Source organism: Myxine glutinosa, chromosome 11, assembly GCF_964187855.1.
Source record: "Myxine glutinosa chromosome 11, kmMyxGlut1.1, whole genome shotgun sequence".
Taxonomy (NCBI): Eukaryota; Metazoa; Chordata; class Myxini; order Myxiniformes; family Myxinidae; genus Myxine; species Myxine glutinosa.
This window is the reverse complement of record NC_136271.1, coordinates 61590863-61718734: the sequence shown is the minus strand read 5'-3', so window position 1 is coordinate 61718734 and position 127872 is coordinate 61590863. Positions and strand designations below refer to the sequence as shown.

General features: G+C 45.3%; 1 protein-coding gene across 1 annotated transcript; it reads right to left on the bottom strand.

The window, feature by feature from the left end:
* Positions 1–8428: 8428 nt before the first annotated feature.
* Positions 8429–109272, bottom strand: LOC137436715 (uncharacterized). Its single transcript, XM_068130722.2, has 6 exons — positions 108929–109272; positions 97972–98022; positions 94404–94518; positions 47680–47857; positions 38023–38158; positions 8429–9770 (listed from the first exon to the last, which is right to left on the bottom strand). The coding sequence occupies exons 1-6, from the start codon at positions 109142–109144 to the stop codon at positions 9642–9644; spliced, it is 825 nt and encodes a 274-aa protein (XP_067986823.2). The 5' UTR covers positions 109145–109272; the 3' UTR covers positions 8429–9641.
* Between the last annotated feature and the right edge of the window lie 18600 nt (positions 109273–127872).

Below are 127872 nucleotides of genomic sequence, written 5' to 3'. Positions count from 1 at the left end.
ATGAGTATGTTATGGAGAGCATGTGTAGACAGGGCTTTAAAACAAGTGTTCAATTACATCCCCACATTAACGGCTCTCCAGATGTAGCAAGGGAGAATGGGAGTAAAAGTCAAAAATGATAGGCTGTCAACCGACTGGGTGTTTATTCAACGGCATGGCCGGGGCTTGTATTTGGCCGACTTGGGATGGCAGAATGCGTTGAATGAAGGCAAGAATGACATGTGATGCTGGCGTGAGTCCAATCGGAAGGATGGATGGTTATGGTTTCACCCGGTCTGTTTATCTATCTGTCTGTCTGTCCGGACACGGAGCTCTTGGGGAGAGCCAGGATGGGTTGGGGTGACCAAGATGAATGTGGACAATATATTAATTGTTTGCCATTGTGAAAATTTTGCCCTCAATTTGGGACGAAGACATATGACATTTGCTGTCCGGCTCATTGATACTCCTATGTGATGCGGGGTATGTGTGTGGTGATGGTGTCTGGGGCCTCGGGGTTTGCCCCTGCCTATTTGCCGGTCCGTCTTGGCTGTCTGTTACATTTGACCCTCAGAAAAGGTTTCGTGAAAGGGGTTACACTTGATGGGCCAACTTATGGACAGGAACATGGAATTTGTACAGAATGCAGGCGATAACCCACCTGTGTCTATCTCTGTGTGTGTGTGTCCGTATTTGTCTGGCTTTCTGGCTGTCCATGGAGTCATGTCTTTGAACACTGATTTTGAGGGAGTTGCGGGTGTGCCATGGAGTTCAGGTGCACCTGCGGTGGTTGGAAGGTGATGGTGGAACGGGTGCGAGGATGCACGCTTGGATTAAAACATGTATTTAATTATCTGAGGATGTGTGCCGAGATGCAGTGTGGATCAATTAAGGGAGAGGGCACTTCGACTTTGTACATCCGTGGACTTTGCCATGCATGTGAAAGCGCAAGTCGATGATAATAATGTCTTGTCCAGCACAATATTTTCGCAGCTATGGAATGTGCTCGAATTCCATGTTGGTGCAATGCGAGTGTGATTCCTGCCATGCATGCCGCGAGAGATACATTGTTTGTGATGGGACTGTGGCGAAAGGTTGGATAGCAATGTGTAGAATATAAGATGCGTCGGTACATTTGTGTTGATCGATGCGCCGAAAAAGAAGTTGGAGGCGCGTGATGGAGTTGCAGGTGCGGACCAAAGCGGTGTCCGCGGTGTCTACTGGGGGTCGAATGTCACTCCCTCAGTGTCTGCAGACTTGTCGTTCGGCAGTGTCGAAAGACAGGTTCGATTGTCGGTCTGTCTGCTTGATTTTCGGGTCTCACTCTGAGTATATGGTATATACTCTGAGTATATGGTCGTTTTCTGTTTTGTGCTTTAATGGTGGTTGATTTGACTTCCCTGAAAGGGGGACAATAAATATTTGGTGTTAGCTGTTGTCATTTCGGATGTTTGCAGTTGTAATGAGGAGCCAGTCTGTCTGTCCGACTGGGTGTGTCTGACTGCGTCTGCAGATATGGATCAAGGAGGAGCAGTGTCTGCGGTGTCTGTTATGGTGTCGAATGTCATTCACTGTGTCTGCTGACATGTCGTGTGACTATGGTGACTATGATGGTGTGTCCTGGCGGGAAGAATCGTGGCAGCCTACAGATTTGAATGGAATGGCCTCTGTGAGACCATCCTGTTAGTACGTTGGGGGTTCGTCTGTCTGTCTGTCTGTGAATGGAAACTCAGAAAATTGAACTGGACTTCGACAGAAGGCAGGTGGGTGGTCACCTGCTGTGAATTGTGGTGGAACATTTGTGATGTCCCCTAATACGAGGGGACGAATTGGTTTGTAAATGTGTTGTGCAGGTACTTTCTCTGTAGGTAGCCAAATTCTACCTGGGGTAAGTCAAGGTGGAGGGGAGTTGTCTCTGATGCCTTGCTCCACGGGGCAGTACTATTGTTGTCAAGTCTCATGTAATCTTGGTTAACGTATATCTACGGACAAGAGCTGCACTTTATTTTAGTAAGTGACTGGGAAAGTTTGTTTTAAAAAGTGCCAGTGGAGTTGTTTAGAGTTATGGAGGTCACAGCTCGCTGGAACCTCTTTGTTTATGTTTGGCTGACTTACACTGGCTAGTGTATGGGAAAAAGGGGGACTGAAAATGCTTTAAATTTGCAGCCTGGCGGACAAGAGCTGTGTTTGGGAAGGTTAGAATCCAGCATTTTGCAGCCCTGAGCAGAGGGGATTGCCCATTGGGCATGTTTAGGATTTAACAGAGTGGTGGAGGTCTGTGGAAATATGAATCCAATGTTTGATGGATACCGTGTCGGTGTGCTCTGAGTTCGAAGGAAGATGATGCGATTATTTCAGATTTATCATAGTTAAGTTTGAGAAAGTTGATTTGAAGCCAGGATTTTATTTCAGTGATGCAGTCCGTCAGGATAGAGTTGAGCAGTGGATTTGTGTCTGTCAGAGGTAGGATTTGAACCAAGAAAGGGCGGTGCCGGTAATGTTAAAGGTGCGATTCCAGGGAGGGCTATTCGGGTACTTTGAAGTGATTTACATCGGAATGCATCTCATGGAGGACTCCCGCTGTTCAAGGAAGGAAAGGTGTGAAATAGTGACGTCATCCTCGCTGGAAATGTGGTTGGGAATGGCAGGATTGACGCGAGAGTCACAGTGGGTGAAAAAATTGACCAACATGAGAATTTGGTCTATTTCAATAAATCGATCAGGTTATTTTATTTTCATTATTTGTTTATTGGGCCAGAGGCTAAAACAGGTGTCTGCAACAGGTGCATGGGATGCTAAGAGAGGTATTAGAGGACATTGGATTAACTTTAAATTGAAATGAAAATTGAAAAGGTGGATTAGGAAAATGAGTTTGTTCAAATAATCGTGGCATCTGTGGGATGCAACAATTTTGTGCCAGAATAGTGTATGGGGAACCGTCGTCTGGGAAGCGTCGTTAAATGGCAGTAGGTTTAAACAGGTATTGAAAGGGTTCGTGCAATGTCATTTTGGGCACCACTCGACACAAGAGTGGTAGAGAGCTGAAGTGAATTCTGCCAATATGGTGCAATAGGGTGACAACTGAGTTTTGTTTGGAAAACTATTTGTTTGCAATCTTGGTTCGTACATAAGCTGGCAAAGAGATTATGCCAGTCTGAGGGAGTTTGTGTCCTTTGGATGGGAGCTGGAGCCTTGTAGGGTTGGGGCTTGTGGCTCGCCATTGTCTGTCTGCCAGTTATGGTGGGCAGAGGGAAGGAGGAGTAATGATGCTCCTGCCTCTTGCTTGGCAGAAGGTAGAGGTGGTGGTGGGCCGTGGTGGGCCAAGATGGGTCAGAATAGGCCATGGAACAAAATTGAGCTCTCAAGAGCTGAGGTGATTTTAACCTGAGGATGCATCTCTCGATAGACCCCTGGCTGGTCCGAGGTGTGAAATACGGTGACGTTGTCTTGTGGACACTTTGTGAGTGGCTAGACATGCGCCTGAAAGGGGAAATTGTATTCATAACTCATGTGGGTTGTGTCTGAAGGAAAGGTTTGGGAGAAAGTGTGAAGAAGGTCGTGGAAAGTGCAAAGATGATTGGATTGGAAAGTCGACTCAGATGGATTATTTGTCAATGACAGGTGACTGCAGGAATTGTTGAGGAAGTAGAGGAAAAGGTTGTAAAATGTTAATGGAAAAGACAGGAAATAAAGGAAAGTGGTTAGTTATGGACTGTTGTTTTTGAGATAAGAAGGTGATACAAGGGGTTGGCTTGCACTGGGGGGACCAATGAATGTAAAGTTTAAAAACGTTGTGTTAGATTGCTACATGCAGAATGACCCCAATCGAGGAGGTGATTGGGGGCTGGTGAAGATTGGATCACGGCTCTGCAGACCAGGTGAACAAACTCCACCAGGTACGTGGGAATCACATCAATTAATTATTGCTCAAAGGGAGGTGATAGAGCAAAATGAAGAAGATTGTCATGGGGACCGCAAGGCTAACCCCCGCTCTTGCAGGGAAATGGCTTTGGGAGGCTAGTTGTTGTTGTTTTGGTAGACTCTAGATTCTAAAACCTAAGGCAAAATGCATAGGAGGGTAAAGTTGGTGATTGCGGATGGAGATTAGCTAGAGAACTTGGAGACGCTTTCGTTATTTTTCAGATAATTTTTCCAGTGGGTTTATACTGGTGTGAAATTCGCGTATCTAGGAAAGAAGGGAAAAAATGTCCAGGTATTGATAGGATAACAGTGAAATTTTGAAGGGGAGAATACCGATTATTTCCATTGACTGATTATGGTTGGGGGGGAAATGGTTGGTAAATCATGTATTATTAGATGTAGGGAAGATGATTAAAAGGAAGGTATTTTCGGAAATTGGTGAAAGTAAATATGGCATTTGAATTTCCAGACACGACACAGGAAATGCGGCTATGAATAAGCCAACCATCTGAGAGATAAGGTAACTAAATGCCAATTGGTGGGACGGGGGGCTAGGAATTTGATCATGGTGTGTGTAAGAAAGTATTTTTCAGGATGGACGATGAAGAAACCGCCGTCGGAAGACCATGATCTTGACCACAGAGGCCGTCGACCTGAATGGGTCCTACAACAAGGCAGATGTGACCGGCGCTTCAGAAGATTGTATTGATTTTTGTGATGACTGTGATACTTGTGTTGAAAATCCCTTGTGGGAACTGGCTGATGCCTGTATTGATGTTTGTGATGGCTGTGATACTTGTGTGGTAAACCCCTTGCGTGTACTGGCTAACGCCTCTTATGTATTACAAGCTCACAGCTGTACACCCCCTTCCGACCCAACTATGGATCTGATTGCGACGCTGGGTCTGGCAGTCGAGGGACCCGACATGGATATCCTAGACCCGCAAGCCGACCAGGCGTCCATGGGAGACTTTGACATAAAGGAAGTCCCTCTCTTTGCTTTAAATGTTTCGGATCTCTTTGCTTCAAGTGATTCGGATTTTAACGCTCTGTACCCTGACCAGGAACATGAGACACAAGATACTGACAACATTATGTATTCCCCAGAACAGCAGCACGTGAGAGATCTCATGGGCATGATCGTTGATTAACTTCGAAGATCTGCAAGGACCGCATCTGCAAAGGGTGGGGGGAGCAAGTTCCGCAGGGGAGGTAGCAGGCCCCCTGGCGGGGCAGAACCTCATCTGGACCAGACGCCTTCGTTGTGGATCCGAAACGTTAATGGACTTTCATGTTCTGAGCCTTCATGTTCCAAACACGCACAACATGACACCTTTCAAACATGCTTGCGAGGTACTTTATGTGCGTGGCATGCCCTTGGAGGACACACATACAACACTCAATAAAGCCCGATGTGGCCACATATAACACTATTCTCTTTTGCTTTGCAAATAAAGCCGATGTGGCCTGGTCTCTGTGATACGTAGTCTCGTAGAGACCAAATGGGGGAATGTCGAGATCATGCCTTTTATTGTGCCTTATGTAATTGTGGTTTGCATTTAATAATGGTTGCTTTGTGAAAAGGATTAAGCTTACTATGTTCCCTCTTGCTTTTTAACTATGCTATATTTTCCAACTGTGCCAAAAAATGTAGAAAGATAGTGAAACCGCTTGCTCCGTTAGACCCCCTAGTGAAAATGCGTCTGTCTGTCCTTGACCAAAAGCCAACATGGAAGATAAGTTTTGAGAATGTCACGGTGCTCTTTCTCCCTCCCGCATCTTGCCCTTTGCTCATGCCAAAGAAGATAGGTTCTCGGGGGGAGATGTCGAGCCAGTTTTTCCTTTGTCCGTGCTCATTTTTCAGCGCAGATTTTTTGTATAATTCTGTGTATATAAAGAAACTCTGGGTTGCCAATTTTCTAGGAGTGTATGTGGCCATGCTGTTCAATTGTGAATGGTATGACTCTTACACCCTCCACAGCGCTGTGATATTGGTTCATCATTAAATCTTGTTATCTCTTGAACTCAAGGTGTGGAACATGGTTCTATTCTCGTCATATATATATATATATATATATATATATATATATATATATGTTACAGGTGAGTAACATGGCTCGGTGGATTTCTCCCCTATTCACTCACACAATTGCCATAACCATCCACACACATTTCAATAAACCATTACTAAGCATGTATTTCACCCCCCTTGCCGGACTATGGCAAAAATGTCATACACATGTGTGTGCTTCTACTAGGCAGTGGGGAGGTACCGTACAAGCAAGATGGTGGGGGAGCTTCAGGCTGTGGTGCCCTCAGTCGAAAAGCAAGTTGCCCAACTTACGACTTCTTAATCCCCCCACCCCCTTAACTCTTGGCCCCGTGACAGCCAAACAGCTCCTTAAGCTGTTGTCCCGGCGGGGAGGTCTCCATGCCTCAGGCTTTCACACAGCGTCACAGGCCGCCAAGGGTCTACATACAGCAGGGCGCCTAACCAGACCTCACCGCGGACGGGTTCCCAATTTCCAGACACCACTGGCTGCCAGGGGCAATTACCGCAGAGGGGGCCGCAGTCACCGCTCCTCCAGAGCTTGATCCATACCTGCGGACACACACACCTTTGCAACCCACACAATCCACAAAAACATTTCCTCCCCCACTGCCATTCAATTCTCAACCACATATTTCCAATAAAAGATGTCACAAAAAGATGCATGGCCTGCTTACATGTGAGATCCCCATTCACATTTAACCACATCACTCCATAATTCAATTATGAATTACACCCAGCCCTGGTGTTGGCTTAGCGGTTAGGGTGCCGGCTTGGGATCCGAGGATCCTGGGTTCGAATCCCGGTCGATCGCTGAATTAACGCCAGGGGGGTTGACTCGGCCTGTCATCCTTCCGAGGTCGGCAAATTGAGTACCAGCTTGCTGGGATGAATGATCATGGTGTGTACCCCGGTTTAGAATAGGTACACCGTATCCCTGCGCATCGTAAGAGGCGACTAAGGGTTGGCGTCAGGAAGGGCATCCGGCCATAAAAACATTGCCTCAAACAGGGAACCATGATTGTCATGGGGCCCGCAAGGCTAACCCCCGCTCTAGCGGGGAAAATGGCCTTAAAACGATCATTCATTCATTCATATATATATATATATATATATATAGATATATATATATATATATATATATATATATATATATATATATATATATATATATATATATATATATATATTTCTGTCAGTTGATTGTTTGTTTGCCATTTGTATTACAGTGTACAAGAAGGTAGAAATAAATGATTTCATTATATGATTCCAGGTAAATTTCTGCAGTGACAGATCCCTCAAAGAAAAAGGGTCCAATTATCCCTAATGGAGATATGGCTGCCCAAACTGTCACGCCAGGTAAATTTACCTCCTCAACTGTCACTCTTGGGTTCTCCGCAGCCCAGTAGACACAATTGTGTCTGTTAATTGTGCCGTTAAGCTTAAAACATGCCTCATCTGACCACTAGATGTTGTCTAGCATTGTGTCCTCTTCGTCAAGTTTAGCTAAGAACTCTTCGCAAAATTGAAGACGGCGGTCGTCATCTCCATCATGAAGGGCATGCAGTAAGCATGGAATGTAAGGTTTCCATTTTTTCTGGTGAAGGATACGGAGAACACTTGATTGGCTCACTTCCAACTCTGCAGATAAACGGCGAGTTGACTTTTGCGGCCTTTGTTCCAGTCTCCTGATGGCTTCTTCAGCCTTAGCTACATTCGTTGCCGTTTTCGGATGACCGGACTTCTTTGCAGTGGTTACCGACCCTGTTGCTTCAAATTTCTCGACAATCAATCGTATGTTTCTTCCCTGGGCTGGGTTAATATCGAATTTGTGTGCCAAACGGCATGCCGCCATCGTTGGTTGTTCATTACATTTGTAGTAATGTTTCACGGCCGCAATGCGTGGATTCATTGAAAGGTAATTCATGGTTCAATTTTGTGCAAATTCAATAACTTTCCAAACTCTCAGCAATAACCTGCAAAACAAAAGCAAAAATAAATAAACTAAGAAAATTAATAATCTGCAAGACAATTATTAACAACATGACATCCCAGAAAGAATCTGACAGCCGAAAAAACAGAAATCGGGTGCGGGCGCTACTTTTGATTCACCCTGTATGAATAAATAAGTCTATATATATATATATTATATAGATTCATATACATGTATCCATATATTGTTGCAATATTTTAAAGGCACTAACTACATTAAATGCAGGGTGAGTTGCTACACTGATACTCCCAGTATCAGTCAGCCTGAAGTTGTGAAAAGCCTTTGAGGCATTGCCATCAATCCAAGGACAACATCACTTAATGACACAAGATAATCTGAGCTTAATGTGCACTTATTTGTTGGATGTGCCACACTTTAGGGCAGTTTGCGGAACATTTGTGCTGTTTCGCACAAAATTTCTGAAATAGCCAAATGTCTGTTTTTGAAAAGCAAATCAATAAAAAAATAAACAGACAGAACCTCGATTTGTTTTATGGCCCTTTATTTCACAGAAAAATAATTTAAAAAAAAATAAAGAGGTTCACAATATTGTCATTCATTTTCTGAAAGTACAACAATAGATTGTTAACTAGTGCTTGTGATATCACAAAATGCAAATAAGTATTCTCTATAGTTTGACTTGACTTGCCTCTCATTCAGCTGACAATATAATCTTGAATATAAAATTTTGAAAGAATGATGTCAACCGATGCCATTGAGCGGAATATGGTTTTTATGTACAAGTGAGCATAAGATCAATGTAGAATAAAAAATAAAAAGCATGTAAAATTGAAATTATACAGAACTTGTTTGTGGATAGACAATGGAATAGTCCCTTGATACCGCAGAAATATTATGCACGTTCCTGTTGAAGAAGCTTTAGTTGTAATGTATTTATTGTCTTGCATGGACTAATATTATTACTCCAATTTAGTTGCTTTTGATTTGTGCAGTTTGGGTTAGATTATTTATGGAATGAGATCAGACTATGAACTGCCATTCTGGTGTTGCATTCCTGAGTATTACAAACTGCCACTCCGGTGTTGCACAATGCTTCCCCAAGGGATGATGATTTGACCGTCCTATCTGCTAACCCTTGCCTGTCGATGGTGAAGATTCTACGGTACATTTTGCATTTTGAAATAACGTGGGCAATTGTGCTGCTGGTAACTTCTTCTGCAAGATCACTCATCTCTGGTTGTCAAAGCATTTCAAACCAGGACACAGCAGGTAAACACCAAAAGAGTAAAGGCACCATAGAGTGACTTAACCACCATCATGATGAGGTTAAGTGCACTCCTTATTGAGAGAGGTACTCAGCAGTGGATATGTAACTGTTGATTTGTGAATCTCGAAAAATAACCGCAATAACAACTCTGAAAGAAAATACTTTCAAAAGTCTTCATTTTTGTTTGCAGAAGAAAAGATTTCCTGGATTATTTCAACCCCACAAGCAACAGTGTAAAAAATAAACAATACTATCATATTCCCCCTGCTCTGCAGCAAAAGGCCCACACCACAGCTCAGCATACACAAGAAAAGTTGTTTTTCTGTTTCAAAGTTATATACATACTTACATTTTGTGATGTTAGAAAACGCAAATAAAGCCGAAAGCACCAGTGTTGTTTTCATTCTCATGCCAATGGTTCTACCACCACTGTCTGCTATGTTTTTTAATATCATAACTGACGTGCGTAGCTAATGCACACACGAATCCACCTGTACACGCATGGACGCTGGTCTGAGTCTAGATTTCACCTTGACAAACTCTGGGATATTTTCATCGCCTTCTGCAGAAGCATTCTCATCAGGAGCAATGGAAGATTGCTGTGGAAGAGATTGAAAAATACAGGGGCGTTGGGCACGGATGTCATTGTTAGAGATATCATAAATGTATACTTGATCACATTTAATATGTGATATAACGAGTGAATACTCTTGAAAAAAAAAATCAGACAAGCACACCGAAAGACAGAAAAACTCCACTTCATCCATCATGTTCGTGCATTATCCACATCCCAGCACTTACACCTCCTGCTGCTATTTTACAGCCAACCTCTATGCAGAGATATTAGTCAAGGTACCAACTCACAATGGCTCAACAGTTTTGAAAGGCAGTGGAATTTTGTAATGATGTACATTTTAATGCAAACAGGACAGTCACCTGTGGACCCTCATCTGAAGGATGGTGATGTCATGACATGCAAAGCCCTATGCTGGTCTTTCTGACTTTTAGATATACAACTCAGGGAGTGGTGAGGCCTTCATTTTTCATATACATACTACCTTGTAATAGTCATTATATCAAGGACAGACATTTTCAGATATTATTGATAAAACACCGCTAACTCGATGTTTTTAAGGCCAGGTCCTAATGAATAGTAATTAAGTAAATGAACAGTATTATATAACTAATTAATTGACATATGCGGGAAAATTACACGCCCAGACGAGAAATCAAACCCAGGTCCTCTGGTGAACAGTACCAGTGCTCTCCCATTTGAGCTATCTGGGCAACCCTGACCAAGCATGCAATTCTCCCACACATATGATTGCCACTCTCTTTCCGTCAATGCTTCTGGGGCACTCGCTGCCAACAATAGGAGCACCAACGGCCTGAACACGAGAGGGTCTTCCTCCAATTCGGGGACAAATCCATGTCCGCTATTACAAACACCACTGGGGGTGTAGAAACAATTAAGTAAATGAACAGTATTATACAACTAATTAATTGACATATTCGGGAAAATTGCATGCCGGGACCTGAAATCAAACCCAGGTCATCTGATGAACCCGACCAGTGAATAGTAATTTTTCAATGGTGGAAATTGTGGAATTGAAATTTCAATTTTTTTTGTTCAAACTTCACAATTTTCACAAAATATGCACAATTTCAAATTGTGGACTATCTTCAGTTTTGAAAATAGACGAATATATTTTTGGTCAGGTTTGGAAAATAGCAATAATGAGGCAATGTTTCATTGCCCATTTCACTCCAAAAATTCCATCACAATTGGAGAAATGTAGAACATCGTCTGTATATTTGCTCATGATGATGTGTGGGCAAAATCTCACCTCTTTCAAGAAGTCATGGCCTGTTATTGTTGTTTGGACTCTTTAGAACGCATGAAACATAATCAAACAGTGCATCCCAGAAAAACTGTGCAGGTCCTGATCATTGAGAAAAACTTGGCGATTTTTTTTTTGTAATGGGTAAATGCTGCCATACCACTGCCCTGGATTATATATTTACAATGTAGATTGAACAGAGAATGCAGGACTCATATGTTGTGATGACGGTGGATGTTAATGGGCCCTTTCCCCTTGTGCTGCTGTAAAAAAAAAACTCGACGACAACCTTATCATTTCATCCTCAGTTGTGAAATAATTCATTTTAATGAACCAATGCCATAGCGACACAACATCTCATGGTAAAAGTACAAAACAATACTAAACAGTATTGCTAACGCAACCACAAATCAGACCCGATATGCTGGTGCGTGCTGTCGCTCGGAGAACACAATACAGACCATTGGTGTGAACCTCATACAAGACTGACTTCATTGAGAATCAATCTCAGAATGGATGACTTCATGGTGATCATCCTACCAATTCCGCCATATTTCTGCCTCGTGTTGACCTACGACTCATATTGGAAGTTCTTGGCGTTGCTGAGCCAATGATTCGGAGCGGTTACTCGTGCAGACCAAGATGATTGGTTTCAGGCATAGTCGTGGTCAATATGGGCTTGCAAGAATCTATATCACCAAGGAGAATTATTGTTCACCAAATGCAAAGTTTCTCATAAGCCATATCTGTGAGGGTGCTTCAAATATGACTTGGAATTTTGCTTACACATTACTCGTAACTCGGATTTTATGCATTTTTACAAAAACAAGACCGGATATTTTTCAAAGCTTTCTACAGCTTTAGACAAACATGTCCCCATTGAAGGCACAAATGTAGCCTTTAGTATATAATTATTTAAGATGTGCACATGGACAGTGCAGGACATCATACTCATCATAATAGGCTCATTCATCAACAAGACCGATAGTCTATCGGCGTAGCCGGGCTTGTTTGATACTTTAGTTGAAGAGGATAATATGACCTGATGACCTGGGTGGGCATACCAGTTAGCATTTAGCAAATAATGTAAGTATTAATTATTTTGACTTCAGGCATGGACAGCCGGTTCGTGAATGACTTGGGGGAAAAAAACATACCCAGTCTGAATGTTGCTATATCCAGTCAATGGGGAAACTGCAAATGGGGAATCCGCGAATGTCACGGATGGAACCCCTTCAGTCATTTCCTCATTCTGCTTTAAATTAAATATCTCTATATTTTCATTCCAAACAGCATCATTCATCATTCCGATCACAAATTAATACTGTGGTATTAATATATCAAAATAGAATGTTAAATCACGATTGTATTGAGATATTATCAAACCAGCGAACGGTCATCATCTGTTTTTGGGAGCAAGGTCCGTGTCGATCGCATTTTTAAATCATAATTGTATTGAGGAATTTCTGAAACCTCCTACATACCTTACGACACCTGCTGGGACCCCAAACGTTCCACAGAAGGTTATTATATTTACTTTTAGTAAAATATGCAACTGTAATAGACCTTATCGCGAATCGGTAAATATCAACAGAGGGCGCTCTACCGCAAAGCATGATGGGATCGAAAAGGGGGCAAAGGTAAACACGAACCCAGAAGAGGAAGCGTCTGTCTACGATCGACGCTGTGTTTACGGAAAGGAAGATGGCTAATGTGAAATTCAGCGTTTTTTGGCATTAAAATCCAGCGATTTAAAGAAATATTTGAATCGGACATAGTTGAATATTTCATATTTGAAATAGAAATATTTGAAATAGGTGGAATCGGACCCTGTAGTATCTGGAACTCCTTGAGCCGACTTATTGCCCTTTCAACATAAATCCTAGCATTAGCTACAGTCTTTGTGTTGATATCTTCAGACTCTGTGAACTGGGATGTGCTCTTTGTTGTGCGCTGAAATGGTGGGATGACAAGTCGCACCTGCTTATGCGAGAACAGTTCCTGAATGTTGAAACCTCGATCGGCCATACAAATATCGCCGGGCTGGAACTTGTCTGCCATGTTCGTCATCTTTACAATTTTTTTGTCCAACGTGTTTCCTCCTGTAGGTTTGGAAATGTATGAAATTATTGTTCCGCTAGGTGTAATACCAACAAGGCACTTGAGAGTAGGTCTTGACTTATATTGGCTGTACACTTGCGAATTTGATGCTGCCAGGGAAGGTCTATCTATTTGGATTTCAGTGCAGTCGATTATGCATCTCACAGTACCCTTATACTTGTGGAAACATGCTGGGTAGTACTTCATAGTGCCTTCTTTGCTGGGCCAGTGGATGAAGGCAGCCAGCTCCTTTGCCAACAGTGGAATCCAAGTGGACAAAACTTGGGAGACGGTGCTTTGTCCTAATCCAAAGCGAAATGCGAGGTCCTCCTCGCGAAGATTAAGCCGAAGCTTCATGAGTGTCATGAGTAGTTGATCCTCTAAAGATTGAGATCGCTCAACTCCGGGTTTTGTAGTATTGTTTATTTGCCAGTTCTTGTCTTCGGCCTTGCTCTTGGAGTAGACGTGTAAGACGGCTGAGGTGGTGGTCGTCTGGGCGTCTTTGGACTTTCGTTACAGCCCTTCAGGTAAAGAGTAGGATTGGGTTCATCAAGAAATGGTTGGTCATGAGGAAAATGGTTGCTGCACACCTTAGTAGCCGTTGTTACTTTAAAGCAATCCCTATTCAACAGGCGTGTCCATGTGGCACAATGTTGCTTCTTGCACGAGTGAAATCGTAGCGTATTGATGTGGCCTTTCAGAATATTCCTACAGGATAAAATAAATTGTAAATAGTAATTAATAAAATGGCAAAATGGCAAACATAGTACATGTACATATACATGCAGTACAACCAACATTTTGGCATCACACCACAGTATACAAAAAAAAAAAAGAATCAGAGGGGATGATTAAGTCAGAGGAGGTAGATGAATCACTAAATGGCTCAGAATGGCAATAATCCACTAAAACCCACGATTGCCTTAATATGAATGCTTTTATACAAGAATACACTCCCTAAAAGTTTCCTAATGTTAACCAATATTACTTTTATAACGTAAACAACTAAACATAGAATATAATTCAACAAAACAAGACCCACATAATATAATTAGTGTTGCGTAGTTACAACTGTAAAGTTTTTATCAACTTCTGAGGAGGTCATGCATTATAAAATTACTCTGGAACCTTATTTGGTCGTAATTAGGTCTCCTCATCATACACTAGCTGCATACCAGCCTTATTAATATTAAGCTTACCTACATCTAGCTACACTCGGGCCTACAGTGTACACTTCGTAAACACGCCAAGAAGAAGCTTCCTTAAAAGTTGTTAACATTAAAAAAAATACTAAATAACTGATGCCTACCTTTCAGGATATCTCCGGTCATTATTACAACCAAAAACAGCACATGATCGCCACCTGGCAGGATAAAAAAAGTCCTAAAAGTAGTTTAAAGTGGTAAGGATCACGTAGTGTGTTAATGTAAACAAGCAGTCTGTCAAAGTGACAGCGAGGCGGCGCTATTGCCCCTTTTCCGATCCCATGATGCATTGCGGTTCCGATTCGCGATAAGGTCTATAGTTACTAAACCCTATCCCCCTGTCATGTGACCAGATCCTCAGCTCTGATTGGTGGACGTTTGTGAGGGACATACAGTACATACATACGGACAGACAAATGCTGTTCTAGACAGCATTGCCCGATGGTCTATGCCGTAAGATCATTCCTTCCCACCTAAAGGTCCTCTTTAACATGGACGTCCTCGAAGGGCAATCAGCATTGCACTGCATAACCAATCATCAGTAAATTTAAATGGGTTTGATGTTTTTGTTGATAAGACATTTCAGAATTTCTTGCCTTTGCATTGTCTTTTGTCATTTTGCAAATGATAGGCCTACAATCTCAATTTTCAGCTCAAGGCATTAATTAAAGCATAGAACATACGATTATGAGTTTTGGTTACAAATGCCAAACACCTGAAAATGTTTCTTTTAAGTCTAAATCAAATTTAAACAACCCTCAGACCTAAATATAAAATGAACCTTCCTTTGTATCACTGTAGATCATCACTGTAGGCACTACACCTCTGGCTCGGATGGTCTACATTGGCAGACCCTCTGATGCAACAATACATACACACATACATATAGGTAGTAGGCAAACACATTAGTAAATTAGGGAAACCAAGTATATTGAAAGCATCAGCTTCCACGCAGGTGTGGCCAATTTATGAATGAACAAATAACATACCAGCATACTTAGGGCCATGTATAAAAGTGCTGCACAGGCCTGGTTGACTATAATTATGGCTAGCATGGCTGCAAGAGGAGACCTCAGTGACTTTGAAGGAGGGGTGAATTTTGGGGCGAGTTTGGCAGGAGCTTAAGAAACCATGACAGCTCAACTTGCTAATGTTTCATGAGCAACGTGATGAGTAAGGTGATGTTGGCATGGAACGCCAAGGGAAAGACATCATCATCAATGGGCAACAGCAGGTGGAAGCACATACTCCAGGATTGTGATATTTATGTGTTAATTTGAAGTGCAAGGCAAAGCAGGCAAGTAATTGCAGATAAATTGACTGTAAATTTCAACCTGAGGCGCGAGCACCCAGTTTAATTATAAAAATGGTCTGCCGGGATATCCATAGAGCGGGATACCGTCGTCGGGTTTCTGTGTGCAAACCGCTCATCACACCTGGCAATGCACGCTTATTAGTGCAGTGGTGCAAAGAGCCCAGGCAATGGAATACCGAGCAGTGGAGAAATGTGATATGGTCAGATGAATCATCCTTCACCATGTTCTCAACAAACGGTTGAGTGCACTTGTGGCGCCAACCAACATAACTCCACAACCCTGAGTGCTTGGTTCCAACATTGAAGGATTCTGGTGGTTATGTATTGTTGTGGAGTATATGTATTGTTGTGGAGTGTATGTATTGTTGTGGAGTGTATTTTCCTGGCATGGTTATGTATGCTCTCTTCACTGGTAGAGTTATGGTTATGCTTTCTTCACTGGTAGAGTTATGGTTATGCTTTCTTCACTGGTAGAGTCCAACCTTCCCAAGGAACAAGCTGGCTTCAGATCTGGTAAGAGCTGTGCTGATCAAGTACTTGCACTCACCAAACACACATTGGGCCAGGCTAGCAATGTGTGCTCAAGACAGGTGTTGCACTGATTGACCTTTCATAAATTTATGATATGGTATGGTGACAATGTTCTTCTGCTGAAGGCTGCCAGATCTTTCCAGTTCCAAGCCACAACACATGTACCACTTCCAGAAAGCTTGCCAAGGTAGATGATCTTGCCCATGCTACCAAAGCAATCAACCTCGAATATCTCAGCAGTACCTTGTCCCAGGAATTAAAGGTAACGGAGCAGTACTTAAACTCCTGGCACCTCCACCCAAACTCAATGAAGACGGCAGTTACCACTTTCTATCTCAGCAACCGATTGGATTACAGCAAACTCCAGGTTTTATTTTGTGGCAAACCAGTCATGAATGAATCATTTCCCAAGTACCTTGGAGTCAACCTACAGCCTCACATTCTGCAAACATTGAAGATGGGTCACAAAAAAGATCAAGACCAGGGTAAACATCATCCAGAAACCAGTAGACACCAGCTATGGATCAAGTGCGCACACTCTTCGTACTGCTAGCCTTGCTCTTGTGTACTCCAGCCATATACTGTTGTCCTGGATGTGTAGGGAGCAGCCACACAAAACACTAGGACACTGTCCTGAAAATACTGATGCGGATAATCAGCGGTACACTGAAATCAACACGCGTGCAGTGGCTCCCAGTCCTGTTTGACATCCCACTCTGTGATGTGCGTCAGAAGGAAAGAACGCTGAAAGAGTTTGACTGCATCAAAGCCAACCCTGAGTTTCAAATCCATTAAGACCTGCAGAATCTTCCAAATATGCGACTCAAGTCACGCAAACATTTCTCGGGCTCTGCAAATGTTTTGAGTCAATCAACGTTTGACACAAAGGACTAGTGGCGCAATCTCTGAACAGACAACGTTGCTAACAAAGAATGGGTGAGTGATCCGACAGAAGAGCCTCCAGGTATTGACCTCCCCTGGAAACAGTGCTCTGCACCCAACAGGATCTGTACTCTCCATGCAGGGATATCAAACCACCTCCAGAAATGCAATTTCAAAGACAGCCCAGCATGTGACTGTGGTCAACCAGATCAGTCTATTCATCACATTATGAATGTGTCACTTACAGAAATTTGATGAAGGATTTGGGGCAATCCACCTAACAACAGACATTGCTGTGATTTAGCTGTCCAACTTAGACGTAGATCTGTTGTGAGCACAATTTATCATACACAGGAAAAAAAAAAACATGCTACACAGTTTACATTTTGTATCCCACCGACAGGCCGGATTTGCATCCGGACCTTAACCAAAATCTAATCAGTTTGTCCTTGTCAAACACCTAACCTGTCCACCAAGCTTCATCCAAATCTATCCATAAGTTTTTCTGTTCAAAGACAAACAAACAAACAAACAGGGGTGAAACAACAACCTCTGTCCACTTTCATTGGCAGAGGTAATTACCAATATTAATACAGTGTAGTGAGCATGTTTAATAGGCTTACTACAACTCTAAAACCCCTCCCACACACCATACAGATAAAAGATTGCAAAACTGTGTGTACCCTGGCAAAACATTGAGGGGATAAATCCAAGAGACAGTGTGGTATAAAATGAAGAAGAAGAAGAAGAGGAAGAGGATACAGAGGCGTGATGCTTCTCGCATGCCTATTTCTATTCGAGCGCTTTGTGTGTGAGAGTCGGAGGCTTCTGCTGACTAAATGGGCTATGTTGAGATATGCGCTGGTTTATCTTGGTAATATGAGACTGTCGATTGATGGCTAATGTGTTAGAAAACCTTGCCAATTTACATATGCTTCATAGGACTAATGAGATGATTGCTTATGTGCTTAGGACTTGTGAAGATCGATTTCAATAAAGCCTCATATCTGGGAACGAGGTTTTGAATCAATTTCATTGCAATTTATTGAAATCTATTCTGAGACGTTCAAGGACCATGGATAAGCTCATCAAATTGAGGTGCTTCTGCGGTGATCGGAATTCCGGTGGACACAAAGGCTTCTTTCAATGGGACTCCATACGGGACTTGTCCCACAGATCACAGACCCAGAGAATGGACGGCCTTTCCTGCAGTGTCTCATTCTGTCTATGAATACTTCTCCCATTGCACGACATACGAGGACGCCGTGGAGACCTTGACAGCCCTTTATGTTAAACATTGAAGCACTATTTATGCCTGGCATCTTCTCGCGACGTGCAGGCAGGAGCCTTCGGAATCTTTGGAGCGATACGCGCAGGTCTTGCAACAGCTCGGCAAGGACTGTGCCATCATGGATCGTGTGGTTGTGGAGGGCACTGATGATCTAGTACACGATGTCTTCATAACCAGGCTCCAGTCTCCCGCGATCCGCCAGCGCCTCCTCAAGAACGAAACGCTGACCTTCAAAACGGCTTTCGACCAAGCCGGGTCCTACAGTTGGCTCAAGTCAGATGTGAGACATACGCTCGGCCCTTCGTAGCTGCGAGAACTACGACCAACACTGATGATCGCGGGGAATCAGAATCTGCCGGCAAGTGAGCGCCCGCACCGGTTCTTGCGAGCCGGGATTCTTGCAGAGAGGGTTCGGACGATGATGAGAGCGAGCCGAGCACAACGGCTGTGGCAACCTCTGCTGGGGCGACTGCCAAATATTTTTTCTGTGGAAATCGCCACCACACCCACTCGCTATGCCCGGCTCGGGAAACGATGTGTCACAACTGCAGTAAGAAAGGCCATTTTGCCAAAGTTTGCCAGTCAACCAAAGCCCGACGGACCATGCTCGCAGGCGCACGGGTATCTTTGGTCTCGAGGAGAGCTCCGAGCGGCATAGCGAGGGCTGTGATTCTGGTGGAAATCAATAGTGATTCGGTGGAAGCGCTGATCGATACTGGAAGCGATAAGAGCTACGTCAGCCAGCGTCTGGGCAAACGTCACGGATGGCCCACTGTTGCGATGGCGCAATGTGCGCACATGGCTTTAGGGGCTTTGTGGCAGCGATTTTTTTTTTTTTTTTTTTTTTTTTTTTTCTATACAAGATCGAGGCTCGTGAAAGAGCGAACATTAATCACACAGAAAGACAAACCGACACATAAAACATATAACATCGGGAGCGGAAGACAAGATGGGGAGAGAGGGGGAAGGACACGAACACAACATTTGAGAGCAGGGACCGAGAGACATGGAGACATCGAGAGATCTGAGAGAGGGCGAGGGCTTTGGGGGGGGGGGGGCGTGGGAAGGGGGCAGTGGGAGAGGTATAAAACATATGGACACTGCCAGGACTTCCAGGAAAGAAGTTGGAATTTCAAACAAGGTGGATCTGGGGTGAATTAGCGGGGGTAGAAAAGATCAAGGTTTTGGATGGGGGAAGATAAGAGATGGTGGTGAACAGCTGTTTTAAAGACCTGGAGGGAGGAGTGGGATTGAAGGGAGTGAGGGAGTTTGTTCCAGAGGCGGGAGAAAAGAGGAATGAAAGAGTGAAGGTGAGCGGAGAGCCGAGATTTCGGCAGTTTAACCATCAGAGGGTTGCTGGCAGATCTTGTGCGACCTGTAGGAATATTTGGGGGACAGAGCACAGAGAGAGCTGGGGGTGCAAGGCCGGAGAGGAGTCGGTAGAAGACAGAAAGACCACCTACCTGCCTGCGGTGAGTGAGTGAAAGGCCCTCAGAGATAGCTTCATCGCGGGAGATTCCAATAATTCTGAAAGCTTTGGTTTCAACAGCGTGAAGCCGAGCTAGGTGTGAGGCAGGAGCACCGGCCCATAGGGGAGAACAGTATTCCATTGAGCTGCGGATGAAAGCCTTGTATGTGGTGAGGAGCTCAGGTGTGCCGAGGAAGGACTTCGCACGACGGAGGATGCCCAGTCGGCGACTGGCTTTGGAGGCCAGCTTGGAAATGTGGTTTTCCCACGAAAGATCATGGCAGATAGTGAGACCCAAAATCTTGAGCGACAGAACTTCTTGGAGAGGATTGTTGAGAAAGTAGATGGGAGGGTTGTCCAGTCGATCTTTTCGGAGAGACATAGTAAGAGTGTGAGATTTGTCAGGATTGAAAGACATGTTCCACTTGTTTGACCAGTCTGTGATTTTGTCCAGGTCTTCAGAGAGTGAGGAGGCAGCAGACTGCCGATCTGAGGGAAGAGGAATGGAGCGGCAGAGAGTGGAGTCATCAGCAAAGAGATAGAGAGGATTTTCGAGAGAGTCAGAGAGATCATTGATGAAGACCAGAAAAAGCACGGGGCCCAGAACACTGCCTTGGGGAACTCCAGCCTGAACAGGAAGAGGAGATGAGAGAAACCCATTCAGGGCCACACGTTGACGACGACTAGAGAGGAAGTCCGCCAGCCATGCGTGGAGATTTCCATGGATACCAAAGGAGGAGAGTTTGGTGAGCAGAGCGGGGTGCCAGACCGTGTCGAAGGCACGTGATATGTCGAGGGAGACAGCTCTAATTTCCTGTTTGGCATTGAGGACCTCCATCCATTGTTGAGACAGCAGAAGCAGCATGTCCAGAGTAGAGTGACCTGGTCTGAAACCAAATTGATGATCAGAGATCAAGCCATTGGAGAAGCGGAAAGATTTCATATCAGAAGCAATGATGGATTCCATGACTTTGCTGATAATTGGGAGAAGGCTGATTGGTCTGTAGTTGCTAGGATCTGTTTTTGCACCTTTTTTGTGCAAAGCGGTGATGTTGGCTGATTTCCAAGCAGATGGCAGTTGACCTTGAGCAAAAGAGAGGGTGAAGAGAACAGAGAGAGGGTGAGATAGAGCAGCAGAGCAGGATTTTAGGACCCGTGGGCTGATGCCGTCGGGTCCAGTTGCAGAATCAGAGTCGAGGGTTGACAGAAACTTTTCCACCTTGTCAGGAGGAAAGGACACGGAGTCCAGGAGCAGCAGGGTACGACTGGGTATGGTGGGTACAGAGAGGGATGGGTTTGGGACACAAGATTTAGAGGCAAACACAGAGTTGAGGCATTCAGCTTTTTCACGTGCGGAGTCAGCTGTGTAGCCGTTTGAGGTAAGGGAGGGGATGGATGGGGAACAAACACCAGAAACGGATTTGACCAGACGCCACCAGGATTTGGAAGAGGGAGACAGATAAGAGAGTTCGGTCTTGAGAACGGAGAGATATTGTTTCCTGGCTCTCCTGAGGGTGGACACACACTTGTTTCGGGCTTTGTGAAAGGAAATGAGATTTCCTTCCGTTGGATTTGCTTTCCAGGAGACGAAGGCAAGTTGTTTCTGGGCAACAGCCTCACCACAAGATTCCGTGTACCATGGACGGGAGGAAGGGTATGACAACTGAAGACGAGATGGGATAAATCTGTGCATGAGAGAGAGCAATTTACTTTGGAAGAATTCCCAGGATGAGTTGATGTCAGAGGTGGTAGAGATGGGAGACCAGTCCAGATGATTGATGGCTGCTTGAAGACCGTGCCAGTTGGCCTGAGTGAAATGCCAGACTCGTCGACGCTGAGCAGGCTCCCTGAGGATGGTCAGAGAGATGTCCACTTTAACAAGGACATGATCAGATGATCCGATCGGAGCAGAAGAAGAGCAGCAGACATTTTCAGGGAAGTTAGTCATAACCAAGTCCAGAAGAGAAGATGTTCCGTTGACTGAGATCCGGGTCGGGAAATTGACAGATTGTGTCAGTCCCAGTGAGTCGCAGAAGTCCTTTGCTGAGGAGCCATGGCTGGTGAGAGAGGTACCCACACCCAGCCAACTGGCATGATGACAGTTGAAATCACCACATATGAGGAAGAGAGAGTTGGGATGAGTAGATAGAAGTTGGTCCATATCATCAGACAGCGAGATGTAGATGGAGTCATCACTGTTTGGTGGACGGTACAACACACATATGAACAAGAGGTGGGAGCGAAGGGGAAGCCGTAGCCAGAGGTATTCCTGGGGGTGAGGTGGAGAGAGTGCAGTGCAGGGCGAGTGAGGAAGAGAGTTTTTGATAAAGATAGCAACCCCGCCTCCAGGACGAGGCTCAGGTCTATCATACCGGAGGAGGGAGTAGCCCGGGAGAGATACTATGGAATCAGAGACATCATAAAGGAGGAAAGTTTCTGTTAAGCAGATCACGTCTGGTTTGACAGAAGCAACCTGTATGGAGAGATCAGTTAAGTTTGAACGAAGGCCCCGGATGTTTGACGTCCATACCGTTAATGAAGAGGAAGGGGGAGCATCAGATACAGAACAGGGGGGAGGAGGGGTAGGGTAAGATGTGGAAGAGGTGGAAGAGGTAGGGAGAGCTGTTGAAGGTGTGTCAGAGATTTCAGAATAGCTCGGAGAAAGGGAAGGATGGGGCGGACAAAAGGTTTGATGGTGATTGGGTGAGCCACAATGAGGTGTTATTTGAGGAGGGGGAAGAGCGAGGCAGAAGGTTGGGGGAGATGGAGGTGAGAGTTTGAAGGGGGAAGAAGCGGGGAGGACGCTTTGAGGAGGGGGTGTGAGAGGGGGGAAATTGAGAAGCAATGAGGGTGGGGAGATTTGAAGGGGAGGGGTGAGGGGGGAGTTTGGGAGGGAAGGGACAAGGGGAGGGATTTGAAAGGGATGGGATATGGGGGAGATTTGGAGGGGAGGGGTGAGGCAGGAGTCTAGGAGGGGAGGGGCGAGGGGGCGTCTTGGCGGGGAGGGGTGAGGGGGTAGTTTAGGAGGGAGGGGGCAAGGGGGGAGATTTGAAAGGGATGGGTGATGGGGAAGATTTGGAGGGGAGGGGTGATGGGGAAGATTTGGAGGGGAGGAGTTATGGGGAAGATTTGGAGGGGAGGGGTGAGATTGGATTTTTGAAAGTGTACGATTTATGGGAAACGAACATTTATTGCAAAATGAGTTTCTTGTGACCTTCGAGTTAAAAATACGTTTAAGGACGCTGGATGGAGGATGGAGTGCAGGAGAGTTTAGGGAATGTAGAAAAAAGGCACTATAGGAGATGGATATTTTTTTTGGGATGAATTGATTTGGTGAGCAAGTCGAAAGCAGCCTTTTAAAGAAGAAGAAGAAAAAGGTGTTATAAAATATGACGGAATACATAACTTGAGGGGAAAGTGTAAACATTGAAGGTTAATGAGTGAAAACTATCTGGGGAAATGGGGGAGAAACACGTGGTCGAAGAACGAACGAACGAATAAGAATGAATAAACGAATGAGAACAGAGAAGGAAATGTTTTGTTTTTTTTTTTTTTTTTTTTTTTGAGTTGAGATTTACACAAGGAAGTAGGCTATGGGTGAAAAGACTGGGAATACAGAGAACGAAAGTTATTGGATCACAAACGACGGACCACTGAGAGAAAAACAAAGCCTCAAGGTTGTACAGTGCACACTGTACAAGGCCTTGCTCGCGACACGGCAAACAGACGATCAATTTATGAAAGATAAACACCGAGAAACAACCAAAGTTGCACACAATAACTTCACACACCGAAAGATAAATACAGTTTCGACAAAATACAATTGTGAACAGACTTAACTTCGAAAAACGTGGAGACCGTGTGGAGCTTCGAAAATCCCTGCCGCCGTCTCCTGGAACATAGGTGGTCCCGAGGATTCTGTGTCGTTAAGTTGGTAGCCAATGATGGTATGTACTCGGATATGAAGTTAATGGTGTTTCAGAATCTGTGCTGTGACGTGCTTCTCGGTCATGACTTCTTGAATCGGCACACATGTAGAAATGCAGTTCAGCGGGGCTCACACCTTCTCTGTAGGTGACCAGCGGATCACTCGGCATGCGGCTTCGCAGAGATGGCTATTGAACCTCCCCCGCTGTTTCTGAGTTTGATGCCCAATTGCCACCCTGTCACCATAAAATCTAGGCAGTATTCGCAGCCCGATGTCCAATTTATTGCTGACGAGACTAAACGTCTTTTACTCGAGGGAGTCATCGAACCCAGTTGCTCACCTTGGCGGGCTCAAGTGCTGGTCTTCAATAGTTCTAATCATCGCAAATGCATGGTCATCGACTACTCTCAAATTATCAATCGCTTTTCCCAACTTGATGCCTACCCGCTTCCTAGGATGGATGATATGGTCAGGGCTGTTGTCTAACTACCGGGTTTTCAGTACGCTGGACCTTCGCAGCGCCTATCACCAAATCCCAATACGGGAAGCCGACCGCCCCAACACGGCCTTTGAGTCTGGCCAGCGGCTGCACCAATTTCGGTGAAGTACATTTTCCGTTACGAACGGGGTTGCGTGCTTTCAACGGGCAATTGAAGATATCCTTTCACAGGAACAATTGAAAGATGTATTTGTCTACGTCGCTAATGTCACTATTTGCGGTTGGAACCAGAAAGACCATGATGCTAATCTGCGGCGCTTATTGGAAGTGGCCCGGAAATACCAGTTGACCTTCAAAGAAGCCAAATGTAGTTACTCCATTAGAACTATAGATCTCTTGGGCTACACTGTGTCCGGAGGGGAGATACGGCCTGATACGGCACGGCTTCAGCCCCTACTCGACTTAGCCCCTACCGTCAATCGGGCGACATTAAAGAGAGCGATGGGGTTGTTTGCGCATTACTCCCAGTGGGTCCCATGGTTCTCTGATCAAATACGTCCTCTAGTCAAGTGCAAAACGTTTCCGTTGACCTTGGCTGCCCAGACTTCCTTTCAACAACTGAAGGTTGACATAGCTGGCGCCGCTGTGATCTCCATCGACGAGACGGTCCCATTCTTGGTGGAGACGGATGCGTCAGATTGCGCCATCACGGCCATGCTGAACCAGAGGGGGGTGGGGGGGGGGGGGAACCAGTGGCATTCTCCTCTCGAACCTTATCGGATAGTGAGAGACGCCACTAATCGATTGAGAAAGAAGCTTACGCTATAGTGGAATCGGTCCGCAGGTGGTGCCATTTCCTTTTGGGAAAACATTTTCAACTAGTTACGGAACTGCAATCTGTCACCTTTATATACGACAGAAGATATTCTCAAAAATTTAAGAACAAAAAGATCGCATGCTAGCACATAGAATTAGTCGACTACACTTCAATATTGTGTACAGGAAAGGATAACCGGGCTGCCGACGCTTTGTCTCGGCCCATCTGCTCTGGGATGATGGTAGACGAGCTTCGTGCTATACACGACTCGCTTTGTCATCCAGCATCGCTCGGATGGCTCATTTCATTTGGAGCAGGAACTTACCTTTTTCCGTAGACGAGATTCGCCACTTATGCAAGTATTATGCAAGTATTCGCCACTTATGCAAGACTTATGCAAGTCGTGCCCAGTTTGTGCAGAACTCAAGCTGAGTTTTTACAAGCCTCCTATGGCTACGTTAATTCACGCTGAATGGCCATGGGAGCTGCTGAACATCGACTTCAAAGGGCCCCTGCCCAGCAGCGGCACGCACCGCTATCTTCTCAAGATAGTTGATGCGTATTCGCGGTTCTCATTCGCTTTTCCGTGTTCGGACATGTTGTCCACTACTGTAATTAGATGCCTTCGGCAGTTGTTCCTAATGTTTGGCTATCCTGCCTTCATCCACAGTGACAGGGCGATGGCGTTCTTATCTCGGGAAATCAAGAAATTTCTCCTTGAGCGGGGCATTGCTTCTAGCTGCACCACTGCATACAATCCCCAAGGGAACGGCTTGATTGAACGATACAACGGGATTATATGGCGGGTGGTTGTCATGGCTTTGCGGACACGCAGGATGACTTCGAACATGTGGGAGCATGTTTTTGCCAGAAGCGTTACACGTGATCCGGTCCCTGCTATGTACTGCAACTAATTCCACTCCTCACGAGAGGATGTTCAAGTATCAGCGTCGTAGTTCTAGCGGGCAGCCACTACCCTTGTCGTTGGCAGAGCCGGGCCCAGCCTTTCTGAAGCGGGCGGTCATACAGAGCAAATACAAACTGCTGGTTGACCGCGTGGAAATATTGGCAGCGAATCTGGAATACGCGCATGCTTGGTTGCCCAACGGCAGAGAAACCACCTTGTCGGTCCGACATCTCGCACCTTGCGGGGAGGTTGACCTGCAGCCCGGCATGGGTGAATAGGTCGATGTCGACCTGGGTTCCCCCGCCAAGTCAGATTCACGACCGGGCAATGCGTCTATTAGTGATACCGCTTTGGCCCCCGTGGGGTTTTCACCTGCACCTCAGAGCCCTCAGAATAAGCCATCTGACAAGGGGGGCCTGCCGATCCCGAGTGCTGGGGGCCCGGCCCTGCCTTGATTTATCACACTTGTTCTGGCAGACTGTGTCAGCAACCTACTCGTTTTGGCTGGTAGATTTACGCTACTGATGTCAGCCTTTACAACTGCTGGCAGTGATTTTAACGGAGGGGGAATGTGAAAAAATGATGAAGAAGAAGAGGATTCGGAGGCATGATGCTTCTCGCATGCCTATTTATATTCGAGCGCTTTATGCGCAAGAGTATGAGAATTCTGCTGACTAAATGAGCTATGTAGAGATCTGCCCTGGTTTATCTTAGTAGGATGAGACTGTCGATTAATTGCTAATGCGTTAGAAAGCTTTGCCAATTTACATATGCTTCATAGGACTAATGAGATGATTGCTTATGTGATTAGGACTTGTGAAGATCGATTTCAATAAAGCCTCATATCTGGGAACGAGGTCTTGAATCAATTTAAATACAGACAGTGATGGTGAAAGGCTCATGGTGCTAGAGCTAAAGACAAAGCATCGCGCCAGTGTCTGAAGGTAGTGGTTCAGTTTGGCATTTATAATATGAAATAGGCAAAGCCTAGAAACAAATAAAACATTAGAATTACCCTTCAGAATTACGCTTTAAAATTACCCTTTAAAATTACCCTTTAGAATCACCCTTTAGAATCACCCTTTAGAATCACCCTTTAGAATCACCCTTTATAATTACCCTTTATAATTACCCTTTATAATTACCCTTCAGAATTACGCTTCAGAATTACACTTTAAAATTACCCTTTAAAATTACCCTTTAGAATCACCCTTTAGAATCACCCTTTAGAATCACCCTTTAGAATCACCCTTTAGAATTACCCTTCAGAATTACCCTTTAAAGTCACCCTTTAGAATCACCCTTTAGAAATACGCTTTAGAATTACCCCTTAAAATTACCCTTCAGAATTACGCTTTAGATTTACCCTTCAGAAATACGCTTTAGAATTGGCCTTTAGAATTACCCTTCAGAATTACACTTTAGATTTACCCTTCAGAATTACCCCTTAAAATTACCCTTTAAAATTACCCTTTAGAATTACCCTTTATAATTACCCTTTAGAATTACCTTTTAGAACTACCCTTTAGAATTACCCTTTAGAATTACCCTTTAGAATTACCCTTTAGAATTACCCTTTAGAATTACCCTTTAGAATTACCCTTCAGAATTACCCATCGGAATTACTCTTTAGAATCCCTTAGAATTACCCATTATAACTCATTATAATTGCCCCTTTAGAGCCCTTCAGAACTAAACACATGCTTTAGAAGCTTCCGATTCATTTTTGATGGAAGGGCATAGACAAATATTGAAGCGGCTTCACCGCTTAAAAAGAGGAATCACCTTGCTTGTGTGTGGTGGAAAGGTAGACCCAAACCCTTGGCTTCTTGATGGCAGATACCGTACCGATAATGTCCAATACAATGGAGTCAATTGCTTCCGAAAGTCATGGTTAGATTGTTGGAGTACTGGGCTATCACGGGAGAAAAATCATATACATGTCTGTCTGTCTGTCTGTCTATTGCTCTGAAGCTCTGGTGATTCGCTGGCCTGACTCCACCCACAATTGAAACATCACAAAAAATAAAATCACCGTCATTTTTTCTGTTCTTCATTAATGATCTCTCCGACTCTCTGGAAAATCCTCTCTATATCTTTGCTGATGAATCCACTCTCTGCTGCTCCATATCTCATCCCTCAGATCGGCAGGCAGCAGCCTCTTCGCTCTGCAGACCTGGACAATATCACAAACTGGTCAAACAAGTGGAACATGTCTTTCAATCCTGACAAATCTCACACTCTCACTTTGTCTCTCTGAAAAGACAATCTGGAAAACCCTCCCATCTACTTTCTCAACAATCCTCTCAAAGAAGTTCTGTCACTCAAGCTTTTGGGTCTCATTATCTGCCATGATCTTTCCTGGGAAAAAAACACATTTCCAAGCTGGCCTCCAAAGCCAGTCGCCGACTGGGCATCCTCCGTCATGCAAAGTCCTTTCTTGGCACACCTGAGCTCCTCACCACATACAAGACTTTCATCTGCAGCTCAATGGAATACTGCTCTCCCCTCTGGGCTGGTTCTCTTTCATTCTCACTCTTTCAATCCTCTTTTTCCCCGCCTCTGGAACAATCTCCCTCACTCTCTTCAATCCCTCTCCTCCCTCCTGGTCTTTAAAAGAGCTGTTCCCCTCCATCTCTTATCTTCCCCCATCCAAATCCTTGGTCACATCTTTCAATCTTCGACTTCATTCCTGAAATTCCTAGTAGTGTTCATTTGTTTTATACCGTGTACACCTTCCCTCACTTTCCCCCTATCCCCTCCAGCCCTCTCCCTTCCACAGATCTACCGACGTCCCTGTTCTCTACTGTTGTTGTACTTGTATGCTTTCCTCTCTCTCCCCCACTTGTCTCTCGCTCCCTTTATTGTATGTTTTTTTTGTGTCTGTGCATGTTTTCATGTTTCATGTGCTAGCTCTTACACGAGCCTCGACTCTGTATACAAAAAAAAAAGAAATTATTGGTTTTGTTTAGGCTCAGGCTTCTGGTGTACATTTGAAAACTGAACAACGCGTCCTCTGTCATGATATAAAGGTACATTTTGAAGAAAGAAAGGTACGTTTTGATTACAACACACGGAGAGGAAATTAGATAATGTATGCTTTTTTTTTGTAGACTTGGGGTTTGGGATGGGGATTTGATAACTTGAAGTTTCTGAAGAGGGGAAGGTTGAGGACTTGAAATCACATTTTACATTGCACCGATGTTTCATGGGTACCTGCTAATAATACATAATATTGCAAAAAAGGTTTTGTAGATGGTGAACCGTTTGGGCGGAATAAGGAAATACTTTGCCCCTGTGTAGGATGCTTAATTTGTATCTAGCTTAGGAAGCTCAGATAAGGAAAGGTAATTGCAGATAGTGGGACCAAGGAGATCAAGTGACTGCACTAACTTCAAGAGAAGTCGTGGAAGTGACGGATCCCCGCACGTCTGTCTACGTTTGAAATATAGCCTGACATATAAATTCATGACATATAGCACCAACATTCATAACACAAGAACTACACGAGCAGCATCAACATTCGATAAGCTAAATATAAAATATTCATGAAATAATTCCAGTTATGTAATATTTTGAACGAAGAGGGATGGTGTGACTGGCAAAAGCATGGAATGCAGGTGCCCAGGAGTGCACGTCTTAAGTTATGTGGTGTTAATTCAGCCAATAAATATTTACTTGGATACTAACTTTTCAAAACTTCATGTGCTTCAAAAATACTCACAAGAACATTATTAAAAGGGAATTAAACGTTTATCATCTTATTCAATGTTTAATGACCTTTCTTGGAGGGCAAATAGGAACATGAATATCAATTCACAACGCAGGCACAGTGTAGCCTTCATGAACGCTTTACTTAACCATACTTTTCAACCAAATAGAGATGTGTGTGGCGAAATTTGGAACAAATTAGATAGAAATCATCTTGCCATAAATAGAGACACACTGATCCATCATTACATATCAGCCTCCTCAATCAAAAATAAAGGAATGGAACTGGTAAATGCCTCATATTACCTCCAACTCTGATTTATTTTTTGTACACCTCTCCTTTACTACCCCATCTCCAGCCACTGCATGACGTCATCGCAGGGCACTGAAGAGGACCCAGCGATGACGCACGCTGAAAGGGAGTACTCACTTTTCTCTCCGGTTTATTTCTTGTATTTTTGATTGCTTGTTTGTCCGGGCAATATCTCAGCCATCCTTTGAGCTAGGAAGCTGACATTTCGGCACAATAGTGAGCACTTTCTTTGACAAAAATAGTATTTTTGGTTTTTTGGTTAATCAATTAATTGATTAGTTATTTAATTATTATCGATTATTTAAGGACTTATTTATTTCCTTTCTCATCTAGGCAATATCTCAGGCACCTTTTGAGATAGGAAGTTGATATTTGAACATGCCAGCAACCAAGTGATTTGGCTGTAAATGGTATTTATGATTTATTGATCAATCAATTAGTCGATTCATTATTTAATTATTCGATTAATGACTTAATTAATAATTTTTAAGTTACAGATTCAGATGACACGATGGTGGTTTAAGTATTCTATTAGCCAATTGATTCATAATTTAATTACGTTTTTTTTTGTTTTGTTTTTGTATACAACTACCAGATCGAGGCTAGTGAAAGAGCTAACATTAATCACACAGAAAGACAAACCGACACATAAAACATATAACATCGGGAGCGGTAGACAAGATGGGGAGAGAGGGGGAAGGACACAAACACAACATTTGAGAGCAGGGACCGAGAGACATCGAGACATCGAGAGATCTTTTTTTTCTCTTTTTTTTTGTATACAGAGTCGAGGCTCGTGAAAGAGCTAACATTTATCAAAGAAACAAATCAAACAAACAAGCAAACAAAGTATATAAAAAGGGGAGCGGTCGACAAGATGGGGAGAGAAGGGGAGGAAGCACACAAACACAACATTTGAGAGCAGGGACATCGGGAGATGTGTGGGAGGGAGAGGGCCTGGGGGAGGCAGGATAGGTATAAACGCAAGGACACCAAGGACTTCCAGGAAAGAAGACAAAAGTCACCTCAAAAAAGTGGATTTGGGGTGAAATTAGCGGGGGTAGAAAAGATCAAGGTTTTGGATTGGGGAAGATAAGAGATGGTGGTGAACAGCCGTTTTAAAGACCTGGAGGGTGGAGTGGGATTGAAGAGAGTGAGGGAGTTTGTTCCAGAGGCGGGAGAAAAGAGGAGTGAAGGTGAGCAGAGAGTCTTGATTTTGGCAGTTTAACCATAAGAGGGTTACAGGCAGATCTTGTGCGACCTGTAGGAATATTTGGGGGACAGAGCCCAGAGAGAGCTGGGGGAGCAAGGCCGGAGAGGAGTCGGTAGAAGACGGAAAGACCACCAACCTGCCTGCGGTGAGTAAGTGAAAGGCCCTCGGAATCCCTTCAATCCCACTGTGGGAGGGAGAGGGCTTTGGGAGGGGGGTGAATTAGCGGGGGTAGAAAAGATCAAGGTTTTGGATGGGGGAAGATAAGAGATGGTGGTGAACAGCTGTTTTAAAGATCTTGTGGTTGTTTGTTTGAAAGTGAGGGAGTTTGTTCCAGAGGCGGGAGAAAAGGGAAATGAAAGAGTGAAGGTGAGCAGAGAGCCGAGATTTCGGTAGTTTAACCATCAGAGGGTTGCTGGCAGATCTTGTGTGACCTGTAGGAATATTTGGGGGACAAAGCACAGAGAGAGAGCTGGGGGAAACGTTATTCGTTAATCTGGGAAAAGCTGAGGGAAAGCTGAGCTGGGGGAAACGAAACGTTAATCATGTTACTGTAGCGGCTGCCGCTGAGTTTTCACAATCGCCTTGCACCTATCAAGGACGCGGAGCGATCACCATGCCGGGCTCGTCCAGGACGCCCAGGCTCGCCCTCAACTTGCCAGGCCGCAGCCAGGACGCTGGGCCACGCCCCCTGGCGCCGGGCCTGGGCAAACCCCCTGGCGGAATAGATATATATTGCTGACTGATAAACGGTTTTTCAGAGTGCCTGAGTGTTTGATTTCATTAAAGCAACTCAGATGAATTCTAGCTTTTTGTCGCGTCCATTCTTCCGATCGACGTGGGAGCCCCGGCTCCTTCATTGGTGACCTATCGACATGGACACGGCAGTCGCCCTTAAACTGCCTACCTTCTGGGAGGCTCACGCGGCGGTTTGGTTCGCACAGGCGGAGTCCCTGTTCGCCCTGCGAGGCATCACGGCCGACGACACCCGCTTCCACCATGTGGTAGCTGCGCTCGGGTCGGTTACCGCGGCCCGCGCCCTGAGCCTCCTCGAAAGCCCGCCAGCCGCTGACAAATACGGCGCGATTAAGAAGCTGCTCCTCGATGCTTTCGCCCTCCCATCGGCGGAACGCGCACGGCGCCTGCTCGATCTGCCTGAGCTCGGCGACACGCGCCCTTCCGAGCGCATGGACTACATGCTTTCACTGCTCGGCGAGCACTCTCCGGCATTCCTGTTCCGGGAGCTGTTCTTCCGTCAGCTGCCTAACCCGGTACGCCTCGCCCTGGCAAGCACGACGATCACAGATCCCCGGGCCCTTGCCAGAGAAGCCGACAAGATCTCCGCCGCAGGACAGCGCATCGTAGCGGCGACATGGGACCCACCGCCGTCCGACGCAACACCCAGGGCGCCCGAGCACCCGGCACGGTCGACGGCCGAACTGCCGACGCCATTGGCGGCCGCTCTACCGAGCCGACCACCTCCGGCACGACGACCGAGGCCTCCACCTGACCAAGCGTGGTGTTACTATCATGCCAGGTTCGGACAGAAGGCCCGGACATGCCGACCCCCGTGCACCTTCGGCAGGCCGGGAAACGGCCGGGCCGGCGTTCATTACCAGCCATGAGCGCCGGCCACACGGGCAACTTACTGTTCATCACGGATAAAGCGTCCGGACGGCGCTTCCTGTGCGACACCGGCGCCCAACTGAGCGTCATACCCGCCTCTGACCAGGACAGGCAATCCGCGGTTTGCGGCCCCTCCTTAGTTGCGGCCAACGGATCGACTATCCGCACCTTCGGCCCGCGCAACGTCACCCTCTGCTTCGGCGGCCAACGCTTTGCTTGGACGTTTGTAACCGCCAACGTGCCCGTGGCTCTGCTAGGCGCCGATTTCCTCTGCGCACACGGACTGCTGGTGGACGTCCAACGGCGTCGTTTAATCAACGCTGAAACCTTCAGCTCCCTGGTATGCACATTGAGCAGCTCCGCGCCGACCGAGCTGGCATGCGCCGTCCCGGCGGCGAACGAGTTTGCTCGCCTGCTCACGGAGTTCCCGGCCCTCACGCGGCCGACGTTTTCGGCCGTCGCAGTACGGCATGGGATCGAGCACCACATACCAACCACGGGCCCGCCGGTCTACGCCAGGGCCCGCCGCCTCGACCCAGCCAAGCTCGCCGTAGCGAAGGCCGAATTCGACGCGTTGGAGCACCTCGGCATCGTGCGGCGCTCCGATAGCGCGTGGGCCTCGCCACTGCACATCGTGCCAAAGCCGGGGGGTGGATGGCGCCCGTGTGGCGACTACCGCCGTCTCAATGACGCTACCACCCCCGACAGGTACCCGATCCCGCATATCCAAGACTTCTCCGCCCGTCTGGCGGGACGGGTCATTTTTTCGAAAATTGACCTCATACGGGGATATCACCAGGTACCTGTCAGGGCGGCCGACGTCCCTAAAACGGCAGTCATCACGCCGTTCGGCTTATTCGAATTCTTGCGGATGCCGTTTGGTCTCAAGAACGCGGCTCAGGCGTTCCAGCGCTTGATGGACGGCATGCTGCGTGACCTGCCGTTCCTTTTCGTTTACCTGGACGACATCCTCGTCGCCAGCACGTCCCGGGCCGAGCACCTCCTCCACCTCCGGACACTGTTCGAGCGCCTCAGCGAGCACGGCCTCATCGTCAACCCGGCCAAATGCCACTTCGGCACGACGGCCATTGATTTTTTGGGCCATCACATCACCAAGAACGGGGCCGTGCCGCTGCCAACCAAGGTCGAGGCCATCACCACGTTCCCGCGTCCCCGCACCATAAAGGCCCTGCAGGAATTCCTGGGAATGGTGAATTTTTATCACCGCTTCGTGCCCCGCGCTGCTCAGCTTATGCGGCCCCTCTACGAAGCCCTCCGGGGCATGCCGGCCAAGCACGACATCGCCTGGTCCGCAGCAATGGATGCGGCCTTCCAAGGCTCAAAGCGGGCCCTCGCCGACGCAACACTGCTCGCTCACCCGGTGCTCAACGCTCCCATCGCCCTCACCACGGATGCCTCCGACTACGCGGTGGGCGCCGTACATGAGCAATGGGTGAACGGGGTTTGGCAGCCACTCGCTTTTTTCAGCCGGCAGCTCCGGCCGAACGAGCTCAAATACAGCACGTTTGACCGGGAGCTCCTCGGTCTACACCTGGCCGTCCGCCATTTCCGCCACCTCCTGGAGGGCCGACCTTTCACGGCGTTCGTCGACCACAAGCCGTTGGTTTACGCCATGGCCAAGGTCACGGAGCCATGGTCGGTCCGCCAACAGCGCCACCTCTCCGCCGTGTCGGAGTTTACCACGGACATCCGGCACGTCGCCGGCAAAAACAACGCCGTGGCCGACTGTCTTTCCCGGGCCAGCGCGAACGCGGTCCACCTGGGCGTGGATTTTGCGCTTATGGCGGCGGACCAAACCACCGACACCACGGTGCAAGCCCTCCGGGCGGCGGACACGGGCCTCCGCCTGGCCGACATCCCCTGCGCGGACACTGTCCTGCTCTGCGACGTCTCCCAAGGCCAGCCTCGCCCCATCGTGCCCGTCGCCTGGCAACGCCGCATCTTCGCCTCCCTCCACGGTCTTTCCCACCCGGGCCGGAAAGCTTCCCAGAAGCTGGTGTCGGCGCGTTTCGTCTGGCACGGCCTTCGTCGGGACGTCCGCGATTGGACCAGCGCCTGCACGGCCTGCCAACGGGCCAAGGTCCACCGACACACCCAGGCCCCGCTGGCACCTTTCACCGTGCCCGAACGACGTTTCGACCACGTCAACGTGGATCTGGTGGGCCCCCTCCCCCCGTCACGGGGGTTCACACACCTGCTCACCATGGTGGACAGGACCACCAGGTGGCCGGAGGCCGTTCCCCTCGTCTCCACCACCACCGCCGACGTGGCGCAGGCTTTCATCGCCACCTGGGTCGCCCGCTTCGGCGCACCGGCGGACATCTCGTCAGACCGCGGTCCACAGTTCACCTCCGAGCTGTGGGGCGCGGTCGCCCGCAACCTGGGGATCAAGCTCCACCGTACTACGGCCTACCACCCCCAAGCAAACGGGTTGTGCGAGCGATTCCACCGCTCCATGAAGGCCGCGCTCATGGCCGGCCTTCAAGACGTCGGGTGGGCCGACCGGCTGCCGTGGGTCCTTTTGGGCCTTCGCACGGCCCCCAAGGAGGACCTCCAGGCATCCACCGCCGAGCTTGTCTATGGCCAGGTGCTACGCGTCCCGGGCGAATTTGTGCCCGACGCTACCAGTCCCTGGTCCGCAGCTCACCAGCGCTCGGACCTCCAGGAGGCCGCCCGACGGTTTGCCCCCGTGCCAACATCCCACCACGGTGACCCCCAGTCCTACGTCCCCCCAGCACTCCGCACAGCGGAGTATGTTTTTGTGCGTCACGACGCACATCGGTGGCCACTCCAGCCGCCGTACGACGGGCCCTTCCGGGTGCTGCGACGGGACGACAAGTCGTTCGTCATCGACATCGGCGGCAGGTCGGACCGGATTGCTGTGGACCGCCTCAAGCCGGCGCACGTGGACGTCGACCACCCACCACGGGTGGCCCTTCCGCCGCGGCGAGGCCGTCCCCCGTCCACGGTGCCCCCCACTCGACCGCCCACCACCTCACCGGACCCCCTCCCACGACCCGCCAGGGGTCGCTTCGGCCGGGTCATCAGGACCCCCCTCAAATTGACCCTGCCGGTGCAAGTCGATTCTGGGGGGACGTGTGTAGCGGCTGCCGCTGAGTTTTCACAATCGCCTTGCACCTATCAAGGACGCGGAGCGATCACCATGCCGGGCTCGTCCAGGATGCCCAGGCTCGCCCTCAACTTGCCAGGCCGCAGCCAGGACGCTGGGCCACGCCCCCTGGCGCCGGGCCTGGGCAAACCCCCTGGCGGAATAGATATATATTGCTGACTGATAAACGGTTTTTCAGAGTGCCTGAGTGTTTGATTTCATTAAAGCAACTCAGATGAATTCTAGCTTTTTGTCGCGTCCATTCTTCCGATCGACGTGGGAGCCCCGGCTCCTTCATTACCATTATTATTTATTTATTTAATTATTAATCAATTATCTATTTTATTTCTCATCTGGGTAATATCTCAGGCACCTTTGGAGCTAGGAAGCTGATATTCAGACATGACAGTGACCAAGTGATGTGGCTATAAAGGATATTTTTGATTAATAAATTAATTAGATATTTATTTATTTATTAATCAATTATTTATTTTGATTAAAGACTTATTTAATTAATTTTCAAAAAGTTACACCTTCAGATGAAACACTGGTGGGTGAGGTATGCTATTAGTCAATTGATGAAGAAATTATTTTACGATTATTATTTTTTGATTTTAATTCCTCAATTAAGCAATCAATTATTGTACACCTCTCCCTCCCAATACAGGCTCTGTGTGCTGCACGGCGGTTGTCGCCGTGCGTCAATAGCGCCCCAGGAATGCCGTGCTGGAGGTTGGTATTATTTTATTTGGCATGGAGGCAGTGTACTTTGAATGCATCTGTACTGTTTTTTTTTTTTTGTATGCATAGTCGAGGCTCATGGAAGAGGCAGGTTTGGTCATTCGAACCATCTTTGCCATCAGCTTGATCATTCCAGTAATGGACATCATGTGTCATTAATGAATCGATACCCTCACATGCTAACAAGAGACAAGGGCTATCAAAGTGGACATGTCCCTTGAATCTGATTGTCTGGTACACTACACTGATTTTTGAAAACTCTCAGCTAATGCTATCTAGGCTTACCTTCAAGACTGGCTATCAGATTTCCTGTACCCTCACAAACAGTGGGTTGCTATGGATGGAATACAATCCCATGCTATACCTCTTGAGGTTGGGGTCCCTAGAGGTAGTGCTGCTAGACTAATCATGTTCTTGATATACATCAATGGCATGTGTTTGTCAATGGAGAATCCATTATATCACTTCCTAGAATCCTCCACTCAGTAAAGTGCAAGATATTTCTGCATTCCTTGGTCCCCCAAAAGCGAATTGGCATGTTCTCGTCACCGATCGAACTCATCCACCAAGTTTTGTCATAAGTCGTCCATAACATTTTGGGATATCATGGTATTTATCGATGTTGCCCTGCCTCTCAATGGTGAATAATCACTCAAGTAATTATATTATTCGGATCCTGATCTGGATCGTCACCAAAATTGAATCATTTTGTCCTTGTCACATACCCAACCTGTCCTCCAAATTTCATCCGAATCCATCCACAACTTTTTTGAGATATCCGGTTCGCAGACAGACAAACAGACAGACAGACAGAGAGGCATGCAAGGGTGAAAACATAACCTCCATCCACCTACGGTGGCAGAGGTAAACAGACACAGAGACTCTGACCAACAGAGATATATAATTTTGTAACATGTTCACTTATTATTATGTCGTATGCAGCGTATGTCTGCTGGTCAGCCAGAGGCTGCATTGCTGGGAGCGTGGCTTTTCTGCGGACGCAGTGCCCCTGTTCCCAGTAAGCTGGTACTCAATTTGCTGACCTCGGAAGGATGAGTCTGAGTCAACCCACCTTGTACTATACAACAACACAACAGGGGCTGAAACTAAAAATTCTAAGATCTTAAGGCAGCCACCTTTACCGTTGGAGCCAAAATCATGCATAACATGTTAACTGAAATAATGTTTCATTGTAGAAAATAAATTGTGAGAAAACAAAGGAAAAAAAATTACAACTACAGAGAATGCAAAAAAGGAAGAAAACAATAATATGAATTTTACTTTAAAAAGGAGACCAAAATAAACAATAAGTAAACAAAACATCAAAGATGTGTTCCTAAAAAATAAGCACAAAAAAGTTGAAGTAAAACAAAGAAAGAAGAATACTTTTCCTCACCTGATGTTTCCCTTTGTACTTCCACAATAGCTGTCCCTCCATCATCGACACAGCTCTCCGCGGCCAAAAGTGCTGATCTTTCCGCCTTTGTTGCATGACTTTAAATAGCTCAGGCCTCGGGGACAGCAGGAGCCCTCTGGTGGCCAGACAAGCATGAAACAGACAACCATCTGTTCAGTTCTTTCATAACTTCAGTCAGATCCATGGTCTAGATAACTTTCTCTGCATAAAATGATTTCAAAAGAAATGTCATCCACTGCTTAACTCAATTGGTGGCCCTGAAATGTGCAGCATTTCAAGTTTAGAGTAGAGGTCATTAGTGCTGACATCGTGCCCACATCCTCAAATATGACTTCCCTTAAAAAGGAGTTTCTCTCTGCAAGAGGCAGCCAATAGGCCCAACAAAAGCCTACACAATGGTTACCAACCGAAGGATGCTCTCTCAGTTTTAAATGCTGGGCATTAAGCAAGGAAGCAGCACGTGCAATTTTTAACGTATTTGATATGACTCGACCGGGGTTTGAACGACCGACCTCCCAGACTCGGAGCAAACACTCTTGCCTTTATGTCAATCTTAAATGACCTAACTGTGTAACTTGTGTTCATGCACTACTTCCTAAATCAGCACGTTTTGGACATTGTGTTTGTGTCAGTGAAAACATATAAATACATACGTACATATACATGTACATATTATACATGTACGTATGTACATATACATATGTACACACGTTATATCTGTTGCATTTATGTATTTACTAGCTTCACCGGTGGAGGGGTGGGGGAGAGTGGGGGTTGACAGGCCTCTCCGTTTTGGGGGAGGGGTGGGAAGGGAAGGAGGAAAAATTTACCTGTGCAAAGAGTGCTTTAACATCAGTGTTGTCCAGGTAAAAAAGAGAATTGTAATACCCTATGCCACCATCACCAAGTGGTGCTACTTTGGAATGTAAACACATTTACATAGAGAATTTACGCCCCTCTCCCGGTCCCCCACACCTCCGCATGAGGCTGCGGCCACATAGCCTATGTTACCCCCCAGGCAAAGTTGTATTTGTATTTGTACCCCGAATAAAGTATTAAAGCGTTTATAGCTGGAGTGCCCGGCGTTGCTCAAGCGAAAAATAAACATTAACATATTTGAAATGAGGGCAAATATAATGGAAAAGCAATTTCATCCAAATCAGAATCCATCACAAATGTCAAGTCATTATTTTACCTTTTTGTTGAATATATGCTGCTGAATGTGCCATTCATCATGTTTCTGAGTTAAGTATTATGATGTTTAGGAAGAAGAAGAAGAAGCCTTACCACCAACTTCGACCGCTTCCAGAATTATTTTATTATTTGTTTTCAAATGTCTGGTAATTGTTTTGTATTTATTTATGCAAATGTTTACTTCTATATCACTGTAATTAATCAAAAAGGTTTAGGCACTATAGAGCGATTTTTTTTAAATCCAAAAAAACGAACTTTTTTTTGCCCAAAACACTCCCAGGCACTCACTGATGAACCGCTGAAAGTTTAACAAAGATCCGTTGAGGCATCTCTGAGAAAAATGGCAACACAGACACAGACAAACGGCACTCTTATATAGTAGATGTGGGCCTGTGAAAGCTTCGTTGTAACATTCCCAGAAAATACAAAATTGTTTTGTGTCTATAAAGGCGTTAAATGAACCTGAAATCAACACCCCCATGATGCATCACTATCATCAGTGATGCAGAACTTGGTACCAGACTTGGACATTAAGCCTTGGGACTCAAACTTGAGCCCAGCTTGTTGGAACTTAATGATATAATCAGCTAAACAACGTGGTAAGTACAAAATACTTTTAGAGATTAGCAATGCTATAAGCAGAGCAGTGTGTGTGTGTGTGTGTGTGTGTGTGTGTGTGTGTGTGTGTGTGTGTGTGTGTGTGTGTGTGTGTGTGTGTTATCATATTAAATATAAATTTTCCTTATTGGTTGTAGTTAAGGGAGTGTTTTAGGCACCTACAAAGAATAGAAAAAAACTAAATTGATTTCTTCAAAATGCCAACAGGATTAGAACATCACCAGCAATGCTGGGTATCCCCGCTAGTAACAAATAAAAACTACAACGGCACTTGGTAGAGCACATACCTCTGCCAGTCTGAACAGTTTATGTTTTGCATCCCACTGATAGGTCGGATCTGGATCCGGACCTCAACCAAAATCGAATCAGGTGGTTTGTGTCACCTAAGCAACTCATTCACGTAGTTTTGTCATAACCCGTCTAAATTTTTGAGATATCATGATTGCACATCGGATTTTTATGTGAAAAAATATTTCTTATTTTTTCACATAAAACGGCTTTTTGCGCGCAAAAAAATTATTTTGCTATTTTCGGAGAAAAAAAATATTTCGCCCTTTTTCGGGAAAAATAAAATAAAATGCCCTTTTTGGTCGAAAATGTCTGGCAACGCTAAAAAAAAATTAGGGAATTTTTCGAAATTTTAAACTGCGATCGAAATTTTTAACTGCGATCGAAATTTTTAACTGCGATCGATCTCAAAAACAAAACGTTGCGTCCACTTGCGTGCGTTGCGTCCCCAGCGTGTACAGCAGTGAGGCGGTGTACTACAGTGAGAGAGTGTACACAAAGTGTGAGCAAGTCTCCTATCAAGACGAGTGCTGCTCTTCGTGACAAGTGGCTGAAAGAATTCAACGCTGGCGGCGATGGGGCCACCTTCAAGTACGTGTCGAGTGACACGGCTTTCTGTCGAGCTTGTGAAAAGACTTTCCAGGCGAAGCAGAAGTCTGAGCTGGCCCAACATGTCCGAGGAGACCGCCACAAGAGCAACTTGGCCTTGAAGAAGAAGAGGACGGTCACGCAAACCACCATGGAGGACTTTGGTGGCGGAAAGAGGCACAAGTGCGACGTCGTGGCTCAGGAGCTGTGCCAGGCCATGCTGGCCGCTGGCATCCCATGGTCGAAATTGGAAAACCCTGCCCTCCGGTCGTTCCTGGAGAAGCACATCACTCTCCAGATCCCCGATGAAAGCTGGATTCGAAAGCACTACCTCGACAAGTGCTACGACGAGGCCTTGGCGGGGATCCATGCCGACCTCGGACAGCAGCCCATCTGGCTGTCCGTCGACGAGATGACCGATTCGGCAGGTCGATATGTGGCCAACATCATCACGACGCTTGTCCAAGGAGGGGTACTTTCGTCCCCACCTCGTCCAGTGCATGTTTCTGGAGAAGACCAACTCCGGGGAGATCGTGCGCGCAGTCAATGACACGCTGCGCTATCTTTGGCCTGATTTCAAGCCGGAGTGCCTCAAGGTCCTCGTCAGCGACGCCGCGGCCTATATGATCAAGGCCGGCCATGCCCTGAAGGAACTCTTCCCGGACTTGCTGCATGTGACTTGCGTTGCCCACGCGCTCCACCGTGTCTGCGAGACAGTCCGAGAAATGTTCAAGGACGTCAACGACCTGATTGCCATGACGAAGAAGGTGTTCGTCAAAGCCCCGTCGCGTGTTGTCCTTTGGAAGGAGCAGCAGCCCAATCTTTCTCTCCCCCCGGAGCCCATTCTGACTCGGTGGGGGACGTGGATCGACACCGCGGTGTTTTATGCTGAGCACTTCGAGGCCGTCAAGGACATTGTGGACCAGCTGAACGATGACGACGCGATGGCAATCCGGAGTGCCAAGGACCTGTTCGGAAAGGCGGACATCAAGCTCAGTTTGGTCTTCTTAAATGCCCACGTGTCGTTCATCCCGAAGATCCTTAAGCAGCTGGAGGAGGCCGACATGGAGCTGGCCAAGGCCTTCCAGCTCCTTGATCAGGCCAAGGAGGAGCTCGAAAAGATCCGAGGCTGCCATAAGGAGATCCTGCTCACCAAGTTCAAGGCGGTGCTGCAGCGCAATCCCGATTTTGGTGTGCTGAGGACAGTGGCTTTGATCCTGGGTGGAGATCAGCACGGATCTGAGGTTGGTGTGCCGGCTGGAGTCAAGCTTGCCGACATCCCCCTCTTGAGGTACTGCCCCATCGTCAGCGTCGACATGGAAAGGTCCTTCTCTGTCTACAGAAACGTCCTCACCGACCGCCGACACTGCCTCACCAAGGAGAACATTACCAAGATAATGATTTCAAACACCTACTTTAACCGTTCCTAAAAGGGTCTTGTCAATTTCTTCTCGTCCTCTACTTTATCAAACAATGCGGTTGCAATAAAGGTACCTTAACATCATTTTTTTACCTGTTTACTAGCCCAGAGTGCTTAATGTTGTGCAGGAAAAAGCTTACCATTTTTTGTTCTTTTTTTGAATGATTTCTGAAAAACTTGGTAATAATAAAAAATTAATAAAACGGGGGAAAAAAATATTTCGGGATTTTTTCACATAAAAAAAAAAAAATTCTGCTTTTCAAAACATAAAAGGCCTATTTTCTTAACATAAAAATCCGTCATCTAATTCATGATATATATCGTTTTGGCCGCATATCTCAATTATGAAGAATTCACTTTAAAAAAATTAAAAAATTCTCGTATTCAGATTCGGATCCAGATCCTCGCCAAAATTGAATCAAGTCGTCCTTGTCACACACCCAATCTGTCCAACAAATTTCATCCGAATGCATCTATAACCTTTTGTAATATCCTTCTCAGACAAGAACAAACAGGTGTGAAAACAAAACCTCTGGCCACCTTTGGGGGTGGATGGAAAGAGGATTTCTACAGTCTGCAGTAACTCGTCGTTAAACGAAAATTCAAAGCACCTTCAGCCATCTGGCCACCTGTGTTATGCAGCTAAATTTGCCCGACAAAGTGTGTATGGCGCTTAGCCTGGTGTTGGCTTAGCGGTTAGGGAGTAGGCTTGGGATCCCAGGATCCTGAGTTAGAATCCCGGTCGATCGCTGAATTAACGCCAGGGGGGTTGACTCAGCCTGTCATCCTTCCGAGGTCGGCAAATTGAGTACCAGCTTGCTGGGATGAATGATCCCGGTGTGCACCCCGATTTAGAATAGGTACACCATATCCCTGCGCATCGTAAGAGGCGACTAAGGGTTGGCGTCAGGAAGGGCATCCGGCCATAAAAACATTGCCTCAAACAGGAAACCATGATTGTCATGGGGCCCGCAAGGCTAACCCACGCTCCAGAGGGGGAAATGGCCTTAAAACGATTTAAAAAAAAAAATGTATACAGAATCGAGGCTCGTGAAAGAGCTAACATTTATTTCACAAACAAATCAAAGAGACAAACAAAATATGTAAAAAGAGGGAGTGGAAGACAAGATGGGGAGAGAAGGGGAAGCACACAAACACAACATTTGAGAGCAGGGAGATGTGTGGGAGGGAGAGGGCTTGGGGGGAGGAGGCGTGGGAAGGGGTGTGGGTGGGAGAAGTATAAAACACAAGGTCACCAAGAACTTCCAGGACAAAAAAAACAAAAAAAAAACACCTTTAGAGGCCATTTCCCCCCGCAAAGCGGGGGTTGGCCTTTTTCGGGCACCGTGGTTGTTGTTGTTTTTGTTGGTCCCCTTTTTGAAGCAATATTTTACGGCCGGATGCCCTTCCTGCCGCCAACCCTTTTTGTCGCCTTTTTTTTTACGACAAACAGGGAATTACCAGTGAACTGGTAGAAGTTGGTATTTCAAAAAAGTGGATTTGGGGTGAAATTAGCGGGGTAGAATAGATCAAGGTTTTGGATGGGGGAAGATAAGAGATGGTGGTGAACAGCTGTTTTAAAGACCTGGAGGGTGGAGTGGGATTGAAGAGAGTGAGGGAGTTTGTTCCAGAGGCGGGAGAAAAGAAGAATGAAGGAGTGAAGGTGAGCAGAAAGTCTTGATTTTGGCAGTTTAACCATAAGAGGGTTCCAGGCAGATCTTTTGCGACCTGAAGGAATATTTGCGGGACAGAGCCCAGAGAGAGCTGGGGGGGCAAGGCCAGAGAGGAGTCGGTACAAGACGGAAAGACCACCAACCTGCCTGCGGTGAGTGGGTGAAAGGCCCTTGGAGTTAGCTTCATCGTGGGAGATTCCAATGATTCTGAACGCTTTGGTTTCAACAGCGTGAAGACGAGCTAGGTGTGAGGCAGGAGCACCAGCCCAGAGGGGAGAGCAGTATTCCATTGAGCTGCGGATGAAAGCCTTGTATGTGGTGAGGAGCTCAGGTGTGCCAAGGATGGACTTCGCACGACGGAGGATGCCCAGTCGGCGACTGGCTTTGGAGGCCAGATTTGAAATGTGGTTTTCCCAGGAAAGATCATGGCAGATAGTGAGACCCAAAAGCTTGAGTGACAGAACTTCGTGGAGAGGATTATTCAGAAAGTGGATGGGAGGGTTGTCCAGTCAGTCTTATCGGAGAGACATCGTAAGAGTGTGAGATTTGTCAGGATTGAAAGACATGTTCCACTTGTTTGCCTAGTCTGTGATTTTGTCCATGTCTGCAGAGAGTGAGGAGGCTGCAGACTGTCGATCTGAGGGATGAGGAATGGAGCGACAGAGAGTAGAGTCATCAGCAGAGATAGAGAGGATTTTCAAGAGAGTCAGAGAGATCATTGATGAAGACCAAAAAAAGCACAGGGCCCAGAACACTGCCTTGGGGAACTCCAGCCTGAACAGGAAGAGGAGATGAGAGAAACCCATTCAGGGCCACATGTTGACTACGACTAGAGAGGAAGTCCGCCAGCCATGTGTGGAGATTTCCATGGATACCAAAAGGGGAGAGTTTGGTGGGCAGAGCGGGGTGCCAGACCGTATCGAAGGCACGTGATATGTCAAGGGAGACAGCTCTAATTTCCTGTTTGGCATTGAGGACCTCCATCCATTGTTGAGAAAGCAGAAGCAGCACGTTTTGTTTCATTCAAATTAACATTCATGTTTCATTCATTCATTCATTCAAAGTGTGGGTTAACAGACACGCTTTATTAGGAAAATGACCACAACTTTTATTTCATTTTTTTTTTACTTGTTTTTACTTCTTCTTTTTTTAAGTAAAAAGAGGAATCAAAAATTTGCATGGTATTCGACATATTATTGCATTGTATATATAGAAAATGTATAACCACTGATTGTTCAAAATCAAAATTTACAAGAAGGCAGCTTCAGACAATTTGACACAAACCGAGTCATCACAACGGCAAAAGAGAAAAGTAGGTTGCAAAATGGCGAGTTTCCTTTGCATATTAAAGACAATAGCTCTTACAACTCTCGTGCAGCTCTTACATCTATTTTAGCTCTTACACAAGCCTCGATCCTGTATCCAAAAAAAAAACAAAAAAAAAACATCGTTTCATTGCAAATTTTCCATCGCACCGGAATGTGGAGCACAGCAGGCTGTTTCGAAGGGTTCCCATAATTGCCATTGCTTCGTATGCTGCCCAGCACTTATATACATCGGCGGGGATGTTTAAAGGGCATGTCATGGCACTGGATGCTGCTACAACCTCTTAGAGTGCTTTAGGGGTTTTTGTAATTTCAGTAATTTGTGCTTAGGGCTCAAGCAGGACGGACAGTCATAATGAGAGACAGTGGGACATCTGAAATGGCAGCAGAAAGAGCCTTTACTAGTCTGCAATTTGTCCTTTTCCATCGATGTACATGAAATTTCATGCTACCTTTTACAGTGAATTTATTTAAATCCTATTTACAAGATAAATTTACCTTTGTAACATGGAATGCACAAGCTTCCAAATGTAAAAGGCTGCTTTGGGTCGGTAGGATAGCCGAGACGTATGCACACTCATCTCTGAGCTGTCTAGCCTGGGTTCGAATCTTCGCCCATCTATAAATTGTCATCCTGGTGTTTCACAGACAGGGTGATTCATCAATGTGTGTGTAGTCTGTCCTTCAGATGGACCTTAAGCTGGGCATCCTGTATGCCAGCATTAGTTGGTGGACGTTAAAGATCCCGCGGTGTCCTTCACGAAAAGAAGGTGAGATATCGCTGGCACCCTGAACAATTCCAAATCCCTGCTCTAATATACAAGGAGCACTGCATCAGCAGCATAAAGTATATACAATTAGAATGTGAGTACATCTATAAAGTATGTATGGTACAATTAGAATGTGAGTACATCTATAAAGTATGTATGGTACAATTAGAATGTGAGCACATATATAAACTATGTACACGTGTACACTACAATTAGAATGCAAATACACATATAAAGTATGTACGGTACAATTAGAATGCGAGTACATCTATAAAGTATGTACGGTTCAATTATAATGCGAGTCCATCAATAAAGTATGTACAGTACAATTATAATGTGAGCACATCTATAAAGTATGTACAATTAGAATGTGAGTACATCTATAAAGTATGTATGGTACAATTGGAATGTGAGCACATCTATAAAGTATGTGTGGTACAATTTGAATGTGAGCACATCTATAAAGTATGTACACTTTTACACTACAATTAGAATGTAAATACATCTATAAAGTATGTACGGTACAATTAGAATGCAAGTACATCTATAAAGTATGTACGGTACAATTAAAATGTGAGTATGTCTATAAAGTATGTACGGTACAATTAGAATGTAAGTGCATCTATAAAGTATGTACGATACAATTAGAATGTGAGTACATCTATAAAGTATGTACGGTACAATTAGAATGTGAGTACATCTATAAAGTATGTACGGTACAATTAGAATGTAAGTGCATCTATAAAGTATGTACGATACAATTAGAATGTGAGTACATCTATAAAGTATGTACGGTACAATTAGAATGTGAGTACATCTATAAAGTATATACAGTACAATTAGAATATGAGTATGTCTATAAAGTATGTACGATACAATTAGAATGTGAGTACATCTATAAAGTATGTACAGTACAATTAGAATGAGTACGTCTATAAAGTATGTACGATACAATTAGAATGTGAGTACGTCTATAAATTATGTACGATACAATTAGAATGTGAGTACGTCTATAAAGTATGTACGATACAATTAGAATGTGAGTCCGTCTATAAAGTATGTACGATACAATTAGAATGTGAGTCCGTCTATAAAGTATGTATGGTACAATTATAATGTGAGTACGCCTATAAAATATGAACTAGAAAACCACAAAAAACAAGTTCAGGTGAGGGTATACAATATTTGATTGCTCATTCTAGTTGTAACTGCATTCCTTTCATGAATAAATGCAAAGCTACGAATTTACTCGCAGTAAAGTTTAAATCGAGCAGAACGGTAGTCCATATATTGGTTTGGGCCATCTATAGATTACATACACATTTGTGGAATTATTTATGACCTTCTCTGTCGTCTCCCTACAACCCTCCATCCCCCCACCCCTCCATCCTCTACCCTTACCTACCCTATGTCATTACTTCCTTTTTACAATTCCATTGTCTTCAATTTACCCCTCTGTGTATGTGATGCAAATGGTGCCTTGTATAATGGAGAATCTGTTTGAGTGGAACTGAGGCAGCTCAAAGGAGGAAACATCAGAATTGATTACACTGATTAGTAAGTGTCGAGAACAATTACCTGCCAAATGGCTAACAAATTTAATGTGATATTTAATTGAGAAACGTTTCCATCTTTAACTTTAGAAAATCAATGCCTTTAAACCACCTTTGTGATATTTAAAGGTTATGATGAAGCAGCTGAAGAGGAGCAGGTCACACGAACGTGGCATGCACTTTACAGGGCAAATCACACAAACTCACTGTTCTTTGCAGAAAACGAGTTCCTTTCTGAGCTCCTGATGAGACCTTAAAGATAGGGCCGGATGAAGAATCCTCTTGCGTCCGAGTTGCACAGCATCGCCGTCTTGTACTTCCCCCTCATTTATTTGATGCCTGCTGCAATCTGTAGAAGCTGACATCGATGAAGATCGAATGGGTCCTGTTGAAAGGGAAAGATGTGAGAGATATAGGAGATGAATGAAATAGGAAGTTAAGAGATTTAACAAAAAAACCTCAACATTTCCATCATTTATAGATGCTCCACAATGTGCTGTCTCTTATGGAGAGGATGCAAAAAAGGAGCTGCCACTGAAAGCCATTGCCAGAATATAATATATAGGGAAAAGCATTTATCCTCAGCAGTGCTGTTTGCCACAACTGTAATGATAAGAATCCGAGAGTTTCCTCGAATGTGCTATGTCCGTGTTATGTGATCTTTCAAGAAAATCTTTCCTGACGAAACTTCAAATGGTGAACAAGTAGGTTTCTTAGATCCAAAAAAAGGAGAAAATCTCAGGACTTATGTTTACTATAAAATCATGCAATGGGACTGGGCACGATCAATATAACATGCTTATGCAATGTCAGGATCAAGTAAGAATTTGAGCAAAGCAAAAAACCCAAAAAAAAACAGGACCGATAATAATCTAACAACGGTGTGGCCGAGCTTGGATCTGCTGTCCCCCAGTCATGTGACCAGATCTTCAGCTCTGATTGGTGGGTGTTTGTGAGGGACATACATAACACCGGATTGACAGACAAATGCTGTTCCAGGTGGCATTTCCCTATAGGCTACACTGTAATAATATGGCTGCTGAACCATGTGACCGATGACATCATCCATTTTTTTTATCGGCGAATTTATCCCCAGATCATGCTCAAAAAATTTCATACTGATCAAATCAAGGGTTCTACTTGTCGATTTATGACGTCATAATGAAGGAAACTATGACATTAACATTTTATTTCCCATGGGGAATACTTTGCAATGAGCCACCTTTCAATTTTTTTCCATGGAGCAGTTTCAGAGTTATAGAGATGCAATTTTTTTTTCTTCAAAATTGCGCCCCACCACCCTATGACGTCATAATTATCATTCCAAAATTATTCAGGAAGAGGCGCTCATATGGTGAAAAATTCGTGTCAATTGCCCCAATGGTTGCAGAGAAAACGAATTTAAAGGGAATAACCTCGCAAAATGCCGGAGGAAGGGACATACATACATACATAGATACATATATACATACATACAAATGCTGTTCCAGACGACATTGCCCTATGGACTACGACGTAAAAAGTTACAAGAACTGGACGTTTTTCACCAGGCAAGGTATCCGGGTGTTAAATTCTACCAAAATTCCTGAATATGAAAAAACAATATAAATCAAATACTAAAAGTATGAAAGGTCCATTTATTTTATTCACTTATACCTCCCTCAATTTTTGTCGAACCTCCATCAGACCTGATACTCATACTCATGAGAATACATGCAGTGGAGATTCGGGATAATCCTAAATGGGGTCAACATGATGTTCACCACTGAGGATTTCCCTTCCCCTTACTCAAAGGCTCCTGGGGAATGTTAATGACCCGATCGTTCATAGCCACTGAAATTATCAAGAATTTAATAAACATGTGTAGAAATGGTCTCTGAGCCTGAAAGAGATTAAACAGCAACAACGAACAGAAGACCAAAGCATGTACACATAATTTACATCATACTCCTCGGTTTAAAGGTCAACGTCAAATCGCGGTCTGAAAAAAAAAGAATTTTTGTCATTGCTCAAATTTTTCCAATGCGGAATCGCAAAGACCACTTGACCTTCCAAGATGTTATTGCAGCATAATAGTGCACCTGCACTGAAATTGTGCACCTGATATTTCATCAGTGTTCTTGATCTACTTTTTTTTGGATTGTGATGTAATTAACAAAAAAAACCTTTTTGATCATTACTTGAATAGTTTCCCTCCGATTTTCAGGATGTTGAGTTTTAATCTATAGATTCGAGATTGGGACACATTTTATTAATTTTTACTCTATCCCGAAATGTTGAAGGTCAAGGCCGTATTGAAAAAAACCAAACCAATCGTTGGATCGAGGACCGAGGGTACGGTCACAGGCGATCGCCAAAGGATATTCGTGGGCGATCGCCAAGGGTAAGCCTGGGTAGGCTTACCCTTGGCCATCACAAATATCTAATTTCATGAATTGTATTTGTGATTGCGGCCCTACATTCATCCAAATAATGTGGTTTTGATGAGGAAACAACAGTTTTACATTGTCCCAGCCATAAAATGAAGTCCAATTGGGGAAATGTCAGGCAAACGATCTACAAATCCACATCTACATATCTACAAATCCCCTTGTCTGAGAAGAGATCATTCCAAAACTGTCGCACATTCTAAGCCTAGTGGCAGGGAGCCTAATCTTGCTGGTACAAGGTGATATGTAAAAGATTTAATTAATCGTAGTTCGGGAACAAATCAATCCAAAACATTGCAAAGTAACGTTCACCAATGACTGTTGCATCTTCCAAAAAAAAAAAAGGACCAATGATGCGCGACTCCCGAAGAGAACAAGTCACTGATTTTTGTTCAGTATCTTTAATGTTACCAGACTTCCTGAAGTTTTTCTGTGCCTCAAATGTGGTTGTTGTGGTGGTCATGATTTCACCTATGATGTAGAAGTTGGCTCATCAGAAAATGTCAACTCATCAGGAAACCCAGGAAATTGTCGATTTTCACTGGAGTACTAACAACACTCTTATAACATTAACAAAACCTGATGGATTATGCTTCATATGCCATTTACAGTTTATATCATGTGTGCATCAAAACCTATAAAAGTTCAAAGTTGCACAAGGACTTTATGAACCTGACACAAGGAAGTCCAAAATGATGTACAACTTTTCAAACAGTTGACAAAATTTTACTAATGTGACCCTCCTTTTTATTTTTGGGTCACCTAAAGAAAGAGGTGTAAAGTTATTTCTCCACAGAAGTTTCAATAATGCCAAACAATTTCTCTCTGCCCCCATTGGACGCTCAATTTAAACCTTTTATGCAACAAAGACATGTTTCTACACAAATGTAGTTTTGTAGGGTCTATTGTTATGGATCCGTCACTTCCACCTTTGTTGTTATTATATACTTGTAGGATTTTTAGTTTCAGGTTATATTGTTGTTAAGATTTTTGTGTGAGATGGAGATGACTTCAGTAAAAGGTAAAAATAAACGTTTGTGAAGGAGAAAGGAAGACGTGGCAAAGAGGCCGGAAGAGGGTACGACAAGGGTGAGGAAGATAGAGCCGTAACGTCGCATCGAGACTAGGAGCGGACTTTTTTATATTGGTCGCGAATGAGTTGAGGCTTCCCGGGGAGGGGGGGGGGTGAGGGTGGAGGGATTGCCCAGGACATCGTCCTATATTGCGATTGCAATTAAACCTGCATCTCAGGTTTTTTTCCCAGGCTTGAGTTTTTTGGAGAAAAATCAAGCGCCTCCATTACAGGCCGATAGACCATTTTGTCCTCGAAGAGTCTGTCCGCTTGATGCATCTTGTATTGTCATTGGGATTCCCATATCGACATTATTGTGTAGATTGCCAGTGGTTTCCATATCGGCTCAATTCTCATATCGACCTCTCACCTCGTAACTCCTCGTCCACAGTCGCTCCAATACCTGCCTGTTGTTTTGCTGTTCTGCACGATTTCGACCTTCACTGCGTTGGGATTTGTGCACGGGCTTTGGGGAATGTTACATTCCACTCACATTTGGCGTATCTTGAATTCATTGCTTTGAGAGCATTGGAGAATGATGGTGCCATCATATGTATTGTTAATTTGATGCAAGTGATATTTTCATGGTACTTTCTTTAATAGTGTTATCATTGTGTATGTGAGAGTTATTAATACAATTACTTGTTTTGTTCTACAATTGCATTGGTGTGGATTTACCATGGTTTATTAAAACACGCAGAATAACAAATCATTCTGCCGCATTCCCGCTTGAGACTCTGAGGTGCACCAAAACCAGGATTCGGGGAGGAACACGTAAGACTATCCAAATGCAAGAATTCCACAATACAAAATTCCACAAGTGTGTTGTTGAAACGTTTCGCAACTTTAGAGATACTGGAAGTGTGAAAGACCAAAGTAATGGATGCAGCATTTGAAATACTTCAATGAGAATACCCGACAAGATAGAAGCAGTGAGAGAAGCTTTGCAGGCTTCTCCAAAAAGGTCGACAAACCGAATTGCACAGAGCTGGTGGTTACTTCTCGTATGATAATTGGCAGAACCATACCTGACAATCTGAATCTGTGTCGGATAAAAATACAGTTACTGCAGCACCAGACCGAAATAAATGAGGGCGAGGTTTGAATTTTGCACCGTAATTGCTAAGAAGACAAGGATTTTCTATACAACATATTTGGTTTATGGTCCCTGAAATACTCCCAATGGGGGTCCCTCAAAGCTAAAGTCCACGAAAGCAACCCAAAAACACTGCAGGAGTCTAAAAATAACACCAGACAGGAAATCAGACGATTCAGTTCTCAGCCGAGTTATTGATAACTTCAGTGTCCGTATGGCAGCTGTCATCCAGTGGCATGGTGCTTGGATTAAACACTTCATCATTTGTTCTCTATGGAAACCGTAAAGCTACTGTATTGATCAGAAAGGTTTAGAAAGGTTTTTCCATTCAAATTTATATCTGTATTTTTTAATTCCTGGTTTGGTCTGTTTTATGTTCACATCTTAGTACATAGTTCATAATACAGATGGGATCATCAAAATCAAAATCCATATGCTATGTAGATTGCCCATTGTCTCTTGCTGTTGATATATATACATATTTATAAACAGCAAGAGACAATGGGCATATATACATATTGTCGGCTTCCACTGGAGCGGCCTCAAAACACGATAATCAACAAGACCTCGCGAGATCTTGGAGACGGCGGCAGGGATTTTCGAAGCTCCACACGGTCTCTACGTTTTTCGAAGTTAAGTCTGTTCACAATTGTATTTTGTCGAAACTGTATTTATCTTTCGGTGTGTGAAGTTATTGTGTGCAACTTTGGTTGTTTCTCGGTGTTTATCTTTCATAAATTGATCGTCTGTTTGCCGTGTCGCGAGCAAGGCCTTGTACAGTGTGCACTGTACAACCTTGAGGCTTTGTTTTTCTCTCAGTGGTCCGTCGTTTGTGATCCAATAACTTTCGTTCTCTGTATTCCCAGGCTTTTCACCCATAGCCTACTTCCTTGTGTAAATCTCAACTAAAAAAAAAAACAAAAAAAAAAAAAACATTTCCTTCTCTGTTCTCATTCGTTTATTCATTCTTATTCGTTCGTTCGTTCTTCGACCACGTGTTTCTCCCCCATTTCCCCAGATAGTTTTCACTCATTAACCTTCAATGTTTACACTTTCCCCTCAAGTTATGTATTCCGTCATATTTTATAACACCTTTTTCTTCTTCTTCTTTAAAAGGCTGCTTTCGACTTGCTCACCAAATCAATTCATCCCAAAAAAAATATCCATCTCCTATAGTGCCTTTGTTCTACATTCCCTAAACTCTCCTGCACTCCATCCTCCATCCAGCGTCCTTAAACGTATTTTTAACTCGAAGGTCACAAGAAACTCATTTTGCAATAAATGTTCGTTTCCCATAAATCGTACACTTTCAAAAATCCAATCTCACCCCTCCCCTCCAAATCTTCCCCATAACCCCTCCCCTCCAAATCTTCCCCATCACCCCTCCCCTCCAAATCTTCCCCATCAACCATCCCTTTCAAATCTCCCCCCTTGCCCCCTCCCTCCTAAACTACTCCCTCACCCCTCCCCGCCAAGACGCCCCCTCGCCCCTCCCCTCCTAGACTCCTGCCTCACCACTCCCCTCCAAATCTCCCCCATATCCCATCCCTTTCAAATCCCTCCCCTTGTCCCTTCCCTCCCAAACTCCCCCCTCACCCCTCCCCTTCAAATCTCCCCACCCTCATTGCTTCTCAATTTCCCCCCGCTCACTCCCCCTCCTCAAAGCGTCCTCCCCGCTTCTTCCCCCTTCAAACTCTCACCTCCATCTCCCCCAACCTTCTGCCTCGCTCTTCCCCCTCCTCAAATAACACCTCATTGTGGCTCACCCAATCACCATCAAACCTTTTGTCCACCCCATCCTTCCCTTTCTCCGAGCTATTCTGAAATCTCTGACACACCTTCAACAGCTCTCCCTACCTCTTCCACCTCTTCCACATCTTACCCTACCCCTCCTCCCCCCTGTTCTGTATCTGATGCTCCCCCTTCCTCTTCATTAACGGTATGGACCTCAAACATCCGGGGCCTTCGTTCAAACTTAACTGATCTCTCCATACAGGTTGCTTCTGTCAAACCAGACGTGATCTGCTTAACAGAAACTTTCCTCCTTTATGATGTCTCTGATTCCATAGTATCTCTCCCGGGCTACTCCCTCCTCCGGTATGATAGACCTGAGCCTCGTCCTGGAGGCGGGGTTGCTATCTTTATCAAAAACTCTCTTCCTCACTCGCCCTGCACTGCACTCTCTCCACCTCACCCCCAGGAATACCTCTGGCTACGGCTTCCCCTTCGCTCCCACCTCTTGTTCATATGTGTGTTGTACCGTCCACCAAACAGTGATGACTCCATCTACATCTCGCTGTCTGATGATATGGACCAACTTCTATCTACTCATCCCAACTCTCTCTTCCTCATATGTGGTGATTTCAACTGTCATCATGCCAGTTGGCTGGGTGTGGGTACCTCTCTCACCAGCCATGGCTCCTCAGCAAAGGACTTCTGCGACTCACTGGGACTGACACAATCTGTCAATTTCCCGACCCGGATCTCAGTCAACGGAACATCTTCTCTTCTGGACTTGGTTATGACTAACTTCCCTGAAAATGTCTGCTGCTCTTCTTCTGCTCCGATCGGATCATCTGATCATGTCCTTGTTAAAGTGGACATCTCTCTGACCATCCTCAGGGAGCCTGCTCAGCGTCGACGAGTCTGGCATTTCACTCAGGCCAACTGGCACGGTCTTCAAGCAGCCATCAATCATCTGGACTGGTCTCCCATCTCTACCACCTCTGACATCAACTCATCCTGGGAATTCTTCCAAAGTAAATTGCTCTCTCTCATGCACAGATTTATCCCATCTCGTCTTCAGTTGTCATACCCTTCCTCCCGTCCATGGTACACGGAATCTTGTGGTGAGGCTGTTGCCCAGAAACAACTTGCCTTCGTCTCCTGGAAAGCAAATCCAACGGAAGGAAATCTCATTTCCTTTCACAAAGCCCGAAACAAGTGTGTGTCCACCCTCAGGAGAGCCAGGAAACAATATCTCTCCGTTCTCAAGACCGAACTCTCTTATCTGTCTCCCTCTTCCAAATCCTGGTGGCGTCTGGTCAAATCCGTTTCTGGTGTTTGTTCCCCCTCCATCCCCTCCCTTACCTCAAACGGCTACACAGCTGACTCCGCACGTGAAAAAGCTGAATGCCTCAACTCTGTGTTTGCCTCTAAATCTTGTGTCCCAAACCCATCCCTCTCTGTACCCACCATACCCAGTCGTACCCTGCTGCTCCTGGACTCCGTGTCCTTTCCTCCTGACAAGGTGGAAAAGTTTCTGTCAACCCTCGACTCTGATTCTGCAACTGGACCCGACGGCATCAGCCCACGGGTCCTAAAATCCTGCTCTGCTGCTCTATCTCACCCTCTCTCTGTTCTCTTCACCCTCTCTTTTGCTCAAGGTCAACTGCCATCTGCTTGGAAATCAGCCAACATCACCGCTTTGCACAAAAAAGGTGCAAAAACAGATCCTAGCAACTACAGACCAATCAGCCTTCTCCCAATTATCAGCAAAGTCATGGAATCCATCATTGCTTCTGATATGAAATCTTTCCTCTTCTCCAATGGCTTGATCTCTGATCATCAATTTGGTTTCAGACCAGGTCACTCTACTCTGGACATGCTGCTTCTGCTGTCTCAACAATGGATGGAGGTCCTCAATGCCAAACAGGAAATTAGAGCTGTCTCCCTCGACATATCACGTGCCTTCGACACGGTCTGGCACCCCGCTCTGCTCACCAAACTCTCCTCCTTTGGTATCCATGGAAATCTCCACGCATGGCTGGCGGACTTCCTCTCTCGTCGTCGTCAACGTGTGGCCCTGAATGGGTTTCTCTCATCTCCTCTTCCTGTTCAGGCTGGAGTTCCCCAAGGCAGTGTTCTGGGCCCCGTGCTTTTTCTGGTCTTCATCAATGATCTCTCTGACTCTCTCGAAAATCCTCTCTATCTCTTTGCTGATGACTCCACTCTCTGCCGCTCCATTCCTCTTCCCTCAGATCGGCAGTCTGCTGCCTCCTCACTCTCTGAAGACCTGGACAAAATCACAGACTGGTCAAACAAGTGGAACATGTCTTTCAATCCTGACAAATCTCACACTCTTACTATGTCTCTCCGAAAAGATCGACTGGACAACCCTCCCATCTACTTTCTCAACAATCCTCTCCAAGAAGTTCTGTCGCTCAAGATTTTGGGTCTCACTATCTGCCATGATCTTTCTTGGGAAAACCACATTTCCAAGCTGGCCTCCAAAGCCAGTCGCCGACTGGGCATCCTCCGTCGTGCGAAGTCCTTCCTCGGCACACCTGAGCTCCTCACCACATACAAGGCTTTCATCCGCAGCTCAATGGAATACTGTTCTCCCCTATGGGCCGGTGCTCCTGCCTCACACCTAGCTCGGCTTCACGCTGTTGAAACCAAAGCTTTCAGAATTATTGGAATCTCCCGCGATGAAGCTATCTCTGAGGGCCTTTCACTCACTCACCGCAGGCAGGTAGGTGGTCTTTCTGTCTTCTACCGACTCCTCTCCGGCCTTGCACCCCCAGCTCTCTCTGTGCTCTGTCCCCCAAATATTCCTACAGGTCGCACAAGATCTGCCAGCAACCCTCTGATGGTTAAACTGCCGAAATCTCGGCTCTCCGCTCACCTTCACTCTTTCATTCCTCTTTTCTCCCGCCTCTGGAACAAACTCCCTCACTCCCTTCAATCCCACTCCTCCCTCCAGGTCTTTAAAACAGCTGTTCACCACCATCTCTTATCTTCCCCCATCCAAAACCTTGATCTTTTCTACCCCCGCTAATTCACCCCAGATCCACCTTGTTTGAAATTCCAACTTCTTTCCTGGAAGTCCTGGCAGTGTCCATATGTTTTATACCTCTCCCACTGCCCCCTTCCCACGCCCCCCCCCCCCAAAGCCCTCGCCCTCTCTCAGATCTCTCGATGTCTCCATGTCTCTCGGTCCCTGCTCTCAAATGTTGTGTTTGTGTCCTTCCCCCTCTCTCCCCATCTTGTCTACCGCTCCCTATGTTATATGTTTTATGTGTCGGTTTGTCTTTCTGTGTGTTCATGTGATTAATGTTCGCTCTTTCACGAGCCTCGATATTGTATACAAAAAAAAAAAAAAAAAAAAAAAAAAAAAAAAAAAAAAGACCGACACGGAAGTCAAATGCAAAAATCAATGGGTTGAATAAAAATCATGCCAGGGAACAAAGAATGCATCGTAAAATATTCTTAAGTTGAGGATCCTCCATACAGACTCAGATACACACAAGGGGAATCAATAACTGAAAGTAATTGCATGTTTGTGTACTCAGCTCTGAGCGGCTCTTGAACCCCGTCGGTCCTCGAACGGTTCCCCACGTCCGTGCGTGGGAAAACACACGACTTGGGGCGAAGTCCGTGTGTGGGAAAACACACGCCTTGGCGCTAGATCTGTGCATGGGAAAACACATGCCTGGGCGAGAAGTCCGTGCATGGGAAAACACACGCCTTGGCACGAAGTCCGTTCACCACCAGCCGCTGAGCATGAAATGAGCAGGCCAAGCTCCATCCTCGTCGTCCACTCCACAAAGCACTGCGGTTTGTCAGGTGCACCCAGCCACCACAAAGTCAGCACCAACGAACCAGAAAAAGAAGATGCGTCCACTCGCACACGTAGCCAGGGCGTACGAACCGCAACCACCTGTATTGAATGTCCCGACCAGGAGAGTATAAGCGAAATGTGACTGTTCGTCACGAAATTCCCAGTGCAAGAAGTATAACTTCGACTGCACGCTATCAATGTCCCAACGCAACAGCGTATAAACTGTGTCTGCTCGTAATGACTGTAGACACGCAAGAGAGGATAAAACAGTGACTGCCTTTCATCAGCTCAGGACCCCAAGAGAAAGAAAATGCCAGGACAGTTCTTTTGTTCCCCGGTCTCCCACGTCATCCGATGACGTCTGCTCGTGCTCCAATCAGAGAGTCCATCTCATCACTCCAATGACCGGACCAATCATCCTCCTTTCGGGGTGGGGCCTCACGCCCCTCCTGTGCCCTTGTGATGGCTCGGCTTGCGGAATCAGCAGTAGTGTTCAATGCCTTGGTTCCGGCGCCCATTGCTTGGCTGGTGTGTGTGTAGTGCAGTGTCATAAGGAACAAAGGAAACAAATCACAGCGACAATTTACATACCGGGCATTAATTACCCTTACACCCCTACCGAATTAACATAGCCCCACCCCTCATCATGGGGACTAATACACGACCTTACATGACATCCGGTCTAGCGGAATCCCTACTTAGGTACATGACGGTTCTTCTTCTTCGTTGAGACATTCGGAGCACACTACCCTATACAATCCTACATAGCCCAAAGGTAATCCATTGCCTACCCCCTCATAAACGTAACAATATATATATATATATATATATATATATATATATATATATATATATATATATATATATATATATATATATTGTCGCGTAACCGTGATTAACACCACAGTTACGGATGACCGATTTGCGAGACTTTAACTCCCGAGGCGAACACTCAATGGCGGACTCAAGTTCAACACCAACGCGCGGAATGGCGGGACACAGCGAAGGCTCCGCAACCTTATCTATTAAAATCAAACACCCAGGAAAACTGCGTTCAGATATTATGTACAAAAAGTAATATAAGGGTTTATTAGGAAAAGTAAAGCCAGTGAAAAAGCCCGCCGGTAAATCTAATAACTCTAATAAACCTAAATCGGGACGTCCCCACACGACTGACAGCAAACACAAACGAGGGAGATTAATCACGAAAATAACACGTCCCGTCGTTCAAAATATACGCGGAGATCGGGCTTATCTGTCTTTGTCGTCTTGTATTGTTGGTGTCCAGCACCGCTCCTTCCGGCCCGATCGCACACCACGAGGCCCCTCGCTCCAAGCACCACGCGTCCGACGCAGGCCAGCGGCTCCACTTGACCAGGGACAGGAAGGACTCCTTTCAACTCCACTCGACTCGACGCGGGAGTGCTGGCAGCCAAGTGCCAACGAACTGCTCAGTGCCAACTGGGTGTGCTCTCGTGTGTCTCCTGCGACTCCCTACAACCCGAACTGCACTCGAACTGCGACTGGAATGGCGTGTCCTCTCCAACTCTCCACCACCGCTCAACTCTCTGGTGCCTGCCTGCGTCTGCCACGAAATGGCGTCCGACCGTCGCCTATATTGGTGGCCGATGACGTCACATTGGCGCACTCCTCAGCCAATCAAAGCCTCCCGCGACTCCTGACATCTCCCGTCCGTGACCCCGCGGTCCTGGCATAACACGTGCCGGCCAGGTTTGTAGGCCTTTGGAGGTGTACACGGTGGCGGCCAATTGTGGTGGTGTTTTTGACCTGGTTTCCTGTCAATTTAATACGAAGTCCTTGTCAGGGAAAGGGGATTATTTAATGTTGCGCTAAGGACCTAACTAATGTTTATGTGGTTTGCAGTGCCATAATGGACAAAGGTTTGACTACTAGGTGAGACTCACAGGGGCGTTACCTTTAATCCCTCACTATTTAACACTCGAATCTCCAGGTAGATCCACACTCATACATCTTACCCCGACAACCGCCTGAACATCAATAACTTATTACATGTAGAGTCCCTGTCACGACAGCCGAATACCTACCTATTCAGATCTACCTAGCTCTAGATGTTGCATTACCAAATTCATAACACAGCCCCCCCCCTGGAACCGTAGCTCCTGCAAGGTTCACCGCAGGGCTACCATTCCAGCCTTAACACTTACTGTCACACACTTAATTAACCTATGAAATAAATCAGGAAGGGCTGTGGGAAGTGAGTCGGACTACCTACCTACACTTCCTTAACATGCTGAACCCCTTAACCATCATGCAAGTATGTACATCTTCTTCGTTGTTCCTGTGGAGGGAGGAAACAACAACACACAACACTAACTTAACCACAAAACTTAACCATCTTTCCAAAACTCAAAACTCTAACCTTTGTACATACCCCGGTCTACAGACCGCGTCCCCCGGTGGATGCCACAAGACACAACCTTACCTGCGGGGCCATCCCCAATGCATCCCCCTAAATTTTCCACGGCCCTGTCCAGATGTTACAGGTGAGTGACACGGCTCGGTGGATTTCGCCCACATTCATGCAACACAGACCCCTTAACCACTCATTCTCATTCCATAGGTCATCAAGGCATTTCAAAAATCAACAAAGCACTTATTTCAATACACCCCCTGCAAGACCATGGCATTGATGTCATTCACGTGTGTGTGCATTCCTCAACTAGGCAGCGGGGAGGTACCGCACAAAAGATGGTGGGGGCGCATCAGGCTGTGGTGCCCGCAGTCCCAAAAACAAGTCAACCGACTTACAAATTCATTGCCCCCCCCCCCCTTTACCTCTTGGCCCCATGACAGCCCAACAGCCCCTTTCCGCCGTTACCTCGCCGGTGAGGGTCTCCACACACACCAGGCTCCTTTGCCTCCTGCTTTCGCGCAGCAACACGGGTCACCGGGGGACTTCCTCACCCCGCGGCGCCCAACCAGACCCTCCACCGACGAGCTCCAATTTCCAGTTACCACCGGCTGCCAGGGGTAATTGCCGCAGAGGGGGGCCCGCAGGCATCGCTCCTCAGAGCTTGCTCTGTACCTGCGGACACACACACCTTCCCCACCCATGGTCCCCAAAACACACTTCCTCCCCCGCTGCCATTCAATTCTCCACACAACTCAGCACAATTCAGTACAATTCATAGATGGTGTAAAAGGTGTTACAAGGCTTGCCATGGCCTGCTACATGTGAAATTCCCCCAGTTCACATTTAAACCATCACATCTTCCCAAAAGCACATTTCCAAAAGCACAATTATCACCCCTCATTATCTCCAATAATCATCACACACTCTCCAGGTTCCACTCTCACGACCACATCAAAACACATAACCACAATACAAAAACATACGCCACCCACAAGACACTGTGGCTCCCATTCCATCCCCTCACCGGCCATGTCATCACTCTCACCCGCCTCCCAACTCCAAATTACATGTCCCCAATTTCCCAAAGCAAATCCTGAAGCCTGGGACAGTACTCCTCAAAACACTCACCTCAAGTGCAGGTAGTTGCAGGTTGGTCAGGTCCAAAGGTGCCATCCACCCATACAATTCCCAAAATTTCACATTGGGCCTACCAAATACTTCCAAATTTCTCTTTTGTCCCCACTACACTGGCAGGTATGTGGATCCGCATCCAACGGTGATCATCACTACACAACTACCTGTGGCCACGACAGCTCTGCACCTCTACCGTGCAAGGGTCACCGGGACAAGGTGAGCAGTCAAAACGCCAACATGGCCCATGAGTGTCCATAAGGGTGCGACCCACCATCCATCCTTCGGCCCCCCTGCGAGGAACACAGCTGCAGCAGCCCCAGCTGGCCAATGTGGTGAGCACTTGCTGCCACAACACACACTACCGCACACACAACCTCGGCCCTGGGGGGCACGGTCGCAGTGCGTGGCATCCCTACAGCCACGTCCCCTGCACCTCCCCATCATCCCCCAGTCCGACTACAGAACTGCAGCCCCCCAGTGCTCACCCACACTTGACCACACCAAGGTCCAGTCAACAGCCATGCTCCACCAGGAGACTCACCCAGAAGACATGGTCCACACACCTCGGACATGCACAGCACCACGTTGACCCTCAGGCTACACAACTACATCCCCATAACCCCGCGTCCCAAATATCAGCACAGTTGCCCCCGCAACCAGTTGAAGCTGTCCTGCTACCTTATTAATTTTTTTCACAGCCTCCAACACTTTGGTCTGCACACCTGGATCAATAATGGCGTCACTGTACAGTGTCCACCATGGCATTTCAAAATCCACCCTTAAATTTCCATCTAACCCACAGATTACCCATGCCAACCATTTATCACATTTCACTAACCTCACCAAAGAAGGATGCTTTGCCATACACATGCCAGCCGAGCATGGCCCATATGCTCGGCTCGTTACCCATCTCCCGATTCACATCCCCATGGCTCTCTTCCCAACCCGAGAGTCCATAAATCATAACGGAGCATCTGTGGAAGGTCACTCTCAAACCATCACGTTCCACAGACGCCCCAATGGTTGTCCGGCAGGCTATCTCCATCCCCGTCCATTCGGTTTGACCCGCGTCCATAGACCAACCACCATGCCAGGTCACCACATGCTGGTTGTCCCAGAGTCCCTGGAGGAGAGTGCCAGGCCGCATGCCTGGGTGGTCACCACATCAGTCCCAAGTTGGCCGTCCGCAGTGCCACCACCAAAGCGCGACCCACAACATCTCCCCCTAGTGGTCCTCAATAAATGCCAACCCAGGCTTGAGAAACCACCTCGGACCCCTCTGGAGGTCTTAACCCCCACCAGGGTCCGGTGACCCTGCCGGCCCGAGCCACCAGCTCGGACGGCGCCCCGACGGACAAGGGACGCCACACTCCACCAGAACCCCCGTGGGGCCCAGGTCATACCTCGCCACCCAAGGCTGGACCCCACGTCCAAATCTCGCCATCACAGCCCCCCAGCTGGCTGGCATACCCAAATTTTGAAAGGGGCAACTTTTGCCCGAGGCCATCACCCATGACCTCTCCATGTCCAAATCCCGCAGCCCGGGGACCAATCCCCACCATGGCTGCTCCAAATCAATTTCCCATTGTAATTTTATTTTAAATTTTCTTTTACCAATTTTCATTCCCACTGCCAAACCGCAGCTGCAGGGAACAACCTCTACCACCGGTTGTTCTGCCCCTCCCTGCAGTTGATCCAAATTCCCTACAGGGACCAAATCTCCAGAAGCTCTATCTCCCGATCCTCCAAGATCCAAATTCAGCCCGGAGCCAACACACTCCCCCAACTGGTTGTCCAATTTTGGAGCCTCTGTTTCCAAATAGCAGTGTACAGTGAGCGTCCCCTCGGTCATTCCAACCACCTCCTCGGACCAACTCACCTCATCACCCAGGCTCCTTTGGGCCTGACCAAGCTCTACCTCCATGGGACTGTCACAGGTCTCCAGCCGCTGGATCAAATCATCCTCATCACAAATCATTCCTGGCCCCGCCAGGCTTTGATCAATATCCCCAATAAATACCTGGTCCGGCTCCATTGCACGGACCCCCAAAAACTCTACCCCCTCTTGCTCCGCACCACCGCCCTGGTGCTGCACAATTCCAAATTCATCCCCCGGTTGGGGTGTTGTGACATCCACACGGTCCCGATAAACAACCAGGCCAGAATGTGGGAAACATTCCCCATTACAACTCTCACATTCCAAATTTCCTTCCCCGCTCACCTGTGGACACTCCACGTTTACCTGCAGGCATTCCCCATCTACCTGTACACATTCCCCATCCACCTGTGCACCTGCGGTCTCCCCATCATCCCCCATTTTGTTTGCCAGCCCATCAATTTTAATACTCCATCGATCACTCATTTCCTTCATTTTGTTTGCCAGCCCATCAAGTTTATCCTCCAATCCACTTTTCGTTTCTCCCACTAATTCCTTTAAAAATTTCATTAAAGCCTGGTAGTCTCTAGGGGCCGTCCCATTTGTTCCCGACTCCCCGGTAGGGGAGGGGGATAAGTTGGTGCTCGGGACGAGGGAGGTTCCAAGGCTCACCTCTGCATCTAATTCCCCTATTTCCGGCTCACTCCCGACGCTGACGGAGGCCTCGCTGCGTACTTCCATCTCATCAATTTCCGACATCCGCTTTCCGGAAGATTGTTTCCCGCGCGCGTATTTATTTTAATAATTCCTGAAACAATTTAAATTTGACGAAGACACGATATCGCGCTCCGTTTGCCCGATTGATTATTAAATTTCTCCGCCTCGACTATAAAAATTTTGCGTTCGAACGTCGGGCGCAATGTACGCCCGACCGTGTCGATGTCTCCCCGCGGACAAAAAAATTTGTCCGACCGTGTCGATGTCTCGCCGCGGACAAAAAAATTTGTCCGACGGGTTCAAATCCTACACTCCTGACACCACTTGTCGCGTAACCGTGATTAACACCACAGTTACGGATGACCGATTTGCGAGACTTTAACTCCCGAGGCGAACACTCAATGGCGGACTCAAGTTCAACACCAACGCGCGGAATGGCGGGACACAGCGAAGGCTCCGCAACCTTATCTATTAAAATCAAACACCCAGGAAAACTGCGTTCAGATATTATGTACAAAAAGTAATATAAGGGTTTATTAGGAAAAGTAAAGCCAGTGAAAAAGCCCGCCGGTAAATCTAATAACTCTAATAAACCTAAATCGGGACGTCCCCACACGACTGACAGCAAACACAAACGAGGGAGATTAATCACGAAAATAACACGTCCCGTCGTTCAAAATATACGCGGAGATCGGGCTTATCTGTCTTTGTCGTCTTGTATTGTTGGTGTCCAGCACCGCTCCTTCCGGCCCGATCGCACACCACGAGGCCCCTCGCTCCAAGCACCACGCGTCCGACGCAGGCCAGCGGCTCCACTTGACCAGGGACAGGAAGGACTCCTTTCAACTCCACTCGACTCGACGCGGGAGTGCTGGCAGCCAAGTGCCAACGAACTGCTCAGTGCCAACTGGGTGTGCTCTCGTGTGTCTCCTGCGACTCCCTACAACCCGAACTGCACTCGAACTGCGACTGGAATGGCGTGTCCTCTCCAACTCTCCACCACCGCTCAACTCTCTGGTGCCTGCCTGCGTCTGCCACGAAATGGCGTCCGACCGTCGCCTATATTGGTGGCCGATGACGTCACATTGGCGCACTCCTCAGCCAATCAAAGCCTCCCGCGACTCCTGACATCTCCCGTCCGTGACCCCGCGGTCCTGGCATAACACGTGCCGGCCAGGTTTGTAGGCCTTTGGAGGTGTACACGGTGGCGGCCAATTGTGGTGGTGTTTTTGACCTGGTTTCCTGTCAATTTAATACGAAGTCCTTGTCAGGGAAAGGGGATTATTTAATGTTGCGCTAAGGACCTAACTAATGTTTATGTGGTTTGCAGTGCCATAATGGACAAAGGTTTGACTACTAGGTGAGACTCACAGGGGCGTTACCTTTAATCCCTCACTATTTAACACTCGAATCTCCAGGTAGATCCACACTCATACATCTTACCCCGACAACCGCCTGAACATCAATAACTTATTACATGTAGAGTCCCTGTCACGACAGCCGAATACCTACCTATTCAGATCTACCTAGCTCTAGATGTTGCATTACCAAATTCATAACAATATATATACATACACACAGGAAAAGACAATGGGCAATCGACACAGCATATGGATTTTGAATTAGATGATCCCATCTGCATTATGAACTACGTGCTAAGATGTGAACATAAAACAGACCAAAACAGGAATTAAAAAATACAGAAATAAATGGAATGGAAAAACGTTTCTAAACCTTTCTGATCAATACAGTAGCTTTACGGTTTCCATAGAGAACATATTCATGTAGAATGTAGGAATGCTGTGGTTTGTTTGTTTTTCAACTCGGCAGATGCGGATTGAGCCATCTGTGAAATGTTCATGAAATCAAATTTTAATGCAAACACCTGCAGGCAATTACCACTGCCACATCTACTCTCAGTAAGCCTGTCTTCAAAATATAGTTGCATCACATGTGTGCATGATATACCAAAAGTGGTGACAAAATCTGGCTCATCACATCACAGATGGTACCAGAAAGATGAATACAGGTATTTTACTTCAGGGAAATCAAGGTTTTCCACATGAAAAAAATTTACATTTCCTTTATTACAATGTTTCTATAAGTTGTTTCTATAAAACAGCCTTTGGTCCTAGATCTAACCCTCTAGTCAACAACAGAAAAAGGTACCAAATAGGTCGATATGGAGATTGATGAGGCCTATATGGAGATTGATGAGGCCTATATGGAGGCTTTTCATTTTTTTCAGCATGGCACAACTCTGTTTATGAAATGTTTGTCACCTTATACTGTACCCCAAACCACCGACGAGATGTTGCACATATTTACACAAAGTAAAGGTCCTATAAGCACTGCATTGGAAATTATTCAAAATTATTTGAAAAATATATATATATTATATTCAAATTCAAATTTTTTATCAGCTGATCACTTTGGTTGCATCAGTGATGAATCATCCGAGATTGTAACCCTTACCAAGGAACAAATTCAGCAAAACAGACACCCTGTATGGGGACAGCATGGTGGATAACAAATAAATAAATAAATAATAATAATAATAATAATAATAATAATAATATCATTCTGGGTGAAGACATCACTTGATTTAGCAAGACCATTTTGAATTTTAAAACTATAAAGCTGACATCATTGAGCTAAAGTGCTAGATTGTTTTGAGGTTGGGGGATATTGCTTTGTAATATCAATAATATTATCCTATTATCATAGGAGTTGTTATTACTTTTGTAATGAGAAGCGGCTTTGGAAAAACGCCACGAAAAACGCCTTGGAAGAACTCCACAGAAGCGGCAGGAAGGATCGTTATTATCCCTTGCGTAGAATATAGACTACAGTAGATCTTCAATCAGGTGCGTTCGTCGACGTGATGATCATACACAGATTTTTTTTATTTTTTATTTTTTTTTATGTATACAAGATCGAGGCTCGTGAAAGAGTGAACATTAATCAGACAGAAAGACAAACAGACACATAAAACAAATAACATCGGGAGCGGTAGACAAGATGGGGAGAGAGGGGGCAGGACACAAACACAACATTTGAGAGCAGGGACCGAGAGACATGGAGACATCGAGAGATCTGTGGGAGGGAGAGGGCTTTGGGGGGAGGCATGTGAAGGGGGGGGGGGTGGGAGAGGTATAAACATATGGACACTGCCAGGACTTCCAGGAAAGAAGTTGGAATTTCAAACAAGGTGGATCTGGGGTGAATTAGTGGGGGTAGAAAAGATCAAGGTTTTGGATGGGGGAAGATAAGACATGGTGGTGAACAGCTGTTTTAAAGACCTGGAGGGAGGAGTGGGATTGAAGGGAGTGTGGGAGTTTGTTCCAGAGGCGGGAGAAAAGAGGAATGAAAGAGTGAAGGTGAGCAGAAAGCCGAGATTTCGGCAGTTTAACCATCAGAGGGTTGCTGGCAGATCTTGTGCGACCTGTAGGAATATTTGGGGGACAGAGCACAGAGAGAGCTGGGGGAGCAAGGCCGGAGAGGAGTCGGTAGAAGACAGAAAGACCACCTACCTGCCTGCGGTGAGTGAGTGAAAGGCCCTCAGAGGTAGCTTCATCGCGGGAGATTCCAATGATTTTGAAAGCTTTGGATTCAACAGCGTGAAGCCGGGCCAGGTGTGAGGCAGGAGCACCAGCCCATAGGGGAGAACAGTATTCCATTGAGCTGCGGATGAAAGCCTTGTATGTGGTGAGGAGCTCAGGTGTGCCGAGGAAGGACTTCGCACGACGGAGGATGCCCAGTCGGCGACTGGCTTTGGAGGCCAGCTTGGAAATGTGGTTTTCCCAAGAAAGATCATGGCAGATAGTGAGACCCAAAAGCTTGAGCGACAGAACTTCTTGGAGAGGATTGTTGAGAAAGTAGATGGGAGGGTTGTCCAGTCGATCTTTTCGGAGAGACATAGTAAGAGAGTGAGATTTGTCAGGATTGAAAGACATGTTCCACTTGTTTGACCAGTCTGTGATTTTGTCCAGGTCTTCAGAGAGTGAGGAGGCTGCAGACTGATGTCCGGATTCCTCCAAATTTATTTCAGTTTAGTGTTAAACAGCATTTAGCGACTGTTTAAAAAGGTAATCATACATGCTTGTGGTTTATAATATTATTTACTTATGGTAGAGGTCATTGATCCGTTGCTCCCACGAAAAACAGCACGATAAGCTATTTGTATATGTTAACACACTGTTTGTTCAAGGAGGAAACACCCCTTGGGGGGGGGGGGGGGGGATATTATTGATATTAATATTGTTTTGAAATAACATTAATGTTATGCTTTTGTTATTAGAAGCGGCCTTGGAAAAACGCCACGATAAAGCTATCTTAACACAGATATACACCTCAACACGCAACCCCCTTTGTGGAGAAAACCCCCTTGGCATAGAAAACCCCAGAGCAAATTAATTCGATACAACCTTCTTTGTATGACATGTAGTTCTCCTATCAAGTTTGGTTGAGATTGGGTAAGTAATGAACGAATGCATCACAGTCAAAAATCGTCAGACAGACAGACAGAGACAACAAATTGCATACTTTAGTATGATGATGTGAGAGCAAAAGTTTCAAAATTAAACACCAGGATTTCTGGAATATTTAGTACTTTTAAGGAATAGACAGTTTCATGAAGTTAAGGTTGTTGGAAACAATAAATGACACATTACTGAGCAGTGAGGTAGCCTCTGAAGAGTCTGATCTCAAAATTTTTTTGGAAAACGTGTTACAAGAATCAGCTAATAATTTTAGTACCAACACTTGAAATATATGTCTTTCAACCCTGACAAATCTCACACTCTCGTGTCGACTTAACAGTTAAGGTGGCTGGCTTAAGATGTTAGGGTCTTGAGTTCAAGCCCCTGTCGTGCGGTTAGGTAACAGCAGGTGCGTTCACTCAGCCTGTCATCCTTCCGAGGCCGGCAAAATAAGTACTAGCTCACTGAAAACAGGGGGCACTGCATCAGCGGCACAGCCACTCTCTCAGCAATGATGCAACCAGCAGTCACAGGCTGCATACAAAATAATAATACCGTCACTGTCTCTCCAAACGGACTGTCTGATAAACCCTCTGCTCTAATTCCTTAACAAAAATCTCCAAGAAGTTCAGTCCATCAATATTTTGGGCCTAACCAGCAGCCATAAACTTTTAGATCCTTTCTTTCTTGGACAAATCACATATCTAAGTTGGCCTCCAAAGCCCGTCGTCGACGGGGTATCCTACATCACGAAAAGTTTTTCCTTGGCACACCCAAACTGTTATCCACCAACAAGGCCTTCATCCGCAGGTTGATGGAGTACTGCTCTCCCCTCAAGGCTGCTGCCCCTGCCTCACAGCTTGCTCAGCTTCATGCTGTAGAAACCAAGACTTTCAAAAATCATTGGAAACTCCCACAATGAAGCCGAGTCTCTGGGCCTATCACAGACAGGTTGGTGTCTCTCTGTCCCCTCTTGGTTTTTTTGGGTTTTTTTTCATTTTGTTTCATTGATGATTTTTCCTTCCTGCTCTTATTGTTTATGAGTTTGTATCCAGCTTATCCACTCCCGATGTCCTACTCCCCCTCCATTTGATCTCATTCTTCTGTATCCCTCTGTTGTGTCCATCTACCCTGCTGTATTGGTGCTTCCCTCCTTTTCACGATGTTCTTCTTCTTCTTTTATGTTCCAGTGCATTCTGTGTTCTAGCTCTTCCAAGAGTATCGAATTTGTATTGAAAAAAATTCTAATTATTAAACATTTGTACAAGTAGGCAGGAGGATAGCTCAGCATGAGTACGCTTCATCATCACTGTTCATTTTGATCAGCGAATGCGCAAAGCCAAAGTGATACCACCAGATTACAGACCGAAAGGCGACCTTCTCATCATTGCTCAATGCTCATGCAACTGAAAGTTTGACAAAGAAACCACTGGCATATGTTTATAGGAAAATGGCCTGTTCACCTCAATATCCCAAACCTTTCAGTTTTTTTGTTTCCATGATCGAGGCTCGTGGAAGAACTAGAGCAGAATGGAAAGAGAGAATACAAACAACAGAGTACAAGTGGGATTGAGAGTGAGATCGAAAGGTGGGGAATAAGGACACATCGGGGTAAACAAAATGCGCACAAGCTGAATAAAACATATCAAGAAGAGGAAGAAGAAGGCAGGGATGAAGCAGAAAAGTAACAAACCAAGAAACCGTCCACTAACATACTTACAACTGAGGGAAATGATGATGTGTCCACTCCTGCATATTCAGATGCATATGGCTGCCGAAGCAGTTTCTAGGCTATTGGGCACAATCCTGGTCGGGGCGTCACTCCTACGCAGGATACTCGAATGGCTCATTCTTCCCAGTAAGCTGGTACTCATTTCGCCAACTTGGGAAGGATGACAGGCTGAGTCAACCCACCTGGTGCTAATGCAATGACCAACTAGGATTTCAACTCAGGACCCAAGAATCGCAAGACAGTACCCTAACCGTTAAGCCAACACCAAGCTTAGACGTGAGGGAAAGGTGGGAAGAAATTCCAATAACCTGGAAAAATTGAGTGCTTTGGAATGGGGTCATTTGGGGTAGAAGAGATCATGAGCTTGGCTGGAAGGTGACCCTAGGTAATGGTGAACAGCTGTCTTGAAGCCCTGGAGGGAAGATTGGAAAAGTTGGTTCCACAGGTAAGAGAAAAGAGAAACAAATGAGTGGAAGTGAGCAGAGAGCCTGGATTTTGGTTGGAATGGGGTCATTTGGGGTAGAAGAGATCATGAGCTTGGCTGGAAGGTGACCCTAGGTAATGGTGAACAGCTGTCTTGAAGCCCTGGAGGGAAGATTGGAAAAGTTGGTTCCACAGGTAAGAGAAAAGAGAAACAAATGAGTGGAAGTGAGCAGTGAGCCTGGATTTTGGGAGTTTTTAAACAAGAAGAGGGTGACTGGAAGACCTGTGCATGTGTTCATTGCACCTGCTTCTCTTGTCAGGAAATTAACGTTCTTCATCTGCCGCATCGATTATTTTCGTGGCTGAACATCTGTTCACCAATTGCTGTCTAAAGAAGCAGCAGTTTCCTGTATTCACAATTTTTCCTCTTAGACAAGTTTTGCTGCGATATCAACCATGCGGTACAAAAACAGTAAAGGCTTATTTACTAAAGTCTCATTTTACTAAAAAGTTCCCCACAAATTTAGTCCCACCAATACAATAAGGCTTCATTTATATCCATCCAGAATGGTTACTTCCATTATATCTAGCAAATGCATGTTCTCCATGTCTACACTCAAGTCTTGTGCCATCCCAGTTGTCACCTGGGAACATCAGGCCACAAACAGGTCAGCTTGGCGTAACATTTGCCACAAAGGCCGAGACCACTTTGAATGTGGGAGACTTGCTATCGAGAGACACCGGAGACAAGAGGGAAGAAATTTGTCGAAAACGACGACTCACACCATCATCATTCTTCATGACTTCAAACCGCTGGTTGCATCATGATTCAGGCACAGCTGCACCGCTGATACTTTAAAACAGGAAATTGAAATTCCACCCAGTTACCAGCACAACATGGCGCATTATTTTCAAAAGGTACAGGGAGAACTTCAACATCCACCAATTAGAGGTTTTCTAGCCAGATGACGTAGGATTGCAGTAACACCACAGTGAAGAAACTGGATATATATTTGACTCCAATCAATGATGTTTACTTAGGAGTATTAAATAACAATCATGGAAATCAAACTGTTGTGTGAGATAAATAAATATCAATCAAACTATCACAGAAATTGTGAAATGCATTATACCAGTACAACGCAATACTTTTCATCTAAATGTGGTGCAAAGGGTTGATTAATATGAGGATAATATAACAAACATACTACATTGTTGAGCTGTCGGAAGAGCCGAGAAGTATGCAAACTCAGGTCTGAGCTGTCTAGCCTAGGTTTGAAACTCATCCCACCTGTAAAATGCCTGTAATGTAAATGTAAATGGCGTTAAACAGGTTGTTGGTGGATGTGAAAGATCTCACGGTGTCCTTTGTGAAAGGTAGATGAGTTATCTTTGGCACCTTAGCACAATAAAATTCAAACAAATTACCCCTGCCAACAATTTGCAACTGTTGTAGGTTATTGGACACCACTCCTTTCCCATTCCATCTCCAGGCGCTGCATGACGTCATCGCCGACCGCCGAATTGGGCCCGGCGATGACACACGCCAAAAGGGAGTACTCGGTTTTCGCTCTGTTTGTTGTTTTCTTGTTTGTCCGGGCGATATCTCAAGCACCTTTTGAGCGAGGAAGCTAATATTTGGACAGGAAAGTGACCAAGTGGTTTAGCTATAAAGGGTATTTATGATATATTGATTAATCAATTAATCGATTAATTATTTATTTATTTTTAAATTAATTACTTAATTTTCAAAAAGTTACAGATTCGGATGAAGTGGTGGTTTAGGTATGCTATTGGCCAAATCATTATGAAATTAGTTATTTTATGACTGTTATTTATTTATTTATTTATTTTAATTACACAATTAATCTTTTGTACACCGTTCCCTCCCAATTTCGTCTCAATGTGCTGCATGCGGGATCACTGGGCGTCGGTGCACCAAAGGAGGATATGTTGTTTATTTATTTGTCATGGGGAGCGGGGCACTTTGAATGTAGCTCTACTTGTGTCGTGTTTTTTGTTGTTACTACTTAAGCAACAATAGTAACATCAGCAAAGTCAAAAAATAATAATCTTACTATAATTCACCAAATGTCCGCCCGTCTGTCTGTCTGTCTGTTCGAAGGTACCGTAAAAACTGCTCAACCGATCGCAAAGATATTTTGGGTGGATAATCCTGGGTTCTCCAGGAGTAAAATAGGCTATTTAGTTTTCCCAATTTCAGCTTTAGTCTCCAGCATTCTCAGGTTTGGACTCCCGCATAACATTCGCATTCGCATAACGTTCATTGTTCTCATTGTGACGATGTTGCTTTTCCGGGTGCCGCACAAACGGCTGCACCGATCGCTGCACAGCTGCACCGATCGAACTCGGTGACCTCGGACAAAGACCTTTCATAAGGACACGGGTTGAATCCCTGCTTGAGAGAATTCTAACCCATTTCAACTGAAGGAAACACGTATCGGGAGTACATACGACATAGCGATTGTGAACACGATTATCGATCACGATTCACGATCACGATCATCACGATCATGGTGTATCGATCACTGTGGGACATTTGGTGAATTATAGTAAGATACTGTTTAGATTTTGATGATTTGCGTGTGATATGATTTAACGGATGTTTATATGAATCGTTTAAAATAAAAAAGCCTTCAATTTCCGATATTTTACCTTTTCATTTGGGCCTCCCAATTGAAGCCCCGCCCATAAGGCGGGTACCGTTGCTAGTAATAATAATAACTAGAACGGCACGCAGGGGAGAGCATACCTCCGCCTGGTTGGCCATATCACTCAATGGTGAAGAATCACTAAAAAATTCTACTAGCTGGATCCGGAACTGAATCTTCACTAAAATGGAAGAGATTCTTCCTTGTCACACACATAACTTGTCCAACAAGATTCGTCGAAATCCATCCATAACTTTTTGAGATATCCTCCTATGTATAGTTTTTAGCCCTATCTCCCAATGGTGAAGAATCACTTAAATAATTAAATAACTCTCATCCGAATCCATAGTCAGATCTTCACCAGAATTGAAGCTAATCGTCCTTGTCAGAGACCTAATTGGTCCTCCAAGTTTCGTCCAGATCCGTCCACAACTTTTTGAGATATCCTGCTCTGCATCGTTTTTGGCCCTATCTCTCAGTGGTGAAGAATCATTTTTAAATTCTCGTACCCGGATCCAAATCCTGATCTTAACCAAAATCTAATCATTTCGTCCTTGTCAAATACGCTACATCACTGCCAAATTTAGTCTGAAGCCGTCCACAACTTTTTGTTCACAAACGGACAGACAGACAGACAGATAGACAGACAAACAGACAGGGGTGAAAACATATCCTCCATCTACCTTCGGTGGCGGAGGTTTTTAAAAAATCTGATTGGCTCCACTTGTATCTTCCGTTGCAGCTTGTTGTCGAAAGCAAACATTTTCAGTCTGCCCAAACTTTATTGTAAGTCAGGCTAAATATATTCACAAGACACAATCAACGAGTTGACATAATATTCATAAACTCGTTTCCATTGCAAGTCCTTTACAGTGTATGATCACTATAAAAGCACAGATGGATGCATCATCAATTTATCTACGTGGAGTGATAGGCCAGGCTGAGTGTAAATTGTGGTTGTTATGGAAAGCGTAATTAAGGCACCTCAGGAAATGCATCATCTTTATAATCCAGATTCAATTTCATTCCTCGTCATCCTTCACATCACCAGATGTTCACAATCACCAGATTGAAGCAATTGGAGTTGAGAACTGAAACAAGATCCGCTCTCAGCAATTATAGCAACAAATGCTTTTTTCATTATTATTGATCTTGCTTGTTTACAAACTGTTCGCCTGCTGCAGTTTGATTTCATGTTCTCCATTCACCGATATTTGTCCACTTATTACTCCCGCCAGGGAGTAATGCATTCGATCGTGTCCGTCCGTGGGTGTGTGTGTGTGCGTATGTGTGTCTGTCCGTGTGTGTGTGTGTGTTCGTGTGTTTGTGAACAAGATATCTGGAAAAGTTCTGAATGGATTTGGATGAAAGTTGGTGGGATGATTGCCCTTGGGATAAGGAAGAATTGATTACTTCTTGGTGAAGCTCAGGATATTATTCCGGATCCAGGAATTTTTTGGGGGAATTTTTTGGGGAATTTTTTTTTCTGTTTTACTGCATTAAAGCTTTTATTCTCATTCTTAAATGATGTTTTTCTCCTCTAATTCCGAGATATATCAAAATAAATTCTCTGACAGTTAGGGCTTACTTTCTTTTTCATTTATTGTTTTGGGGAGAGGGGATGTTAAACAAAACGTATTATTCCAACTAAACCCACGGCGGGAGTATGCGCTCTACTGAGTGGCGTTCTAGTTACAATTATTTTAGCTCCAATCATGATAAACCTATAGCAATATGATTTCAAACCCTATTATTATTATTATTATTTAATTTTTATAGTTGTATTTTCACGACACTATAACTTGAAGAGAAAAAAATTGTATTTGATTAAATCAATTTGAAATTCTCCTTTTGATGATCAAGGCCGCATGATCAGCAAGTGTCTGTGAATGTTGGAATGGGGGAGGCATGGGGGCACTCATTCACCCCCTATCTCCCCCCAAATCACAGCCTAGGATGAGGGAAAGGAGTAAATAGGGTTTTGTTCTCCAACCATAACTCAGTTTTAATATCGCCTATTTCAAGTTGGCTACCTTTGAATTTTCCCCATAAATTTCAAGTTTCCACCATCTCTCCTCTTCATACCCAGTGGCCTCCTCCAGGTGATGTCCATTGGTGGCAGGATGAGAAAAGGACGACGAGGATAAGGTGGATCAATTGCAGCGCAAGATAACAATTTAGGCATGCAGAAACAGATGATGACGTCATTTCCGCCCTAGACATGCTGCGTGGCTTAATTGCACTGTGTGCCCCTCTAATGAGATGTCTTTCCACATGGAAATATCTACCGACACCCACCATTGGTAAATGAACAGCAGGCCCATCGCCAGGATTTCCCAAAGGGGGGAGGGGGAAGGGGGTGCGAATCCAGAACACTCAGCAGTATTTTATTGTCCCACTGATACAGTGGAGCCTGGTGTTGCCTTAGCGGTTAGGGTTCCGGCTTGGGATCCTAGGATCCTGGGATCGAATCCTGGTCGATCGCTGAATTAACACCAGAGGGGTTGACTCAGCCTATCATCCTTCTGAGGTCGGCAAATTGAGTACCAGCTCACTGGTAATTCCCTGTGTGTTGCAAGAGGCGACTAACAGGGTTGGCGGCAGGAAGGGCATCTGGCCATAAAACATTGCTTCAAAAAGGGGACAACGGTGCCAGAAAAATGCCAACCCCTGCTCTGTGGGGAAAAATGGCTTCTAAAAGTGGTTCCACTGATACAATGGGCCTGGATAGTGAGGTCCTGGGGTACTCCACCCCCTGGGAAAATTGAAATTATAGGCTTCAATTTAATAATTTCACACATTCTAGAGACTATTTGGGATTGTAATATCTCACGGGCTATTTGGGATGCAAATTGTCAACTCTTATGAGGCTAAAAAACAAACAATCCATCATCATATTTAGATCAACATTTCTGTTGTTACAGATACACAAATTGTCATCATAACCTAGGTTCATCAAAAGTTTTTTTGTTATCTATGGCATGCCCTTCATCCACAATCGTCTGCAACTTTGATGTACTTGGGTAAATTCCCCTCGATATTGAACATAATTACCGGTGGACGCGGCTGTTGTGTTTTCACCCCTGTCTGTCTATTTGTTTGTCTGTCTGTGAACAGAATATCTCAAAAAGTTGTGGACAGATTCAGACGAAATTTGGTGTCGGGGTTGGGTATTCGACAATGACAAAATGATTAGATTTTGGTGAAGATCCAGATCCGGATCTGGATCTGGGTCCGATAATTTTTTAATGATTCTTCATCATCAAGAGATAGGGGGAAAAAACGATATATAGCAAGATATCTTAAAAAGTTATAGGCAAATTTAGACGAAACTTGGTGGACAGGTCGAGTGTGTGACAAGGACAAAATGATTAGATTTTGGTGAACATCCGGATCCGGATCTGAGAATTTCTTAAGTAATTCTTCACCATTGAGTGATGGGGCTAACACCGATACATAGTGCGATATCTCAAAAAGTTGTGGATGGATTCACATGAAACCTGGTGGACAAGTTGGGTGTGTGACAAAGAAAAATCGATTTGATTTTGGTAAAGATCTGAATCTGGATCCGGATACGAAAAATTTTAAAATCCTAAGTGATTCGTCACCATTGAGTGACATGTTACATATCGTTTTTGTCCCTAATATTTTAAAAAGATGTAGAAGACTTATGACTTATTGGTTCAGGTCCGAATCCAGATCTGGCCTATCAGTGCTATACAAAAGACGTAAAATGTTCAGCCTGGCGGAGGCATGGTCTCTTCCATTACCAAGCGCAGTCCTAGTTTCATTCTGTCACTTACATTCTGTGTTTGAGCTCCTCCATGAGCCTCGACACTGTATACAAAAAAAAACAATGGTTCACTCCTGCAGGAGAGCGTCACCAAGTTCAGAAGATATTAACGCTGATCATGCATCTCATGATGGATACGTGACTCTCACCCTAGATTGAACTTGTTTATTTATCAATTTGCCTTTGTGTCATACATCCTCATGGCATGTATAAAAATGTACATTCTATGTTCCTGTATACTCCTGCTGTTGTGTTCATGTTATTCCGACTTTTTAATGTTTTGTCAATACATTTTTGTTTACCTTTTTTTATTCGACATATGTAAATAAAAACAAAATTTTATTCGAGTAATATTTTTACAAAACATTATTGTTTTTCATATTTTATTTACAGTGATATATTATACAGTCATATTTATTACCTGGGCCAATGGCAATAAAGCGCACTCATGGATAAAAAGAATAAATAAAACATAAATACCTGTATTCATTTTCACATAAATAAAATGAGTGTTTGTCATATTGAGTGTTCAACTGCTCCATGTAGGGATGGCAGGATAGCCTAGACTAAGTACACACATTCCGCTATGAGCTGTTTAGCCTGGGTTTGAATCCTGTATTAGCCATAAACTGCCGTCCTCGTGTTTCACACAGAAAGTTTGCTGTCACACAGATGGACATTAAGCTGGGTGTCCTGCCTGCTTGCATTAGTTAGTGGGTTTTAGAGATCCCACGGTCCTTCGTGAAGGGTTAGCAAGCTATTTCCGGCACTCCGGCTAAATTCCAAATTCCTTCTCTAACATATGCAAGGGGTACTGCATCAGCGGCACAACAGAAGCTTGGTAATGATGCAACCAGAGGCCCGAATTCACAATTGAATAATAGTTTATAATGCATGACAATGTGCAGCTGATGCAGTGCCCCTTGCTTCCAGTACCGTAAGCTGGTACTCATTTTGCCGAGGCTGAGTCAACCAACCTGGTGTTATTTAACAGCATGACAATGGCTCAAACTGAAGACCCTTCGATATTTGACAGCATCTTAACCAATACGCCAACACCACGATAGGATGTAGAATGGTAGATCAAGGTATTGAATCATTGTGGGAATGTAGAAGCTGACGTTTCGAGCATTAACCCTTTGACGTTGGCTTCCCCTTACCCTCCATGGCATACCTCAATCAATGTTTTGTTGATTTCATCCACTATCTGCGAAAAAGAACATGTGGTAAGCTATGTTGTTGTTTTAATACAGATTTGAGGATCATGGATGAGTTAGAACATAGAACAGATCAGCATGCGACTGAACAAAAGGAGCATTAGAATGAGATCCTCCCACAATCTCCTTCTTTAATAATGAAAATAAATAAATAGTAATCGTAAAATAATTAATTTCTTAATCAATTGGCTAATAGCATACCTAAACCACCACTGCTTCATCCCAATCTGTAACTTTTTGAAAATTAATTAACTAAGTAATCGAAAAAAGTAAATAATTAATCAATAAAATAAAACAATACTCTTTACAGCCAAATCACTTGGTCCTTGTCGTGTCCAAATATCAGCTTCCGAGCTCAAAAGGTGCCTGAGATAATGCCCAGATGAGAAAGAAAATGAATAAGCGATTAATTTTGTTTATTCATTCTCGGAATCCTGCTTGTTGGAATGACCAACAAGGAGGGTTGAGGGATAAAATAGAGGGAAACTTGGGCAATTAAAGGATGTGGGAAAGAATGAGGGTTAATGGAGTAGGAATGGTGTGGACAAGATGGATGCAGAAGAAAACTCTCAGGAAGGAAAAACTTAAATAGAAGTGGACTTTGGAGAGGATCAATGGGGGTAGAAAAGATCATGGTTTTGGATGGTGGATGGGGGATCTGAGATGGTGGTGAACAAATGTCTTAAAGACAGCTCTCTTTCAAAGCATTACCACACAGCAGCACCACTGAAATCATTACTACACAGGTGGTGAACAGATGTCTTTTAAAGCACTACAACAGCAAACTATTATATATTAGGAGATTTTATATATATATATATATATTGTCGCGTTCCTGGCGATTAAAATCTTTCCTAGGAGCGAATAGCTGAACAAGCTGTTACTCCAAGGCGTTCATCAAATGTGGCGGAGTTAAAACATGCGGGGAGGGGAAGGGGAGGAGGATGAGGAGGATACTCAAGAGCACTTACCTGCACGGATCCCACCCGCAGTCCTCAAACCTGCAATAAATAAACTCAAACAAAGACGGCTTTAAAATGTACAAAAAAATAACAAAATTATTTATTAAAATAAAATACCGATAACAAGAAAAGCACGACGGTACAACTAAATTCCTGCGGGATCCTCCACACCAGATTTAAACACGGACAAAGGGGAATGTAAAAATAACTGGAAAATAAAGGTGTAATTTAATTGTAAGGACTTAACTCGGTTCGGTGTCTCGTCAGTAATGTCAGGCCCAGAGGGCGCAGGCCTGACGCCGTTTCTGCCTTGGCGGGAAGAAGGCCTCGATGCGCCCTTGTTCACTAGGCATCGATGAAGGCCTCCCGCACCAGGCGAACAAGCAGGCGTGCAGCCAGCTCCCTAGCCGTGCCCGTCCTCATGAATTCGGCACGGAAACCGCGGCTCTTCGTTCTTGGCGCTCTACCTCATTACGACCACCAATGAAGGTCCCGGAACACGGCCGCTGCAATGAAGCCCAATGAAGAGAGAAATCTCGCGAGATCTTGGAGACGGCGGCAGGGATTTTCGAAGCTCCACACGGTCTCCACGTTTTTCGAAGTTAAGTCTGTTCACAATTGTATTTTGTCGAAACTGTATTTATATTTCGGTGTGTGAAGTTATTGTGTGCAACTTTGGTTGTTTCTCGGTGTTTATCTTTCATAAATTGATCGTCTGTTTGCCGTGTCGCGAGCAAGGCCTTGTACAGTGTGCACTGTACAACCTTGAGGCTTTGTTTTTCTCTCAGTGGTCCGTCGTTTGTGATCCAATAACTTTCGTTCTCTGTATTCCCAGTCTTTTCACCCATAGCCTACTTCCTTGTGTAAATCTCAACTCAAAAAATAAAAATAAAAAAAATAAAAATACATTTCTTTCTCTGTTCTCATTCGTTTATTCATTCTTATTCGTGCGTTCGTTCTTCGACCACGTGTTTCTCCCCCATTTCCATTTCCCCAGATAGTTTTCACTCATTAACCTTCAATGTTTACACTTTCCCCTCAAGTTATGTATTCCGTCATATTTTATAACACCTTTTTCTTCTTCTTCTTTAAAAGGCTGCTTTCGACTTGCTCACCAAATCAATTCATCCCAAAAAAAAAATCCATCTCCTATAGTGCCTTTTTTCTTCATTCCCTAAACTCTCCTGCACTCCATCCTCCATCCAGCGTCCTTAAACGTATTTTTAACTCGAAGGTCACAAGAAACTCATTTTGCAATAAATGTTCGTTTCCCATAAATCGTACACTTTCAAAAATCCAATCTCACCCCTCCCCTCCAAATCTTCCCCATAACCCCTCCCCTCCAAATCTTCCCCATCACCCCTCCCCTCCAAATCTTCCCCATCACCCATCCCTTTCAAATCTCCCCCCTTGCCCCCTCCCTCCTAAACTACCCCCTCACCCCTCCCCGCCAAGACGCCCCCTCGCCCCTCCCCTCCTAGACTCCTGCCTCACCCCTCCCCTCCAAATCTCCCCCATATCCCATCCCTTTCAAATCCCTCCCCTTGTCCCTTCCCTCCCAAACTCCCCCCTCACCCCTCCCCTTCAAATCTCCCCACCCTCATTGCTTCTCAATTTCCCCCCTCTCACTCCCCCTCCTCAAAGCGTCCTCCCCGCTTCTTCCCCCTTCAAACTCTCACCTCCATCTCCCCCAACCTTCTGCCTCGCTCTTCCCCCTCCTCAAATAACACCTCATTGTGGCTCACCCAATCACCATCAAACCTTTTGTCCGCCCCATCCTTCCCTTTCTCCGAGCTATTCTGAAATCTCTGACACACCTTCAACAGCTCTCCCTACCTCTTCCACCTCTTCCACATCTTACCCTACCCCTCCTCCCCCCTGTTCTGTATCTGATGCTCCCCCTTCCTCTTCATTAACGGTATGGACCTCAAACATCCGGGGCCTTCGTTCAAACTTAACTGATCTCTCCATACAGGTTGCTTCTGTCAAACCAGACGTGATCTGCTTAACAGAAACTTTCCTCCTTTATGATGTCTCTGATTCCATAGTATCTCTCCCGGGCTACTCCCTCCTCCGGTATGATAGACCTGAGCCTCGTCCTGGAGGCGGGGTTGCTATCTTTATCAAAAACTCTCTTCCTCACTCGCCCTGCACTGCACTCTCTCCACCTCACCCCCAGGAATACCTCTGGCTACGGCTTCCCCTTCGCTCCCACCTCTTGTTCATATGTGTGTTGTACCGTCCACCAAACAGTGATGACTCCATCTACATCTCGCTGTCTGATGATATGGACCAACTTCTATCTACTCATCCCAACTCTCTCTTCCTCATATGTGGTGATTTCAACTGTCATCATGCCAGTTGGCTGGGTGTGGGTACCTCTCTCACCAGCCATGGCTCCTCAGCAAAGGACTTCTGCGACTCACTGGGACTGACACAATCTGTCAATTTCCCGACCCGGATCTCAGTCAACGGAACATCTTCTCTTCTGGACTTGGTTATGACTAACTTCCCTGAAAATGTCTGCTGCTCTTCTTCTGCTCCGATCGGATCATCTGATCATGTCCTTGTTAAAGTGGACATCTCTCTGACCATCCTCAGGGAGCCTGCTCAGCGTCGACGAGTCTGGCATTTCACTCAGGCCAACTGGCACGGTCTTCAAGCAGCCATCAATCATCTGGACTGGTCTCCCATCTCTACCACCTCTGACATCAACTCATCCTGGGAATTCTTCCAAAGTAAATTGCTCTCTCTCATGCACAGATTTATCCCATCTCGTCTTCAGTTGTCATACCCTTCCTCCCGTCCATGGTACACGGAATCTTGTGGTGAGGCTGTTGCCCAGAAACAACTTGCCTTCGTCTCCTGGAAAGCAAATCCAACGGAAGGAAATCTCATTTCCTTTCACAAAGCCCGAAACAAGTGTGTGTCCACCCTCAGGAGAGCCAGGAAAGAATATCTCTCCGTTCTCAAGACCGAACTCTCTTATCTGTCTCCCTCTTCCAAATCCTGGTGGCGTCTGGTCAAATCCGTTTCTGGTGTTTGTTCCCCCTCCATCCCCTCCCTTACCTCAAACGGCTACACAGCTGACTCCGCACGTGAAAAAGCTGAATGCCTCAACTCTGTGTTTGCCTCTAAATCTTGTGTCCCAAACCCATCCCTCTCTGTACCCACCATACCCAGTCGTACCCTGCTGCTCCTGGACTCCGTGTCCTTTCCTCCTGACAAGGTGGAAAAGTTTCTGTCAACCCTCGACTCTGATTCTGCAACTGGACCCGACGGCATCAGCCCACGGGTCCTAAAATCCTGCTCTGCTGCTCTATCTCACCCTCTCTCTGTTCTCTTCACCCTCTCTTTTGCTCAAGGTCAACTGCCATCTGCTTGGAAATCAGCCAACATCACCGCTTTGCACAAAAAAGGTGCAAAAACAGATCCTAGCAACTACAGACCAATCAGCCTTCTCCCAATTATCAGCAAAGTCATGGAATCCATCATTGCTTCTGATATGAAATCTTTCCTCTTCTCCAATGGCTTGATCTCTGATCATCAATTTGGTTTCAGACCAGGTCACTCTACTCTGGACATGCTGCTTCTGCTGTCTCAACAATGGATGGAGGTCCTCAATGCCAAACAGGAAATTAGAGCTGTCTCCCTCGACATATCACGTGCCTTCGACACGGTCTGGCACCCCGCTCTGCTCACCAAACTCTCCTCCTTTGGTATCCATGGAAATCTCCACGCATGGCTGGCGGACTTCCTCTCTAGTCGTCGTCAACGTGTGGCCCTGAATGGGTTTCTCTCATCTCCTCTTCCTGTTCAGGCTGGAGTTCCCCAAGGCAGTGTTCTGGGCCCCGTGCTTTTTCTGGTCTTCATCAATGATCTCTCTGACTCTCTCGAAAATCCTCTCTATCTCTTTGCTGATGACTCCACTCTCTGCCGCTCCATTCCTCTTCCCTCAGATCGGCAGTCTGCTGCCTCCTCACTCTCTGAAGACCTGGACAAAATCACAGACTGGTCAAACAAGTGGAACATGTCTTTCAATCCTGACAAATCTCACACTCTTACTATGTCTCTCCGAAAAGATCGACTGGACAACCCTCCCATCTACTTTCTCAACAATCCTCTCCAAGAAGTTCTGTCGCTCAAGATTTTGGGTCTCACTATCTGCCATGATCTTTCTTGGGAAAACCACATTTCCAAGCTGGCCTCCAAAGCCAGTCGCCGACTGGGCATCCTCCGTCGTGCGAAGTCCTTCCTCGGCACACCTGAGCTCCTCACCACATACAAGGCTTTCATCCGCAGCTCAATGGAATACTGTTCTCCCCTATGGGCCGGTGCTCCTGCCTCACACCTAGCTCGGCTTCACGCTGTTGAAACCAAAGCTTTCAGAATTATTGGAATCTCCCGCGATGAAGCTATCTCTGAGGGCCTTTCACTCACTCACCGCAGGCAGGTAGGTGGTCTTTCTGTCTTCTACCGACTCCTCTCCGGCCTTGCACCCCCAGCTCTCTCTGTGCTCTGTCCCCCAAATATTCCTACAGGTCGCACAAGATCTGCCAGCAACCCTCTGATGGTTAAACTGCCGAAATCTCGGCTCTCCGCTCACCTTCACTCTTTCATTCCTCTTTTCTCCCGCCTCTGGAACAAACTACCTCACTCCCTTCAATCCCACTCCTCCCTCCAGGTCTTTAAAACAGCTGTTCACCACCATCTCTTATCTTCCCCCATCCAAAACCTTGATCTTTTCTACCCCCGCTAATTCACCCCAGATCCACCTTGTTTGAAATTCCAACTTCTTTCCTGTAAGTCCTGGCAGGGTCCATATGTTTTATACCTCTCCCACTGCCCCCTTCCCACGCCCCCCCCCCCCCCAAAGCCCTCGCCCTCTCTCAGATCTCTCGATGTCTCCATGTCTCTCGGTCCCTGCTCTCAAATGTTGTGTTTGTGTCCTTCCCCCTCTCTCCCCATCTTGTCTACCGCTCCCTATGTTATATGTTTTATGTGTCGGTTTGTCTTTCTGTGTGATTAATGTTCGCTCTTTCACGAGCCTCGAACTTGTATACAAAAAAAAAAAAAAAAAAAAAAAAAAAAAAAAAAAAAAAAAAAAAAAAATGTCAGCGCACAGCCCTCTCCCACCAAAGTCCAGAACCAAGCGGGCCAAAAGTCCGTCAGCTTGTTCTTTTTCTCGGCCAACCTCTCACATCATCGGTGCTTCTCCTCCAATCTCCACAGGCCAACACCACAGGTTCAGCTTTCCACCACTCAACACGCAGTCCGCCTTCGTGACGCACTCTGCCTGTCAATCAAAACCCTGACCAATGGTGTCTCATCGAGGTGTGGCTTTAGGCCTGCCTGACCCTGTGGTGATGTAGCTGGTTGCTGTGCCATCTACAGTGCTCAGAACTGGCTTCCGGTTGGTTTTTATTGTTATTTAAAGCAGTTAATGGGAAATTCCTACTCTACATGTCTAATGAGGTGCCATAAAGGACAAGGGATGTAAATTACAGAGGTTTGACGAACAAGATAGGAGTTAACATAATCCCTACAACTAGTTAACACAAGGGCCATCCTCGTATGGCCACAATTGTTCACTCTTACGTGACAAACAGCTAAACAAAATCCCTACTTATTAAATGTGGTGGTTCTTCTTCCTCACAACATTCAGGGCATGCTAATTTATACATTCTACCTGTACTACAGTAATCACTACCCCACAAACATCACAATATATATATATATATATATATATATATATATATATATATATATATATACATACATATATATATATACATACATATATATATATACATATACATATATACATATATACATATACATATATATATATATATATATATATATATATATATATATATATATATATATATATATATATATAATTATATATATATATATATATATATATATATATATGTACATATATATATATATATATATATGTGTGTCTGGGAGTGAACATCTCTTGTACAATTGGTATATAGAGGAGGTACATGCACTTACAGGTGCTAGGGTCATGTCGACAATGGTCCTGCCCAGGCAACAATTGCAATTCCTACCTTAATGGAATTATATAATCACATTGATTTATCACTTACAGCACTACATTTTGCCATTTAACACAGGTGATGCACCTTTCATGCACCACCGCTTGCATATGTGTGCTGTCCAGGTCAGACATAATTACACCAGAGTTATTCTTGTCGTATCTCATTTTGGATAAGGTGATGGGTATACCACATGGTCTTTTCATTTATTTATTTATTTATTCTGCATGGTCAAAGTCACATGAAATGGCTGTCACACATAAATCATGCACACACATGTGCAGTTGTGCACACAGATATTGGGCAACACTGGACTTGACCTCAGAGAAACACTGCCAGTAACCATAGAGGAAGTTAAGTGACCTCTGAAAAAGGTTAAAAAAATTATGACAACATCCATTATCCAGTGGACCTTTAACAGCATCCAGTGGACCTTTAAAGGTCCACAACATCCAGTGGACCTTTAACATCCATTATCGAAGCGCAAGCAAACAAAGTCAATCCGGCGCTCCCCAGACAAGGAGTTGCATCACAGAGTATACCATCATTTCACAGGTAGAGGGGGGTCAAGTTACTTGTATCATCTGCTCGTGCTTGTCACATGGTACATTGGATGGATGTTAAAGATCCCATGGTACAATTGTGAAAAGATTGGGCTATTGCGTGCTAGTACCTTGTCCAAATTCTAAACTCCAGCCCTGTAAAGCTGTGGTTGAATGCATAGAATCTTCTGTCATTTAAAGAATGAAAAACAATGCTTCACATACATTCCATCAACAGACATCGTTCGATGATTATCACAACAGTCATGCTATCGACTTGTTTAACTTGTTACTCAAGACTTGAATAAAGTGCCTTGAAACGAAAAATGTAAACATGATAAACACAGCTCCACACTTCATTCAGCCAACATATTCAAATGGAAATATTAATCAAAACTACCTTGAAATCTCAGGTCTACCATTACTAAGGTTGATCTATTTATGACAGATGAACGTACCTGAGACATGTAGAAAATAAAAAAAGAACATTGAAAACAATCACTTACTGATCCATACAAACATGCACAATTAGGCCGGTGCTGCAGTGCCTTAAGAAAGTATCCACATCCCCTGACTTTTTCACAATTTGTTGTGTTACAGCCTGAATTTAAAATGGATAAAATTGAGATTTTTTTTTGTCACTGATCTACCCATAATACCCCATAATGACAAAGTGAAAACATATTTTTAGAAATTTTTACAAAATAATTAAAAATTCAATACAGAAACATCTAATTTACATAAATATTCAACCGCTTTGCTGTGACACTCTAAATTGAGCTCATGCGCATCCAATTTCCTTTGATCATCCTTGAGATGTCTCTACAACTTGATTGGAGTCCACATGTGGCAAATTCATGCTATGGCAGCATCATGCTATGGTGATGCTTTTCAGCGGTAGGGACTGGAAGACTTGTAAGGAGCAATGAATGGAGCCAGATACAGGCAAATCCTTGAGGAGAACCTGCTTCAAAGTGCAAAGGACCTGAGACTGCGGCAAAGATTTACATTCCAACAGGACAATGACCCTAAGCATACAGCCAAAGTAACATTGGAATGGCTTCACAACAAGAACGTGAAAGTCCTTGAGTGGCCCAGGCCAAAGCTCAGACTTAAGTCCCATTGAGAGTCTGTGGAAAGACTTGAAGAATGTTGTTCACCATCGCTCCCCGTCCAACTTGACAAAGATTGAGCAAATCTGCAAGGAAGAATAGGAGAAACTCCCCAAATTCAGATGTGCAAAGCTGATACAGACACAGCCAAGAAGACTCAAAGCTGTAATCACTGCCAAAGGTGCTTCTACGAAGTATTGACTTAGGGACATGAATACTTATCATGCCTATAGAAAGTCTACACCCCTTTAAAAACTTTCAACTTTTATTGCGTTATAACCTGGAATTAAAATGCATAAAATCAGACTTTTTTATTTTACCAGACCTTTATTTAAAAATCACAACCCACAACCTCCAATTGAAAAACAAATTCTACGAATTTCAGAAAATTAATAAAAAATACAAAACTAGTTTATATTGGTTGGATAAGTGTCCACCCCCCTGAGTTAATACTTGGTGGAAGCACCTTTGACAGCAATTACAGCTGTGACTGTTGGGATAGGTCTCTAGCAACTTTGCACACCTTGATTGGGCAATATTTGCCCATTCTTCTGTAGAAAACTGTTCAAGCTCAGTCAAGTTGTGTGGGGAGCATTGATGGACAGCAATCTTCAAGTCATGCCACAGATTTTCGTTTAGATTTAGGTCGGGGCTCTGACTGTGCCACTGAAGGACATTTATCTCTTTGTTCCTTAGCCACTCCAGTGTAGCTTTGGCTGTGTGCTTCGGGTCATTGTCATGCTGAAAGATGAACTTCCATCCCAATTTCAGCTTTCTTGCAGAGGGCAGCAGATTTTCCTTGAGGATTTTTCTGTATTTTGCTCCATCCATTTTCCCTTCTATCATGACAAGTGTCCCAGTCCCTGCTGATGAGAAACATCCCCATAACATGATGCTGTCACCACCATGCTTCACAGTAAGGATTGTGTTATTTGGGTGATGTGCTGTACTGGGTTTGCACCAAACATAATGTTTTGCATTTTGGACAAAAGGTTCCATCTTGGTTTCGTCAGACCACAAAACCTTTTGCCACATGGATTCAGAATATCCGGAGTGTTTTTTTGCATACCTCAAATGGGAAACAAGGTGGGCTTTTTGAGTAATGGCTTCCTTCTTGCCACCCTACCATACAGGTGAGACTTGTGAAGTGCTTTGGATATTGTTGTCACATGCACACAGTGACCAGTCTTCACCATAAATGCTTGTAGCGCTTTCAAAGTTGCTATTGGCCTCTTGGTGGCCTCTCTGATCAGTCTCCTCCTTGCTTGGTCATCCAGTTTGGAGGGACGGCCTGATCTAGGCAAGGTCTTGGTGGTAACAAACGCCTTCCACATCTTAATGATAGTCTTGATTGTGCTCCAAAGGATTTCAAGGCCTTTTTAATATTTATACCCATCCTCTGATCTGTGCCTTTCCGCAACTTTATCCCGGAGGTATTTTGAAAGCTCCTTGGTGCTCATAGTTGAGTCTTTGCTGTGAAATGCACTAACCAGCAGAGGAAACCTACAGGCACAGCTGATTTTATTCTGAAATAATCAGAATCACTACAATTTAACACAGTTGGAGTCCAATCCAATTTACTTGGTGTGGGATTTTGAAGGTAATTGGTCACACCTGAGGAAATTGTGGGTTACAATGTGCACATAAAGGTGGAAAAAGTCTGGTTTAATGCATTTTAATTCCAGGCTACAAGGCAAAAAAGGTGAAAAATTTGAAAGGGGTTGGAGACTTTCAATAGGCACTGTATGTAAATTAGATATTTCTGTATTTCATTTTTTATTATTTTGCAAAAATTCTGAAAAAAATCCACTGACATTATGGGGTATTAAATGTAGATCAGTGACAAAAATCTCAACTAAATCCATTTTAAATTCAGGCTCTAAAACAACAAAATGTGAAAAAAGTCAAGGGATGTGAATACTTCCTGAAGGTACTGTATATAATAATAATAATAATAATAATGCATTTATTTTATATAGCGCTTTTCAGGAAGCCCAAAGACGCTTTGACAGAGTGCAAAACATAATGCATAGCAAAACATAAAAACAATTGCAAAAAAAGAAGAATCAATAGGGAAATATTCAAAGCACAAAGGAGGGAGAAGGAGAGGAGATAGTCAGGGGTTAGATGCTGTGGGTTAAATGTTGAATGCAGTGTTGAACAGGTGGGTCTTGAGTGATGTTTTGAATGTGGTGAGTGAGGAGGAGTCTCTGATGGTGTGAGGTAGCGAGTTCCAGAGGGTGGGAGCAGCGATGGAGAAGGCCCTGTCCCCCCAGGATCTAAATTTGGTCCGGATGGGGGGGGTCAGGAGGTTGGTACCAGCAGAGCGGAGGTTGCGGGTGGGAGTGTGTCTGGAGAGGAGGTCAGCCAGGTAGGATGGGGCCAGGTTATGGAGGGCTTTGTAGGTCAAGAGGAGGATTTTGTACTGGATTCTCTGGGAGATGGGGAGCCAGTGAAGCTTGTAAAGGACGGGGGTGATGTGGTCACGGGTCCGGGAATGGGTGAGTAGACGGGCAGCGGAGTTCTGAATGTATTGGAGTTTATTGGTGATTGTTGAGGGTGAACCATAAAGGAGGCTATTGCAGTAGTCCAGACGGGAAGTGATGAAGGCGTGGATGAGGGTTTCTGCAGCCACGGAGGAGAGGGATGGACGGAGACGGGCGATGTTTTTCAGGTGAAAGGGGGCTGTCTTTGTGATCTGTTTAGTGTATTTGTCGAAGGAGAGGGTTTGGTCAAAGATGATGCCAAGATTCCGGATGTGAGGGGAGGTGGATACTGGGAAACCGTCGATGTTGAGGGCAAAGTTATGGGTGGACTTGGTGAGCGTTTTTGGGCCAATGATGATTATTTCAGATTTATCACAGTTAAGTTTGAGGAAGTTGATTTGAAGCCAGGATTTTATTTCAGTGATGCAGTTTGTCAGGATAGAGTGGGTGGCGGTGGAGATGGACTTGGTGGAGATGAAAAGCTGGATGTCATTGGCGAAGCAGTGGAATTGGAGACCATGACGGCGGATTAAGTGACCGAGGGGGGACAGGTAAAGGATGAAGAGGAGGGGGCCAAGAACTGAACCTTGGGGGACACCTTGGGGGAGGGGAGCAGTAGGGGATTTGCAGTTATTGATGGAGATGAACTGACGTCTGTCAGAGAGGTATGATTTAATCCAAGAGAGGGCAGTGCCGGTAATGTTAAAGGTGGTTTCAAGTCGGGTGAGGAGGATGGTGTGATCGATGGTGTCAAAGGCGGCGCTGAGGTCGAGGAGGATGAGAATGTTGAGGTTGCCAGCGTCAGAGGAGAGGAGAAGGTCGTTGGTGATTTTGAGGAGAGCAGTTTCAGTACTGTGGTTGGAGCGGAATCCGGATTGGAATGTTTCATACAGGTTATTGGCAGAGAGGTGATGTTTGAGTTGAGTGGCTACAGCGCGTTCCAAAACCTTTGACAGAAAGGGTAGGTTGGAGATGGGTCTGAAGTTATTTAGGGTGTCAGGGTTTAGTCCAGGTTTTTTCAGAATGGGGGTAACAGCAGCAATTTTGAGGGATGGTGGGACGATGCCTGTAGACAGGGAGGAGTTTATTGTTGCAATGATAAGTGGAGAGAGAGCAGGAAGGGAGGCCTTGACAAAGCTGGAGGGGATGGGGTCAAGAGTGCAGGTGGCAGTTTTCATTCCGATGAGGAGTTCAGAGAGGTCAGTAGGGGAGACTGGGGAGAATTGAGACAGGGGATGGCAGGATAAGGGGGGGCAGGTGGTTTGAGGGGTGTATGCCCTTTAATGCGTGGTGTATATGCCATTAAACACACCCGTCTACCTTCATCTAAAGCATGTAATAATGGTAACTCCTGACGTTCCAGATAAAAGCAAAAGCCAATTATCAACCTTTTTTAAATGATGAAAAACACAAGTGGGTCATTGCAGATGGGCACTACTTAACCCTCATTCATACCATACTGTGTGCAGGTGTTTGGGGGTTTTCCAAGGGCATTAAAGGGCATACACCACGCATCACTTCCCAATATACAGCTCCTTGGCAAGAATTCCATGGGCATGTCTGCACAAGTATCTTTTCTCAAGATTGACAAAAAGGGAACTCCACCTCGAGCTATAAGTCTTCGGTTGTTATGGGAATGCAGGTGTTGCAATGAAACAAAGTAAACAATCCCATTTATGAGTCACACATTATCTAAGCCGAGTTCATCTTCCTGAATATTGATTTGCAGCCAGTGTGGTACAGTATTTAGGTCTTAGGAAGCAGTAACTTTCTCAGATGTTAAGTAAATGGAAACAAAACACATTTTAGAAACAGAGGATCAATCCATGTGATCACTGTCAAAATCTTCCACCTCATGTGTTGCATAAAAGACCCAGCTGTAAACTGTCATCCTGGTGTTTAAGGTGTGGGGGATGGACTTTAAACCAGCTTTCAGGTGCATCGGTATGTGAGCCGTCCTTGGGATGGACTTTAAACTGGGTGTACTGACTGCTAGCATCGTCTGGTGTTTGCCACACTGGCTTAACCTGGTGGATGCCACATAGTGCTAAGAGTCGGCGAGTATTCATAGGCCCTTCGTGAAGAGTAAGCAAGTTTTGCAGGCACTCTGGCCAGGTTACAAATTCCTACTCTAATGTACATGGGGAACTACATGAGATGCACTGCAGTACCCCTGCGAGAACTGATGCTAACCCACGGCTATGTTCTGCATACGAATAACGATTACCATAAAAGCTGCGAATGCTCAGCAGGGAACCTCAGAGATTTATATGCAGGTAGCTTTGCCAAGATTTTATGCATAGGTAGACCTCACCTTTCTGAAACCCTCGTTGGTTGTAAAACGTTTTTTTAACATTGATGCCTTCACGAATTTTTGACATTGGACATCGAAAACGTTTTTTCACATTGATGTTACTCGGAGGCAGCGACCAGGTACAGCATTTGAGAAGGTATGGCTACCTCATCAGACACAATTCCCTCTGCTGCTTTCTAGTGGACCTCAGACTTTTGATTGTAGATATGATATGATGATTGTAGATATGCATGAATATGTCAGCTGGGTGTGATCTGCCAAATGGGCTGGCTTCCCTGCCTCGCATCTTGCTCAGCTTGACGCTATGGAAACCAAGGCTTTCAAGATCACTGGAATTCTCGCGATGAAGCGGTCTATTTTTGAAAGGTTTTGATATCGTCGTATGGGCCGAAAAATTCATCCATCAACAAGGTCGATGGTCTCTCTGTCTTCTTCCACCTCATTTTTCGTCTTGCACCCTCTACCCTCTCTGTGCTCTCTCCTCCCAGGTATATGCAGGACTCACACGGTCCACCAGCAACCCCCTCCTCGTGAAGCTACATAAATCCAGAACCACTACTCACCTCTAGTCATTTATTCCTCTTTCTTCCCACCCGTTGAACCACCTTCCACACTCTCATCAATCTCATTCTTCCCTCCAGGTCTTCAAAACAGCTGTTCACCACCATCTCAAGTCATCCCCCATCCAAAACCATGATATTTTCTACACCTGTTAAACCACCCCTACTCCTCCCAAATTTTTTTTTTCTGTATCCATCCATCTTGTCCACCCCATGCATTCTCACCTACCCCTCATCGTTACCTGCATCCATTTTTTGGCCGTCCCCATCTACTTTCTCCCTCCGCCCTGTTGTTGGCGTTTCCCTTTTCTCCTGCTGTGCCCTTTGTTATGTTGTGTCCTGATCTGCTCTGTGTCTTAGCTCTTCCTCAAGCCTTGACCATACATATATATATATATATATATATATATATATATATATATATATATATATATATATATATATATATATATATATAGTAGCTTGGCTCACCAGCACCACGTGATTCCTGAGCACCACGTGATTGAAAACACCTCACAACCACGGAAAACAAAAATTTGAGGGAGTAGTTGACAACACAGACACTGCCCAGATTTGTAGATGACTGACTGTACCCGAGTTCCTGTTTTGTCATGGTTTACACCAATCATAATATAAACAAATATTTTGCATACATATATTTGTAATATACGTGATATTAAAGTTTATAAACAATTGAAGTTGATGATTTAAGTTGAAAAAAATAGTTTTTTCAAACAAAATGTCAAAAATAAAAAATAATTTCAAAATTTTTCAAAATAAATACCCTGAGGACATATACACGGGAGAGATAGGTGCATACCACAAGTTTGGTACGATTTCACAAAAGTTTGAGGGAGTAGGTCAGTGACAAGGCAGACACTGCACACACACATATATATATATATATATATATATATATATAGCTTGTGGGACGGATATATATAAAGGCGTGACGTCATGTATAAAGGCGTGACGTGACGTCATGATATATATAAAGGGATATATATATATAAAGGCGGACGTGCATGGCGATGACGTCATGTTGTCCGCTCATTAGGTTGGAGAACCAGATTACAGATACCATTATTAGTAACTCCCAACCGCAACCAGGTCGACTCCATATGATGAGTGGATACCAGAGATAACGTCACCGCGTGGCAGGCGGTGCGTATCGCTCCCAGCAAGGTGCAGCAGCAGCTGTATGGGACACCTTGCTGGCGGTTCTCCACTGATGATATGAAGGTCGCATAGTGACTGATATATATATATATATATATATATATATATATATATATATATATATATATATATATATATATACATATATATATATATATACATATATATATATATATATATATATATATATATATATATATATATATATATATATATATATATATATCTTCAACAATATACAGGTTCTCTCCAGAGCCTCAGTGCACCTGAAGCACTCTCATGGCAAGGCTTATGCCGGGTGATGAGGCCTTGCCTTCCCAGCAGTCCTTGTGGCAGGAGTTTGTAATTTGATCAGGGTGCCGGCGATCACCTGCCTCCTCTGCGCGAAAGACACCGACACTTAGGGATATTTAACGTCTACAAACGACCATTGCTGGTATACTGGTCCCCCGACTGAACGTCCAACCGAGGACTGAACGTCCAACCGAGGACTTAACGTCCAACCGAGGACTTAACGTCCAACCGAGGAACGGAACACACATCGATGTCTCACTCTGCCTGACAACACCAGGTGGACAGTTTATAGCTGTGTCAGGATTCAAACCCAAGCTGTCAGCAGTTCACAGGTCTTGAAAAACAATAATGATCAGCAACGCTTTGGTTTTGAAACATGAGTTTAGTTTCCCTCCTTTAATAACGCACAACATTGAATTCTCTCAACTCTGGCCTATCTTATTTGGATGAAAAATACAAACATTCATTTGTTTTCTTTAGTTGCTGTGAGTATTTGAAGTGATCAATCTATCATGGCAAAATATTTTTCCGAAATAAAAATATTCAGGTCAATCATAAATGAAAACCTATTAATTTGGTGCCATGACCCACTCCCTCATGTTGCATCGCATACGATGTGTTTGGTGGGTTTAGGATGCATGGGTCCAACATCACATCATCCCGATATTTTCACGTTTGGAAATGACCCATCTGTCTGATCCTGATAAATAAAAACAAGACGTGAAATGACCCTTAAAGGGAACAGGGAATGTAAAAAAGGAAAAATGCATTCCTTTTCAAGGGAACGTGCACATGGACAGGCGTTTCGTCTCACTTGTGGATGAAGATGAGTTAGCGATGATGTTTTCCAAATCTGCAGGAGTTCTTTCACGGAGGGATAGACGCATCTTGGTGGATTTAAAGTTGCGCTTCTTGGGCAAATTCTCCACCTAATAATCAAGATTAGTGTGAACATGGCGAAGTCCGTTTTACACATCAAGTTCAATCACTCACAAGTTAATTATACACTCACTGCCGCAGGTGTTGTCAGGGATAAGGAAAGATAGAATTGTCTGTTTCTTTGTTTGTCTGTCAATTGTCTACAAGTCATAATTCTAAACCGATCCCCATGAAACTTTACAGAGTTGTTGAGGTCGGCACAACAGAGGAGCCTTTTGATTTTGAGGTCAAAGGTTATCTTGAGGTCAGATTTCTAACAACAACACAACAACAGGCATTTTAAGGCCATGTTCCCTGCTAGAGCGGGGGTTAGCCTTGCGGTCCCCATGACAATCTTCTCCATTTTGCCCTATTTTCTGCATCTCTCCTTGTTAACCCCCTTGCCCGCATTTCTTCTTCCACCATCTTTAGCCAAGTCTTTCTCAGTCTTCCCCGTCCTCTACTTCCTTCCACATTAATTTCCATCACTCTTCTCAACCAGTCACTTTCATCCTTCCTCAACACATGACCAAACCATCTCAACCTGTTCCTCTTCACAGCATCAATCACGGGCAACAATGAGGTCAGATTTCTAAAATCGTCAATTTTCATTTGATTGACTTGAAAAATTAAACAGCAATTGCATCGTGCATCACTGAATTGGGAAAGAAACTATTTTGAGATCAAAGGGTCAAAGGTCAAATAAAGGTCAAGCTTCTAAAATCATCAATTTTCAATCCAAGCTTTGATCAAGATAAATTTTAATCTTCAGATCAATTTTAATCGAAATGAAAGAGACAATTTGATGTATCCATGGAAACTTTATTGTGGGGGGGAGGGGTGAGGGGTGGATTTTGCATCTTTCTTGTTTGTTTGCTTGTCTGTGAATAAAATAATTCAAAAGGTTGTGGACGGATTCAGACGAAATTTGGTGGAGTGGTTGGGTATGTGACAAGGACAAATCGGTTCAATTCATTGAAGATTTGAATCTGGATCCGGAGTTAATTCAGTTCAGAGAATAACTTAATGGTTTTTATGAAGATAATTAAATAATATAATTTTAATTAAGATAATTTTTAATTAAGATAATAATATAATTAATATAATTAATATAATTAATATAATTTAATTAAGATAATAATCTAATTTTAATTAAGATAATTTTTATGAAGATAAACTTCAGAGATAATTGATAGACTTAAAGGTTTTTATGAAGGAAAGGTTTTTTGTGATTTTTATATTCTTCTGAGATCATTCATGTCTTAGCTAATAGTCAACCAAGTCTGAGCAAATATTCTCTGGAGTTTAGCAGGTTCATATAATGTGTTAGTTTTTGATTGAAGGTTTTTGTAGCAGGGTTCTTACAAAGAAGTCTCCTCCCAAAGTTGATAAGATCCACAAGTTCTAAATTTATGATTTTTCTGGCAAACAGTTGGATAGGCTTGGCTTCATTCTATTTTTAGGGCCACTAGTGTTGCGAGTTTATTACCAGATAAAGTTAGACAACGAACACTATTGACCTCCGCCAGGCTGAACAGTTTATGTTTTGTATCCCACTGACAGGCCGGATCTGGATTCGAACCTGAAACAAAATTGAATTGGCTTGTCCTCGTCACCTAACGAACTCATCCACCATGATGTTTTGTCATAAATCGTCCATAACTTTTTTTAAATATCATGTTATATATCGCTTTTTGCCCGATCTCTCAATGGTGAAGAATTACTTAGAAATTAAATAATTCTCGTATCCAAATCCACAATCATATCTTCACCAAAATCGAACCAATTCTTCCTTGTCACACGTCCAACTTGTCCACCAGGTTTCGTCCAAATCAGTCCATAACTTTTTGAGATATCATGCTATATATCACTGTTAGCCCGATCACTCAATGATGAAGAATGACTTTAAAAATTCTCTGATCCGAATCCAAATTCAAATATTCACCACAATTGAATCAATTCTTCCTTGTCACACAATTATATTTAGCAGGCTTTCTCAAAACGTTGATGACAGATTTGGATGAAATTTGGTGGAGCGTTGGGGGTTGACAATGCCAAATCAATTGAATTCTAGTTATGATTTGAATTACGGATCTAGATCAGATAATTTTTTAAGTGATTCTTCACTATTGAGCGATATGAGCCTGGTGTTGGCTTAGCGGTTAGGGCGCCAGCTTGGGATCCTAGGATCCTGAGCTCGAATCCCGGTTGATCATTGAATTAACGCCAGGTGGGTTGACTTAGCCTGGCATCTTTCCGAGGTGGGCAAATTGAGTACCAGCTCACTGGTAATTGGGGCACTGCATCAGCGTCACAAACGCACTTCCAGAAAAATGATTCAACCAGAAGCCATAAGCTGCATATGAAACAACAACAACAACAACAACCATTGAGTGATAGGGCTAAAACTAATATATAGCACGATATCTCAACAAGTTAATCACAGATTTGGACGAAACTTGGAGGACAGATTCAAATCTTGCCTAAAATTGAATCGATTTGGCCTTGCCACACCCTAACCGCTCCACCAAATTTCATCCAAATCTGTCATCATCATTTCGAGATGTCCTTCTAAACATCCTTTTCAGCCCTATCTTCCAATGGGGAAGAATCACTTTAAAAATTCTGGTACCTGTGTCTGGATTCGGATTTTCAGCACCATCTAATCATTTCGTCGTTGTCACGTACCCATTACCCACCCTCTCCACAAAATTTCGTCAAAATCCGTAGCAACTTTTTGAGATAATCTTTTCACAGACAAACAAACAAGATGTCATGCAAAGTACGATACTCGCAAAATCCACCCAACCTCCCAAAAAGAAAAGTTGCCATGGAGACATCAAATTGTCCATTTAATTGAGATTAAATTGACATCTTAATCATAGCTCGGATCATTCGGATGAAAACTGATTATTTTTCAGATGAAAATTGATGATTTTAGAAGTTTGACCTTCAGTTGACCTTTTGACCTCAAAAATAGTTGCTTTCTCAATTCAGTGATGCGCCGTGCAAAGGCTGTTAAATTGTCAAGTTAATCGGATGACAATTGATGATTTTTTTTCAGATGACAATTGATGATTTCGGAAGTTTGACCACTAAATTTGACCTCTTCAACTTGGTAACGTTCCATGGCGTTCGATTTGGAATTGTGACCTGTCGGCGGGTGACAAACAAACCGACAAACAGACAAACAGATAAACAGACAGACAGACGGAATAACAGTCGACCAACCAACATACTTGAAAAATCTTCGATTTTGCAAGTAACACAGATAAACAGACAGGGGTGAAAACATAACCTCCATCCACCTTCGGTGGCGTAGGTAATAAATCACCTTTACATAACAGAAAGTTCATAATGGTAACAGGATAAGAGCACTTATTACCTAAAGATTAACCTCTAACACAATCAAAAGCATAATTCCCCATCTGACCCAGCCACACACGACCCCACAAAAGACTCACCAATTCCGCATGACGGTTTGTGCGTGTTAGGGTATCACTGTCTCCACTGACCTGCAAAGACACGACTTAAGTCATAATTCCAGTTTTTCAAATATATTTACAAATGCCAATCTGGCCCAAAAGTTGGTCAGAAACTGTTATTGACCGAACTGTCACTTGGGGAGCTACATCGGTCAATGAAAATGCTCAGCATACACAAAAAACATTATTTGAGGCAGGTAATTACCTGAATCAGGAACTTCCTCAATGTGCTAATCCATAGCATGATATTAATTATTGAAATAATTATTGAAAAGTGTTCTGCAGTGGTCAAAATATTAATTCAAATTGAACATTGATTGAAATTGAGGTGTCCAATGGAAATCGACCCGATGATGATGATGATGATGATGATGATGATGATGATGATGATGATGATGATGATGTTGATGAAGAAGAAATTGAACTTAAAGATTTCCTCGATCATAGACTGATGTCAGTAGATGGATGGACCGAGAGACAAAGTGAACCAATTGCTCAAACCCTGCTTTTCTCTTCACACGCTTGGGGCAACTATGTTCACACATTACAATGTATAAACCATAAAGGGATTCATATATTTGCTATACACAAAGCTTTCCCACCACATGAAAGCACCACATCAGCTTCCCAACAAATCTTCCCCTCTCGACTTCAACACATCCCACAAACCCTCTCCCTCTCTCACCCCACCAGCCACAAACCCTCTCCCTCTCTCACCCCACCAGCCACAAACCCTCTTCCTCTCTCACCCCACCAGCCACAAACCCTCTCCCTCTCTCACCCCACCAGCCACAAACCCTCTCCCTCTCTCAGCCCACAAACCCTCTCGCTCTCTCACCCGACCAACCCTCGACCTCTCTCACCCCACCAACCCTCGACCTCTCTCACCCCACCAACCCTCGACCTCTCTCACCCCACCAACCCTCTCCCTCTCTCACCCCACCAACCCTCGACCTCTCTCACCCCACAAACCCTCTCCCTCTCTCACCCCACCAACCCTCGACCTCTCTCACCCCACCAACCCTCTCCCTCTCTCACCCCACCAACCCTCGACCTCTCTCACCCCACCAACCCTCGACCTCTCTCACCCCACAAACCCTCTCCCTCTCTCAGCCCACAAACCCTCTCGCTCTCTCACCCGACCAACCCTCGACCTCTCTCACCCCACCAACCCTCGACCTCTCTCACCCCACCAACCCTCGACCTCTCTCACCCCACCAACCCTCTCCCTCTCTCACCCCACCAACCCTCTCCCTCTCTCACCCCACCAACCCTCTCCCTCTCTCACCCCACCAACCCTCTCCCTCTCTCACCCCACCAACCCTCTCCCTCTCTCACCCCACCAACCCTCTCCATCTCTCACTCCACCAACCCTCTCCGTCTCTCACCCCACCAACCATCGACCTCTCTCACCCCACCAACCCTCGACCTCTCTCACCCCACCAACCCTCGACCTCTCCCTCTCTCACCCTACCAACCCTCTCCCTCGCTCACCCCACCAACCCTCTCCCTCTCTCCCTCACCCCACCAACCCTCTCCCTCGCTCACCCCACCAACCCTCTCCCTCTCTCACCCCACCAACCCTCGACCTCTCTCACCCAACCAATCCTCCCCCTCCCCCACCCTACCAACCCTCTTCCTCTCCCTCTCTCACCCCACCAATCCTCTATCTCTCGCACCCCACAAACCCTCTCCCTCTCGCACCCCACAAACCCTCTCCCTCTCTCACCCCACCAACCCTCTATCTCTCTCACCCCACCAACCCTCTCCCTCTCTCACCCCACAGACCCTCTCCCTCTCTCACCCCACAGACCCTCTCCCTCTCTCACCCCACCGACCCTCTCCCTCTCTCAGCCCACAAATCCTCTCCCTCTCTCACTCCACCAACCCTCTCCGTCTCTCACCCCACCAACCCTCGACCTCTCTCACCCCACCAACCCTCAACCTCTCTCACCCCACCAACCCTCGACCTCTCCCTCTCTCACCCTACCAACCCTCTCCCTCGCTCACCCCACCAACCCTCTCCCTCTCACCCCACCAACCCTCTCCCTCGCTCACCCCACCAACCCTCTCCTTCTCTCACCCCACCAACCCTCGACCTCTCTCACCCCACCAACCCTTTACCTCTCCCTCACACCCTACCAACCCTCCCCCTCCCTCACCCCACCAACCCTCTCCCTCTCTCACCCCACCAATCCTCTTGCTCTCTCACCCCACCAACCCTCTCCATCTCTCACCCCACCAACCCTCTCCCCCACTCACCCCACCAACCCTCTCCCTCTCTCACCCCACAAACCCTCGACCGCTCTCACCCCACAAACCCTCTCCCCCACTCACCCCACCAACCCTCTCCCTCTCTCACCCCACAAACCCTCGACCGCTCTCACCCCACAAACCCTCTCCCTCTCTCACCCCACCAACCCTCTCCCTCTCTCACCCCACCAACCCTCTCCATCTCTCACCCGACCAACCCTCTCCATCTCTCACCCGACCAACCCTCTCCCTCGCTCACCCCACCAACCCTCTCCCTCTCTCACCCCACCAACCCTCTCCGTCTCTCACCCCACCAACCCTCGACCTCTCTCACCCCACCAACCCTCGACCTCTCCCACCCCACCAACCCTCGACCTCTCCCTCTCTCACCCTACCAACCCTCTCCCTCGCTCACCCCACCAACCCTCTTCCTCTCCCTCTCTCACCCCACCAATCCTCTATCTCTCGCACCCCACAAACCCTCTCCCTCTCGCACCCCACAAACCCTCTCCCTCTCTCACCCCACCAACCCTCTATCTCTCTCACCCCACCAACCCTCTCCCTCTATCTCTCTCACCCCACCAACCCTCTCCCTCTCTCACCCCACCAACCCTCTCCCTCTCTCACCCCACAGACCCTCTCCCTCTCTCACCCCACAGACCCTCTCCCTCTCTCACCCCACCGACCCTCTCCCTCTCAGCCCACAAACCTCTCCCTCTCTCAGCCCACAAACCCTCTCCCTCTCTCACCCCACCAACCCTCTCCCTCTCTCACCCCACCAACCCTCTCCCTCTCTCACCCCACCATTCACCAACCCTCTCCCTCTCTCAGCCCACAAAACCTCTCCCTCTCTCACCCCACCGACCCTCTCTCACCCCACCGACCCTCTCCCTCTCTCAGCCCACCGACCCTCTCCCTCTCTCAGCCCACCGGGGCACCGACCCTCTCCCTCTCTCACCCCACCAACCCTCTCCCTCTCTCACCCCACCAACCCTCTCCCTCTCTCACCCCACCAACCCTCTCCCTCTCTCACGCCACCAATCCTCTCTCTCTCACCCGACCAACCCTCTCCCTCCCTCACTGTAAGGTATCTCGACAAACTACGATCGATTGTAGTACACGTTTATTCACTCTGCCGATACAGGCCCGATTAACTGCAGCGCCATCCGAGCTCTGGCGTAGGGATACAATGCGGTCCCGGTGTAGGGATACAACGGTGAATATTTGCAGCTTCATACATGACATCCTCCCCTTTAAGTCCAAAATTACCAAGAGCAATACGTGCTAGATTTCCAGAATTTACATTTCAAAAGCAACATTTCCAAAACATGTGAAAATATGTGTGCAAACGATTATGAAAATAATCAAAATACGTGAAAATAGAACATGTGTCAACGTGAAAATAGAACGCGTGTTAACGTGAAAATAGAACATGTTATGTGTCAATGTTAAAATAGAACATGTGTCAACGTGAAAATAGAACGCGTGTTAACGTGAAAATAGAACATGTTATGTGTCAATGTTAAAATAGAACATGTGTCAACGTGAAAATAGAACGCGTGTTAACGTGAAAATAGAACATGTTATGTGTCAATGTTAAAATAGAACATGTGTCAACGTGAAAATAGAACGTGTGTTAACGTGAAAATAGAACATGTGTCAACGTGAAAATAGAACATGTGTCAACGTGAAAATAGAACGTGTGTTAACGTGAAAATAGAACATGTGTCAACGTGAAAATAGAACATGTGTCAACGTGAAAATAGAACATGTGTCAACGTGAAAATAGAACATGTGCTAACGTGAAAATAGAACACGTGTCAACGTGAAAATAGAACATGTGTCAACGTGAAAATAGAACGTGTGTTAACGTGAAAATAGAACGTGTGTCAACGTGAAAATAGAACATGTGCTAACGTGAAAATAGAACACGTGTCAACGTGAAAATAGAACGTGTGCTAACGTGAAAATAGAACGTGTGTTAACGTGAAAATAGAACGTGTGTTAACGTGAAAATAGAACGTGTGTCAACGTGAAAATAGAATATGTGTCAACGTGAAAATAGAACATGTGTCAACGTGAAAATAGAACATGTGCTAACGTGAAAATAGAACACGTGTCAACGTGAAAATAGAACGTGTGTTAACGTGAAAATAGAACGTGTGTTAACGTGAAAATAGAACGTGTGTCAACGTGAAAATAGAACATGTGTCAACGTGAAAATAGAACATGTGTCAACGTGAAAATAGAACATGTGTTAACGTGAAAATAGAACATGTGTCAACGTGAAAATAGAACATGTGTCAACGTGAAAATAGAACATGTGTCAACGTGAAAATAGAACATGTGTCAACGTGAAAATAGAACGTGTGTCAACGTGAAAATAGAACGTGTGTCAACGTGAAAATAGAACGTGTGTTAACGTGAAAATAGAACATGTGTCAACGTGAAAAGAGAACATGTGTCAACGTGAAAAGAGAACATGTGTCAACGTGAAAAGAGAACATGTGTCAACGTGAAAAAAAACATCTTCAAAGATTCAACCGGTCGGGTGCTTTTCTCTCACGCATTGAGCGTCGCGGTGCACCAGTGGATACAGAGTCCGAGGTGATTCCTTTGGTCTCCACGAAGGGTGTAGCGCTCGCAGAGGTTTTCGGGGCATCCGAGCCGGCTGGAGCGGCCACGACGATCTCCGGCAGTGGCGGGTCGAACTGTTGTTTTGACTGTGACGATGCTACAGGCTCCATCGACTCACAGTGACGGTAGGTTATGTGGTCCTGATGTCGACGAATTTCGCGGCCGTCCTGCAGGCGAATCACACATGACAGTGGACCTGGCTTCTCGATGATGTCCCCCGGTATCCACGTCGCACCTGCACTAAAATTTCGGGCAAACACTGGATCTCCAATGTTGACACATCGACTGTTGGACGTCTTATCGTGGACCAACTTTTGATTAAGCTGGCTCTGATAAACATTTGATGATATGTCTGGTTTGAGATTGTCAAGTGTCGATCTCAGGTGTCGTTTCATCAATAACTCAGACGGAGCTGCACGGGTTGTTGATTGTGGCGTGATGCGGTATTTGAACAGGAGACGAGAAAGCTTTGTTTCCAGGGTTCCCTCCTGAAGTTTCCGCAATCCGGATTTGATGATTCCCACGGATCGTTCGGCTAAGCCATTTGAAGCCTGGTGATGTGGGCTGACAAACTTATGTTTGATGCCGTTCCGACGTGTGAACTCGGCAAACTCGGGACTGGAAAAACACGAACCGTTATCACTCATGATCATCCTGGGCAGACCATGAGTGGAGAAACAGCGTCTGAGACTTTCGATGACAATGGCTGATGTAGTACCACGCATCACATAGGCATCAATCCATTTTGTGTGCGCGTCCGTAATTATTAGAATCATGCTGCCGTTAATAGGCCCAGCATAATCGAGATGCAGGCGATGCCACGGTTCGCTGGGTCATTCCCAAGGATGCAGTGGCGCTTTCGCAGGTGTATTCCAGGTGCTCTGGCAGGGGTAACAATGTCGAACGTGATGTTCGATATCAGCATCAAGATTCGGCCACCACACATCGTTTCTGGCGAGTGACTTCATCTTCACAATCCCGGGGTGACAGTCATGGATTTCATCCATGACCCTGGAACGCAGATTTTCCGGGATCACGACACGACATCCCCAGAGTAGGCAACCATTTTCCATGCTGAGTTCGTTTTTACGTGCTTTAAACGCCGCAAAATCTGGGTCACCCTCAGGTAGCAAATGCCACCCAAGCTGCACAGCCTGGACAGTTCTGGACAGAACGGGGTCTCGTCGAGTATGGGTGCGGATCTGGCCGGAATCGACAGCACAATCTTCCAGATGATCCATCAGTGCGATAATGGATCCTGGTGTAGGCGAATCATCAACGGATTCTGGAAGGGGTAACCGACTCATGGCATCTGCATTTGTGATAGATGAACCAGGCTTATAACATATGGTGTAGTCATAAGCAGCGAGAAACAGGGACCAGCGGATGATCCTGGGCGGTAGTGTGTCAGATGTCGCCTTAGTTGGACCAAACAGACTGATCAGCGGCTTGTGATCAGTGCGAATCATGAAATGATGTCCAAGAAGGTACTGGCGAAATTTGCTGATGCCGAAAACGATTCCCAATCCTTCCTTGTCAAGTTGGGAATAGTTCTTCTCTGCCGGGTCAACGTTCTGGATGCAAATGCAACAGGTATTTCTGCACCATCAAGCATCACTGTGATAATACACTCCCCACTCCATACCGACAGGCATCGCATGTCAGCACAAGATCCTTCTCTGGATCAAAATGAACGAGAACATTGGACGATTTGAGCAGATTCTTAGAGGTCTGGAATGCTGATTGTTGAGTGGACCCCCAGCTCCAGGAGACTCCTTTCCTCAAAAGACGATAAAGGATGTAATGACCATAGAACTGAAGCAACCCGAGGTATGACTTCAATTCGGTCACGTCTCGTGGAGCAGGAGCATCCTTGATAGCTCGGACTTTCTCATCTGTCGGGTGTAGACCCTCGGCATCAATCGTATGACCCAGGTACCTGACTGATGGCACCATAAACTTGCACTTGTCTCGACGCAAACGTAGGCTGGAGTCCGAAATCTTCTTCAGAACTCTATCCAGGTTTTGTAGATGTTCCGCGTCCGTACGACCAGTAACCAGAATATCATCCTGGTAACAAACGACGTTGCGTTCGGTGGCAAACAAACTGTCCATGACACGCTGATAAATTCCAGGTGCAGATTTCACTCCAAAACTGAGTCAGTGGTGCCTGTACAACCCACGATGCGTGTTGATGGGAAGATAGTGTTTCGAATTCTCGTCCAAGCAGAGCTGTATATAGGCAGATTTGAGATCGAGTTTCGTAAAAGTCTTGCCTCACATGAGACGAGCGTAGAGGTCGTCGATCCTCGGGATTAGATATTTGTCCAATGAAGAACACTTGTTCACGGTCATTTTATAATCTCCACATATGCGGATGAACTGGTCCGATTTTATGACCGGAACGATGGGTGCCGCCCATTCGGCATACTGGATTTGCTCGGTGATCCCAAGATTTTCAAGATGATCCAGTTTCTTGTCAATCCGCTGCCGCAGGGCGAAAGGGACTGGGCGAGCTCTGCAAAATATAGGATTGGCATCCCGGTCAACCCTGAGTTTAGCCGTGTGTCCTTTCAAGGTTCCAAGCTCATCCTTGAAGACATCCGGGTACATATCCAGCACATTTTTGAGTGTGTATGCTGCGGTAGGAGAAACGTTGGCTGCCCGGAGTTGATGAATGCATTTCCACTTCAGTTAAATTATGCTCAACCAGTTCCTGCCTAGTAAGGAAGGACCCTTTCCAAGAATGACGATCAGGGGTAGGTGAAACTCACGGTTATCGTAGCCCACCGTCACGTCACATGTACCGCAGGGAACAATCTTCTCACCTGTATAGGTGGAGAGTCCATAGGTAGTAGGTGTCAGATGGGGTCAGTCAGCATCACACCACAGGTTTGTGAAAACAGCACGGCTGATGAGCGAGACGACCGCACCAGTGTCGACCTCCATTTGCAATGGTCGATTGTTGACGACAACAGTGGCAAGAAGAGGGTCCCGCTTATGATGACAATCAATATGAAGCAGGTCATACGATTCTGAGTTGTCGGAAACAGAGCTCACCTGGTCAAACACAGGTTCCTCCGAACCGATAAACTGATGAATCTTGTCAGCAGCTTTTCCTTTTCCGGATTTGCGAGTGATGCAAGCTGGAGCAATATGGCCAGTTTTCGAACAGAAATGGCAGGTTGCATCTTTGAACCGACACGTCTCCGGAGGGTGCTGTCCGTTGCACCGAAAACATTTGTTGTGGGCTTGAGACTGCACTGGCTTCTGACGAGGAGACTTGTTCCAACGTTTTGGCTGAACATGATCCAACCGATTCACAGCAGGGCTGGTACCAGTCGAGCGAGTGGCACCGATGCTTGTAGCGTTGCGTTCAGCACTTTCCATGGAAATGGCGGTGTCTCTGGCATTTTGGAAAGTCCGTGTTCTCTCAGCAAGCAGGCGTCTACGAGTGCGGTCATCGGACATGCCAACCACCAGCAAATCACAGGGCACGTCTTCGATCGTGTCCCCAAACTCACACAGATGTGACAGTTTTATTGAGGTGTGCAATGAAGTCTGCGATCGACTGACCTTGCTGCTGTCTGCACAGGTAAAAATTAAACCGACACAGGATGACTGAAGGAGATGGATTACAATGTTCCTTCAAAGCGGCCTCGAGCTCTGCATACGTGAGCTCCTGGATTGTCCGAGGACGAATCAGGTTTTTAACGAGTGTGAACGACTCTCCCCCGAAAACGGACAGGAAGACGGCCTTCATTTGGGCTTCGGTCGCGATGTCGTTCGCCTCGAAGTAGAAAGACAACCGCTCAGAATACGTGTCAAAATCTCCATCATGAGGGTTTAATTCATCGATATGGCCGAAAGAAGTCATGCTCTAGATGTTTATCCTCGTCGCCATGTAAGGTATCTCGACAAACTCGGATCAATTGTCGTACACGTTTATTCACTCTGCCGATACAGGCCCGATTAACTGCAGCGCCATCCGAGCTCTGGCGTAGGGATACAATGCGGTCCCGGTGTAGGGATACAACGGTGAATATTTGCAGCTTCATACATGACACTCATCCCACCAACACTTTCCCTCTTTCACCCCACCAATCCTCTCCCTCTCTCACCCCACCAGCCACCAACCCTCTCCCTCTCTCACCCCACCAGCCACCAATCCTCTCCCTCTCTCCTCCCACCAACCCTCTCCCTCTCTCACCCTACCAACCCTCTCCCTCTCTCACCCCACAAACCCTCTCCCTCTCTCACCCCACAAACCCTCTCCCTCTCTCCTCCCACCAACCGTCTCCCTCTCTCACCCCACAAACCCTCTCCCTCTCTCCTCCCACCAATCCTCTCCCTCTCTCACCCCACAAACCCTCTCCCTCTCTCAGCCCACAAACCCTCTCCCTCTCTCACACCACCAACCCTCTCCCTCTCTCACACCACCAACCCTCTCCCTCCCTCACCCCACCAACCCTCTCCCTCTCTCACCCCACCAACCTTCTCCCTTTCTCACCCCACCAACCCTCTCCCTCTCTCACCCCAACAACCCTCTCCCTCCCTCACCCCACCAACCTTCTCCCTTTCTCACCCCACCAACCCTTTTCCTCTCTCACCCCACCAACCCTTTTCCTCTCTCACTCCACCAATCCTCACGCCACAGATTCTCTCCTGGGGTCTCTCTCTCTCTCTCTCCCACCACCCAACTAACCTTCTCTTTCGCATGTGCAACCAAACCTCCACCACCTCACCTCGCTACTCCACCATCTCACCTCGCTACTCCACCACCTCACCTCGCTACCCCACCACCTCACCTCGCTACTCCACCACCTCACCTCGCTACTCCACCTCACCACCTCGCTACTCCACCACCTCACCTCACTACTCCACCACCTCACCTCACTACTCCACCACCTCACCTCGCTACTCCACCACCTCACCTCGCTACTCCACCACCTCACGTCACTACTCCACCACCTCACCTCGCTACTCCACCACCTCACCTCGCTACTCCACCACCTCACCTCACTACTCCACCACCTCTCCTCACTACTCCACCACCTCTCCTCACTACTCCACCACCTCACCTCACTACTCCACCACCTCACCCACCATATCACCTCGCTACTCCACCACCTCACGTCACTACTCCACCACCTCGCTACTCCACCACCTCACCTCGCTACTCCACCACCTCACGTCACTACTCCACCACCTCACCTCGCTACTCCAGCACCTCACCTCGCTACTCCAGCACCTCACCTCGCTACTCCACCACCTCACGTCACTACTCCACCACCTCACCTCGCTACTCCACCACCTCACCTCGCTACTCCACCACCTCACCTCGCTACTCCACCGATCTTCTCTTCCCCCCGTTCATCCCGTTCCTTTTATTATACGTTTCATGTGTTAGCTCTCACACAATCCTCGACTTATATGCAATATATATATATATATATATATATATATATATATATATATATATATATATATATATATATATATATATATATATATATATATATATATATATATATATATATATATATATATATACACACACACACACACAACATAAAATACAAAATATAAATCCCACTCCTCGACATCCTCATTAACCTCAATCGCATCCCGCCCCTCCTTCCCATTTTCCACTCCAGCGCACATAACCTAACCTCTCCTCCTTATCCTCTTCACGCACCCCATTCCAACTTCTTCTCCCCTTCTTCACATCCAACTCATTCTCCAACGCCCAACCCTCCCCCACCCCAACAACGAATTAAGCCTCTCCCAACGAACCCACCAAACTTCCACTTTTCCGTCATTATTACACAACAAGCCCCAAACTATGAAACCTGCTGGAAAAGTTCAAAATCACCGTCGGTTACATAAGCAGGTTAATCGTGAGTAAAAGTTCGTAATTGCTAAACGAACTGAAGTCACTTTGAACTCAAACATTTAAACTCAAATTCAAGGGTTGACAATCCTATCAATGACAAGGTTGAACTATCAAACAATGTAAGAATGGTCGAGTTTAGTTTGGCCCTACCTGTATCTGCGAAAGTTCCACCTGTACCTGCGATGGTTCCACCTGTACCTGCGAAGGTTCCACCTGTACCTGCGAAGGTTCCACCTGTACCTGCGAAGGTTCCACCTGTACCTGCGAAGGTTCCACCTGCACGACCTTTTCCGCCGTCACTGGTCCTTCGGTCTTGGCGCTCTGCGACTCCGCTCGCTGTTTGCGCTTCGCATGCAACGATCCCATGTTCAGTCGCTCGATTTCTTTATCCAAGTTCGCGTTCAATGGCGCCAGGTAGTCGGGAGCCTTGTGCCGATGGAGCGGGCGCGGTGTGTTGGTATGTTGTGAAACTTGCTAATCGTGCGTCGCCCAACAGGAGGGCAGGGCTACAAGGTAACTCCTGTCGGGGCAGGTGCGATCCACGCCTGTTATGTTGTTTGCCGTTCTTGGGTAAATACAACGATGACATTAATTGCACGAGATAAGTAAAAACTTCAAACGAGAACATCACTCAGTAGAGAGCAGAGCATGCCTCCACCTGGCTGGCCATATCAGTCAATGGTGAAGAATCACTTAAAAAAATTAAATAATCCTCATATCCGAATCCATATTCAGAGCTTCAGCAAAATTGAATCGATTCTTCCTCGTCAGACACACAACCTGTCCAACAAGTTTCGTCCAAATCCGTAAATAACTTTTTGAGATATCCTGCTATGTATCGTTTTTGGCCCTATCTCCCAATGGTGAAGAATCACTTAAAAAATTAAATTAGCCGGATCCCAATCCGGATCTTCACCAAAATCTAATCATTTCGTCCTTGTCACATACGCTACATCTCAGCCAAATTTCGTCCGAATCCGTCTACAACTTTTTGAGATATTTTGTTCACAAACAAACAAATGAAAAATCACTCATAGAGCGACACTTGGCAAAACAGAACAAAGTAGAATGGCACTCAGTAGAGCATCCTTTTGACCTCAAAAATAGTTGGTGGTTGAATTCAGTTAGCCGATATGAAAATCCTATTCAAATTTCAAATCAATCGGATGAAAATTGAGGATTTTAGAAATGTGAAAAAAGCAGTTGACCTTTGGCCTATGTTGACTTTTTCGCCTACGCTGATCTCAAAATAGTTAGTGCTTCGATTCAGTTAGCCGATATGTAAATCCTATTCAAATTTCAAGTAAATCTGATTAAAATTTAGGATTTTAGATATTTGAAATTGTTGTTGACCTTTGGCCTATGTTGACCTTTTGACTTATGCTGATCTCAAAAATAGTTGGTGGTTGAATTCAATTTGCTGATATGAAAATCCCATTCAAATTCCATGTCAATCGGATGAAAATTGAGGATTTTAGAAAAATTGAAATTGTTGTTGACCTTTTGGCCGATGCTGATCTCAAAAATAGTTCATGGTTGAACTCAGTTCGCTGATATGTAAATCCTCTTCAAATTTCAAGTCAATCGGATGAAAATTGAGGATTTTAGAAATTTGAAAAAAGTGGTTGACCTTCGGCCTATGTTGACCTTTTGGCCTATGCTGATCTCAAAAATAGTTTGTGGTTGAATTCAGTTCGCCGATATGTAAATCCTCTTCAAATTTCAAGTCAATCGGATGAAAATTGAGGATTTTAGAAATTTGAAAAAAGTGGTTGACCTTTGGCCTATGTTGACCTTTTGGCCGATGCTGATCTCAAAAATAGTTGGTGGTTGAATTCAATTTGCCGACATGTAAATTCGATTCAAATTTCAAGTCAGTTGGATGAAAATTGAGGATTTTAGAAATTCGAAAAAGGTGGTTGACCTTTGGCCTATGTTGACCTTTTGACTTATGCTGATCTCAAAAATAGTTGGTGGTTGAATTCAATTTGCTGACATGTAAATTCGATTCAAATTTCAAGTCAGTCGGATGAAAATTGAGGATTTTAGAAATTCGAAAAAGGTGGTTGACCTTTGGCCTATGTTGACCTTTTGACCTCAAATACATATAGGATTTTGTCGGAACACAAACTCTATCATTTGGTGAAGTTTTGTGAAGATCGGTTAAAAATTGTGACCTGTAGGCAAGTATAAGTGAGCGGACAGAAAACACACACACACACACACACACACACACACACACACACACACACACACACACACACACACACACACACACACACACACACACACACACACACACACACACACACACACACACACACACACACACACACACACACACACACACACACACACACACACACACACACACACACACACACACACACACACACACACACACACACACACACACCGGAGTGATCAACATACTTGCAAAAAAATATATTTTTTGGCCAAATAACAAACAAACGGACAGACAAACAGAGAGGGGTGAAAACATAATCTCCATCCACCTTTGGTGGCGGAGGTAACAATACACAAGGCTTGACAACAAAGATCGTTGTATCCATCGGCAAATGGTGTTAAAAAATAAAATTCATGTTATTATGCATGGAGTCATGGCCTGTGTGCACGAAATATTTTAATATTTCAGAAAAAACTTTTTGGGGGGTGGGGGAGGAGAGTGAATAGGTAAAGGGGCGGAGCCTCATCATTATTGGGGTGCCACTATCTGGTCTAGTCTGGTCCCATTTTGAGCAGAAATAAGTTGATGAGGCATTTTAGGGTAGAACGTGGTATATATAGTGAGTGCTTCTTACATAATATGGACCTGCAGATTACAAAAATGTCGCACACCAAGATGGACTCTTTGTTTTTTCCCACAAATTGCAAAAAACAAAATGGCCGCCACAATGAACCGAGCTGTTGGCTATAACGCACATTTTATTCAAGCTGTTAGTTTGTCTGCACAAACTGTTAACTGGACAACATTTGTTAGATGCAAAATCGAAGATTGAAGATTTTAAAAAGTACATTGGTCGGTCGACTCTCATTCTGTCTGTTTATCTGTCTGTCAATCGTGTACATGTCACAATTCCAAACCGATCGGCATGAACCTTTACCAAGATGTAGATGTAGTCACACCTGAAAAGCCTATTGACTTTGAGGTCAACAGTCAAAGGTCATCTTGAGGTCACATTTCTAAAATCGTTATTTTTACATCCCATTCACTTGAAAGTTGAACAGGATTTGCATGTTGCATCACTGAATTGAGAAACAAACTATTTTTGAGGTCAAAAGGTCAAAGGCCAACTAAAGGTCTCTCTGTCAAAGAGTCTCTCTGTCAAAGGTCTCTCTGTTTTCCACTCTGTCAAAGCGCCTTTGGGCTTCTGGAAAAGCGCTATACAAAATAAATGAATTATTATTATTATTATTATTAAAGGTCAAACCTCTAAAATCATCAAATTTCATCTGAAAAAATGTCAATTTTATCCAATTAACATGGTAATTATAGAGCAATTGCATAGTGCATCAATGAATTGGGAAACCAACTACTTTTGTGGTCCAAAGGTCAACTCAAGGTCAAACTTCTAAAATCATCAATTTTCATCTGAAAAGAATAAATTTTCATCCGAATGATTCCAAGTTATGATGAAGTTGTCAATTTTAATCTTCATGAAATTAACAATTTGATGTATCCATGACAACTTTTTTCTGGGGTGGGGGTGGACCTTTCAAGTATCGTGCTCTGCACGACATCTTTCTTGTTTGTCTGTCTGTCAACTGCCTACAGGTCACAATTCTAAACCGATCGTCATGATTCTTTACCAAGTTGTAGAGGTAGTTACAACGAAGAAGCCTATTGATTTTTGAGGCCAAAGGTCAAATTTCTAAAATCGTTATTTTTCATCCCATTGACTTGAAAGTTGAACAGGATTTTCATATTGGGTCTCTGAAATGGGAAACAAACTACAGTATATGAGGCCAAAGGTCAACTCAAGATCAAACTTCTAAAATCATCAAATTACCTCTGAAAAATCGTCAATTTTTCATCCGATTCACCTGAGTTTTCATTAAGATCATCAATTTTTTAATCTTAATGAAATGGACAATTTGATGTATCCATGGCAACTTTTTTGGGGGACAGGGGTGGATTTTGCAAGTATTTTCTTGTACTTGCAACAAGTCTGCATAACTTCATTCTTGTTTGTCTGTCCGTGTGGCTGTAAACAGGATATCTCAAAAGGTTGTGAACGGATATGGACTAAATTGGGTGGAGATATTAGGTATGAGAGAAGGTCACAAGGATTAGATTTTGGTGAAGATCCGAATCCGGATCCGGACACAATATTGTTTTTAATTCTTCAAGTGAATCTTCACCATTGAGTGATAGGGCCAAAATCGATATATAGCACGATGTTTCAAAAAGTTTCGGATGGATTTTGGCAAAACTTGTTGAATGAGTTGCTTAGGCGACAAGAACAAGCGATTCGATTTTGTTTCAGATCTGGATTCAGATCTGGCCGATTAGCGGAATATGAAATGTAAACTGTTCAGCCTGGCGGAGGTATGCTCTCTATACCGAGTGCCGTCCCAGTTTCGTCCTTCGACAAGAAAACCTGAGAAGTAGCATTACTACATGAAGTTTTGTACATCTTTTCACTTGAACTAAGTTGCCGTGTACCAGAACTACAAATTTTTTAACAGCACCAATTATTCACACTTTCTTATGCAGATGAGTTAGGAAATGTTTTTGGCAGAAGTCTTTTACAAACTATCTGGCCAGGTTCAAGGTTCACCTGAAAGTGATTTGGAGAGGAATTTGAAATATGCTCTTGGTGCCTGCGATAACTCGCCCACTCTTCCGTAAGAACAACGTGGGATATTTAACGTCCACGTCCATAAACTGATGTTAGCAATGGGACACCCAGATTAATGTCCATCCAAGGGAGGGAGCACTCTGATGGAACACCCTGCCTGTGAAGCATCAATCCGGTAGTCGTATATTTGCAAGGTGATTTGTAGTCAGTTGGGAAATCAAACACAGACTAAACAACTTAAAGGCAAGTGTGGGCTGGAAAGATAGCCAAGAGGTATGTACACTTGTATCTGTGCCTGGGTTCGAATGTCGGCCAACTAATACACTGTCCTCCTGGTGTTATGTAGGTATCAGCAGTTCAGATGCACATCCAGCAAGTGAGGCTACCCTATGCAATGTGCTCGAATATAAAAGAAGACGAAGAAAGGTGCGTGTGCCTCATCTGCACCATCTGCCTCATCTGCACCATCTGCACCATCCTGTCGACCAGTTGTACGGCTAAAATAAAGGACGAATTTCACAACTGAGAAGGAAAGAGCATGGTGAGGTTTCAAACCAGCACAAAACTTCAAAAACAAATATATCTGCAATAATAATTCACAAACAAAAAACTTGAGGTCAGTTTTCTTTCCAAAAAAAATAGAAAATATTAATTTTACGTTTTTGACCCCAAAACGAAAACTTCTCTTCGAGTAACGTGCAGAGAAGGTCATGTATTGATGCCAAAATGATGTAGCCCTACAGGATGAATGGAGGAACGGTAGTATTGACCTGACCAAAGGATAGTCATAAATATCCTCATATTTGTGCAAACATTGTTAGGGTATTGTACGACCATTTGTTATGCTTCTCGGACTGTTTGTTGCACAAGATAAAATTACCATAACTAGAAAGCATCTGAAAATGAAAAGCCCGTCCACGTCCATTTGTATTATGACGTATTATTCTTCTTCTTCCATTTGCTCAAAATAACGACAACAGTTATTTAATGAAAAACAAAAATACAAAATGAAAATTGATGATTTTTTTTTTTGTATAGTGAATCGAGGCTTGTGAAAGAGCTAACATTTATTTCACAAACAAATCAACCAGACAAACAAAATATCTAAAAAGAGGGAGCGGAAGACAAGATGGGGAGAGAAGGGGAAGCACACAAACAACATTTGAGAGCAGGGATAAGTGTGGGAGGGAGAGCCCCTGGGCGGAGGAAGCGTGGGAAAGGGGGGGGGGGGGGAGGTATAAAACACAAGGAGACCAAGGACTTCCAGGACAGAAGTTGGTAATTCAAAAAAGTGTAACATTTGGGGTGGAATTAGCGGGGGTACAAAAGATCAAGGTTTTGGATGGGAGAAGATAAGAGATGGTGGTGAACAGCTGTTTTAAAGACCTGGAGGGTGGAGTGGGATTGAAGAGAGTGAGGGAGTTTGTTCCAGAGGCGGGAGAAAAGAGGAATGAAGGAGTGAAGGTGAGCAGAAAGTCTTGATTTTGGCAGCTTAACCATAAGAGAGTTGCAGGCAGATCTTGTGTGACCTGTAGGAATATTTGGGGGACAGAGCCGAGAGAGAGCTGGGGGGGCAAGGCCAGAGAGGAGTCGGTAGAAGATGGAAAGACCACCAACCTGCCTGTGGTGAGTGAGTGAAAGGCCCTTGGAGTTAGCTTCATCGCGGGAGATTCCAATGATTCTGAACGCTTTGGTTTCAACAGCGTGAAGACGAGCTAGGTGTGAGGCAGGAGCACCAGACCAGAGGGGAGAGCAGTATTCCATAGAGCTGCGGATGAAAGCCTTGTATGTGGTGAGGAGCTCAGGTGTGCCAAGGAAGGACTTCGCACGACGGAGGATGCCCAGTCGGCGACTGGCTTTGGAGGCCAGATTTGAAATGTGGTTTTCCCAGGAAAGATCATGGCAGATAGTGAGACCCAAAAGCTTGAGTGACAGAACTTCTTGGAGGGGATTCTTCAGAAAGTGGATGGGAGAGTTGTCCAGTCGGTCTTTTCGGAGAGACATCGTAAGAGTGTGAGGTTTGTCAGGATTGAAAGACATGTTCCACTTGTTTGCCCAGTCTGTGATTTTGTCCAGGTCTGCAGAGAGTGAGGAGGCTGCAGACTGCCGATCTGAGGGATGAGGAATGGAGCGACAGAGAGTAGAGTCATCAGCAAAGCGATAGAGAGGATTTTCAAGAGAGTCAGAGAGATCATTGATGAAGATCAGAAAAAGCACAGGGCCCAGAACACTGCCTGGGGGAACTCCAGCCTGAACAGGAAGAGGAGATGAGAGAAACCCATTCAGGGCCACACGTTGACTACGACTAGAGAGGAAGTCCACCAGCCATGCGTGGAGATTTCCATGGATACCAAAGGAGGAGAGTTTGGTGAGCAGAGCGGGGTGCCAGACCTTATCGAAGGCACGTGAAATGTCAAGGGAGACAGCTCTAATTTCCTGTTTGGCATTGAGGACCTCCATCCATTGTTGAGAAAGCAGAAGCAGCATGTCCAGAGTAGAGTGACCAGGTCTGAAACCAAATTGATGGTCAGAGATCAAGCCATTGGAGAAGAGGAAAGATTTCATATCTGAAGCAATGATGGATTCCATGACTTTGCTGATAAATTAATTGGGAAAAGGATGATTGGTCTGTAGTTGCTCGGGTCTGTTTTTGCACCTTTTTTGTGCAAAGCGGTGATGTTGGCTGATTTCCAAGCAGATGGCAGATGACCTTGAGCAAAAGAGATGGTGAAGAGAACAGAGTGAGGGAGTGAAAGAGCGGAAGAACATGATTTTAGGACCCGTGGGCTGATGCCATCAGGACCAGTTGCAGAATCAGAGTCGAGGGTTGACAGAAACTTTTCCACCTTGTCAGGAGGAAAGGACACAGAGTCCAGGAGTATCTGGGTACGACTGGGTATGGTGGGTACAGAGAGGGATGGGTTTGGGACACAAGATTTAGAGGCAAACACAGAGTTGAGGCATTCAGCTTTTTCACGTGCGGAGTCAGCCGTGTAGCCGTTTGAGGTGAGGGAGTGGATGGAGGGGGAACAAACACCAGAAACAGATTTGACCAGACGCCACCAGGATTTGGTAGAGGGAGACAGATAAGAGAGTTCGGTCTTGAGAATGGAGAGATATTGTTTCCTGGCTCTCCTGAGGGTGGACACACACTTGTTTCGGGCTTTGTGAAAGGAAATGAGATTTCCTTCCGTTGAATTTGCTTTCCAGGAGACGAAAGCAAGTTGTTTCTGGGCAACAGCCTCACCACAAGATTCCGTGTACCATGGATGGGAGGAAGGGCATGAAAACTGAAGACGAGATGGGATAAATCTGTGTATGAGAGAGAGCAATTCACTTTGGAAGTATTCCCATGATGAGTTGATGTCAGAAGCGGTAGAGATGGGAGACCAGTCCAGATGATTGATGGCTGCTTGAAGACCGTGCCAGTTGGCCTGATTGAAATACCAGACTCGTTGACGCTGAGGAGGCTCTCTGAGAATGGTCAGAGAGATGTCCACTTTAACAAGCACATGATCAGATGAGCCGATTGGAGCAGAAGAAGAGCAGCAGACATTTTCAGGGAAGTTAGTCATAACCAAGTCCAGAAGAGAAGATGCTCCGTTGACTGAGATCCGGGTCGGGAAATTGACAGATTGTGTCAGTCCCAGTGAGTCGCAGAAGTCCTTTGCTGAAGAGCCATGGCTGGTGAGAGAGGTACCCACACCCAGCCAACTGGCATGGTGACAATTGAAATCACCACATATGAGGAAGAGAGAGTTGGGATGAGTAGATAGAAGTTGGTCCATATTATCAGACAGTGAGATGTAGATTGAGTCATCACTGTTTGGTGGACGGTACAACACACATATGAACATCTTATTCAGTTTACCTGTGAGCTATAGATCTAAGAAATAATCAGCTTCTAGATTTTGATTAATCAACCAATTCTGTGACCCAATATGCAATTTTTTTAAATTTCAGGTAAATTGGACAAAAATTGATGATTTTATGCAACCTTGACTGTTGACCTTTTGATCTTCAGATCAAAGCAATCGACTCCTACCTTTTCATTCCGGAACCAATTAATTGACCCAAAATGCAAATTCTTAAAATTTCAGATCAATTGGATGAAAATTGATGATTTTAGGTGATGCTGACCTTTGACCTTTTGGCAAAATAATGAATTTGGCTTTTCTATATTATCATAATAATTTTTTTGGGAAAATTTGATGACAAAACTCAAATGGTAAATTGAAATTTCAGGTCAGTTGGATGAAAATTGTTGATTTTATGTAACACTGACCTTTGACCTTTTGACAAAATTATTAATTTTCCTTCTCCGTATGATTATAATAAAGCTTTGGTGAAAATTTGATAAAACTCAAAAGGTAAAAAAAAGTTACAGCCTGGACACACACAGACAGATAGACAGACACACAGAAGTGATTACAAAACCCTGTCTCGTGCTGTGCAGGTGATGTGCTAAAAATAGAGGAAACATAGCAAAGTCGCCTCCAAGCATTGGTCTGCTCATTGGCCTAATGCCTCTCATATAGATCATTGTGGCCGAATGCGTCTCTCGGCGTTGGGTACCAGATGGCTGTTTTACTTGCATCCAATTCTTCAAGGAATCAAACCCAAGACCATACGCGAGATTTTCTAAGAGGTTACACACGGCCAACGAGCTGTCCTGCTGCTTATCATAAATCAAAGAAGTTCGACAATAGGAATGACCTGAGAGCTGATGTAGTAGTCGCATGCTCATTGGACAGGGAGCTGACTTGGCAGTGCTCGATTCATAATTTTGTAATTAAATTGCCCCACTAATTAAAAAATTGATGGAAGACTTCTTGAGTATAAGGTGCGACAATGAAGATTTAAAATTCACCAAAGCAGGATCTGAGTAATCCATCACTGATGCCTTCAGAACTTATGCAGATAAGGTTTTCCAAACAAAGGACTCCTTTGACACTATATCCAACAGTAAGCACATGGGATTCGGGTGATAGCCGATTCAAATAAAAAAGAATACATTTGGTATAAAAAAAAATCAAGAAGTGCAAAATAAAGGTGGTTATGCAGATAAACATCTTTTTTTTTTTCTTTTTTTCTTTTTTTTGTATACAACATCGAGGCTCGTGAAAGAGCGAACATTAATCACACAGAAAGACAAACAGACACACAAAACAAATAACATCGGGAGCGGTAGACAAGATGGGGAGAGAGGGGGAAGGACACAAACACAACATTTGAGAGCAGGGACCGAGAGACATGGAGACATCGAGAGAACTGTGGCAGGGAGAGGGCTTTGGGGGGGAGGCATGGGAAGGGGGGGGGGGGTGGGAGAGGTATAAAACATATGGACACTGCCATGACTTCCAGGAAAGAAGTTGGAATTTCAAACAAGGTGGATCTGGGGTGAATTAGTGGGGGTAGAAAAAATCAAGGTTTTGGATGGGGGAAGATAAGAGATGGTGGTGAACAGCTGTTTTGAAGACCTGGAGGGAGGAGTGTGATTGAAGTGAGTGTGGGAGTTTGTTCCAGAGGCGGGAGAAAAGAGGAATGAAAGAGTGAAGGTGAGCAGAGAGCCGAGATTTCGGCAGTTTAACCATCAGAGGGTGGCTGGCAGATCTTGTGCGACCTGTAGGAATATTTGGGGGACAGAGCACAGAGAGAGCTGGGGGAGCAAGGCCGGAGAGGAGTCGGTAGAAGACAGAAAGACCACCTACCTGCCTGCGGTGAGTGAGTGAAAGGCCCTCAGAGATAGCTTCATCGCGGGAGATTCCAATGATTCTGAAAGCTTTGGATTCAACAGCGTGAAGCCGAGCCAGGTGTGAGGCAGGAGCACCAGCCCATAGGGGAGAACAGTATTCCATTGAGCTGCAGATGAAAGCCTTGTATGTGGTGAGGAGCTCAGGTGTGCCTAGGAAGGACTTCGCACGACGGAGGATGCCCAGTCGGCGACTGGCTTTGGAGGCCAGCTTGGAAATGTGGTTTTCCCAAGAAAGATCATGGCAGATGGTGAGACCCAAAAGCTTGAGCGACAGAACTTCTTGGAGAGGATTGTTGAGAAAGTAGATGGGACGGTTGTCCAGTCGATCTTTTCGTAGAGACATAGTAAGAGTGTGAGATTTGTCAGGATTGAAAGACATGTTCCACATGTTTGACCAGTCTGTGATTTTGTCCAGGTCTTCAGAGAGTGAGGAGGCTGCAGACTGCCGATCTGAGGGAAGAGGAATGGAGCGGCAGAGAGTGGAGTCATCAGCAAAGAGATACAGAGGATTTTCCAGAGAGTCGGAGAGATCATTGATAAAGACCAGAAAAAGCACAGGGCCCAGCATACTGCCTTGGGGAACTCCAGCCTGAACGGGAAGGGGAGATGAGAGAAATCCATTCAGGGCCACACGTTGACTACGACCAGAGAGGAAGTCCGCAAGCCATGCATGGAGATTTCCATGGATACCATAGGAGGAGAGTTTGGTGAGCAGAGCTGGGTGCCAGACCGTATCGAAGGCACGTGATATGTCAAGGGAGACAGCTCTGATTTCCTGTTTGGCATTGAGGACCTCCATCCATTGTTGAGACAGCAGAAGCAGCATGTCCAGAGTAGAGTGACCTGGTCTGAAACCAAATTGATGATCAGAGATCAAGCCATTGGAGAAGAGGAAAGATTTCATATCCGAAGCAATGATGGATTCCATGACTTTGCTGATAATTGGGAGCAGGCTGATTGGTCTGTAGTTGCAAGGATCTGTTTTTGCACCTTTTTTGTGTAAAGCGGTAATGTTTGCTGATTTCCAGTGTTACATATTTATGTGAATGTATGTGAATTACCATTCAGGTCTTTGCTTATCCGTGTGTATTATATTAAGTTGTGGTGTAGTTGTTGTGGTTGGAGGGTCAGGAGCCCTTCGGAACCAGTGGCCGGAAACGGAAGTGGCCGGAAACGGGAGAAGAAAAGACACGAGGAGAGAAAAGTGACGGGGATTCTTCTTCCTCGCCCCGCGACGACAGGAGGTGGAATCGACCTTGCGCTGCGAGGAAAACAGCGGCGTTCCGAAAACCGTTTGGCGAGAGAGGAGTTACCTGGACGCTTAACTACCTGTTGACACGTGAAGTCCCCGTGAGTTCGTGCACGGAACCAAGCGATCGTACGTTGGGCCGCGCGCGCGTTGCAAACCGCGCCGGGTTCTGTCCCGTCTACAAGGCCGCGTACGGGTCGCACGTTGAGCCTCGCTCGCGTTGCAAATCGCGTTTGGGTTTCGCCCCGTCTACAAGGACGCGTACGGGTCGCACGTTGAGCCTCGCTCGCGTTGCAAACCGCGTTTTGGTTTGGCCCCGTTGCTTGGCAAGGAGGCGCGCTGCAACAGCTGTCCCCGGTACGAGACGGCACGTTGGAGCACGTCCGCCCGGGGTTCGTTCAACCGCCCGAGTGCGGTGACGGTGACTATCCTCTTGGTCAAGAGGGGCCCAGAGACATTGTGCGGGACCGAGACCAAAAGGGTTTCGTGAGTACTCACCGGGACACACATGTATAAGATGGCCATCTTAATCATAAGGAATTGATTGTGAATTGGGAATTGGTGAGGATTATGTATTGTTGATTGCTCGGGGAAAATCTCCGTGGTTGTGTCATTGAAATATTGTTGATGGTTGTGTCATTGAAATTGTTTGGTATCATTACCCTTGAAATATATCCTTGAACGTCAGTTGTCTCTTGGGTGAAATTCATATGGCTTGCGTGGCGAAAGCGCATATATAATACAGCTTTCTGGCGAAGTTCCTCTCACGGTCCGGGGGTCACTGAGACCAGGTATTCACCGAGGGGACCACGTAACAGAATTGGGGGCTCGTCCGGGATACGATTTGCGGTTTCGCAATTGGGTCTACGTCCGGGATTTAAAATTGTATAAAATAATAAAATAATAATATTTTTTATTAATTAAAATTTATTAATTAATTATTAATTGGTAATTTTTTTTTTGAGAAATTGGGGTAAAGTTGTGGGTGAAGGTTAACAGGTGTTAACGATAGGCACCATGGCGTTTGTGGCACAGAACTTTGGGGTAACACCGAGTGAGGCACAGTTCCGAGCGTTGCTAAAGTCGGACCTCTTGAAATTGGCCAAACATTTTAACTTGGAGGTCCGAACTAATTTGAGGAAGGCAGAGTTGCAGACCACGGTGATACAATCTATGGTGGGATTAGGAAAATGGGACGAGTTAGCCTGGGAGTGGCTACCCGAAGAACCAGAAGACGTTGAGCTCCGGAAACTGGAGTTGCAATTACGGAGCCAGGAACGGATTAAAGAAGAAGAAAGGAAAGCAGAAAAGGAAAGAGCAGAAGAAGAAAGGAAAGCAGAAAAGGAAAGAGCAGAAGAAGAAAGGAAAGCAGAAAAGGAAAGAGCAGGAGAATAAAGGAAAGCAGAAGAGAGGAGGGAAGAGAAACAAGCAGAGGAAAGGAGAGTGGAACGAGAACTCCAGGAAAGGTTAGAAGACAAAAAAGCAGAGGAAAGGAGAGTGGAACGAGAACTCCAAGAAAGGTTGGAAGAGAAAACAGCACAAGAAAGAACCGAGGAAAGGAGAGTGGAAAGAGAACTCCAGGAAAGGAGAGCTGCAAGGGACCTCGAAGCAGAGGAGAGAAAAGCGGAAAGGGAATTAAAGGAACGTGACATGGAGCTTCAGCAAGAAATCAAATTCAAGGAGCTGGAGTTAATGAGAGAACGGGGAGAGGCACCACCCTTGCTGACGGGGTCGACACCTAACCAGAAAACCTGGGATGTGGGCAGACATGTGAGGCTGGTTCCACCGTTCAGTGAAAAAGAAGTCGCGAAATTTTTTCCACACTTTGAGAAAGTGGCTCGACAATTAAACTGGCCGGAGGAGGCCTGGACCATACTCGTGCAAAGTGTGCTGGTGGGGAAAGCTCAGGAAATTTATTCGGCGCTACCAATGGACCAATGTGCAGATTATGAGGTACTGAAGAAGCACATCCTCAAGGCCTATGAGTTGGTTCCGGAAGCTTACAGGCAAAAATTCAGGAATGCCAGGAAGAGGGAGAGTGAGACCCATGTGGAGTTTGCCAGAGTGAAAGAAAACATGTTTGATCGGTGGTGTGAGTCAAAAGGAGTCGGGAAAGACTTCGAGAAATTGCGGGACTTGATCCTGGTGGAGGAATTCCAGCAGTGTGTCCACGAGGACATCAAAGTGTACCTGCAGGAAAAGAAGGTACCAAAGTTGTGGGACGCAGCCACCATGGCAGATGATTATGCCTTAACCCACCGAATAGGGGTCCAGGAACCTAACTCCTCGCCTAGATCTCCGCAGGGGAGGTGGGGAACAGCGTGTGCGGAGAACGACCATACATGGCGGCGGCCTCGAGAGGATTATGGGGACAACTATGATACCCCACCGGTTCGAAATCGGAGGGATGAGGGCCCAAGACAAACTTATAGTTCGGGGGGCCCGAGGCAGACCACGAGTTTTTCCTCCGGGCCTACTTGCGCTTTTTGCAAGAAACCTGGACACTTGATGTCCAGTTGTTACCGCAGGAAAAGCGAAGACCCAGAGCGGAGTCCGACTACTACGACTCCAAACGCAATGGCCATTGTGAGAAATCGCCATCAAAAGGGTTACCAACCCTTTATTTCAGAGGGGTTTGTGTCACGGGATGGAGCCTCGACTAACCGGAAACCGGTTAGGATATTGAGGGACACAGGGGCACATCAATCTTTAATGCTTGAAGGCATTTTGCCATGGTCCGAGGAGACGGCAACGGGGGATAGTGTTCGTTTACAGGGGATCGGGGGCGGTGTTAGTGCTCCCCTTCATGTCATCCATTTGGAGTCCGATTTGGTGTCAGGACCGGTCACCGTCGGTTTACAAGCCACGCTTCCTGTAGAGGGCGTATCTGTGGTTATTGGGAATGATTTGGCCGGGGGTCAAGTTTATGGTAACCTGAGGGTTGGTAAAGAGCCCAGCAGGGAAAATAACGCCACACCAGCTCGGGATGGCGACAAAAGTGCCAAGTTATTTGTAGGGGGACTGAACTTCAAAACAGAGGAAGAAGTTCTGACCTCTGTCTTCAACAGATATGGGCCGCTGGTGGAAGTGCGGTTGGTAAGAGACTGGGAAACGCAACAGTCAAGAGGGTTCGGCTTTGTCACGTTTGCCAGCACAAAAGACGCCAGAGAGGCAGAGAAGAATTGGAATGGCAAGGATTTGGAGGGTCGGACCATAACAGTAGGGAAGGCATTTCGTAGGCGTCGAGAGGTCTACAGGAGAGGACAACTGGGCGGTAGTTTTGGTGGTGGCCGCAATCAATATTATTATGGAGGCTCCCTGAGTTATGGCCGCTCCCGAAGGAAGGATTGGAAAAATGGTGGCCGAGAAGGAGACCGCTATTCATGGGACTACAGGGACCAATGGTCCCACCCTAATTATTAGGGAAGTTATGAGAAGTTGAAGCACTGAAGGCGGCGGAGCCGCCGAGCCAAGATTCCTACACGAATTAACCGTGAACGCCGTTCCTAAAGGCGTCCATGTAGTGAACTTTCATGCACGGACTAACCGTGAACTCCACGTTCCTCAAGGCGCCCATGTAGAGAACTTTCCTGCACGGACTAACCGTGAACTCCGCGTTCCTAAAGGCATCCATGTAGTGAATACTCGGCTTGGCCTCCCGGAAAAAGTGCTATCGAGTTGCGTAACTTGGGATCTTTGATCAACCCCTTAACCTTCATTCCCAAGATACGGACGGGCAAAGTCAGAGGGTCCTGAGATGGAGTTTGATTTGGCAGGGACAAGGTCGTTGTTGGTACTTAGTCCAGAGGGAGTAATCTGGAGGGGGTGGGGTGAAATTGTGGTTGCTTTATTTTTAAGTGATAACTGTGCCCGGGGGGAACGGATAATGTGGGGGGGGTTGAGTTATCTGGTTTGTTTCTCCAAATTGGCCGGCAAAGAAAGTTTTCGCTGGGTTCAAACTTTCTTTCTTGAAGGGGGGGGAGTGTTACATATTTATGTGAATGTATGTGAATTACCATTCAGGTCTTTGCTTATCCGTGTGTATTATATTAAGTTGTGGTGTAGTTGTTGTGGTTGGAGGGTCAGGAGCCCTTCGGAACCAGTGGCCGGAAACGGAAGTGGCCGGAAACGGGAGAAGAAAAGACACGAGGAGAGAAAAGTGACGGGGATTCTTCTTCCTCGCCCCGCGACGACAGGAGGTGGAATCGACCTTGCGCTGCGAGGAAAACAGCGGCGTTCCGAAAACCGTTTGGCGAGAGAGGAGTTACCTGGACGCTTAACTACCTGTTGACACGTGAAGTCCCCGTGAGTTCGTGCACGGAACCAAGCGATCGTACGTTGGGCCGCGCGCGCGTTGCAAACCGCGCCGGGTTCTGTCCCGTCTACAAGGCCGCGTACGGGTCGCACGTTGAGCCTCGCTCGCGTTGCAAATCGCGTTTGGGTTTCGCCCCGTCTACAAGGACGCGTACGGGTCGCACGTTGAGCCTCGCTCGCGTTGCAAACCGCGTTTTGGTTTGGCCCCGTTGCTTGGCAAGGAGGCGCGCTGCAACAGCTGTCCCCGGTACGAGACGGCACGTTGGAGCACGTCCTCCCGGGGTTCGTTCAACCGCCCGAGTGCGGTGACGGTGACTATCCTCTTGGTCAAGAGGGGCCCAGAGACATTGTGCGGGACCGAGACCAAAAGGGTTTCGTGAGTACTCACCGGGACACACATGTATAAGATGGCCATCTTAATCATAAGGAATTGATTGTGAATTGGGAATTGGTGAGGATTATTGTTGATTGCTCGGGGAAAATCTCCGTGGTTGTGTCATTGAAATATTGTTGATGGTTGTGTCATTGAAATTGTTTGGTATCATTACCCTTGAAATATATCCTTGAACGTCAGTTGTCTCTTGGGTGAAATTCATATGGCTTGCGTGGCGAAAGCGCATATATAATACAGCTTTCTGGCGAAGTTCCTCTCACGGTCCGGGGGTCACTGAGACCAGGTATTCACCGAGGGGACCACGTAACACCAGGATGCTGGCAGATGACCTTGAGCAAAGGATAGGGTGAAAAGAACAGAGATAGGGTGAGATAGAGCGGCAGAGCAGGATTTTAGGACCCGTGGGCGGATGCCATCTGGTCCAGTTGCAGAATCAGAGTCGAGGTTTGACAAAAGCTCCTCCACCTTGTCAGGAGAGAAGGTCACAGAGTCCAGGAGCAGTTTGGTTCGACTGGGAAAGGTGGGAACAGAGAGAGATGGGTTTGGGACTAAGGATTTTGAGGCAAACACAGAGTTGAGGCATTCGGCCTCAACATTCTCAACATTCTGAACATTCTGAACATTCGGCCTCAACATTCTGAAACTTTTCCCCTGTGTGTTAGGAGTTGAGGCATTCTGAACTATTTCCTTTAAACTGTCATTTCCTTTAAATCCGAGTATGATCTTCTCCATATTGAATGAACTTCATTCATCTGTTTACACTTATCTCTACAATTGGCTTATACAATAACAAGTAATTATGCTTGTTCTCCATTGTAACATGTGTTAGGAGCATACATTAGTGTTACTTTAGATGGTATATTTTCAACCATATCGACGTTTTCTAAAAGGTTGGCTCCATTGCCATGTACGGACCCATAGGCAGAACCACCACTGTGATCCAAAGAACTATATTTATTGGAAGATCCATATGACTTTCCCGAATTGGGGTTTTGCTCAGCTTACAATTCGTTGTAAAGGATACACTGTATGATGCCAACCAGAGACCAGTGAGTAAAGTTTCTATAACCTTCTCATCAGAAAAATAGGGCAAAATAAGGTTGATATAATACAGTGGTGATGGACTCAATCATAATATCAATTGTACAGTGTACCTGCAGTTTCATCAATCTTAATAAAAAGTGGCAACATATTGTTATGTTTGTGGGGGTAGGTAAAAGAATACCGTAGGGGCGAACTGGGAGGAAAACGACCCGACTGGCTCTAGAGAGTGAAGAAGAAGAGGTTGCTCTCACTGCTCGGGAAAGAAGGTTGCGCCATCTTTTTGGGTTGTGTACTTGTGCTGAGGTAGTTTTTGGTGCGCGCTTTTGAGAGCAAGGAGCTCTTTGCTGCAGTGGCGGCTGTTGAAGGAGGTTTTGGTGACTGCTGGGCTTTTGGTGGGCTGAAGGCCATGCTGTTCGCCACAAGGACGAGGACATGGGTCGAAGGAGGGCCATTTTACAACTAGCCCCATGACTCTGGGCACCTCGGTCGTCATCTTGTGAGCTCCGACGTGGAAGCATTGGACCTGACCATCGCCATCACTGTTACAAAAAGACCCTTTGGAAACAACTAAGTGTATACACAAAAGGGAACATTTTATTTTCATTATCTTTTCCCCTGTGTGTTTTTGTGACTGAGTGGAGAGTCCCTCAAAATAGAATTTTAGTTTTACTTCAACCTTTATTTCCGTTCGCGATTTATGCTCATTAAACTATTTGATTGTTGAATTTACTGTGGTGTTTGCATGTTTTGTGGGTTCGGGAATAAACCCGTGTTTTTCGTTCATGTAAACGCCAAACGGATTGCGAAAAATCACTCATAGAGCGACACTTGGCAAAACAGAACAAAGTGGAATGGCACTCAGTAGAGCATCCTTTTGACCTCAAAAATAGTTGGTGGTTGAATTCAGTTAGCTGATATCAAATTCCTATTCAAATTTCAAGTCAATCGGATGAAAATTGAGGATTTTAGAAATTTGAAAAAAGTGGTTGACCTTTAGCCTATGTTGACCTTTTGACCTCAAAAAATATAGAATTTTGTCTTAGCACGAACTCTACCATTTGGTGAAGTTTCGTGAAGATCGATTTAAAATTGTGACCTGCACACAAGTATAAGTGAGCAGACAGACAAACACACACACACAAACCGGAGTTATCAACATACTTGTCCAAAAAACATTTTTGTGAAGTAATAAACGGTTCTCATAGTATAGATAGCAAAGCCTTCAATTGTGATGATCATGAATTGTTGTGGATTATGCTGAGAGAAATGGGGATGTCAGAGCTCCTGATATGTCTGATAAGAAGCCTGACACTAAACAAGAAGCTACAGTAAGAACAGAGTATTGAGAGATGGAATGGTTTGGAAATGGAAAAGGAGTAAGACAGGGTAGTGTGTGCATTCTCTCTCCTTATTTGTTCAATCTACACTACTCACAATAAGTTAGGGATATTGGCAGGTTCTTTGTTGTGGTTGATTTTGTGTATTAATTATGTTGAAAAAAGTTGTTGGTCCTAA

Coding starts and splice junctions, on each gene's coding strand:
- LOC137436715 (XM_068130722.2), bottom strand. CDS start 109,144: ATGGGATCGTTGCATGCGAAGCGCAAACAGCGAGCGGAGTCGCAGAGC. Junction 98,023..108,928: donor TGGAACTTTCGCAGATACAG/GTAGGGCCAAAC, acceptor GTGTCTTTGCAG/GTCAGTGGAGACAGTGATAC. Junction 9,771..38,022: donor AGTACAAAGGGAAACATCAG/GTGAGGAAAAGT, acceptor TCTCTTCCACAG/CAATCTTCCATTGCTCCTGA.